The 144,179-nt window shown below is 38.6% G+C and overlaps 9 protein-coding genes across 12 annotated transcripts; 6 read left to right on the top strand and 3 right to left on the bottom strand.

The window, feature by feature from the left end:
* The first annotated feature begins 42,882 nt into the window (after positions 1–42,882).
* LOC145158911 (uncharacterized) lies at positions 42,883–48,141 on the top strand. The gene is made up of 7 exons (XM_079077767.1): positions 42,883–43,287; positions 44,316–44,402; positions 44,719–44,799; positions 45,650–45,787; positions 45,987–46,205; positions 47,327–47,419; positions 47,734–48,141. Exons 1-7 carry the CDS (start codon positions 43,051–43,053, stop codon positions 47,893–47,895), a joined length of 1,017 nt encoding a protein of 338 aa, XP_078933893.1. The 5' UTR covers positions 42,883–43,050; the 3' UTR covers positions 47,896–48,141.
* Positions 48,142–50,956: 2,815 nt separating this feature from the next.
* Positions 50,957–52,207, top strand: LOC145157255 (disease resistance protein RUN1-like). The gene has a single exon (XM_079076320.1). The coding sequence runs from the start codon at positions 50,957–50,959 to the stop codon at positions 52,205–52,207; it is 1,251 nt and encodes a 416-aa protein (XP_078932446.1).
* A 20,976-nt stretch (positions 52,208–73,183) lies between these two features.
* On the top strand, positions 73,184–75,090 carry LOC145158910 (Vacuolar ATPase assembly integral membrane protein VMA21-like domain-containing protein). Its single transcript, XM_079077766.1, has 3 exons — positions 73,184–73,526; positions 74,279–74,388; positions 74,594–75,090. Exons 2-3 carry the CDS (start codon positions 74,292–74,294, stop codon positions 74,818–74,820), a joined length of 324 nt encoding a protein of 107 aa, XP_078933892.1. The 5' UTR covers positions 73,184–73,526; positions 74,279–74,291; the 3' UTR covers positions 74,821–75,090.
* A 2,142-nt stretch (positions 75,091–77,232) lies between these two features.
* On the bottom strand, positions 77,233–81,495 carry LOC145158908 (toll/interleukin-1 receptor-like protein). 4 transcript variants are annotated; one of them, XR_013737354.1, is made up of 6 exons: positions 80,755–81,495; positions 80,070–80,534; positions 79,663–79,965; positions 78,549–79,579; positions 77,923–78,414; positions 77,233–77,845 (listed from the first exon to the last, which is right to left on the bottom strand). XR_013737354.1 is itself a non-coding variant. In XM_079077765.1 (3 exons), the coding sequence occupies exons 2-3, from the start codon at positions 81,225–81,227 to the stop codon at positions 80,315–80,317; spliced, it is 693 nt and encodes a 230-aa protein (XP_078933891.1). In that variant the 5' UTR covers positions 81,228–81,248; positions 81,330–81,495; the 3' UTR covers positions 80,188–80,314. The 4 variants fall into 4 exon arrangements, 1 of the variants encoding a protein (XP_078933891.1); XR_013737353.1 differs by having other exon boundaries at positions 77,233–78,414; positions 80,755–81,248; positions 81,330–81,495; XR_013737352.1 differs by having other exon boundaries at positions 77,233–78,414.
* Positions 81,496–87,430: 5,935 nt separating this feature from the next.
* LOC145158907 (Tetratricopeptide repeat (TPR)-like superfamily protein) lies at positions 87,431–94,569 on the bottom strand. Its single transcript, XM_079077764.1, has 14 exons — positions 94,375–94,569; positions 94,230–94,278; positions 93,907–93,973; positions 93,210–93,382; positions 92,704–92,811; positions 92,356–92,538; positions 91,620–92,111; positions 91,163–91,258; positions 90,879–91,052; positions 90,558–90,785; positions 90,221–90,352; positions 89,516–89,704; positions 89,306–89,425; positions 87,431–88,194 (listed from the first exon to the last, which is right to left on the bottom strand). The coding sequence occupies exons 1-14, from the start codon at positions 94,392–94,394 to the stop codon at positions 87,802–87,804; spliced, it is 2,424 nt and encodes an 807-aa protein (XP_078933890.1). The 5' UTR covers positions 94,395–94,569; the 3' UTR covers positions 87,431–87,801.
* A 7,547-nt stretch (positions 94,570–102,116) lies between these two features.
* Positions 102,117–103,256, top strand: LOC145157254 (uncharacterized). The gene has a single exon (XM_079076319.1). It carries the CDS (start codon positions 102,117–102,119, stop codon positions 103,254–103,256), a length of 1,140 nt encoding a protein of 379 aa, XP_078932445.1.
* A 138-nt stretch (positions 103,257–103,394) lies between these two features.
* On the top strand, positions 103,395–103,742 carry LOC145157253 (uncharacterized). Its single transcript, XM_079076317.1, has one exon. The coding sequence runs from the start codon at positions 103,395–103,397 to the stop codon at positions 103,740–103,742; it is 348 nt and encodes a 115-aa protein (XP_078932443.1).
* Positions 103,743–106,444: 2,702 nt separating this feature from the next.
* On the bottom strand, positions 106,445–113,769 carry LOC145158906 (pre-rRNA-processing TSR1-like protein). Its single transcript, XM_079077763.1, has 21 exons — positions 113,597–113,769; positions 112,798–112,874; positions 112,555–112,632; positions 112,329–112,460; positions 111,953–112,003; positions 111,706–111,849; positions 111,492–111,614; positions 111,131–111,208; positions 110,923–111,009; positions 110,711–110,833; positions 110,512–110,595; positions 109,821–109,919; positions 109,541–109,747; positions 109,085–109,160; positions 108,694–108,797; positions 108,353–108,612; positions 108,075–108,161; positions 107,743–107,973; positions 107,546–107,624; positions 107,374–107,437; positions 106,445–106,922 (listed from the first exon to the last, which is right to left on the bottom strand). The coding sequence occupies exons 1-21, from the start codon at positions 113,688–113,690 to the stop codon at positions 106,807–106,809; spliced, it is 2,394 nt and encodes a 797-aa protein (XP_078933889.1). The 5' UTR covers positions 113,691–113,769; the 3' UTR covers positions 106,445–106,806.
* A 19,754-nt stretch (positions 113,770–133,523) lies between these two features.
* On the top strand, positions 133,524–138,335 carry LOC145157252 (uncharacterized). Its single transcript, XM_079076316.1, has one exon. The coding sequence runs from the start codon at positions 133,524–133,526 to the stop codon at positions 138,333–138,335; it is 4,812 nt and encodes a 1,603-aa protein (XP_078932442.1).
* Positions 138,336–144,179: the final 5,844 nt, after the last annotated feature.

The raw sequence follows: 144,179 nt of genomic DNA, 5'->3' as shown, positions 1-144,179 counted from the left end.
TGTTCAAGTTTCTCTCAAGTTATTCCAAGTGTATTTGGTGTTGTGTGAACCATTTGAGGTGTCACACTTGGGGCACTAGGCACTCAAGCTTCATGAAGACATTCTACATTAAAGAGGTATGTATTCTATCTTGTTATATTTATTATTTTGTATGCTAGCTTAGGATAATACCTTGGATGTTCATAATTGTATGTATAATAGAGAAAACATAGATCCAAGGTATTTAGGGTTGCATGTACACTTAGGAGTGTTAGAATGCTCATAACCCAACAGTGGTATCAAAGTCTAGGCTTGTTTTCTTGTTATACTTGCAAAAGTAGCTGAAAAATCGAGTTGGATGCATATATTCGATTGTTTTGGCTGGAATTGGACTAGGAACATTACCCTAAGATGTTTTTGGACTTATAAACTTGTTTTTGATGTGGTAATGTTCATGCTAATCCAATTTCTAAGATAATTGTCATAATTTCAAGATTTGTATTAGTTTGTATGTTCATGCTAATTTCTTGAAGATTGATGATTTGAATTATCTTGTTCTTATGAGGTTCTTAGATTAATAGAAAAGTTGTGTGAAATAGTTGTTTTCAATCCATTTTAATCTAAGAGTTGATTCCAAAGTGTGTTTTTGTAACTTGTCCTAAAGTTATATGAAAAGTCACATTTAAGAATCATAAAACTCATAAAAGTTGGCAAAGGTTACAAAATGAAGAGTCTAGTTCTAATTAAATGGTTTTATGACTCCATAACTTGTCCTCAAGTTATGGAGGTTCAAGAGTCTCTTCATTAAATTAAAAAAAAAGTGTAACCTTAATTAGTTCCATAAGTTACAATAAAAAAAAATTATTAATTAGTTTAAAGTCTTCCATAACTTGTCCTCAAGTTATGGAACTTGAAGAGTTTTTTTTTTTAATTAAAACTACTTTAAACTTATAAGTTATGGAATTAATTAGTTTTGAATAGTTTCAAAACTTGCCCTCAAGTTTTGGAATTTGAAAAGTTTTCACTTATGAATACTTTAATTCCAAGTTAGCCCTTAGAATTTTAAAAGTTAAAATTCAACCCTTATACTTTATAATATTATAAGTTAATAATATTTATATATATATGTATAAGAGTAAAGTCAGTCTTACCGTTAGTAGGCCTCATTCACGAAGCCGGTCTATAAGGGGGGTATAAGGTTATTGCCTATAAAATGGCAGTTTAATGGGTGTCCACTCTCACCCACCGCTTCCTTGACTGGTGGAGGGTCGTTAGCCGAACGGGTAGGACAAGGACTATAATTCTCCTTTCATTAAAAGTATTAATGATAAATACTAAGTAACTAAACTCTTATTAATACCCAATCTTAGTTACTTAGGAAAATGTGAATTTGGTGCTAACCCATGAAATTACACTTTGCACTTTGCTTAAGTCGTTAGTGGAGCGTGTGTGGTTAACCGACACACTAACCTGGACTTAACAAGGTAGGCAAAGGGTAACTTAATATTTATCATAGTATCGGTGGAGCGTGTGTGGTTAACCGGCACACTGATTAAGGGGTAAATATTAAGGGTACCAAGTATATTTGCATGGTTATTCACACCTTGTTTGTGATCCTCGGCATCCCAGTCACAAAACCTGAAGGGCACACTCGAGATTGAAACATGCCTTTGAACAGTTCAATGAATCTCAAAGATCTAGGACTTTCAAATCCAATTAAAACCTAATAAATTATTTCGTTTTTCATGGTGGAAATTGGTGAATCGTCATTCACCTACCTTCAAATATTTTATAGCTTGGATTACGGCATCCCTCTTCTAAGTTATAAAATAGTTTGTTGGGTCCTAGCCTTAATATTTCATATTGGGTGTCATATTAAGGACTTTAAATCAACTATCTTGAATATCTCCCAAAAAGATGTCTGGTCTAGACATTTATGATCTTCCCAAATCTCTTGAAACAAGCTTTCCTAAATGAAGATGATGTCCCATGGATATCATACTTCTTTCACCTCCTCCAATTATTCTCCCTAACCCACAAGTTCCTAAAAAGTTTAAGGTCACTCAAGCCCTATTGGCAAGGTAAGGTCTAGGTGTGATCACATCTTGGAGATGTAGTCACATATTGACAAGCCGGGAGAGTTGGGTGTCAAAGTCTTGAGAAAGTTGGTGGCTCAACTACTTTCTAAGTCACATAGTGAGTTCTTTTGGGAATCCTATGAAACAGACTAAGACAAGACCCTTAATGATCTTATCTATTTGCTAAGATCAACTTCCTAAAACGCTATGGACATTGACAATGATGACATTGGATATCCAGTAAAGCTCTCTCTTCCCAATGGAAAGGGATCGGCCATAGTCAACTCGGTTGACCCAATGGTAAAGAGAGAGGCGAAGTCTGAGATAGTCCCATTATCAAGGGTCCATAGGTAACTATTGCCAAAGGAAGGGGAATTGGTTACGAAGCTGCCAAATTTACCTAAGGATGTTAAAGTCAATAAGTTTGGCTCTACTTCAGGTAAAGTCCATTGTCTAACTCTATTAAGTACATGCTGATTCTGATCGCGAAGATGGATTTCAATCGCATGGTTCGGTGATCAGAATTTTGGGCTATTACTTAAGAGTTATGATATTTATATTGCTTAGGAATAGATAACAACAAGGTTTTCATATGGATTGTAAGGATAAGTTTTTCCGCAAAGTTTTAAAATAAAAGAAAAAGGTTTTGATTTTATTTATTTTAAGTATCCTTACAATGGCATTTGTGAAAAGTTGTTGCTTATAAGATTCCATTGATAGCAATATTGGAAAAATGGATTTGATTCTTTCGGTTGTGGTAGTGTCTAATATTACCAAATAAGGAAAGATTCTCATCACCCAAGGTTCAACTGGACCGAAACTTGGAATCATGCAAGTTGTATAGTATGATGAATGAGAACTTTCAGCTTGGAAAATTAAGACTAATTCCTTATGTGAATAAGGAAAGGACTAAGGGATCGAGTACACATTCTTGTGCACTGGTCAAGTCCACCACAAAAGATCAAGAAGATTATTCGTCATGATTTACTTAAGTTCAGTAAATATGGTTATACTTATAAGTTTAAGTATAAGTCTGTAGCATTGGAGAAGTTTCAATGTGAGACAGAACGAATAAGAAGAATCAAAGTATGGCAGAAAGATAAAAGTTTCTCAAATCTGAAAAGATGGGATAGTACTTTAGTATCATGTTTATGATCATCTTAATGATTAAGATATCATATCACAATTGGTCCTCTAAAGTCATCTTAGTGCATTCTTATGACTAAGAAGAGGAGTCATGAATTGTTGAAATGGTTAAATCAAAAAGATGAGTCATACTTCGTTCCAAAACAATTCTTAGATTCATACTCCAAGATTGTAACTTGAGTGACATATCTTAAAGAGGGTTTGTTAACACTAGTCAAATGTAAGAGTAAAAGGTTATCTACTCTTGTACATTTGAAATTGGTAAGTTGTGATGTTTTGGATTAAACAGAGACCAACTTAGGCCAATTGTGTAAAGTGTTAGTCTTGATAAAGAATCCGCACTATCTCTTGAATATTTGACAAGGGAGTCTTATATGTCAAGAGGACAGTGAGAGTCTTAAAGCTCTTGAAAGTTTCAAGACTTAATCAAGAATAAAAGCTAAATTCCTTCACTAGCACACGACTTGAGGTTTATAACCTATCGTGTTGAAATTTTTGTGCATATTCAAGTTGGCTTTGCATAGGAGTTATGAGAGTTCTCAATTTGTTGCACAACTACTTGGAAGCAATGGTAGACACCTGAGCTGCCAAATGGCAAGAATTTAAGATTGCACAAGTTTAATCAATATGAGTTTGGATTTGTCACTAACCTTGTCTTGTGATTATGGTTTTGACAAATTCACATGGATAAGAACACATACACTATTAAATCTAAGTGTCATAAGGTTTCTCTCCGATTCATGAAAATGATGGCGAGGAAACACTTTCACTAAGTAGATTTTAGCTAGATAGCAATGTGATATTTGCATTCTCAAAGTCGTTAGTGGAGCGTGTGTGGTTTACCGGCACACTAACATGGACTTGTGAGAAGTGGCAAAGGTCTAAACAATTGAGACTATGATTACGGCATCCCTTTTCATAGTTCTAAAATTGTTTAGACATACATGTGAGCTATCTAAGAGAGGTGTATGATTTTGATAAAGTTTTATCAAAACAATCTAGTATCAGAAATCTGAACTTTGGTAAGAAAGTCAGCTGATTTCTGAGTACATGTCAAAGCTAGTGGGAGCATAAGTGTTATGCTAATAATCATCATGTTAGTGGGAGCATGATAATTATGACAAAGGTTGCAAGTTAGCAATGTTAATTATAGAAAACAAAAGTTTCAATTCGTGAGGTTGCAGGGGTTGAAAAAGTTGTTTTGCTATAATTAAGGGAGAGAAAATTATACTTCATTTCAATTCGAAAAGCTTAGATTGAGATTTTAATCGTATTTAATCAAGGATATATATATGAATTTCATGTTGGAATGGCTCAACATAAGGAAATTCTATATATGGGTCCATTATTTGTGTTCTAAAATTCGATTATGATTACGACATCCCTTTTCATAATCTGAATTTTGAGAACTTGGCAAATTGAAATGGAAATATTATAGCAAAAGACTGGTTTAGTCTTTATGTGAGACATCATGAATCGTGTCCCATATGCTTCGGATATAGGATCGATTACATGTGCTATATTCATCCTTTCTAAAATTTTCCAAATGCCTGGGGCATTATGAAGGGAAAAGGTCTAGAATTGGATATGACTAAAATGATTAAGCAATTGTCGAGGACAATCTAAGGTTTACCAAAGATTGGTTGCTCAAGGACAGTTGGAAGTATAATGTTAATTCTAGAAGGACCATATTGACATAATCTGTAAGGAGGCAACTCTTGTTCAGAAGTGATAGTCAAAATGGAATATGGAAATGTTTCAAAGTTAGAAATTATTCAATCTGTGTAAGATTAGGAAACTTAATGAAAGAAGGATGTTTCCAAGGAGCTGATCTCCTTTGGAATGCTCTGTAATGATTGTTGTCAAGTCTTTCTGACTTTGTGCATAATCATTAAGAGGATCAATGCATATAAGTTTAGAATCTAACAGATTTCAGTAAATGGCATGAATTTGGAATTCTTGCAATTGCAGTAAGGATTTGGGACTGTGAAAAGAGGATCATTGGAGTGATGTTCAATTGATCTATTTTACAAAGTAAAGATCATAGACAAACATAGTATGCATACTTGGTGTATGGCATGACTAGTGTTTAGAAAACATAGTGTACATGCTTGGAGCATGGGACAACTATTGTTTTAAATTCAAGTATAAAGTTGATAAAACCGAAACAATGAATAATGAGTAATCAGTATGGTGATAAATAAAAGTGTTTATTTATATTCATAGGGTTTGATACCATATTTGATTCATTTATTCTTGTGTTTCACTTTGCATGTTTTGACTTCCAGAATAATTAAGTCGCTCTTCCTGAATGATTAAGTTATTCAAACCATCCACAGTCGGTCATATGTTGGAAGTAGATATGAATCAAGACTGTCATGGGTTGGTTTGTAGAGGTCCAAGTTGGTGGACAAAGTGGTGCTACAACACTCATGAGTGCTCATAAGTTCTGAGTATTGGATTCAACCCACGCTCATTTGAATCACTTCATGGATTTTATCACGAGTGATCATGAGACGATAATATCTTATATTCTTCAAACCTAGAGATATGAGTTGTTACTATGAGTTGGTTATACATTGATTGCACGAAAACGCATTGGTAACTCGATGTTATAAAATGTGCCTTTGTGTATGATTCAACAAGTAGTAGAACAAGCCACATGAGTCGAAGTTTATCCATTCCTTTTACCTTCGGGATAAAAGCGATATCTGTGGGCCCCTCGATGATTTAAAGATGATACATGTAAGTGCTTGCCTAAGCCAGGACTGATTTGATTTGTTCAATCAGTCAGTCATCATGAATCAGAAATCGGGAAACAACAAATGGACAGAGAGAATGATTGATAATCCATGTCTCAGTCCATATGATATCTAGAATGGAGGAATATATGATCCCTTATCTAATGGACAAGTCATTGACAAAGGTCAGAGTTCATCGACAAGGTCAGAGTTCGACAAAAGCTTTTGAGAGCTACGATTGCTGATCGGTTCCTGAAGTCATACGCAATAATAGTTTTAGACTTATCCAAGTGGGAGACTGTTGGATTAATGTCTAAGTCCATAACTATAATTGGTAAGACTTGACCCGACCCGGCATGGTCCATTTGGGTTGCATGGCATCATGCATTTGGATAGACTATAATGAGAGAAATAACACTTAAGGTTGGTTAATATATTATAAGTTCTAATATATTAATAAGGTTATTTAATTAGTATTGATCAAGAATTAATTTGGAATTAATTAAGTGATCAAAAGGAGACTAATTAAATATATGGGTTGAGTGTGTAAATCATTCATTCTTATATATGTGGGCTTGTGATCCAAGATTCCTTATGTTGGACTAAGTCCATGGGGTGACCCATGGATACTCCATGGAGGTTAAAATCCATGGAGCATAAGGAATGGGTAAAGTTATGAGTTACATGGTGTAACCCTAATAGCCACCATATAAAAGAATCCCATGGCTCAAGAAATCGTGCACTAATGTGTGGGTGTGAGGGCTAGACGATTTCAAGGAGTGTTCAAGTTTCTCTCAAGTTATTCCAAGTGTATTTGGTGTTGTGTGAACCATTTGAGGTGTCACACTTGGGGCACTAGGCACTCAAGCTTCATGAAGACATTCTACATCAAAGAGGTATGTATTCTATCTTATTATATTTATTATTTTATATGCTAGATTAGGATAATACCTTGGATGTTCATAATTGTATGTATAATAGAGAAAACATAGATCCAAGGTATTTAGGGTTGCATATACACTTAGGAGTGTTAGAATGCTCATAACCCAACAAAAACTCCCTTATCTAAGCTCCAAATTGCTCCCAAGGACTCTCACTCACAATTTAGGGTTTCCGGATCTCAAAAGGGAAGTAGAGAGGCTAGGGAAGGGATGTGATGTTCTTTAAATAGGGCACAACCCTCGTGATTAGGGTTTTCCTCATCCATACTAGACTCGCCGAGTCCACTAGCCGACTCGCCGAGTCGGTCACTTACTTTATGCCTCGGATCCCGCTCCGACTCGTCGAGTTCCTCCCTGGACTCGACGAGTTGACTATTGACTTAGAGCCTTTCCTTTCTTTTCTTGGTCTTTCTGATTCTGGGTGTTACAATAACTCACCTTGAAATGTTGACTTGCAGGAATAAGCTCAAACTCTCGGCTCACTGACACGAACACCACCACCTGTAGTTATTACGAACCATACACGTAAATCGCCAATCTCTCCAAAACTATACTCAAAAGTCAACGGTCAACTTATGGTCAATGTCCCGGTCAATAGTCAAAGTTAACAGTCAAGGTCAGCAGTCAATGTTGACCTTAACTCGTCGAGTACCCTCAGCTGCTCGCCGAGCTCTTTAATACTTGCCCACTCGCCGAGTCACCAGAGTGACTCGTCGAGTTTATAAGGCTCGCGATCGAAATTCTGAGACCACTCGTCGAGGTTTCCTGCATGCAACTCGACAAGTTAAACACACATAACGATTTGGGGAAAACCCTCATCGACTCGCCGAGCCGCTCTACAGGCTCGCCGAGTCTAAGGCAATCTTTATCAAACTCGCCGAGTTGTTTTTCCAACTCGTCGAGTCCATGACCATCTTCAAATGACTCGCGGAGTCGACCATGCGACTCGCCGAGTTCTTTAAATCCCTCATCCATACAGAAGCTTTTTAAGTCATGCAAAGGCTCCAAACTGCAGATCTAAGCTTCTAGGGCATGATTATCACGTAAAGTTGCAAACTTTACGTGCATGCAAGATGATATGACCCAAAACAAGCTAAAAGGAGTGGCTTAAGGCAATTAGTGAACTTTATGATAAAGAGAGGCTAAAGGAGCCGATATCTGAGGTTGCAACCTCAGATCTTGACCCAACACAAAGAATCACAACAAAACCCTAAAAAAAAGTTCTAAACCCAACCATGATGGGTTCTAATCAAAGGAGAATCAAGGTAACAACTTGTTACCTTCAAAATGCTGCCAAAACCAAGAAGAATCCGGATCTACAACGGCCACTAGCTCCAACTTCTTGCACTCCAAGCTCTTAACTCCAAAGGATCTTCTTTCAAGGTAAAAAGCACACACAAAAGAGGGCAAACACGAATTAGGGTTTTTGGATTCAAGAGAGGCAGTAAGTGAGGCTAAGGAGAGTATATAACCCTTAAATAGGGTGCCAAACCCGAAAATTTTTGGGTTTCATCTGCCAGCTCCTACTCGTCGAGTCCCTATTTGGACTCGTCGAGTAGATCATTTAAACACGCGGACCAACCCGCTACTACTCGACGAGTAGGGATACCAACTCGTCGAATAGCCCTTGAAATCAAGAGAGTTTTTATGTAAGTCAATTACCTGAAGATCGGGGCGTTACAGTCTTTATCTTAAATGGAGGGGAATTTACTTGGAAAAGTTCCAAGCAGGAGACAGTATCTGATTCAACTTGTGAATCAGAGTATATAGCAGCAAGCGAGGCAGAAAAGGAGGCGATATGGCTACAGAACTTCATCGGAGACCTTGTAGTTGTACCAACTATAAAGGAGCCAGTGGAAATTTTCTGTGACAGCGAAAGTGCAGTTGCTTTAGCTAAGGAGCCAAGAGATCATGGAAGATCTAGGCACATTGACAGAAAATACCATTTCATCAGACATCGAATAGAAGAAGGACTCCTCATAGTAAAGAGGGTATCATCGGATGAGAACCCAGCAGATCCCCTCACAAAGGGACTGGGTAGGGTTAAGCATCTACAGCATGCAAGGCGCATTGGGCGGAAGGATGATATTAGTTTTAATAATTTGATAGTTTTCTGAAACTTGTAAAATGTAATTGACATTTGATTATTAAATAAAAGTTGTTATTTATTTATGAGTAAAGTGTTACTATCTTATATTAATCGTTTACTATGGTTTCAGTTTTGTATGTTTTGACTTCCTGAATAATTATTATTCAAACTCTCCACAGTCAGTCATACTTTGGAAGTAGGTATTGATTTAAGACTGTCATGAATTTGGCTTGTATGATTTGTCTAATGTGCATTAGACATAGCAATGGTTGCTGCAACATTCATGAGTAGTCATAAGGTCTGAGTATTGGATTCAACCCACGCTCACTTGCATCACTTCATGGAATTTATCTCGAGTGATCGTGAGACGGTAATATCATATAAATCTTCAAACCTAGAGATATGAGTTGTTGACTATGAGTTGGTTATCCATTGATTGTGCCAAAACGCATTGGTAACTTGATGTTATAAAACGTGCTTTTGTGCATAATTTAACAAGTAGTCAGTACAAGCATATGAGTCAAAGTTTATTTGTTCCATCTAGAAATAGAAGCGATATCTGGGCCCCTCGATGATTTGGTTTTGACTTATGTACCGGAACCGGTCAGAAACCTAATTGATGTGTTCAATTTAGTTCTATGCCGAAACAAATCAGAGATCGAGAAACAAATGTTGGACAATAAGTAAGACCATATTCCATGTGTTTGTCCGGCTGATATCTTGAGAGCAGAGGATTATATGATCACTTATCTTTAAATGGCGTATCATTATCATCTCAGTTCCGAGAGACTTTGAAATAGCTACGATTTCTAGTCGGATCCTGAAGTCATATCTGCAAATATAGTTATTAGACTTATCCAAGTGGGAGACTTTTGGATATAGTGTCTAAGTCCATAACTGTTTTTGGTATGTACTTGACCCGACACGACATGGTCCATTTGGGTTGCATGGCATTGAGATACTTGGATAGACAAAATGAGAGAAAGGATACTAATGGTTATTAATATATTATAAGTTCTAATATATTAATAATAGTATTATTTAATTAGTGTTGATCAAGAATTAATTTAGAGTTAATTTGGTGATCAATATGAGACTAATTAAATAGATAGGGTTGATTATGTCAATCATCTATTCTTTTATAGTGAGCTAATGATCCATGGTTTATGGAGTTGGGCTATAACCCATTAGGAGCTCCCTGGATAGTCCATGGGGATTATAAACCCATGGATCATTGGAAATGAAGAGTCATGACAATTAAGGACATACATGTGTAAACCTTAATTGTGACAACACTATAAAAGGGACCCTATGGCTAGCAAATCGGACAACTAAGTGAATTCTAAGAGGGCATAGCCAATTTGTGTGTTAAGTGACATTCTCTCAAGTCATTCCAAGTCTTGTGGTGTTGTATGAAGCATTTGAGGCACAACATTTGGGGTGCTAGGCTCACAAAGTCATTGTAACAACGTGAATTTTCAAAACAATTTTTCATTTTTCAAACAACATAAAACTATCATTCAATATTCTCAAATCTCATGTTTAGAAAATGTCATCATAATAAAAACATATCCCAAGATCATAAAATAAGTCTTCTACCAGTGTGCACGGATCATGCCGGCGCCTTCCCGCGATCATCGCTAGTACCTGAAACATAACACATAACACTTTAACCATAAATGCTTAGTGAGTTCCCCAAAATACCACATACAACACATACGCCACTCAAGGCCATAGCTCTATGGGACCTTCCGATCCATGTGTCTCAGGGGACTTCCGTCCCAACCATGGTAGACCTTCCGGCCCTACCCGTATGACCTTCCGATCCTCATCATCTTGACCTTCTAGTCCATACATTGTCGACCTTCCGGTCCTTATCATGGTACTCATAACATAATATAACACATACATATCACATAGCAACATATAGCACATACTCCGCATAGCATATAAGACCTTCCAGCCACACATAGTTACCACTCTAGGTAAAGTATAGTGAGAAGACTCACCTCGTATGAAGTCGGATAAACTCTCGTGCTCGAATGTCCCGACCTAGCCTCCTCCTATTAACAGGATAACATTTCTAATCAAAATCCTCTCATGTTCTCATCTATAATAATGGGTAGAAGACCATTCTACCCCCCCTTTTGACCTCTCTTGAATCAGCTTGACCAAAACCCCAAGGTCAACGGAAGTCAACCATAGTCAATGGTCAAACTTTGACCAGACTCGTTGAGTGCACATGGGTTACTCGGCGAGTCCAAGCGTGTCCTCTGGATCCTTCTAAAGCCTCACTCGACTCGTCAAGTGAGCCTTCCACATGACGGGTTACCACTGGTCATGAATCGCGGGACAACCCCGACTCGACTCGTCGAGTTCCCTTATGGACTCGGCGAGTTCCTTCCATGGCAACACCCAAATGACCTTTTGAGGTCAGATCTGTTTCTCTAACTTATAGATCTAACCTTACCATACACAATAACCACGTAAAGGTCCGACCTTTACACTCATGCAACGTCCATAATGCTTCTTTAGGTGAAATAGCCTCTAAAATGGCAATCTAGGTTCATATCTCTAATGGAATATGATAAAGCAGGGTAGATAGGACTCTATGGACCTCTTAAGGTCCAGATCTAAGAAGAACTCCACCTTGGGACCTCATATACTTCGAATCCAAGCTAAAGAAAGCATAAGAAAACACTAGATTCAAGTAGATCACCAAATACACGAGGTTGAGCACATGTGATCAGAATTTTGGGCTATTACTTAAGAGTTATGATATTTATATTGCTTAGGAATAGATAACAACAAGGTTTTCATATGGATTGTAAGGATAAGTTTTTCCGCAAAGTTTTAAAATAAAAGAAAAAGGTTTTGATTTTATTTATTTTAAGTATCCTTACAATGGCATTTGTGAAAAGTTGTTGCTTATAAGATTCCATTGATAGCAATATTGGAAAAATGGATTTGATTCTTTCGGTTGTGGTAGTGTCTAATATTACCAAATAAGGAAAGATTCTCATCACCCAAGGTTCAATTGGACCGAAACTTGGAATCATGCAAGTTGTATAGTATGATGAATGAGAACTTTCAGCTTGGAAAATTAAGACTAATTCCTTATGTGAATAAGGAAAGGACTAAGGGATCGAGTACACATTCTTGTGCACTGGTCAAGTCCACCACAAAAGATCAAGAAGACTATTCGTCATGATTTACTTAAGTTCAGTAAATATGGTTATACTTATAAGTTTAAGTATAAGTCTGTGGCATTGGAGAAGTTTCAATGTGAGACAGAACGAATAAGAAGAATCAAAGTATGGCAGAAAGATAAAAGTTTCTCAAATCTGAAAAGATGGGATAGTACTTTAGTATCATGTTTATGCTCCTCTTAATGATTAAGATACCATATCACAATTGGTCCTCTAAAGTCATCTTAGTGCATTCTTATGACTAAGAAGAGGAGTCATGAATTGTTGAAATGGTTAAATCAAAAAGATGAGTCATACTTCGTTCCAAAACAATTCTTAGAGTCATACTCCAAGATTGTAACTTGAGTGACATATCTTAAAGAGGGTTTGTTAACACTAGTCAAATGTAAGAGTAAAAGGTTATCTACTCTTGTACATTTGAAATTGGTAAGTTGTGATGTTTTGGATAAAACAGAGACCAACTTAGGCCAATTGTGTAAAGTGTTAGTCTTGATAAAGAATCCGCACTATCTCTTGAATATTTGACAAGGGAGTCTTATATGTCAAGAGGACAGTGGGAGTCTTAAAGCTCTTGAAAGTCAAGACTTAATCAAGAATAAAACCTAAAGTCCTTCACTAGCACACGACTTGAGGTTTATAACCTATCGTGTTGAAATTTTTGTGCCTATTCAAGTTGGCTTTGCATAGGAGTTATGAGAGTTCTCAATTGGTTGCACAACTACTTGGAAGCAATGGTAGACACCTGAGCTGCCAAATGGCAAGAATTTAAGATTGCACAAGTTTAATCAATATGAGTTTGGATTTGTCACTAACCTTGTCTTGTGATTATGGTTTTGACAAATTCACATGGATAAGAACACATACACTATTAAATCTAAGTGTCATAAGGTTTCTCTCCGATTCATGAAAATGATGGTGAGAAACACTTTCACTAAGTAGATTTTAGCTAGATAGCAATTGTGATATTTGCATTCTCAAAGTCGTTAGTGGAGCGTGTGTGGTTTACCGGCACACTAACATGGACTTGTAAGAAGTGGCAAAGGTCTAAACAATTGAGACTATGATTACGGCATCCCTTTTCATAGTTCTAAAATTGTTTAGATACACATGTGAGTTATCTAAGAGAGGTGTATGATTTTGATAAAGTTTTATCAAAACAATCTAGTATCAGAAATCTGAACTTTGGTAAGAAAGTCAGCTGATTTCTGAGTACATGTCAAAGCTAGTGGGAGCATAAGTGTTATGCTAATAATCATCATGTTAGTAGGAGCATGATAATTATGACAAAGGTTGCAAGTTAGCAATGTTAATTATAGAAAACAAAAGTTTCAATTCGTGAGGTTGCAGGGGTTGAAAAAGTTGTTTTGCTATAATTAAGGTAGAGGAAATTATACTTCATTTCAATTCTAAAAGCTTAGATTGAGATTTTAATCGTATTTAATCAAGGATATATATATATGAATTTCATGTTGGAATGGCTCAACATAAGGAAATTCTATATATGGGTCCATTATTTGCGTTCTAAAATTCGATTATGATTACGGCATCCCTTTGAATAATCTGAATTTTGAGAACTTGGCAAATTGAAATGGAAATATTATAGCAAAAGACTGGTTTAGTCTTTATGTGAGACATCATGAATCGTGTCCCATATGCTTCGGATATAGGATCGATTACATGTGCTATATTCATCCTTTCTAAAATTTTCCAAATGCCTGGGGCATTATGAAGGGAAAAGGTCTAGAATTGGATATGACTAAAATGATTAAGCAATTGTTGAGGACAATCTAAGGTTTACCAAAGATTGGTTGCTCAGGGACAGTTGGAAGTGTAATGTTAATTCTGGAAGGACCATATTGACATAATCTGTAAGGAGGCAACTCTTGTTCAGAAGTGATAGTCAAAATGGAATATGGAAATGTTTCAAAGTTAGAAATTATTCAATCTGTGTAAGATTAGGAAACTTAATGAAAGAAGGATGTTTCCAAGGAGCTGATCTCCTTTGGAATGCTCTGTAATGATTGTTGTCAAGTCTTTATGACTTTGTGCATAATCATTAAGAGGATCAATGCATATAAGTTTAGAATCTAACAGATTTCAGTAAATGGCATGAATTTAGAATTCTTGCATTTGCAGTAAGGATTTGGGACTGTGAAAAGAGGATCATTGGAGTGATGTTCAATTGATCTATTTTACAAAGTAAAGATCATAGACAAACATAGTATGCATACTTGGTGTATGGCATGACTAGTGTTTAGAAAACATAGTGTACATGCTTGGAGCATGGGACAACTATTGTTTTAAATTCAAGTATAAAGTTGATAAAACCGAAACAATGAATAATGAGTAATCAGTATGGTGATAAATAAAAGTGTTTATTTATATTCATAGGGTTTGATACCATATTTGATTCATTTATTCTTGTGTTTCACTTTGCATGTTTTGACTTCCAGAATAACTAAGTCGCTCTTCCTGAATGATTAAGTTATTCAAACCATCCACAGTCGGTCATATGTTGGAAGTAGATATGAATCAAGACTGTCATGGGTTGGTTTGTAGAGGTCCAAGTTGGTGGACAAAGTGGTGCTACAACACTCATGAGTGCTCATAAGTTCTGAGTATTGGATTCAACCCGCGCTCATTTGAACACTTCATGGATTTTATCACGAGTAATCATGAGACGATAATATCTTATATTCTTCAAACCTAGAGATATGAGTTGTTACTATGAGTTGGTTATACATTGATTGCACGAAAACGCATTGGTTACTCGACGTTATAAAACGTGCCTTTGTGTATGATTCAACAAGTAGTAGAACAAGCCATATGAGTCGAAGTTTATCCATTCCTTTTACCTTCGGGATAAAAACGATATCTGTGGGCCCCTCGATGATTTAAAGATGATACATGTGAGTGCTTGGCCAAGCCAGGACTGATTTGATTTGTTCAATCAGTCAGTCATCATGAATCAGAAATCGGGAAACAACAAATGGACAGAGAGAATGATTGATAATCCATGTTTCAGTCCATATGATATCTAGAATGGAGGAATATATGATCCCTTATCTAATGAACAAGTCATCGACAAAGGTCAGAGTTCATCGACAAGGTCAGAGTTCGACAGAAGCTTTTGAGAGCTACGATTGCTGATCGGTTCCTGAAGTCATACGCAATAATAGTTTTAGACTTATCCAAGTGGGAGACTGTTGGATTAATGTCTAAGTCCATAACTATATTTGGTAAGACTTGACCCGACCCGACATGGTCCATTTGGGTTGCATGGCATCATGCATTTGGATAGACTATAATGAGAGAAATAACACTTAAGGTTGGTTAATATATTATAAGTTCCAATATATTAATAAGGTTATTTAATTAGTATTGATCAAGAATTAATTTGGAATTAATTAAGTGATCAAAAGGAGACTAATTAAATATATGGGTTGATTGTGTAAATCATTCATTCTTATATATGTGGGCTTGTGATCCAAGATTCCTTATGTTGGACTAAGTCCATGGGGTGACCCATGGATACTCCATGGAGGTTAAAATCCATGGAGCATAAGGAATGGGTAAAGTTATGAGTTAAATGGTGTAACCCTAATAGCCACCATATAAAAGAATCCCATGGCTCAAGAAATCGTGCACTAATGTGTGTGTGTGAGGGCTAGACGATTTCAAGGAGTGTTCAAGTTTCTCTCAAGTTATTCCAAGTGTATTTGGTGTTGTGTGAACCATTTGAGGTGTCACACTTGGGGCACTAGGCACTCAAGCTTCATGAAGACATTCTACATCAAAGAGGTATGTATTCTATCTTGTTATATTTATTATTTTGTATGCTAGATTAGGATAATACCTTGGATGTTCATAATTGTATGTATAATAGAGAAAACATAGATCCAAGGTATTTAGGGTTGCATGTACACTTAGGAGTGTTAGAATGCTCATAACCCAACACTGACTTCGCTTCTGAATTGATCGCTTTTTCTGGTTCATCAAAAAGTAGCATGAACTCATCAAACAGATTAGCAATCGGAACCGTGACTTGACCAGTTGCTGGAAAGATCTCCTCTGTTGGACTTTCGGTTGTTCGCATTTTCTTCACATAGTTATCGTCAAAAGTAACATAATAGGTTTCTTCAATCTTCTTCGAGCGTTTGTTGAGAACCCTATATGCTTTTGAAGTAAGCGAATAACCAAGAAAGATTCCTTCGTCTGCCTTAACATCAAACTTGTTTCGGTTCTCTTTTGAGTTGAAAATGAAGCATCTTGAACCGAACACGTGGAAAAACTTCACATTTGGCTTACGATCATTCAGAATTTCATATAGAGTGATGGTGAATCTCTTGTTCAGAAAGGATCGATTCTGAGTGTAGCATGCAGCAGTGATAGCATCAACCCAGAAGTATAGTGGAAGCGAAGCGAAGCTCAACATGGTTCTGGCTGCTTCACACAAAGAACGGTTTCGTCTTTCAACGATTCTATTCTGCTGTGGAGTATAGGGAGCAGAAAAGTTGTGAGTGACTCCCTTTTCAGCCAGAAATTCTTCAAAATCTTTATTCTTGAAATCAAGACCATTGTCGCTTCTTATATTTCGTACCACCTTTCGCAGCTGGACTTCCACTTGTTTGATAAAAACCTTCAGTTTTGGAGTCGCCTCTGATTTCTGTTTAAGAAAGAAAACCCATGTGAAGCGAGAAAAATCATCTACAATAACAAGTATAAACTTACTACCACCGAAGCTCTCAATAGCCGAAGGACCACATAAGTCGATGTGTAGTAGTTCAAGTGGTTCGATGATCTTTGTATTGATGCGTGTAGGATGACTTTTTCTGCTTTGCTTGCCCATTTCACAAGCTGCGCACAAATGTTCTTTGTCAAATTTGAGCAAAGGAAGTCCACGCACGTGGTCACCAAGCACCAGTTTATTAATGTCTTTGAAATTCAAATGGGACAGTCTGCGGTGCCACAACCAACTTTCATCTGTGTTCGCCTTTGATAGCAAACATATTGCTGGTTTTCCTTTTATCGGGTTGATATTCAGAGGAAACATCTCCCCTTTTCGCTCAAATTTCAACAAAATCTTCTTCGTTTGTTTTTCAATTATCTCTGAGCCCTCATCGTCAAACGAGACTTTTAGACCGGTTCCTGCAACCAGTTGAGAAACGCTGATGAGGTTATGCTGCAATCCTTCCACGTAGGCGACCTTTCTTATAGAGAAATCTCCATTTGTGATCATCCCATATCCCTTGATCGTGCCGTAAGAGTTGTTACCGAACTTGACACATCCACCGTCCTTAAGGGACCGAAACTCCCTTAATTCTTCCCTCCTGCCTGTCATGTGACGCGAGCAGCCACTATCAATGTACCATTCTTCGTCAAACTGCTCGTCACTTATCACCTGTAAAAATTAAGCAGATTTCGAAACCTAAAGTTGCTTGGGCCCTGGTGAGACTTTTACAGAGTAGGGAATAGTAACCGAAAGATCAACCATATATGTTCTTTTTATTAATGTGGTTTCATCTTTTCGTTCGATGGTGTATACTTTGATTTTATCTTTGTCTTGTTTTGACTTGTGTGTTTTGTTGTTAGATGATTTTACGTTTGAGGCTTTCTTGGGTGTTCTAGAGTTAGCTGTCCTTTTGATCTTTTGGACTTTAGGTTCTGGATATAGCTTTCCCTTTCCTTTGACATCCTTCATAGAGTTGGGTTTTGGTTGAAAGTGAAGAGGATGGGATTTGGAGCTGACACTTGCCTTTTGGTTCTGGGCTCTCGTGTTGGAACTGAAATCAGACTTTCGGTTCCTGGAGTAATAAGAACTAGGACCGAAACTTAACTTTCGGTTCTTGTGACTTCCAAAACTAGAACCGAAATGGTTCGTTCGGTTTTCCTGACAGCTCGACTGGTAGTTTTTGTTGGAGTTAGACTTGACCGGTGCTGCCTTTTTATGAGTAGAACCTTTTTCAGAGCGAACATAAGAGGGGTTTTGGGATTGCCAAAACTGCTTTCTCTCATTGAGATTCTTCATATATCGTTTGTTCCTCTGTCATTTCTGTTCAGCAATCTGCTCTTGAGTCAAGTGTATGTTTGCTTTGGGTTTCGCCTTCTTCTCATGAGCTTCGGTTGTTGTTGATGAATCGTTGGTTGTTTTTAGTGGTTTGCTTGGTAAGTCTTTAGTACCACTTGTGCTGGGTTTATCAAAGCTTGAGGGTTTATTGAGTGGTTCAGGAATATATCGTCCCTTAACTCTCCATGAGGTTCGCTCTGACAATCCAACAGTTTCATCTGCATTATCGATGGGTGCTGACCAGAAGAAGTTATCACACCCTTCAGCATTATCTTTGTCAACCAGCGATGTCAACTCAGCCATTTGCTTCTTGGTTACTCCTGTGACTGCATACACTTGGTAAGGTGTTGTTTGTACCTTTTGATAAACGACAGCTTTTTCTTTGAGCTTCTTTGACTTATCCTTTGTCACCCGAGCATATTCAACCGAATTCTCAGATATGAGGGGTTTTGATGGTTCGGGTTCGCTCTTAAGAAATTTTGAACAATCGACCACGTCTTCTACAGAGATTTCACTCATCTCACTCTCCTCATCAAATTCAGAAGTGGTTTCTAAATTGATTTTATTTTCTGAACTCAATTTGGCGTTGGATGAGTTAAATTTCTGTATAGTATCGGTCTTAATTTTTAACTTATCATTTTCGTCCAGCAAATTCTTAAGCATACATTTATGTTCTTTGGAGTCAATGAAAGATTCGATTTTGTCCAGTCCATATTTGTAGGTGACAGAGATTTCATCTGAGGACATTATAGACTCACATTCAGCAATGACTTCATCCTCCTTGAATTCAAGGAAAGGCAAAATCATTTTATGAATATGTTTTCCTATTTCACAATCTAAATGCAACTGAGTGATATTGGTATACAGACTTTTAGCAATCAAACAGAAAACATTCATTTGTTTCAAAAATTTTAAATTGTCTCTTTGCAGATAAATAAGTTCTTCCCTACCCCTACTTAACTGTAACTCCTTTTGCTGAATCCACATCCTTCTCTCTTCACTCTTGGAAGACTCCCTGCTAAGTTGGTCAGTTAGGTTAGAATTTGTTAAGCGTATTTGCATAAGACTTCCACTCAAACTAGAAAACTTGGATTTTAGTTCACTTAAGTGTTTTTCATAGTTTGTTGTTGGTACTTTATGAGATTCAAGGATAGTTTGTACCTTTTTGATCAACTGATCGCAGTCGCTGATCTTTTCGCTCATGGGCTTGGCAGCGAAGCATTTGTCTTCCATGACCTTCGCTTTCTCATGCTTACTTTCGGTTGTTACTGTAACAACCAAAAATTCCAACCAATTTAAAACATTTAATTTCATTCAAAAACCATTAAGCTCATACATCTTGTTTTCAAAATAGTTTCAAACATCAGAGTATCCCCAGAACCCAATCACAAAATCATGAAATATGAGGAGCGGTACGATCACGCCTTTGCCTTGCCACGATCACCTGATGTACCTGAAACAATAAACTGAAACCATAAGCTCGAAAGCTTAGTGAGTTCCCCCAAAATACCCATACACACATAACCATACACATACAACAATAAACAACATACAATGGGTCCGGTCAACCATCAGGTTGGAATACCCCTGGCCCTCAACCGTCGGGTTGGAGTACCAACATACCACGAGTCCAATCATCCTACCAGGATGGCATACTCTCGGCCCACAACCATCGGGTTGGAATGCCCATGCTCCTACACATACAACAATCACTACTATAGGTCCAATCATCCCTCAGGATGGAATACCTCAGGCCCTCAACCATCGGGTTGGAATGCCAACCTACTATGAGTCCAATCATCCTACCGGGATGGAATACTCCTGGCCCACAACCATCGGGTTGGAATGCCAACATACTATGAGTCCAATCATCCTACCTGGATGGAATACTCCTGGCCCACAACCATCGGGTTGGAATGCCCACATACTAACAAACAAGTGCACTTACCAGATAATCACATAATAGTCCACATAAACTACGTACTAGGGCCCTATCATCCTACCGGGATGGAATACCCTCTACAACTGCTCAAATATGCGCACATATCACAGGTAATCTCCTACCAGCATACAGACAGTCCGACCAACTACAGGTCACTAAGCATAGCCACATCCAGTCTACCAGGATGCCGATCTAACCAACCATACTAGCATATAATCATCCATTCTAGCAGAATACCAACTAACATATCACAACAGCAATTACTCAAATAACAATTCAAAGGGCCGGTCTTGGTGCCTTAGACCCTTGGTATAGTGAGGATAACTCACCTTGCATTGCTGAAACCTTGCTGATATCCCTCTAGCTGCTATCTGCCAATCCCGAACTGCTGCTCCTTTGGCTCCCCGAGCTAACAACACCAAATATCACTTAGTCCAATACATTAATCCATCTTAGGGTAAAATGACCATTCTACCCCTAAACCAATTGGGTCCATATCTATTGTCCACAACCAAGGCCAATTACTAAGTAAGCTTCCCAAGCCCACTAGTAGCCTAATAATGGCTCAATTTGCTATATTGGGCCCAAACCCTTAATGGGCCTTATCCTAAGCCCAAAATATAATTCCTGACCCATATTAACTGACTCCCAATGGCCCATCAAGCCCAAATACCCAAACATGTCTCCAAACGGTGGCCCAAAACATATAGCCCATACAGAGAGAGTACGCTGGGCGTACATCTATGTACGCTAAGCGTACATGCAAGATGGTGCGTACGTTGGGCGTACCTGCACGTACGCTCAGCGTAATACCTCTGTTAAGACCTTTTCCCAATAAGTGCTTAATACTCATATCTACAAGCTACCATTACAGATAATGACCATTCTACCTCCTGTTGCCACATATGCTCTACCATGCGTGGGTCGGCGAACCTCTTCATCCTCAGAGTCAGTTGACCATACTTCCATTCCACCGAACTCATCATCAACAACGTTTTCCTACACAATCAAAGCATTCATAGAAACGTTAGCTGATTTCTTCTTCTTGATCTCTTCTAACTTTCTCATGTAGTAGGCCTCGTCATCTTCACCCTCCTTCTTCTCAGCCATCTTCCTCAGCATGCAATCCTTGGCAAAGTGGTTCTTGCCATGACAGTAGTTACAATCGTACCCAGAGTCTCCCACAAGTTTACTTTCCTTCTTTTCATCTTCCTTTTGGGTGTTGCTCTTTGGTTCTTCCTTCGCCTTTTCAGAACTATAGCTTCCCTGCCAGTTTCGGTTCTTATTGATTGGGAACTTTCTGCGAGCAAACTTCTTCGGGTTTATGACCATCATAGCATATTCTTCATTGGTCAGGTCACATTCTGACATGTCGGCTTCCTCTTCTTCATCTGCTACATTCTTGCTTTTAGAGACAAGAGCCAGTGAACCCACAGCCGAAACCACTTTCGCTTCCTTTGTTACTTCGCTCTCATGGGATTTGAGAATGCCCATTAGCTTCGCCAGAGAATAAGATTTAAATTATTCATGAGCTTTTACGGTTGAGACCACTGCCATCCATTCGGGCCTTAAGCCATTCATTAATGTAACTTTCTGTTCAATCACTTTTCTTTCAATAAATGCTTCATCATCTTGCTAAGCAAATGGTTGAAACGATCAAACGTTTGAATAAGTTTTTCATCAGATTTATGTTTGAAAGCACCGAATTCAGAGAGCAATAAGGTTTGGATCGAGTGCTCCAGATCTTCATCGGTTGAGTATAGTTCCTTCAACCTATCCCATATCTCTTTGGCTGTTGAGCATGAGCTTACTATACGAAAAGTATCGGATTGCAAGGCAAATATGATCATCCTCATGGCTTTGACATTGCATAACAATTTGTCTTTTTCATCTTGAGGGATCTTATCTTCGTCCGCCAAGAGTTTGTTAAACTCCTTTTGAATCTTGATTGTCTGGTTCGTTCCAGAGTGAACAAACGGACCAAACGTTATTGCTTCCCATATCAAGTAGCCATTGTCTTCAGATCCAACTACATAGTCTTCGAAGTGATGTGCCCATACTTCATAATCTTGGGTATAAAGAATGGAGATCCTTGTAGTTGATCCAATATTGTTGGAGATGTTGATCGAATTGATTTGAGAGTCGTCGTGAGACATGATGAACTTGTTTTGTTAGAATCAGACTTGTAACTTTGAACTTAGGGTTTTATCAAAAACCAGAAAACTACCGTCGATAAGAAGAAGATAGTTTCTTTTATGTTGATAAAAGCGGAAACCCTAAAGTATTCTTCAAACATAAGAGATGCGTATGTATTACACAGTCTCCTGCTCTGATACCAATTGTTGAGATAATCGAGTTGTAGATCGATAGATTCAAACAGAAAAACAGTATTTAACAATGCAAAGAACACAAGAATGGATCAAGGATGTCGAATGATTAATCAATCACACCTCAGAAGAGTTCGATGAAGAACTTCGATTGTAGAGGTGTGTTAGGGTTACAATGCACGATAATAATAATAATTACGACTACTATCACAGCTATATATGCATGCAATATTTATACTAACCCTAATACTTATCCACGGTTGGACAGGCCCAAACCGGGTAAACTATACATGGACTTAGAACCGATCCCAAGAAGCAACATCAAGACCCAACAATTACAAAACTTGTTTTCAAAATGGTTTCGTGTCAGAGTATCCCAAAATCAAATCATAAAAATATAAGGAGGTGTACGATCACGTTTTCGCCTTCCCGCGATCATTATAAGTACCTGAAATGATAATCGATAAATGTAAGCTCGAAGGCTTAGTAAGTTACCCCCAAAATACCAACGCCAAAAAACATATCAATAACATATAAGCAAACAACATGCATAATGAGCCTTCAACCTGACTGGACCGCCTCGCAGGCCTTCAGCCTATCTGGACCGCTCTTCGAGCCTTCGGCACGTCTGGACCGCCTTGCAGGGCCTACAGCCTCTCCGGACCGCTCGTCGGGCCTTCGGCCTGACTGGACCGCCTCGCAGGGCCTTCGGTCTATCCGGACCGCCCTGGGTATGTTGGCCTTCAGCGCAAAGCAAGACCGCCTCAACCCAACCCCCAATCAAACAAACATGTGCACATAAATATCATACGCTAGCATATATAACAGTCAAACTGATCTAACATATCACTAATCATAGCAACATCCCATAACCAGGATATAGACCTAACTGGTCACTAACATAGCATCATCCTATATACCATGATACCGACCTAACCAGGTCACTAAGCATATCACCATCCTAACTACCAAGATATAAATCAATAAGCATATCATGCAATAACCCGGATACAAATCCGAAAAGGGTCGGCATTGGTGCCTTAGACCCCGTTGATATAGTAAGGAGAACTCACCTCACAAGTAGTGTAACAACGTAAAGTTTCAAACAATTTTTCTCATTTTAAAAACATAATTGAACTCATTTCATAATTTTCAAATCACATATGTCTCAAATGTCAACACATAAAACGTAAATCCCAGAATCATAAAACAATCTCTCGCCAGTGTGTACAATCATGCCGGTGCCTTGCCGCGATCCTCGGAACTACCTGAAACACATAACACATAACACGGTAAGCATAAAGCTTAGTGAGTTCCCCAAAATACCATATACAACACAATTGTCACTCGAGGCTATAACTCTGCAGGACCCTCCGGTCGATGTGTCTCAGTGGGACCCTCCGGTCCCACAACTCAGTAACTCAATACAGTACACAACAAGCATGTCACAGAATAATAACAGGATATCTCAATATACAGCACATACACATAAGACCCTCTGGCCACACATAAATTACAACTCAAGGTATGTATAGTGAGAAGCCTCACCTCGTAAGCTAACAAGTGAAAACCTCGTACTCGGAAATCCCGAACTCTACCCACCGGTCTAGCCTCCGCCTATCACATAATAATTATCCCTAATTAATATTGGTCCTCAAGAAGCTAGACTCATCTTTCTACACTCACATAAGGGTAAAAGACCATTTTACCCCTCCAAAGGCTCAATAGTTCACAAATTGACCAAACCCTAAAAGTCAACAAAAGTCAAGGCAGGGAGTACGTTGCGCGTTCCACCTCCCTACGCTGGGGGTACTCGGCTGCTATATAGAAATCGGGTATGTTCGACCCCTATGCTGCGCGTACTGGGGTTACGCCCAGCGTACGCCCCAGATTCACACTTCTCACGATTTTGGTCTTAATCAGTTAAGACATGGGATCATATTTCAGATCTGGTCACTCTAATGTCTCGTAATCCATAAAGTCAGTGACTTTAAGCCTTGGCATGGCTGAAAAGGTCACCAACACTCAACACACACAACCCCTTTCCATAAGAAGCTCACAACTCATGCATGGCTCACTCCTAACGCCCAAGATTGGATTTTTATGACTCTATGTCACAATATACACTGAAAAGGGGTAGATCAAGGTCTTTGGAGCTCATTTACTCATAAAGTCTCCAACTTTTGGGACTAAAACCCTAAATACACCAAATGAATGAACCAAAGCAAAGGATAAGAAAGCTTGAAGCTTTATACCTTTTTAGGAAGCCTTTCACGTAGCTAAGCTCAGATCCAAACTCCTGGGCTCTTACTCCTTCTCCTCCAAGCTATTTCTACACCTCAAGATCACAAAGATAAACCCACAAGCTCCTAAATGCACCCTCCAGCTACAAGGACGAAGATTTAGGGTTTAGAGGATTTGGTGTCTGGGACTGGTGGCCAGAAATGAGGCCATCATGTCCTTTAAATAGGGAGATTGCCCTCAATTAGGGTTTCATTTTGTGCCTAGTACGCCCAGCGTACCCACTGGTACGCCCAGAGTACTAGGTGGCCTCCGCGTTACAAGCACGCTTCGAGTACGCTAAGCGTACACCCAAGTACACCCCGCGTACTCGCTCACCACCCTATTCTCAATTAAGGGCCAAAAATGAACAAGAGCTCAAGATCAGGGTTTTATAGGATATACCTGGACTTTGGATGTTACAAGTAGTGTAGAACTGGACTAAAATTCTCCGACCGTTGTCTCACCGAAAATCCCGAACTATCCAAAATAATGAATACCAAGTCAATTATTGGGATCTCAATATTGCCCAAGGGTCCCGCATAGAGTAATAGTCCATTATTGCTTTTTCTCTAATTTGGGCCAAAGCCCAATGCCAAATCCATGATCTTAAAATCCATATGTCCAAAGCCCATTAATGGCCCAATTTTCTTAATTGGGCCCAACTCCCTAATTGGACCTTATTATAGGATCCATCATCAAAACTGGCCCAAAACCCAATTATTTAGAACGTCCAGCAAGGCCCAGGTCCAACTAGTCTAAAGGCGGCCCAATCCCGAAGCCCAATTCGTCAAAAGCCCAACAAAGGGCGTACGCGGTGTGTACTCCTCTGGTACGCTGGGCGTACTTCTGTTTTGCGTTGACCACCATCGGGGTGGTTGACTCAGTACGCTAAGTGTACGAAGGACTAAGGAATGGTTCCTTATCCTCGGTGTGAGTGATGACTTGAGAGTACGAGGGTATAGTGACGCTAGTTTTCAAACTGACCGGGATAATTTCCGCTCGTAGTCGGGCTGGTTCTTTACCCTGAATGGAGGAGCAGTGACATGGAAAAGTTCCAAGCAGGAGACCGTAGCTGATTCAACGTGCGAATCAAAGTACATACCAGCGAGCGAAGCGTCGAAGGAGACAATATGGCTAAAGAACTTCATCGGAGACCTTGGAGTTGTACCGGCCATAAAGGAGTCTATGGAGATTTTCTGCGATAACGAAGGAGCGGTTGCCTTAACCAAGGAACCGATGGATCATGGCAGATCCTGGCATATCGACATAAAATATCATTTCATTATACATCAGGTAGAAGAGGGACTCCTCGTAGTAAAGAGGGTATCGCCAGAGGAAAACCTAACAGATCCCCTTACGAAGGAACTTAGTAGGGTTAAGCACTTGCAGCACGCTAGGAGCATTGGGCTAAAGGATGATATTAGTTTTAGTGATTAGATAGCCTTTAGAAGCTTGTAACAGATAAATTGTAATTAACATTTGATGATTTAATAAAGGAGTTTTATTTATAAGTAAAGTTACTGTCTTGTGTTAATTATTTACTATTGTTTCACTTTGCATGTTTTGTCTTCCTAAATAATAAGATTATTTAAACTATCCACAGTCGATCATACGTTGGAAGTAAGTATGAAAGAAGATTGTCATGAATTGTCTTGTAGATTGTCTAAGCGTTTAGACATAGCAAAAGTTTGCTGCAACGTTCATGAGTGCTTATGAAATATGATTTGAGTATTGGATTAAACCCACACTCACATGAATCACTTCATGGAATTTAATCACGAGCGATTGTGAGACGATAATATCATATAGTCTTTAAACCTAGATATATGAGTTGTTGTTTACAAGTCGGTTGTGCATTGATAATGCGTAAACGCATCAGTAACTTGATGTTATAAAACGCATTGTTGTGTACGATTTGATGAGTAAATAGTACAAGCATATAACTCGAAGTTTATCTGTTCCTTTTATCCTACGAGGCTAAAAGCGATATTGGTCCCCTCAATGATTTTGTTTTGACTTATGTGTCGAGCCCGGTCAAGACTGAATTGATGTGTTCAATTAACTTATATGTCAGACAAATCAGAGATCGAGAAACAAACTGATGGACAGTAAGTATGACTATGTTCCATGTGATTGTGTAACAACGTAAATTTTCAAAACAATTTTTCATTTTTCAAACAACATGATTTTCATTTAAACACTCTCAAATCTCATGTTCAACAATTGTCATCAAACAAAACATATCCCAAGATCACAAAATATAAACTCCATAAGTGTGTACGGATCATGCCGGCGCCTTCCCGCGATCCTCACTGGTACCTGAAACACATAACACACAACACGGTAAGCATAAATGCTTAGTGAGTTCCCCAAAATACCACATACAACACATACGCCACTCGAGGCTACAGTACGACCCTCCGGTCGATGTGTCTTAGCGGGACCCTCCAGTCCCGTAGCTCGTTGGACCCTCTGGTCCGGTCATAGCTCGTCGGACCCTTCGGTCCAGTCTGTGTCGTTGGACCCTTCGGTCCGGTCTATATCGTTGGGCCCTCCGGCCCGGTCTGTTCAACACATGACATACATATAACACAATGCACATAATCTCATATATACACATAGCATACAAGACCCTCCGGTCTACACATAAACACGACTCTAGGTAATGTATAGTGAGAAGACTCACCTCGGGTATCTCGGATAATCTCGCACACGAAAACACTGATCTAGCCCCCGCCTAAACACATAAACAATACTCTCAAATAAATAATGGCTCCCAAAGGCTAGATTACAACCCATCCTACAATCCCACAGAAGGGTAAAAGACTATTTTACCCCTCCCTGACCCAAAAGTCCAAATGTTGACCAAAACCCTAAAAGTCAACGAAAGTCAACAGGGCCAGTACGCGGCGCGTACCAGCTCTTGTACGCGGGGCATACTCCGGCGATCCAGAATCGGGGTCTCAGACCCTTACGCTGCGCGTACTGAGATTTACGCCCAGCGTAAGTCTCAGTTTCAGCCTTTCTTGGATTTTGGTCTTAAACGGTTAAGACATAAACTCAAACTCTAGATCCGACTTCTCTAAGATCACTTAATTCATAAAGTCGAGACCTTTAAGCCTTTGCATGGCTGTAAAGGTCCCTAATCACTCTAACACCTTTCCTTCTTCCTTATAAAGTCTAGATCTCATGCATGGCTCAATATTCACGTCCAAGATTGGATTTTTATGAACATACAACTCATATTACCCTAAAATATGGCAGATCTAGGCCAATGGAGACCATTTGCTCATAAAGTCTCCACCTTGGGACCAAAAACCCTAAAAATTGGTCCAAGAAGCACAAATCACAAATGACAAGGAAAGCTTTGAGCTTTTTACCTCAGAAAGAAGCTCCAACCTCTGTAGAACTCATATCTACTCTTGTCCACCAACTTCTAGATCCTAAAATGGCCTCCTCTTCTCTTTCACCACCTTGAAATGGCACTTTGAAGCTTAGAACAAACACACACAAGCTAGGGACGAGGGGTAGCTCTCTATTAGGGTTTCACTCTCTGAAATGGTGGCTGAGGATAAGGCCTTAGCATTCCTTTTATAGTGTACAAGCCACAAATTAGGGTTTGCATCTGGGCCCGCTACGCCCAGCGTAACCCTGGGTACGCCCAACGTACCTAGGCGAGTCCGCGTCCAATTTAAGCGCATGAGTACGCGCAGCGTACTCTTCAGTACGCCCAACGTACTCATTTGCCTTATTATTTCCTTTAAGGGTTAAACTTGACAACTTGGAAAGAAGAAGGGTTAAATAGATATACCTGAATTTTGGAATGTTACAATTCTCCCCCACTCGAACCAGACTTCGCCCTCGAAGTCTCATGCCGCAAACAACTCCGGATGCTGCTCCCGCATCTCTGACTCTGGCTCCCAAGTCAGCTCGGACCCTTTCTGATGTTACCACTGGACCTGAACCACGGGCACCTCCTTGTTCCTCAGAACCTTGATCTTTCGATCCACAATCGCGATTGGCCTCTCAACATAATTCAGGCTTGCATCCACCTGAATGTCCTCTAGCGGTACAACTGTTGTCTCGTCGGCAATGCACTTCCTCAACTGAGACACGTGGAAGGTATCATGAATCTGGCTCAACTCCGCAGGTAGCTCCAAACGATATGCTACCCTGCCCACCCTCGCGGTCACCGTGAACGGACCAATGTACCGGGGCCCCAGCTTGCCCCTCCTCCTGAATCGGATCACTCCTTTCCAAGGAGACACCTTCAGGAGTACGAAATCTCCCACCTGAAACTCAAGCTCGGATCGTCGCCTATCCGCATAACTCTTCTGGCGACTCTGAGCTGTCAACAACCTCTGCCTGACCTGCTGTATCTGCTAAGTCGTCTGAAGCACTATCTCAGTGCTACCCATCACGCGTTGCCCTACCTCTCCCCAGCAAATGGGAGTCCGACATCTCCGCCCATACAACAACTCGAAGGGAGGCATACCAATACTCGAATAATGGCTGTTGTTATAAGAAAACTCAGCCAACGACAGATACATGTCCCAACTTCCTCCAAAGTCCAACACACATGCCCTAAGCATATCCTCGAGCGTCTGAATCGTCCGCTTGCTCTAACCGTCCGTCTGTGGGTGGTATGTGGTACTGAAATGTAGCCTCGTACCCAACTCCTCATGGAATTTCTTCCAGAACCTGGAAGTGAAACGCACATCTCGGTCCGACACGATCGAGATCGGTACTCCATGTCGCGATACCACCTCTCTCACATACAACTCTGCCAGCCTCTCCGCAGAAGAGCTCTCACTGATAGCAAGAAAATGAGCGCTCTTCGTCAGCCAGTCAACGATCACCCAAATTGCATCGACACCTCTCGCAGTCCTCGGCAATTTGGTGATAAAGTCCATGGAAATCTGTTCCCACTTCCACTGGGGAATCTCAATTGGCTGCAACTTGCCATGCGGTCGCTGGTGCTCGGCCTTAACCCTGCGACAGGTCAAGCACCTCTCCACAAACCACGCAACATCCCTCTTCATGCAGGGCCACCAATAGTCTCTCTTCAGGTCCAAATACATCTTAGTGGCCCCGGGATGGATCGAAAACCTCGATCTGTGCGCCTCCTCCATTAAAATGGTATGTGCCCCGCCCTCAAATGGCACCCAAATCCGACCCTGAAAGGTCATAAGCCCTCGGCTATCGGCAATGAACTCAGATACCTGCCCGATCATCCGTTCTCTCTTGCGGTTTTCCGGTCTCATGGCCTCTACCTGGGCCTCCCGAATGGTGTCCAACACCGGAGTCATCACCGTCAACCTTATACAAACATCTCGTATCGGGGCACTCTCCACCCTAAGACTCAAGGCATCGGCTACAACGTTAGCCTTGCCCGGGTGGTACAAGATCTCGCACTCATAATCCTTTACCACATCCAACCATCTCCTCTGGCGCATGTTCAGGTTGGGCTGATCCATCAGATACTTCAAGCTCTTGTGGTCCGTGTATATGGTACACCGAACCCCATACAAATAGTGACGCCAGATCTTGAGGGCGAACACCACAGCCCCCAACTCCAGATCGTGAGTAGGATACCTCGTCTCATGAGGCTTCAGCAGCCTCGATGCATATCCTATCACGTACCCTCTCTGCATCAGCACCGCACCCAATCCCGATATCGACGCGTCACAATACACCATAAAATCCTCCATCCCCTCCAGAAGGGCTAACACTGGGGCTTCGCATAATCTCTGGTGAAGTGTCTCGAATGAGGCCTGTTGCTCTGGGCCCCAACTGAAAACCACGCCCTTCCGGGTCAACCTGGTGAGAGGAACGGCAATCTTGGAGAAATCTTTGATAAATCTCCGATAATAGCCGACCAACCCCAGAAAACTCCTGATCTCGGTGGGGGATCTCGGTACCTCCCAACTCATCACAGCCTCAATCTTGGCCGGATCGACCAAAATCCCATTCTGGTTGACGAGATGTCCCAAGAACTGGACCTCTCGTAACCAGAAATCACATTTGGAGAATTTGGCGTAAAGCCTCTCCGATCTCAAAACTCCGAGGATCTCCCTCAAATGCTCCTCATGCTGCTCTCTGGATCTCGAATACACCAATATGTCATCGATGAACACGATCACTGAACGATCCAACATCGACCTGCACACCCTGTTCATGAGATCCATGAACGCCGCCGGTGCATTGGTGAGCCCAAAAGGCATCACCACGAACTCGTAATGCCCATAACGAGTCCTGAACGCCGTCTTCTGGATATCCTCATCTCGCACTCTCATCTGATGATATCCCGAGCTCAAATCAATCTTGGAGAACCAAGATGCTCCCTGTAACTGATCGAACAGATCATCGATCCTTGGTAAGGGGTAACGGTTCTTGACCGTCAACTTGTTCAACTCCCGGTAATCAATGCACATCCGGTGTGAACCATCCTTTTTCTTGACAAAAAGGATCGGCGCTCCCTAAGGTGAGCTACTCGGTCTGATAAATCCTTTCCCCAACAGCTCCTGAAGCTGTGAGGATAACTCCTGCATCTCTGGTGGCACAAGGCGATAGGGCGCCTTGGCGATAGGCGCTGCTCCCGGAACCAAATCGATGCGAAACTCTACTTGCCTCACGGGAGGCACACCCGACAACTCTTCGGGGAAAACATCCGGGAACTCGCGCACTATCGACACATCATCAACAGAACTAGGCCTCTCCGCTGCTACTCGTGTGTCCATCACGTAGGCCACAAACCCACTACAAACCTGCTGTAGACTCTGCCTCGCTCTAGCAGCCGAACAGAATGCTGACCCTGAATGGGTACCCTCGCCGTACACCGTAAGAACTCCCCCACTAGGGTCTCGTATCGTCACCAACTGTCGCTTGCAGTCTATAACAGCCCCAAAATGGCTCAACCAATCCATGCCCACTATGACACACACATCCCCCATCGCAATCGGGACCAGATCAATCGGAAACTCAACACCGAAGATCTCGAGTACACATCCCCGAATCACATCCGTAGCATATACCGCTCGCTCGTCAGCTATGGAAACTCGTAAAGGTCGACACAACGCCTCCCGCTGGATACTGATGTGCTGAGTAAACGCTAACGACACAAATGACCGACTCGCACCCGAGTCAAATAACACCAAAGCAGGTACAGAACTCACAAGAAAAGTACCTACGCATATCACAATATAAGCACAATATCTCATACTCAGCATAAATAAATGAAAGAATACATACCAGCCACGACATCGGGCGCTGCGCGGACCTCCTCTGCTGTCAACTGGAAGGCTCTCCCGCGAGCCTTCGGTGCCTCGGCCTTCGCTGGCCGGATCTCAGTAGCTCGAGCAGTAGGTGCTGATCCCTGTGCTGATCCCTGCAGTAGCTGTGGGCACTCGGCCTTCCCGATGGCCGGTCTGGTTGCAATGAAAGCAAACCGTGAACCCCTTGGGGCAATCCCTCGCATAATGCCCTTCCTTTCCGCACTTGTAACACACCCCAGCTCTGCACACTCCCTCGTGGCTCTTGCCGCACTTCCCACAAGTGCGGCCCTCCGGACCCCCAGATCTCGAATCAGCGGGTTTTACCCGCTTGGCTGCCGGCTGCGCCTCTGCCGGTCGCCTGTCCCTCCTCTGAGACTCGGCCTCCTCCCTGACCTGAGTCTCCAGCTCAATCTCTCTCTTCCGGGCATTTTCCTGGAGCTCAGCAAATGTCCTGTATGACGAGTTCGCCACGAACTCACGGATATCCCTCCTCGGTATGCTTAAGTACCGGCTCATACGTGCCTGCTCAGTCGACACGTGCTCAGGGCAAAACAATGCCCTCTCATGAAACATCCTCGTAATCACCGTCACATACTCAGTTCCCTGCTTGAGGGACAAGAACTCCTAGGCTAGACGTTCCCTCTCCACAGGGGGAACATACTCATCTCGAAACATCGTGGTGAACCTCTCCCATGTCACCGCAGTAAGCTCTGCCGTCACAAACTTCCACCAGTCCTTCGCTCCCAAGCGAAGCTGGTTCAGCGCAAACCGAACCCTCAGATGCTCCGGACACGAGCAGGTGTAGAAGCATCCCTAGATATCAGAAATCCATCTCATTGCAGCAATCGGATCCTGAGTCCCATCAAACTCTGGTGGCTTCGTGTTGCTGAACTCCCGGTACAGCAACGAGTCACCCTCCTGCGGCCTGGCAGCAGCGACGGCTGCGGTGGCCGCAGCAATAGCAACATCAGTAAGAGCAGCGTACCGCTCATCAAAAGTCTCAATCAATGTGGTCTTGATAGACCCAAACATTTCCGGAATCTCGGCTCTGATCGCCGCAGCCACCTCATTGTGGATCATCTGACGAAGCTCCTCGTCACTCACGTCGCTCGCCTCAGGTCTGTGGCGTGTCCCAACCATGCTGTCTCTCTGAAATACAACATAAATATCAGAGACTCACTCGAGTATACTCATACTCGATGACTCAATTCCTACTTGTTCCCTAGTATCCAAAGGATTCTTACTTGGAATGCGCACTGCTCCAGTGTTTTCAGTAGTACGGGCCCTATACTACCGTCCACACCGCATCAGTATTCATCCCAAGTCCTCCTCCTTGGATCCCAGATCACAAGTACTCTACATCTCGCTAGCATAGGCTACCCTTCGGTAAACCTCTCATAAGCTCCTCTCTGCTCCTACTCACTCTCAAGCATCTTATAGCAGCAAAAATCTCCTAGGCTAAGGCATCACAGATTAGGCCACTCTAGTCCTAATATGAATACATAGCCTACTCTAGCATGCATAACATATCATATCATATCTCATAACACATAATGTAAGGGTATTTTGGGAAATCACCGTTCGGGCGCTGGCTGATCGTACACACTGCTTCCTTCTGTTTTTCCCAATTTCTTTTACTTTTTAGAAAAATTGTTTATTTTATGAAAAACTTTCTCAAATCCTCAGTTTGAGTTCAAATACACCCGAAAGTGCATCCGAATCCCTCAAACCAAGGCTTTGATACCAACTTGTAACAACGTAAATTTTCAAAACAAATTTTCATTTTTCAAACATGATTTTCATTTAAACACTCTCAAATCTCATGTTCAACAATTGTCATCAAACAAAACATATCCCAAGATCACAAAATATAAACTCCATAAGTGTGTACGGATCATGCCGGCACCTTCCCGCGATCCTCACTGGTACCTGAAACACATAACACACAACACGGTAAGCATAAATGCTTAGTGAGTTCCCCAAAATACCACATACAACACATATGCCACTCGAGGCTACAGTACGACCCTCCGGTCGATGTGTCTTAGCGGGACCCTCCAGTCCCGTAGCTCGTTGGACCCTCTGGTCCGGTCATAGCTCATCGGACCCTTCGGTCCAGTCTGTGTCGTTGGACCCTTCGGTCCGGTCTATATCGTTGGGCCCTCCGGCCCGGTCTGTTCAACACATGACATACATATAACACAATGCACATAATCTCATATATACACATAGCATACAAGACCCTCCGGTCTACACATAAATACCACTCTAGGTAATGTATAGTGAGAAGACTCACCTCGGGTATCTCAGATAATCTCGCACACGAAAACACTGATCTAGCCCCCGCCTAAACACATAAACAATACTATCAAATAAATAATGGCTCCCAAAGGCTAGATTACAACCCATCCTACAATCCCACAGAAGGGTAAAAGACCATTTTACCCCTCCCTGACCCAAAAGTCCAAATGTTGACCAAAACCCTAAAAGTCAACGAAAGTCAATAGGGCCAGTACGCGGCGCGTACCAGCTCTTGTACGCGGGGCATACTCCGGCGATCCAGAATCGGGGTCTCAGACCCTTACGCTGCGCGTACTGAGATTTACGCCCAGCGTAAGTCTCAGTTTCAGCCTTTCTTGGATTTTGGTCTTAAACGGTTAAGACATAAACTCAAACTCTAGATCCGACTTCTCTAAGATCACTTAATTCATAAAGTCGAGACCTTTAAGCCTTTGCATGGCTGTAAAGGTCCCTAATCACTCTAACACCTTTCCTTCTTCCTTATAAAGTCTAGATCTCATGCATGGCTCAATATTCACGTCCAAGATTGGATTTTTATGAACATACAACTCATATTACCCTAAAATATGGCAGATCTAGGCCAATGGAGACCATTTGCTCATAAAGTCTCCACCTTGGGACCAAAAACCCTAAAAATTGGTCCAAGAAGCACAAATCACAAATGACAAGGAAAGCTTTGAGCTTTTTACCTCAGAAAGAAGCTCCAACCTCTGTAGAACTCATATCTACTCTTGTCCACCAACTTCTAGATCCTAAAATGGCCTCCTCTTCTCTTTCACCACCTTGAAATGGCACTTTGAAGCTTAGAACACACACACACAAGCTAGGGACGAGGGGTAGCTCTCTATTAGGGTTTCACTCTCTGAAATGGTGGCTGAGGATAAGGCCTTAACATTCCTTTTATAGTGTACAAGCCACAAATTAGGGTTTGCATCTGGGCCCGCTACGCCCAGCGTAACCCTGGGTACGCCCAACGTACCTAGGCGAGTCCGCGTCCAATTTAAGCGCATGAGTACGCGCAGCGTACTCTTCAGTACGCCCAACGTACTCATTTGCCTTATTATTTCCTTTAAGGGTTAAACTTGACAACTTGGAAAGAAGAAGGGTTAAATAGATATACCTGAATTTCGGGATGTTACAATTCTCCCCCACTCGAACCAGACTTCGCCCTCGAAGTCTCATGCCGCAAACAACTCCGGATGCTGCTCCCGCATCTCTGACTCTGGCTCCCAAGTCAGCTCGGACCCTCTCTGATGTTGCCACTGGACCTGAACCAGGGGCACCTCCTTGTTCCTCAGAACCTTGATCTTTCGATCCACAATCGCGATTGGCCTCTCAACATAATTCAGGCTCGCATCCACCTGAATGTCCTCTAGCGGTACAACTGCTGTATCGTCGGCAATGCACTTCCTCAACTGAGACACGTGGAAGGTATCATGAATCTGGCTCAACTCCGCAGGTAGCTCCAAACGATATGCTACCCTGCCCACCCTCGCGGTCACCCTGAACGGACCAATGTAACGGGGCCCCAGCTTGCCCCTCCTCCTGAATCGGATCACTCCTTTCCAAGGAGACACCTTCAGGAGTACGAAATCTCCCACCTGAAACTCAAGCTCGGATCGTCGCCTATCCGCATAACTCTTCTGGCGACTCTGAGCTGTCAACAACCTCTGCCTGACCTGCTGTATCTGCTAAGTCGTCTGAAGCACTATCTCAGTGCTACCCATCACGCGTTGCCCTACCTCTCCCCAGCAAATGGGAGTCCGACATCTCCGCCCGTACAACAACTCGAAGGGAGGCATACCAATACTCGAATGGTGGCTGTTGTTATAAGAAAACTCAGCCAACGGCAGATACATGTCCCAACTTCCTCCAAAGTCCAACACACATGCCCTAAGCATATCCTCGAGCGTCTGAATCGTCCGCTCGCTCTAACCGTCCGTCTGTGGGTGGTATGCGGTACTGGAATGCAGCCTCGTACCCAACTCCTCATGGAATTTCTTCCAGAACCTAGAAGTGAAACGCATATCTCGGTCCGACACGATCGAGATCGGTACTCCATGCCGCGATACCACCTCTCTCACATACAACTCTGCCAGCCTCTCCGCAGAAGAGCTCTCACTGATAGCAAGAAAATGAGCGCTCTTCGTCAGCCGGTCAACGATCACCCAAATTGCATCGACACCTCTTCAGTACGCCCAGCGTACTCATTTGCCTTATTATTTCATTTAAGGGTTAAACTTGACAACTTGGAAAGAAGAAGGGTTAAATAGATATACCTAAATTTCGGGATGTTACAGATTGTCCACACGATATCTTGAGAACGGAGGACTATATGATCCCTTATCTAAAGGACGTGTCAGAGTTCGACAACGGCTTTTGAGAGCTAAGATTGCTAATCAGATTTTGAAGTCATACTTGCATTTATAGTTATTAGACGTATCCAAGTGGGAGACTGTTGGATTTGGTGTCTAAGCCCATAACTATATTTGGTATGTACTTGACCCGATTGTAACATGGTCCTTTTGGGTTGCCTTCACCAAAGCAACTTGGCTGGATGAATAATGGAGAAAGAGGTTATTATGGTTTATTAATATATTATATGAATAATATATTAAAAGAGAAATCATATTATTTAATTAATATTGGTCAAGAATTAATTTAGAATTAATTTTGTGGTCAAAAGAGATTAATTAAATCAAGGGGACTGATACTGTAATTATAAGATAGTTACAAAGCTGGGCTTAGGATCCATAAGGAAGCAATGGACGAATTCTATGTGGGAGTCCACATAGAAATCGTCCAAGGGGCCTTATGGAAGGATCCTTTGGGCTGCTTAAGGACTAAGCAACTGGATTAGGGTTTTGACTGAAATTCTAACTGCTCAACTATATAAGGAACCCTTGGGATAGCCAGAATCGCCCACTGAACCCTAAGAAAGATAGCCAACCGACTTTTGAGCCTCCTCCCTCTCTCTCTAAGATTCTCCAATTGCTTTTGGTGTTTGTGATCTATTAGACGCATCGCATTTGAGGTGTTAGGTTCTCAAAAGCTCAAGGTTATCAAGCTACAATCAAAGGTAACATTCTTACTTGTTTATTTATGTTGATTTCGATTTTTTGTATGCTATAATTAGGGTTTATAAGCTTTGGATGATTATTGCATGTACAATTAGAAAAACCTAGATCCAAAGCTTTAGGGTTTGCATGTGCACCATAGGATTGATGTTTTGCTCATAACCCAACACCATTGAGATCTTAGTTCTCAAAATGCTCCATGAGAATTCTCTAAATACCCGAGTCACATTTAACACTTATTTATAGGTTCATAATAACGACTTATGACTATAAATATAAGTTACAATGAAAAGACTAGAGTGTAGCTTAACTTACAGAGGTTCTTCCTGAAAAAAAGTTAGGAAATTGCACCGGCAGAGCTTCTGCTCGCTAGCTACTACTACTTTCAGGGGTTGCATGGCTTCGTCGAAGACTAAAACAAAGGGAAAACGGGCTAAAATCGAAAGCAACCTGAGAGAGAAGATTTTGGGAGGTGCGGGAAGGGAATAAGACTTGGCCTCCTATTTATAGCCGTTTTTTGGGTGGATGACAAGCAAAATGGGCGCACGTCACACATTTTAAGGCTATGTCTCCCCAACCACTTTGTGTCACGTGTCGGCCTCTCCGAGGTGCATATCGCAGATTTTGTAAATTCAATAACTTTTCATACGAACTCCGTTTTCAATTTTGTTTTTATCCCTGAAAAGCTCTTGAAATGATCTATAACTTTCATTTAGACTCCATCAATTGATTCTGACTTTATTTTCGTCCCTATTTTTATAAGATTAAATGATTTTGCTAAAATCATAACTCTTTCGTACAAACTCCGTTTTTGGATTCTTTTTCCCAAAACTCTTATCTTAAAGAGTACCACAATTGTCCTTTTGGTGACTTTAGTTAAAAGTCAACAATTCGCTTCATAGCTTTTAACGTCACACATTATTTGTGCGCGACCGACTTTTATATTTTATAAAAATCATATCTAATTTATACGGAGTTGAATTTCTACGAAATTTATATTTTCGGGATCGAGACGACATGTAATATATATATATATATATATATATATATATATATATATATATATATATATATATATATATATATATATATATATATATATGTTTTGGCGCACTTATTTTTACGATTTACGGACGATTCAGTTGATTTTTTTTTCTTAATACAAAACTTATATTATATCTTAAATGTTTAACCTGATTTTGCAGGCGTTACATTATCCCTTAAATTCCAAATGTTATAATTTCAAATTTTAATCTTCCAAACTTTTAAATTAACAAATAATATGATTAATTTATGTTAGTTTAGTTATTTTATCTATTTATTGATATTTTAATTTATAAAATTTGTATTTATTACAAAATAAATTTTATAGCCCTAAATTTACAAACACCTACACACAAATTGATTGATGGTTAGGGTTAATGTTACTGTTCATGTAACACCCCGTTTATTTATTTAATAAATAAATAAATTACTGAAGGAATAGTAGCCTAAAATTCATAATAATTGAGCAAAGTGTTGGCCTCGAGGAGTTAAAAGTCATAATTATAGAAGTTGGGGGTTAAAATGTAATTTTCAGATTAAATTGTATAGAAGTTTGAGGGTTGAGGTCCGTTTGGTAATTATTAGGACGTAATATGTAAGGGATTTCAGAGTTAGGGACTTAATGGTAAATATTGGATTAAAATGGTAACTTATGGACTGATTGTGAAAGAATCTTGGATGTTGGGGGGGCTGCTTTGTAAAATATGGCCTAATATTGAAAGGAAATCGGATGGGAGGGACCTATCTTGCCATTATGGCAAACTTATAAGTGGAGTCGGGTATAAAGGTTTGAGGAACCCTAACCCTATCGACCATTTTATGCAGCCGCCACCTTCACCTTATACCTCCCATCCCCGGCGCCACCCTCCTCCTCCCTTCCGACGTCGCGCCACCTACTTCCCTCTCGCTCTCCGGCAGATGAAGTGCCGAACGACCGCCGCTGAAAGCGTGAGCCACCACCGCCATGTGAGGCCTCATCCGCCACCCGCAGCTTGCCATCAGAACGCCACCAACCCTACTGCCGCCGAAAAAGTCGCAGATAGCTTAGATCATCGCGTGGGTCGCCGGAAAGCCTATATGCGAGGCTGTTACTGCTGTGCTCGGTGGGTTTCGCACCATCACCTCCCTTCCCCATTCCTTTCCAAGCACCGCTGCTGCTGCCGACTGTTGCTCTACTCCTGTCACCGCTCACCGCAGATGGGTTATTCGAATCGTTGTCCGAGCAAGGACTTGCTGGTGGGTGTTGCTGCTTGACGGGTATCGGAAAGAAACCGCCGCCACCACCGTGAGGTGGTGGTTGTCATCGCAATCCACCGTTATGTCGCCGTTGTGTTGTCGTTGCCATCACAAATCGCCGCCCACCGCCTCCAGATTGATGATGGTTCGGGAACCTGTCAACCAGCACCGGAGTTTTATCTACGGGACTTCAGCAGTGCCAGGTGAGTCTTCTCACTATATCCATGGGTCTAAGACACCAAGGCTGGCCCATTATGTGATTATGATATATGTGTTAGTCATTCTGTGATTTGATATACTAGTCGATTATATGATTTATGCTATGTTATGATATTTGTTATGTGATATTTGCATGAAAGACCATGGGGGGGAGCCCATGACACTTGGATGTAAGACCATGTGGGGGAGCCCATGGCTGTCCGACAGGGAAAGACCATGGGGGGAGCCCATGACACTTGGATGTAAGACCATGTGGGGGAGCCCATGGCTGTCCGGCAGGGAAAAACCATGGGGGGAGCCCATGACACTTATGTGTAAGACCATGTGGGGGAGCCCATGACATCCTTATGCAGGGATACGTGGTAGAGATAGCTTTTGTAGCTAATATTTTATGTAGTAGAGATAACTTTTGTATCTAACATGATATGTGGTAGAGATAGCTTTTGTAGCTAATGTGTTATGTGGTAGAGATAGCTTTTGTAGCTAATGTGTTATGTGGTAAAGATTGCTTTTATAGCTAATATGATATGTGGTATGTGGTAGAGATAACTTTTAAAGCTAATATGTTATGTGATATATGGATTGTTTGTGGGGTATGCTCTGGGGGGCTCACTAAGCTTTGTGCTTACGGTTTACAGTTTTGGTTTCAAGTTTCATCGATTTGGAAATGAAGGGCTCGGATTGATCGCAGTGCACACACCTATGATTTTCGCAATGATTGATTTTGGGATGAACTCTGATAACTGTTTTACTTAATGATGACTTGAGGGGTTTGAAATAAATGGTATCAATGTTTTAGCTATATTAAAAATGAAATTTTTACCCTTAATTTTTGGGTCGTTACAGTTCACCGATGAACTTTTGAGTTTGGTTTTATTTGGTCATTGAAGGGTTTTTTTTATAGACCCATAAAGGGGAACACCGGTTAGACACTGTCCATCTGACTTATTTATTTTTCATAAAAAGATAACAATCAATAATTATTATTACGTGGTTTTTTATTTTATTAAAAGATTATGGGAAGCTATGTGTTCTGTTTTTCACCTACCTAGTACGTCTTGTGTTTTTACCCTCTGAATTGGGTCGCATCCCCAAAGGAAGAACTCGTACGTGTTCTCCACTAACTACAAAGGAAAGAAAAATCGCAACCCACCACCTCCTTCACCCTTTGAATTGATGGCTGTCAAAAGAATAAGAATGGAGGGATTCTTCCATTCTCACACATGTAATGAAATGATAATGAACAAGGGCTTCTCTTCTTGAATCGATGGATAGGTTTGGTCTCGGTTTCTACATCTCTAAAGTCGACTATCAAATAATACAAAGTCGTAATTTGAGATTAGTGGTGGTGGAGTGCGTTCATTGATAATGAACACAAAAAAACTTCGAGTTCATATTTTTGCTTCGATTTAAGACTATGAACACAAAAAAGCTTCGATTTCATATTTTTGCTTCGATTTAAGACTATGAACACAAATTAGGTGAAGTCGAATGGTAGATCTTAGGTTGTAGAAACCACTGTCAGTGTATACGTTGAACGAGAGAAATTAGATAATCAATCACAATAATATGAATAGATCTGTCGGTTTCCCTTACTGTGTGGGGAGTATTCGTCAAGTAGCCATGATGTGGCAAACTAACATAGGAACAATTCTTACAAACAAAAACGTAGTTACGGTGGTTAGCTTCAATTGTAACGTAGTGAAGGAAGTCATCAAACATGCTCGTAATCACAATTGAAATGTTTATGTGCAATTTAATGGTGTCAGATATGCAAAAACAATTTACTAGCATCAAATGTGCATACCAAAGTGTTACCCATTGCAAAGGAAAAGAAACAGTAACATGAACTTAAACATTTGGCATGTTTTTCAAGTGAATAATCTGTTGATTGACTCTAAAGATTTGTAGTTAATGAATTTGAAACAAATAATAGGTATATGTTAAAGTTTGAGGAAATTAGAAAGCATTTAGATATACTGGAGCATCAGAAATGAACTCAATGGATCCATTGGGATTCTATGTAACAGCCTGTGGCTAATTTTACACGTGAACATTATGTGGCCTAAGTTGGGCTACATAACCATTCCATTAGATCTCTTAACCGGTACAACCGGATAAAATGGGGGATGTTCCCTTATTTAACAAGTAGATTTTGAGTTTAAGGAGCTATAATGCTAAAAAAAAACTTAAGTGACTATTTAAAATCAAAGTGGAAAGTTTATAGGTGAATAATGACATTAACCTTTTTGGTTGCGGTGGCCAACAATTAGGTTAGAGAAGAGAGGGGGAGAAAAAGATGTAGGGTTTAGGGTGGCAAGGGTGGCAGACCAAATCTGTTATGGAAAAGGTGTTTGCGGACCATATTTGTAGCGGGATATGGTGGGGGTGAAACAAATGTTTTCTCCGATGACGTTTTCGGTTTTTCCAGATTCTGTCCCTAACTTTTTCTTACGACTGTATGGTGGTTGTGGCTATTGGAGAGGAAAACAAAAATGAGCGGTGGTTGGTGATGTTGTTTTCAAAACCTTCAAGCCGATAGTAATGGGTGGTTAGTAGTGTTTAGTTTCACCGTTGATGATAATGGAAGAGACGAGAGAGTAGTCTCTATCTATGGCCTAATGCAAACTGTGATGAAAGGAATTAAAATAAGAGATAGTGCAGGGGAGATTGAGTTTAAGTTTAATTTTTTTTGTTGAATTTTTTAGTTCAAATATAAAAAAATCTAAACAATAATATAGACATTTTACCCGATTAAATAACCAACCGCACAAAAATTAAAATCGTAAAGACCAATCACCTAATCGTCTTTCATAGTTATTCTTAAACATGTTCTATCGGGACTAATGACATAATTTTGTGTATAATCAAAATTTAAATATAAAAACACAAAAAAGGTAAAAATATTTTAGCCAATAAAAAACAGGGGGTTTACTCCACACCTAATCCGTACCTCCATTCCCAAAACTCCTCTCATTTCCATACCTGGGGTTTATAGTATCGTCAATGGAGTTGTAGACAAATCCTAATTTCTAGGGTTTTTATCAAGGAGAGCTTTTCAAATTCATACCAAAATCGTTGCTCAAGGACACTGCAAATGTCGTTCTTGACATTGAAAACTCCATTTATATCTTCACATTCTTCTTCATCATCTTCTGTTCTCGCATCATGTCAAAGTAATCAGCTCCTGCGATTGTGTTCTTCTTCGTCACTTTACGTTGCTAGAAAGCGGACGTTTAGTCGAGGGAAGTTAAGATGGAGAGCTGAATCTCAACAACAGGATTCTTCGCAAAACAGCAACAGTAGTGATTCAAAACAACCCAACGGTTCCGTGGTAAAAACAATAGAATTCTCCTTTAGTTTCGGAAATAGTTTTCGTGTTAGCTGGTAGCAAGTAGCAATCAGTTACTGCATAGTACTTTTACTCGAATTGTATATAATTATGATTTTCGAGGTCAAACTAATTGCTTATGAAGTCGAAATCTGGTATGCATTTCTTACATATACTATTGTGCAGAGCAGCAGAACAAATTTTCTGTAATTTCTTACAGATATGAGATCAGATTGCTGTGTAAGATTCAAAAAGTCCATATAAGTTTGGAAAAAAAATATTGTTGTAAAAGAGAGAAAGTTCTCGATTGGGAAGAAATCAATTCTAATTTAAGAGTCACATGTACTCATTGAATAATTGTTACTTTGTGGAAATTATAATTCGTGAGCAAAACAAATGGGAAGAAAAGCACGTGAAGATACTTTCTAAGCTAGTGAAAACTGAAATGTTATAAATGCTTGAAAAATCTGGTGCCCTTTATGATTTCTCCTTATGCTTTTCAGTAAGTAATATGTGGGTGGGGTGGAAGATGTTATGAGATGTTTGCTTTAATGGTAAGACATGGGCTTTTGGGGCATATCATCTTACTTTATTTCTTGTAATATTGCAAAGTTACCATTATGAAAAATAAAGGCTGATGCCACAAACTTTTATGATGTCTGAGCTATGATGACCTGTTTGACTTACTTACCCTAAATCCCAAATAGTTAAGTCATTTACTTAGATCCATTGTTGACTTAGGTATCATTTTTTTTGACTTAACAGACTTACAGGAGATAGAACTTAATCCAATAAGCTATATATGAGTTTCTTCTGCTTTGTTTATAGTTCATTGTTTTTGTGGTGCTTCTGTCTCTTCCATTTTGATTTCCATTTCTGATTTCTGAACAGAACATCATGATTCATGGCCTAGCAGAACCTTGATTATATTTCATTTTAACTTCTAAGAGAATTTTACTTTTAAATAAAGGTTCTTCATGCTGATATTGATCATGAACTTGTATTTTCTTGACTGTTTATTGAATCCACAGACAAGCAGGAGGGATATTCTATTGGAGTATGTGAAAAATGTTCAGCCAGAGTTTATGGAGTTGTTTGTTAAAAGAGCTCCACAGCAGGTAATCTGTTTTCCCTGTATTGTATTGCCTGTGTTTTATAAAGGGATAAATGCAAGAGATATCAACATACTTTCATTTATATGTGTATTATAGCAGATTAGCATCCTAATTTATCTATTACAGCATTATACGTTCAGTTTTTGTAAATTGCTTTGATTGGATGAGATTGCTATAATTTAGTTGATTTTCATGATAAGAAAAAATGAAAGCAAGATGCTATAATAAGAAAATTAATGCAAATACATTGTAATTTTCTTGCATTTAACCCTTTTGTATAGTATATACAAGGCATCCTTGTTAATCTTATTTGTGTTAGGTTGTAGATGCCATGCGCCAAACTGTAACAAACATGATCGGGACACTACCCCCTCAGTTTTTTGCTGTAACTGTTACAACTGTAAGTATAAAAAGTTCATACATTTAGGTAATGGCGAAATCTTTTTCTTCTTATTTGTTAAAATCATGAAGTCTTTTATACCCTGTTCCCTTTTTTCCCACTAAATTCTATCTCAAAAGCTAGGGTTATGATTCTTGTAATTCATTCTTTTTCTAGCCCAATCTTTCAATTTTTTTCTATCAATTGAATTTCAGTATCAGGGTACAAGTACAACATCTTTTTGCATCAAGTTAAATAAGAAACACCTTTTACATCAAGTAAATAAGAAACATCTTTTTGCATCAAGTAAATAAGAAACATCCTTTTTTTTTTTGCATCAACTAAATAGGAAACATTTTTTTTTTTTTTTTTTTTTTTTTTGCATCAAGTAAATAAGAAACATCTTTTTGCATCAAGTAAATAAGAAACATCCTTTTTTTTGCATCAACTAAATAAGAAACACCTTTTTACATCAAGTAAATAGGAAACATCTTTTTTTTTCTTTTTTTTTTCCATCAAGTAAATAAGAAACACCTTTTTGCATCAACTAAATAGGAAACTTTTTTTTTTTTTTTTTTTTTGCATCAAGTAAATAAGAAACATCTTTTTTCATCAAGTAAATAAGAAACATCTTTTTTTCATCAAGTAAATAATAAACATCTTTTTTTTTTTTTAATAAAGTAAATAATAAACACCTTTTTGCATCAAGTAAATAATAAACACCTTTTTGCATCAAGTAAAAGGGAACATCTTTTTGCAGCATTAAAAAAGAAACATCTTTTTACATTCAAGTAAAAAGAAACATCTTTTTTACATTCAGTAAAAAATAAAAAGCAAGAGCTTACACTGTGTTGTATTGTATTGTTAATAGGTTGCTGAGAATCTAGCACAGCTCATGTACAGCGTATTGATGACTGGATATATGTTCAGAAATGCACAATATCGGTTAGAATTACAACAAAGTTTGGAGCAAGTTGCACTCCCTGATACATCATCACAAGAGAGAAAGGTTCTTTATTATTATTTTTTTTAAAATATTAATTTCATGATATCAATCGTTGCCATTCTTTTCTCTCTTTACCAATTAATTGTTTTTTTATATCTTTTGGGCCAATAGAAACATGATCTCTTAGAATAGAACTAAACATAGTAATGAGTAATGACATTCTTTTTTATTGTTGCATTGCATTGATTGTACAATTTTACAGGATGCAGCAGATTTTGCACCAGGGACACAGAAGAAGGTGAGTGGGGAAGTTATCAGGTGGAATAATGTTTCGGGTCCTGAGAAAATAGATGCAATCAAATACATTGAGTTACTTGAAGCTGAAGTTGAGGAACTCAATCGTCAGGTAGAAAGAATATCTGCAAATGGATCAAATGAATTGTTGGATTATCTCAAGTCCCTTGAGCCCCAAAATCTTAAGGTTAGCAACTTAATGCCTTCAATAACAAACAATCTACTTTCATATATTTCTTTCCATTTCAACATAGTACTTTCAGTTTTATTCTTATTAAGGCATTGTACTTCCAGTTTTTATGCTTTGTATTTAGATGGCATTGCTATAATTGGTTATGTTTTTTAAAGCACAATGTTGTAATAGGAAAAAATGAAAGTAAGATGTTATAATAAACAAATAAATGAAAGTACATTGCTATTTCTTGCATTTGTCAATTGGTTAATAAAGTGCTAATCACATTTCCACCAAGCTTAATGGCTTCAGATTGATTAATCAATGACAATGAATGATTAAAGAATGTGATTCTTTATAGATTCTTGGCTTACATTCAACCCTAAATCTAATTATTCTTAAGTTTTCTCTCTCAACTTGCTATTCCTATATATAATATAATGCCTTGTTTTTTTTTTTCCATTGAGTACACAAGTCTTGATAAAGTGTTGTTTGTATAAATGATAAACAAGGAGAATTTTGTAAACAACTAGGACTTAAATAATGGGTGAAAATCCTCTCTCTCTGTATCAAGTCATTCTTTGTGCATTAAGTCAAAAGAAAACATTTAATCTGTAGGCTATAGCTTACTAGATTAAGTTGTGTCCCCAACCCATTAAGTCTGATACTATTAATTAATGTGTGTAGTATAAATATAAATGAGTAAATTATACGAATGGTCCCTATGGTTTGGGGTAATTTGCACGCTTGGTCCCTAACTTATTTTTTTAACTCGGAAGGTCCCTACTATTTGTTTTTGTTACGCGCTTGGTCCCTACTGTTTGTTTTTGTTACGCGTTTGGTTTCTGTCTTACCAAAAAAGACTATTATTTAAATATGGAAAAATGGTGGGGTAGGTAAGGTAAGATGAGGGAGGTGGGGTTGGGGGTGTGTTTATTCAAATAAATTAAAAAATCAAGGGCAAAATAGTTTTTTTAGTTAAGACAGGTACCAAACGTGTAACAAAAACAAACAATAGGGACCTTCCGAGTTAAAAAAATAAGTTAGAGACCAAACACGTAAATTATCCCAAACCATAGTGACCATTCATGTAATTTACTCTATAAATATAAATATAAGTAAATGATATAATGCAGGATTTGACAAGTAGTGCTGGGGAGGATGTTGTGGTTGCCATGAACACATTCATAAAACGTCTGTTGGCTGTTTCAGATCCTACTCAAATGAAGGTTAGCATGATATGATGTTTAATGTTTCCTATTTACCATTTGAAGCTAATATATATATATATATATATATATATATATATATATATATTCCCATGAATGTGGCCCATTTTAGAAGCTAATACAATCATATATTTGGTTCTATACTTGAAGTACATAATATGCATAGTTAAAAACCATTCTTTACCGATAAATAATAAATAATCTACATTGCCTATATTTTTAGTAAAATGTAAGTATGTTGCTATCATGGATTATAAAACATGGAAATGTTAGTATGAGTTAAAAAATAAATAAAATCCTTTATAAATTGGCAGACTAGTGTGACAGAAACGAGTGCCCCGGAACTTGCGAAGCTGCTTTATTGGTTAATGGTGGTGGGATACAGCATACGTAACATTGAAGTTCGTTTTGATATGGAACGAGTTCTTGGAAGTCCACCTAAGCGTCAAGAACTACCTCCGGCTGAAAACATCTAATAATAATAACTCCTTTGACTTATTCAACCCACCCAAGATTTTTCGCATTTTATAAAAAAACCGAAAATGGTAGGTGGGTAAGGAAGGAACTGCCTTAAGTTTTGTTGTTGGAGTATTGTAACTTTTTAGGGTATTTCTTATTTTTATATTAGGAGATAACATTTCATTCTTAAGGTTGCATGATTGTATCCCGTAGCTATATGCCTATGCCAATTCAAAGCTCCTTTATATTTTCTTTTGCATCTATTCTCTCACCTGACCATTGTTATTTTGGTGGTGTTGAGGGTCCGTTCGTTTATTAGCTCAACCAGGCAAATTAGATTCAACACATCGTACTTGCACCTTTTTTTTTTTTTTAATGAAGGGAAGGAAAATAGAAGTGATTAATTGTGTGTTCTTGAGTTGGATGGAAATGGGTGATCGCAAGTTACAAGGAAAGGGAAGGAAATCAACATTTTTACATTTATGCCCTTCTTTGGAAGGAAAGGAGACTTGTTGTAGGGTCAAACATTTTTACATTTCTACTTTATTTTTCCTTCCCTTCCCTTTCTTTCCTTAAAAAAACTCAACAACACGTTCACTAAGATTTCCCTAGTTTCCCCTTCCCTTATTGTGTTTGACATACATTGAACCATTGTGTTGCTGAGATTTGCTGATGCCATGTAATTTTTTGTCCACCGAAAAAAAGTCGAAAAAGGAGGCATAGGGATTGCTCTCAATTGCTAGTTTGTCCGAACAAAGCCTTTTCATTCTCATCATTGAAAATAAACTTAAAATGTTTGTTGTGTTATATCGTCTAGTGTAACAAACAAAGCCTTACGATTATGGTCTTGTGACTTAAAAGATGGTTGTTTACTCTATGTTCTGTCACTTATTGCATGGTTTGACATAAATTTTGGGTTAAAAGCAAGAAATAACAATGTATTTTCATTGATTTGATTATTGTAACATCTTGCTTTTATTTCTTCCTATTACAACATTGTATTTTTAAAAATCTACCTAATTATTGCATTGTTATCCAAATACAAAACAATTCTCATTGCTAAATTTTTCTACGCATAATGTTCTAGACTTCTAGTAAGAAATAAGCTGAAAGTACAATGTCTTAATAAATAAATAAAAAAAATGATAAATACAATGTCGAAATAGAAAGAAATAAAAGTATGATGTTGTAATACAAAAATAAATGTAAGTATGTTGCCATTTCTTGGCATTAAGTTGGAGAATGTGACAAATGAAATTGAGTTGTAGTGGATATTTGTGGTGAAATAAACGTTGTGTTTGAATTGTAAGTGAGTTTGTGGTGTAATAAACGTTGGAAAATAAGTTTTTTCTTAAGGATTAAGATATTATTATGTATATAAAGAATCCTTAAAACTAGGTCTCCATTTAATTCATGAAGCACAATAAAAAGCGAACTAATTAGTTGGAAAGTACGAGGAAAGCAAGGAGGGGTAAGCATATATGGAAGCAAGTCAACATTTTAAATGTCGATATATATAAAGTTATTGGAATTTAGCATAGAAGAAAGGTGAGTTTTATATTTATTTTGTGAAACCGAGATGCATGCAAATTATAATTTAATAATTTATAAATACATGTTTGTAGAATTGTATAAAATAACCAACTTTATGTTCTCTTCTTGCACAAATGAAAGCAAATTTCATATATCAATTGCCATTGCAAAATGGTTCTCCATCATAAAAAATCTTATGGTAAAAAAAGTATATATTATGAAACTGTTCATATATTATGAAATGCATGATTTTTAACGAATCTCTTTTCTTGTTTTGTGGTGACGGCATTTTTCTGTATGAAGTGATATCAATGGGGCTCGTAACAAAATACTTGTGGTTATTGAAATTAAAAGTAAAAAGATTGTCATTTTGTTAAAAAAAAAAAAAAACTCCACCAAATTTGGTATTTTTGTGATTTCTACATATTTTATCAAGGCTTAACCAAAAATTCCAATTAATGAACATCCTCAAAGATATCATTTTATATAATAATTAAGTTGAATTTGAATTTTAATACATGAACCATAAAAGTAAGAAAAGAAAATAAGGTTTGATTACTAAGTGGGCCAATCACATATTCACATCAGAAAAATAGAATTTGTCCTCCATTGTTGATTCGGAGTATTGTCTTCCATTCATCCATTGATTCTTGTATATAGTCTTTGCAATTTTTCCTATATTCTTCTCTTCGTATCATAGTTTAGAATATCTAGAAGTTAGGTAATTGATTCGTCGAGCTAGTTGAATTAAATCAAATGTAATTTTTGTAAACGTTTTTAAAATATCGAAGATTTTATGACTTATTTATGCAACCTACTTGCACATATTTTACCAAAAATATTCAATGAATTGGATTTTATTTTATTTTTTTATACATGGCTTTCTCTAATATATGCCCTAAAGGCACATATAAGAAGCATTAATTATGGAAATATTATCATAATTAAATGTAAAATATATTAATTATAAAAAGTATTTTCCAAAATTAATATATTTTACATTTTTCAATATGGAATATTCATAATTAATGAAGTTCATATTTAGTTATGATAATATTTCTTATATTTAATACTTCTTATATTATGTACTTAAAACACATACTACTAGAAAACCCTTTATGAATTTATGCCTTCATATTTAGTTTGTTTCTAAATACTTAAAGTAAGTCGTTAAGTCACACCCTTGCATAAATAAGTCATTAATAAGCGACTTTATCGGTTTCTTTCTGTGGGCTAATTTGAATAGTTATATCCCTTGTTTCAATCACATGACGTCATCTTCTAGATTCATTAAAATATTTGTATGGCCATATTCATGCTTCTTTCATCTTGTGTACGGAATTTAAAAAATTCAAGACTGAAGAGACCAATCAACTTGCACTTAATTACTTTGAATTCACGTAAATGATGGGTCAATAGAATTTCTCTCTTAATTTCCACATACTATAACATGAACTTATGACTTTAAGAAAAGAAGAATAGAATCTCTCTTTATTCCTTGATCACTTTTATCTTCATTTTTTCAAGCAGCTTACAACAATTGCAATGGCGAATTCATCTTTTGATCAATCCGTTGCTAACCATAAGCTCTCATACGATGTGTTCATAAGTTTTGGAGACGACAATATCATAAAAAACTTCGTGAATCATCTCTTCAGTGACTTCAAACGCAAAGGAATTCATGCTTTTAAAGAAGACATTCATCTTCTTAAAGGAGAAGACAGATCTCCACAAATCTACACAGCCATCGAACAATCAAGGTTTCTTTTAGTCATATTCTCCAAAAGCTTCACTTCTTCACCATCTTGTTTAAAGGAACTTGTAAAAATCCTCGAATGCAAGAACAAGAACCCCGAAAAACATCAAATCCGAATCATTTTTCACAATTTCAAGCTTAATGGAATCGAACCAGAGGTGTTTGAATGGAAAGAAGCTCTGACCATGGCTGCAAAGCTACCCGGATGGGATCTTGAAGATCTGGTCAACGGGTATGAGTCAAAGTTTATTGAAATGATCTCGAATCATATCTTCAATGAACTAAACAACGGACCATTACATGTTGGTGAGAATCTCATTGGATTACATTCCCGTGTAGACCGAATGAACTTGTTGGAATTCACCGAGTCAAATGACGTTCATATGATCGGAATATGTGGTTCCGAGGGAATCGGAAAGACTTCAATCGCGAAATCCATTTACAACCGATTGTATCTCCATTTCGAGAGTTCAAGCTTTTGTGAAGATGTGGACAAGTTTGTGAAACAAAACGGGATGATTCTGCTTCAAAGGCAAGTAATTGAGGATATTACTAAAGAAGAAATGAAAATAAGAAGTGTTGGTGAGGGAAGTAGTGTGATGAAACGGGTCATGGGTTCTAAAAGGGTCTTGTTGGTTCTTGATGGTGTGGATCATTTGGACCCGTTGGAATGTTTAGCGTGTTCTCAGTGTTGGTTTGGGGCGGGTAGTTTGATTGTGGTAACGGGTAAAGATCAACATTTGTTGGTTGCTCATGGAGTTGAAAAGATTTATGATGTTGAGGTTTTGGATTATGATGAAAGTATGGAACTTTTTTGTTTGTATGCATTTAAGCAAAAGGATCCTAAAGAGGAGTTTAAATGGCTTTGTGAACGAGTGGTTCGATATGTGAAGGGTCACCCGTTGGCTCTTAAAGTTTTGGGTTGTTTTCTTTTTGGGAAGACGGTTCGTGAATGGGAAAATGAATTAGATCGGTTTCGAATGTATCCGATTTATGACATTCAAGTGTTGATATCACGGTTTTCTTCAAACAAGAAATGAAAAGATTGCATTACTCGTGTTTGGTATTTTCTGTCTTCGCGAGGTTGAGGTTTTTTCTTTTGTGAGATAAAGGTAAATTGGTCATTTACTCTCGTACTTAAACTTTTTTCACCAATAATAACAACATACTTACTGACATGTTCAATGTGTTGTATTTGTTACATATTGATATTGCTATTATAGTAAAGAAATCCTACATGTTAGGAATGGCAAGTACGTTGCTATTATAGGTCACATACTAAGATGAAAGTATATATGTTGCTATTATGGTAAAGAAATGTGAATACATTGCTCTTTTTGTCGCTATATAAAGTAAAGTATGTTGTTATTTCTTACACTATACTCGATGGTCAAGCAAAAAAACCAAGTTTTGTTCTTGTTTCAAAACTGAAGTAGGTTTGCAAACAATTTCCTATTTATTGTATGTTGATATGCTTTCCCCTGTACAAACAAGTTGAAAATTATCAGTATTTACTCTTTTAGATCAAATCATTTAATTTTTGCAACGATCAATTTAAATATCACTACTGTGACTTGAGAGATAATTAATGTATGTTTCAAACAAAAAAATAATTCTAGTTACTAGTATGTTCATGTTGTTATACAATTTCATATGATTATTGCATATACAAAACTATATCAACTCTGAAATTCGCAATCTATCATGATTAGAGCACTTTGTATGGTGATTCAAGCAAATTCTTTTTCGAGAATACAATTTTAGAAACAACGAGGACTTGAATTACAAAATGTGTCATTCGCAGACCCCCCTTTCCAATTCACATATTAACTAAGAACGAATAAATACCAACGAGTTATGGTTGTATTAGTTATATCACTAATATGTATATTTATATGACTTATAACGTTGAGTTGTACTCTTAAACTTTAACATTATTTATTAAATGTGAAAAGCACTACTCAAACAACTAAATCAAAACAAATGTTGTTTCGATTTGATTCAAGTCCTTCGGCCAGTTTAATTTGAGATTTTGTTATCCAAGAGGCCAAGATTAATGATTTTGGCCAAAAAAATTCCCCTATAAATCAACCAAATCAAACCATAAACAAATAATAGTTACACGGTTACACCAAATGTAATTGTCAAATATGGCACCATCTCTAAATGGACTAAATCAAGTCGTAAACTAACACAAATTACAACAAATTGTTAGAAATTCGGGGTAATAAAAGGCTTGGAAATTCTGAGATTCGTGTGTATACTTTCAGATTAAAGTATTTGGGTGGTACTCCCAACCTTTAATCGGATAAGACTCAGAAGAGTCAGAGAATATGAAAGTTATGATTTTTGTGATTATAGTTGTACCAAGAAAATTATGACCAAAATGCTTAAATACTTCATTTGTCTGAAAATTGTCAAGACAGTTTTCTTTGTCCAAAAACTACTCAAACTGTCAAAAGACAGTTTATAACGGTTCTAAACTATCATTAAAACCGGATTATTAATAAGGGTCAAAATAAAATCAAAAAACGAGTTCATTTACAAGAATTCAGTTTTCTAATGCATTTTTATATAGCAACATAACTCATATAAAAAATTTCCGCTCGACCCCAGCCAGGGGCTCTGCCCCTTGGATCCCGCTCACAGGGGCGCTGCCCCCGGACCCCCGTTCGTTCAGGAGAAGCCCCTAAATGATAGTAAAACTTGATCAAACTTAAACAAGTATGTACTCCACAAAAATACAGTCTAAAAATTTCGTTTTAATTTAATAATAAAACCATAGTCATCAAACATCATATGAAAATCATAAACAGTGTATCTCAAAATATTGTAACAATTGTCAAAATATCAGAGTATAAACATCCCATGCTGAACAAATGGTGTGTGCACTGCAATCCTCCCGAGCTCCTCTTTTGAAAACTGAGTACCTGAAACCAAAACTGAAACTGTAAGCACGAAGCTTAGTGAGCTCCCCCAAACTACCACATACCATACAATAACATATAAACACATATTGGGCCTTGCCCACTACCTCAGACCGAAGTCCGGAAACTGTATCAGACTGAAGTCCGAAACTAACCAGGGTCTTGCCCTCTGCATCAGACCGAAGTCCGGAAACTGCATCAGACCGAAGTCCGGAACTAACCAGGGCCTTGCCCTCTGCATCAGACCGAAGTCCGGAAACTGCATCGGACCTAAGTCCGAAACTAACCAGGGCCTTGCCCTCTGCATCGGACCGAAGTCCGGAAACTGCATCGGACCTAAGTCCGGAACTAACCAGGGTCTTGCCCTCTGCATCGGACCGAAGTCTGGAAACTGACTGAACATAGCATATCATAATCATAACTACTAGCATAAACACATATACTGCATACTGCATCGGATCGAAGTCCGGAACACATAACACAAAGACATGCTTGAATCACAAAGACATCAAACACACTGAACTACTGCATCAGACCGAAGTCCGGAACTACTGCTAACTAAACGGGCCGGCATTGTGGCCGTAGACCCGTTCCTACTGGAAGGAAACTCACCTCACACTGCTGAAGTCCCGTAGACACAATCCCACACTGCTGAAGTCCCGCAGATTCAACCCCAGCTGCTGGATGACAGATTTCCGAACTGTCAACACCAAAATAACACCCAATTAATAATTAGGTTCTAACACATAACTATATAATACATACTTTGGATAATTACTACATTACCCCTAGCTTGGCTTACCCAAGCCCAAGGCCCAATCCATAGGCCCAAAGTCAACTAGGGATCAAAGCCCAACATATGGCCCGACTTTCCAAATTGGGCCCAAACCTCTACATGGACTTCCCTTAAGGCCCAATTGTTCAGTCCAGTCCAACATGTCTCATTCTAAGGGCCCAATATCATACAACCATCTAGGCCCAAACTATGGCCCATCTATGGCCCAATTTTCCAAATTGGGCCCAATCCTTCATATGGGCCTTACCCTAAAGCCCAACTAATTACTCTAGTCCATTTGATTATTCTTGGATGGCCCAACACAAAGCCCAAGTGAAATTAGGGTTTCACATAAAATGATGATTAGGGTTAAGTGTTTCTCACTTAACCCATTAAGGGTTTAATCCATTAAGTCCTTTACTCTACTAGATAAATGATATGGAATAATTTGGACTTAATACACAATCCAATCCCAATGGCCCAAAAGTGGGTCCACTAAGTCTAAGGCCCAATTTTCTCACAATTAGGGTTTTCTAAACCCTAATTAGGGATTTTCACCCAAACATGGCCCAATAGGCCCAAAACTAATCCTTAAGCCCATCACGGTTTTGCTAGGTCAATTAGGGTTTGCTTGTGGGGAACCACCCACTACCACCTCGGGTAGTGGTGGTCCATGGCGGCTCACGGCGGCAGCCACCACCTTACGGTGGTGGTTATTATTATTTTTATTATTCAATGCTAATTACAGTTACAAGGCTTTTATCCAAAATAACACACACACACACTCACTAACACACACTAACTAATACACACACTAACTAACACACACACACACAGCCACACCATGGTGGCCGGCGGTGATGATTGGCGGCAGCCACCACCCTATGGTGGTGGTGATGTCTTTTCCGGGAATTCTAGCCATACACACATATACTTACCAACTGCAACACACCCATCTTCACGTCTTTTGCTCGGAAAGAGAAGCCAACCACCCGCCTGGCGGTGTATGGCGGTGGCAACAACAACCCTTGCGATAACAGCCACCACCTCACGGTGGTGGCGGCGGTTCTGTTGATTCTCAGCCAAGAAACACAAGCCCATAGCACCAAAACTCACACATCCACCTTCGAATACGCACCAGCCCCGGCCACCCCTGTGGTGGCGTGAAGCAGATGAGCAGAAAACGACGGAATATTCATCGGGATCCCACAGCGTCGCAGCACCGGGCAGAAGCGGAGAATAGAGGAAGAATACAGTAGGGAGGTGGTCGTACGACATCCAAACAACAGCAACGACTAGGCTACCTCGGACCTCCACCGCTCGTAACTAGACATCGACTTCATAGCTCACCCTTTGCCGTTCACAGCGCGGAAACCTGGTCTCGGTGGTCCTTGTCGCTCACAGCGTCGCCGGCAGTGGATAGCAACTTGGTCCGCATCGGAAATGTGAGTGGAAGGGAGGTGGCGACTGAGGAGTCACAAGGTGTGAAGGTGGCGGCTGGAATAGTCTTCTAGGGTTAGGGTTCCCGAAATACATATATACCCCGTCCCATTAAACTTATTTCCATATTGACAGGATCAGCCCCTCCTTCCTTAAAACTTTTCAACTTTAATCAGTTATTTACTCTCTTGCCCCTGGTTCCATAATTCTTTTCATAATAGATCCCCATAATACCAATAAGCCCCCTAAGCCTTCAAATCTTTTCAATTTAAACCCATTTATTACCAAACGGACCCTGGCTTCTGAAATCCTTTTCAAATTAAGTCCAGAACTTGCACTTTTAACCCCCGACTTTTAAAATTCTTCACAAATTAGTTTGGGACTTACATTTATCAATTTATTTAAATAAACGGGGCGTTACAACTCTCCCCCACTTAAATTAGATTTCGTCCTCGAAATCACTTCTTACCATTCCTTACATGCCCAACCACTTCTAGTAACATGGTCACCATCCTGGGCACACCCTAGCCCTCCTAGGGTAGTCGTGACCAATCTTCGCAAAAGCCCTAATAATCGCAGGTGAACGAGTTCCTCACAACAGGATCCCATATACTTCATCTGAATTCTGCTGTATCAAGACGGTCTGAATCCCTGACAGACCACTCTTACTGAACCATTATTTCTGGATCCAGTCCACTTGTCTCTCAGCTGCCTACTCATCTCCTGATAACTCAAGGCTCCTACTAGAAAAACAGAGTCACAAATCCATTATCCCTGTGATTCACTTATACTTGGCCAATGTTCAGCTATTTCCACTGTGAGTGACTTGTCACCATCCATTTCAACCAGCTATTCTGCCCGTACTCGCAACCTGAAGCACCAATGCTAACACTACCCAAACGCTAAAACTGCCCGGATCACTGTTCTGTCTGAACACTGAACTGCCTGAATCACTGAATTGCCTGAAACACTAAACTGTCTGAACACCGAACTACCTGAAACACTGAACTATCTGAACACTGAACTACCTGAACACTAAACTGCCTGAAACTGTATGCTGCCACATGGTTGCTTCCCGACATCTACCGAGACCTACCTGGTCTCAATTTTCCGCCAATCATCTGAAATATCGGGTTCCAGCCCAACTACGGAGTCAAAGGACTCCCTGCTTAGCCGCCTCGCACGACTTCTGAACGAAATCCCTCTATGGATCCAACTGCTACTAGTTATCTTGTCACTGTGGCCCTAACGGCCTTCTGATCTAACTGATTGGTTCCATGCGTCGAATCCTGACGTCACCAAACCCAAGGCTAAAAGTGATTGCTACGTGACCATTGGTAGCCTTATGTCATAAATGACCTTAAGCAGTCCACTGCTTCTTTGCTCTCTTCTCTGTAGTGGCGCTTCTACCGTCCTATCACTGGCTTAACCAAGTCTAATCCGTCGGGGAAACTCCGAAATCCAATTTGTGGATTTACATATCGTCACTGCTATACCCGAACTGGTGGGTACTACTGTCCTTCCCGCGTCCTAACGACGCACTCACGCTATCTAATAACCTAGTGAATGCTACGGCTACACCCGTAGACTTACAACACTTTATCACTATCTGCTGCTAGTGAATGCTACGGCTATTCCCGCAAACTTACAACACTCTAACACTATCTGGCTGCTAGTGAATGCTACGACTACACCCGCAGACTTACAACACTCTAACACTATCTGGCTGCTAGTGAATGTTACGGCTACACCCGCAGACTTACAACACTCTAACACTATCTGACTGCTAGTGAATGCTACGACTACACCCGCAGACTTACAACACTCTAACACTATCTGGCTTCTAGTGAATGCTACGACTACACCCGCAGACTTACAACACTCTAACTCTATCTATACTGGATCAACATGCGCTTGACCCACACTCTGCTGAACTCATGTCCTGACTGGAATCCCCAACCGGATTCCCTAAGGCTTGCTAGCAAACATTCTGAGAATGCGATCTCATCATTGGCAAGTTTTTCCGAACTTCCATATCACACTCTCCTCGAACCATACAACCACATGGACCGTCTTCCTTTCAGACAAGGATGCAAAACTTATCATAGTCTCAAAACTGCTCCCACTTCTGAATCCTTGGGCGATTCTCCCCCACTTTGATTCAGCTAATGCCTTACAGCACACAAAACTGGAAGAATTCCCAATCCTTCTCACCACCCATGAACAATCCGCTAGAAACCCCGCTTACCATTGCTAGTGTTTCAATACTAGCCAGTCCAAAAGGTCACACAACTTCTAAAAAAAATCCGAATAAATCTCCGGTAATTACCCGCTAGACCCAGGAAGCTCCGAATCTCAATTGGAGACCTCAGAATCTCCCACTGCATCATGGCCTCTATCTTGGCCGGATCAACTAAAATATCCTTCCGATTGACAAGGTGCCCAAGAAATTGCACCCCGCGCAACCAAAACTCACAATTGGAGAACCTTGCGAAAATTCTCTCCCTCCTCAAAGTCTCTAGCACCTCCCTCAGGCGCTTCTCGTGCTGCTCCTCAGTCTTGGAATAAACCAATATGACACTGTACTTTCCCAATCCCGTTCCCAAGCTCTAGAAGTCATACCATTCAGGGTCTTGCACCCCGAGATACTCATGATCTCCCTGCTATCATTCTACAGTATGTTCTGATAACTTACCTTCTTCATTTCCTCATCTGCCGCATACGGTGGTACCATATAAGCTCTTTCCCGAGACTTGTCAGTGATCTCTGCCACAGTCTCAGTCGTCTGGTGGAGATCTAACAACTCTTGCGCCAACTGCTGCACCTCAATCGCCTGGGCACACTCTGCCCAGAATATGGTCTGGAAGTCATCCCATGACATAGCATCAACCACGTCATCGCTCAACTCACTACCAACCTCTTCCTATCAATCTCGTGCTCTATCCCTTAGGAGATAGGAAGTAAGTCAGATCTTGTCTCCTTTCGAGACAACGTCTGGTACGAAAAGCGTTGGTGACATCTGACAACCATCTGCTGCTAACAATGGGGTCCCTAACCCCACGACAATCTGAAGCCTCACAAACTCTGAATTTCCCGAAACATCAACGTACAGGTCTCTATCATGACTGTTATCTCAGTGTAGAATGCACTCGACCTCTCATCACAAATCTCTATAATGCCCTCCTTGATCACACTAAAGATCATAGGAGTCTGGTCAATGATACTGCACGAAATTCTCAGATGGAATGAACTCCCTCATCTGATCATCAATCTGCCCGGCTCCAGAGTCCGAGCATGATCCCTCGTCGACACCAGAACTACCGTCTGGTCTACCACGTAGCGTCACTATACTCGGCAACATACCATCACTAACATCACAATACTCATCCAAACTCGAGGGATCTCACACACTACATGTTCCCTGGTCTTATCTCAGCCTTCCTTGATTCGAGTACGGATCCTCTGCTTTCAGTAGTACGGGCCCATACTACCTTCCACATCTATCCGTACTTTCCTCAAGAACTGCCTTGACTCCACCAAGTCCCTTTTTCTGCTACTGCTCTCTGCTACTCTCATCCTAGGCTTACCCTAGGGAAATCTCCGACCCAAAACAGTCCTCAGCTGTTGAAGGCCTCCTTGTAATGCCAATTAGCCATCACCTGAATACCATCACATGTGACGAGGCTCAGATAATCCTTCGAGTAAAAGACTCGTCCCCACAACGGTTAGACTCAGACAAGAGCTGCGCAATAGGGCCAAATCCAGCACTCTGAGATTATTCAACCCTGATCACATGTGACGTGACGTATTCACCTAATGGCTAACTCCCATCACTTAGAGTCCTACAAAGCACAAAGCAAGCAACATTCGGACACATGAAACTACTCAAGCAAATCTATTCTCATAACGAGAAACTGTACTAGCATACAATGCTAAGCTCATACTATCAGGCATAACCTAAACAGGCTATCCTACTACTGTCTACTCAATACTAGCATGCAATTCTCATAAAGCTGAAACACATATAGCAGGCACATATGGCATCCTCCTAGATCCTTAGTTCTATTCTAGCATGCTGTTCTACTGAAACTGAAACTGATAATCATAACATAAACTTGTATGGGTAATTTGGGAGTACTTACTTGAGCTCGGCTGATTGCATGCACCACACCCTTTTCTCTTTTCAAAATTCTTTTCGCTTTTTCTAAAACTCTTTTCTTTATACTTTTTCTAAAATTGTTTTCTTTCTCCAAATTCTTATGTAACCATGGTCTTTCTCTTGAAAACTTTATACCACTTCCTTAGTTTGAGTTCAAACACACCCGAAAGTGTGCCCGAATCCCTCAAACTAAGGCTCTGATACCAACTTGTAACATCCCAAAAATCCAGTCTAAAAATTTCGTTTTAATTTAATAATAAAACCATAGTCATCAAACATCATATGAAAATCATAAACAGTGTATCTTAAAATATCGTAACAATTGTCAAAATATCAGAGTATAAACATCCCATGCTGAACAAATGGTGTGTGCACTGCAATCCTCCCGAGCTCCTCTTTTGAAAACTGAGTACCTGAAACCAAAACTGAAACTGTAAGCACGAAGCTTAGTGAGCTCCCCCAAACTACCACATACCATACAATAACATATAAACACATAGTGGGCCTTGCCCACTGCCTCAGACCGATGTCCGGAAACTGTATCGGACCGAAGTCCGGAACTAACCAGGGCCTTGCCCTCTGCATCAGACCGAAGTCCGGAAACTGCATCGGACCGAAGTCCGGAACTAACCAGGGCCTTGCCCTCTGCATCGGACCGAAGTCCGGAAACTGCATCGGACCTAAGTCCGGAACTAACCAGGGCCTTGCCCTCTGCATCGGACCGAAGTCCGGAAACTGCATCAGACCGAAGTCCGGAACTAACCAGGGCCTTGCCCTCTGCATCGGACCGAAGTCCGGAAATTGCATCGGACCTAAGTCCGGAACTAACCAGGGCCTTGCCCTCTGCATCGGACCGAAGTCCGGAAACTGACTGAACATAGCATATCATAATCATAACTACTAGCATAAACACATATACTGCATACTGCATCGGATCGAAGTCCGGAACACATAACACAAAGACATGCTTGAATCACAAAGACATCAAGCACACTGAACTACTGCATCAGACCGAAGTCCGGAACTACTGCTAACTAAACGGGCCGGCATTGTGGCCGTAGACCCGTTCCTACTAGAAGGAAACTCACCTCACACTGCTGAAGTCCCGTAGACACAATCCCACACTGCTGAAGTCCCGCAGATTCAACCCCAATTTTCTCACAATTAGGGTTTTCTAAACCCTAATTAGGGTTTTTCACCCAAACATGGCCCAATAGGCCCAAAACTAATCCTTAAGCCCATCAGGGTTTTGCTAGGTCAATTAGGGTTTGCTTGTGGGGCACCACCCACTACCACCTCGGGTAGTGGTGGTCCATGGCGGCTCACGGCAGCGGCCACCACCTTACGGTGGTGGTTACTATTATTTTTATTATGCAATGCTAATTACAGTTACAAGGGTTTTATCTAAAATAACACACACACACACACTCACTAACACACACTAACTAATACACACACTAACTAACACACACACACACAGCCACACCATGTGTAACATCCCGAAATTCAGGTACAACTATTTAGCCCTTCTTTTATTCAAAGTGTCAAGTTAAGCCCTTAAGAGGAATTGGTAGCAAATGAGTACCCTGGGCGTACTCAAGAGTACGCTGCGCGTACTCATGCGCTTATTTTGGACGCGGACTCGCCTGAGTACGCTGGGCGTACTCAGGGTTACGCTGGGCGTAATGTGTCCAGGTGCAAACCCTAATTTCTGACTTGTGCCCTATATATTGGATGCTAAGGCTCATTTCTCAGCCTCCCTAGCAGTGAGTAAAACCCTAAGAGAGAACTTCCCATCGTCCTTAGTGAGTATGTGTGATTTTGGAGCTAAAAGTGCCTTGGGATGTTAGTGAAGAAGAAGGAGAGGAGCTTGTGGAGGCTAGAGCTTGAAGTGCAAGTTTGGATCTGAGATCTACAGAGGAAGGAGCTGCTTTTAGAGGTATAAAGTTCAAAGCTTTCCTCTTCTTTTGGTTTGTTGTTGCATGGGCCATTTCTAGGGTTAAAAGTCCCAAAGGTGGAGACTTTATGAGTGTAAGGTGCTCCATGGTCCAAGATCTGTCCCCTTTCAGTGATATTTATGTTTTAGATCCATAAAGTTTCTATCTTGGTCGTTGATATGAGGACATGCTAGAGTTTTGAGCTTTCTAGGGCTAGAAGTGGTATATTTTGGGTGTTAGTGACTTGTTCAGCCATGCAAAGGCTTAAAGTTATCGACTTTATGGATTAAGAGGCTTAGAAACGGTCAGATCTAAAAGTTGGACGAGAGTCTTAACTGATTAAGACCTCAAGAGCTAAGGGACTGAAACTGAGAGTTACGCGGGGCGTAATCTCAGTACGCGCAGCGTAAGGGGTCGCGCACCCCGATTCTGAGAGACTGCCGGGTACGCCCAGCGTACACATCTGGTACGCGCAGCGTAACCCGGAGGGTTGACTTTTGGTTGACTTTTAGGGTTTGGTCTATAGTGGGGCCTTTGAGTTATGAGAGGGGTAAAATGGTCTTTTACCCTTCTGAGAGTACTAAGAGGAGGAATAGTCTAGCCTTGAGAGATGTATTGATTGAGAGTATTTATTTTACATGATTAGGCGGAGGCTAGACCTGATTTTACAGAGTTCGAGCTTTACCGAGTTACCCGAGGTGAGTCTTCTCACTATACTTTACCTAGAGTGGTAATTAGAGCTATGAGACAGAGTATGTTGTATGCTTTTGCATGATGTGATTTCTATGTGTTATATGCTATGCATGTTACAGAGTTTTCAGAGTTAGGACCGGAAGGTCCATAGAGTTAGGGCCAGAGGGCCCACAGAGTTAGGACCGGAAGGTCCACAGAGTTAGGGCCAGAGGGCCCACAGAGTTAGGGCCAGAGGGCCCACAGAGTTAGGGCTAGAGGGCCCACAGAGTTATGGGACTGGAGGGTCCCACAGAGACACCTTGACCAGAGGGTCATCAGAGTTATAGCCTCGAGTGGCTAATATGTGTTGTGTGTGGTATTTTGGGGAACTCACTAAGCATTTATGCTTACAGTGTTGTGTTATGTGTCTCAGGTACCAGCGAGGATCGCGGGAAGGCGCCGGCTTGATCAGTACACACACGGGGAGATTTTTATTATGATCTTGGGATATGATGTTATGATTGACTATGTGATACAATGGTGTTTTTATAACGATTATGAATGAAAATGTGTTTTATAAAATGTGAAAAATTGTTTTGAAAATTTGGGTGTTACAAGTTGGTATCAGAGCCTTGGTTTGAGGGATTCGGATTCATCTTCGGGCGTATCTGAACTCAAACTGAGGATTTGAGAGAAATTTTGATGACTAAAAACTTTTTAAAAGAGTAAAAAGAGTTTTGAGACAAACAGAGCAGAGCCGTGTGTACGATCAGCCAGTGCCCGAACGGTGATTTCCCAAAATACCCTTGTAATTAGTGTTATGAGATATATTATGTTATGATATATGATGAGTTATGCTATGCATGCTAGAGTAGACTAGGTATTCTTATTAGGACTAGAGTGGCCTGATATGTGATGCCTTAGTCTAGGAGTTTTGCTGCTAGGGATACTTGAGAGTGTTTAGATAGCAGCGAGGAGTTATGAGAGAGCTGCTAGTAAGTAGCATATGGTTAAAGAGAGTAGAGTACTTGGGACTTGGGATCCAAGGAGGAGGACTTAGAGTGAATACTGATGCAGTGTGGACGGTAGTATAGGGCCCGTACTACTGAAGACACCGGAGCAGCGCGCACCCTAAGTAAGAATCCATTGGGTACTCAGGAACAAGTAGGGTTGAGTTATCGAGTGCAAGTATACTCGATCGAGTCTCTGGTATCTTCATATTATGTTTCAGAGACATCATGGTTGGAACACCGCACACGCCGGAGGGCAGCGGTATTAGCGATGAAGAGATTCGCATTATGATTTTGACGAAATGACCGTGGCGATCCGGAGGATTGTGAGTAGCGGATCGAGGGGTGATGTCATGGTTCGAGTACCATGATTAGTAGCAGATCGAGAGGTGATGTCATGGTTCGAGTACCATGATTGGTGGCAAAATGAGAGGTGATGTCATGGTTCGAGTACCATGATTAGTAGCAGATCGAGAGGTGATGTCATGGTTCGAGTACCATGATTGGTGACAGATCGAGAGGTGATGTCATGGTTGGAGTACCATGATTAGTAGCAGATCGAGAGGTGATGTCATGGTTCGAGTACCATGATTAGTAGCAGATCGAGAGGTGATGTCATGGTTCGAGTACCATGATTGGTGACAGATCGAGAGGTGATGTCATGGTTGGAGTACCATGATTAGTAGCAGATCGAGAGGTGATGTCATGGTTCGAGTACCATGATTGGTGACAGGTCGAGAAGTGATGTCATGGTTCGGGTACCATGATTGGTAGCAGATCAAGAGGTGATGTCATGGTTCGAGTACCATGATTGGTGGCAGATCGAGGGGTGATTTTGTGGTTCGAGTACCATGATTTGAGGCGGGTTGAGAAGAGAGGACATGGTTCGAGTACCATGAAATGTGGCGGTGAGTGCTTCTGGTTTTGCCGGTTATTCCGCAGCGATTATCTAGACCAAGGTCGGATATGAAGGAGTATGGGCCCAGAAGGCCAGGGAGAACGACTTTTAGTGGAGCATCCCTTGATAAGGAAAACGAGTTAGCTCTAAGGGATTTGTTGGTGATATGCCAGTGGAGTCACAAGACTAAGAGATGAGTAGGGACGGTGCATTATGGAGGGGTACGGTCTGAGCTGGAGAGCCGGCCGATAGTAGATATGTCACTTTCCGTGACCCGAGTGGTGCTATTTCCGTTTCTTATGGGAGACGTAAGGGGTGTTGAGATTTCGGTTTCTGAGTTGGGGTGAGCCCTGTGGAATCGCACTGATGGTGACTTTTCAATCAGAATATCCGGCAGTAGGTCTGTCGCGAGGGAATGGTATAGCTTGAGCAGGTTGACAGTGAACACTGAAATGGTCAAGGATCAGGATACACCCTATTTGAGTATAATAGGGCATGCGTTAGCCGCAATGTTGGGCGATCAAGAGGGGTATATCAGGGAAGTGACTCATATGGTTCTTGAGAGGTATAAGGAGTGGAAATGTGGTTTCTGCTCTTATGATAAGGGGCATGTTGGAACGTTGGGCAAGGAGTCAAGGATGAGGAGTATGATGGTTCATTATTTCCAGATCCAGGGTTAATGTTAACACTGGACAGTTGGGAGGTCCGGTGAGGGTATAGTGTGAGATCCTAAATGACTAGAGGCAGTCACGATGGTAAGTACTGAAGGTTGCATACGAGATCCTGGTATTTGGAGTTGTTTGATCTCTGTCAGGAGATCATCGAGAGTTGCGTATCACCTTCCAAGAGTAGGTGCGATGATTACTGGTGGGGACAGTCGGGGTGATAGATTGTTGGTACGCCAATTGGGGATGGTTCGAACCCTAAGCGGGGAAGAACCGAGTATTCTATCTGAGGAAAGCCGCACCTGCTGCTAGAGTTACCGAGGCCAGGCCAACGAGGGCCGAGGCAACCGAGGCTCGCGGGAGAGCCTTCCAGTTGATGGCGGGGGAGGTCCGTGCAACGCCCGATGTCGTGGCTGGTACTTTTCTTATGAGTTATGTACCTGCTTTAGTGATATTTGACTCGGGAGCGAGTCGATCATTTGTGTCAATAACGTTTGGTCGGCACATCAGTAGCCGACGAGAGGCGTTGAGTCGACCTCTACGAGTTTCCATAGCGGACGAGCGAGCGGAGTATGTTATGAATGTGAGTCGAGGATGTGTACTCGAGATCTTCGGTGTTGAGTCCCCGATAGATCTGGTCCTGATATCGATGGGGGATGTGTGTGTCATAGTAGGCATGGTTGGGTTAAGCCGATTTGGGGCTGTCATAGACTGCGAGCGGCAGTTGGTGACGATACGAGACCCCAGTGGGGGAGTACTTACGGTGTACAACGAGGATAACCGATGTGGGTCGGCGTTTTGTTCAACCGCCAGAGCGAGACAGAGTTTTCAGCAAGGCTGCAGCGGGTATGTGTCCTATGTGATGGACACACGAGAGGCCGCCGGGAGGCCAAGTTCGATGGATGACGTTCCGATAGTGCGAGAGTCCCCGGATGTTTTTCCCGAGGAGTTGTCGGGTGTGCCTCCCGAGAGGCAAGTAGAGTTTCGCATCGAGTTGGTTCCGGGGGCAGCGCCTATCACCAAGGCGCCTTATCGCCTTGCGCCACCAGAGACGCATTAGTTATCCTCGCAGCTTCAGGAGCTACTAGGGAAGGGTGTTGTGATGTTACGGGAAGCCGTAGTACTCACTAGTCAGAGAGAGGTTGTTGTGATACTATGGGGAGCCGTAGTACTCACTAGTCAGAGAGAGGTTGTTGTGATACTATGGGGAGCCGTAGTACTCACTAGTCAGAGAGAGGTTGTTGTGATACTATGGGGAGCCGTAGTACTCACTAGTCAGAGAGAGGTTGTTGTAATACTATGGGGAGCCGTAGTACTCACTAGTCAGAGAGAGGTTGTTGTGATACTATGGGGAGCCGTAGTACTCACTAGTCAGAGAGAGGTTGTTGTGATACTATGGGGAGCCGTAGTACTCACTAGTCAGAGAGAGGTTGTTGTGATACTATGGGGAGCCGTAGTACTCACTAGTCAGAGAGAGGTTGTTGTGATACTATGGGGAGCCGTAGTACTCATTAGTCAGAGAGAGGTTGTTGTGATACTATGGGGAGCCGTAGTACTCACTAGTCAGAGAGAGGTTGTTGTGATACTATGGGGAGCCGTAGTACTCACTAGTCAGAGAGAGGTTGTTGTGATACTATGGGGAGCCGTAGTACTCACTAGTCAGAGAGAGGTTGTTGTGATACTATGGGGAGCCGTAGTACTCATTAGTCAGAGAGAGGTTGTTGTGATACTATGGGGAGCCGTAGTACTCACTAGTCAGAGAGAGGTTGTTGTGATACTATGGGGAGCCGTAGTACTCACTAGTCAGTAGGAGGTTGTGGTGATGTTATGAGGAGCCGTAATACGCACTAATTAGCGAGAGGTTGTTATGAGGAAGCCTTCTTGATCTGAGCATGACACAGGAGGGTTTTAGGCTTGAAAAGCCCTACACATGAGTTTTGGGAGCCTGGTGGTCGGACCAGGGGTGAGACCGGGGTCTCCTCAATGATTGGGAATCATTACATTCTGAGTAAGTGTGGACATCCAATCCGAAGGGATTGGATAAGTAAAGTACGCATGGGTTGCGGGTCCCCAAACTATGAGTTGAATGAGTCATTGGAACGAGCGATTCCAACTACGGGCGGACCAAACTCTTGAGTTGAGTTGAGTCCTGGTGATGTGTTGTACAGACCGGACTGAAGGGTCCAACGATATAGACCGGACCGAAGGGTCCAACGATAAGTATCAGATGATAGAGGTCGGGGTTGAGTCGATCTCCAGTTGGGTACGAGGTTGCATTTCAGTACCGCCTACCACCCACAGACAGACGGGCAGAGCGGGCGGACGGTTCGGACGCTCGAGGACATGCTTCGGGCATGCGTATTGGACTTCGGAGGAAGTTGGGACACGTATTTACCCTTGGTTGAGTTTTCCTATAACAACAGCCATCATTTGAGCATCAGTATGCCACCCTTTGAGCTGTTGTATGGGAGGAGGTGCCGGACTCCCATTTGTTGGGGTGAGGTCGGGCAGCGTGTGATGGGTAGTACAGAGATAGTACTTCAGACGAATGAGCAGATTCAGCGGGTCAGACAGAGGTTGTTGAACCACTCAGAGTCGCCAGAAGAGTTATGCGGATAGGCGACGATCCGAGCTTGAGTTCCAGGTTGGTGATTTAGTACTCCTGAAGGTATCTCCTTGGAAGGGGGTGATCCGATTCAGGAAGAGGGGTAAGTTGGGACCTCGGTATATTGGTCCTTTCAGGGTGACTGCCAGGGTGGGCAGGGTAGCGTATCGTTTGGAGCTACCTACGGAGTTGAGCCAGATTCACGATACCTTCCACGTGTTTCAGTTGAGGAAGTGTATCGCTGATGAGTCGGCAGTGGTTCCGTTAGAGGACATTCAGGTGGATGCGAGCCTGAATTATGTTGAGAGACCGGTTGCGATTGTGGATCGAAGGATCAAGACTTTGAGAAACAAGGAGGTGCCATTGGTTCAAGTCCAGTGGCAACATCGGAAGGGTTCTGAAATGACCTGGGAGCCGGAGTTAGAGATGCACGAGCAGTATCCAGAGTTATTTTTTGAGTGAGACTTCGAGGGCGAAGTCTAGTTCTAGTGGGGGAGAATTGTAACATCCCGAAATTCAGGTACAACTATTTAGCCCTTCTTTTATTCAAAGTGTCAAGTTAAGCCCTTAAGAGGAATTGGTAGCAAATGAGTACCCTGGGCGTACTCAAGAGTACGCTGCGCGTACTCATGCGCTTATTTTGGACGCGGACTCGCCTGAGTACGCTGGGCGTACTCAGGGTTACGCTGGGCGTAATGTGTCCAGGTGCAAACCCTAATTTCTGACTTGTGCCCTATATATTGGATGCTAAGGCTCATTTCTCAGCCTCCCTAGCAGTGAGTAAAACCCTAAGAGAGAACTTCCCATCGTCCTTAGTGAGTATGTGTGATTTTGGAGCTAAAAGTGCCTTGGGATGTTAGTGAAGAAGAAGGAGAGGAGCTTGTGGAGGCTAGAGCTTGAAGTGCAAGTTTGGATCTGAGATCTACAGAGGAAGGAGCTGCTTTTAGAGGTATAAAGTTCAAAGCTTTCCTCTTCTTTTGGTTTGTTGTTGCATGGGCCATTTCTAGGGTTAAAAGTCCCAAAGGTGGAGACTTTATGAGTGTAAGGTGCTCCATGGTCCAAGATCTGTCCCCTTTCAGTGATATTTATGTTTTAGATCCATAAAGTTTCTATCTTGGTCGTTGATATGAGGACATGCTAGAGTTTTGAGCTTTCTAGGGCTAGAAGTGGTATATTTTGGGTGTTAGTGACTTGTTCAGCCATGCAAAGGCTTAAAGTTATCGACTTTATGGATTAAGAGGCTTAGAAACGGTCAGATCTAAAAGTTGGACGAGAGTCTTAACTGATTAAGACCTCAAGAGCTAAGGGACTGAAACTGAGAGTTACGCGGGGCGTAATCTCAGTACGCGCAGCGTAAGGGGTCGCGCACCCCGATTCTGAGAGACTGCCGGGTACGCCCAGCGTACACATCTGGTACGCGCAGCGTAACCCGGAGGGTTGACTTTTGGTTGACTTTTAGGGTTTGGTCTATAGTGGGGCCTTTGAGTTATGAGAGGGGTAAAATGGTCTTTTACCCTTCTGAGAGTACTAAGAGGAGGAATAGTCTAGCCTTGAGAGATGTATTGATTGAGAGTATTTATTTTACATGATTAGGCGGAGGCTAGACCTGATTTTACAGAGTTCGAGCTTTACCGAGTTACCCGAGGTGAGTCTTCTCACTATACTTTACCTAGAGTGGTAATTAGAGCTATGAGACAGAGTATGTTGTATGCTTTTGCATGATGTGATTTCTATGTGTTATATGCTATGCATGTTACAGAGTTTTCAGAGTTAGGACCGGAAGGTCCACAGAGTTAGGGCCAGAGGGCCCACAGAGTTAGGACCGGAAGGTCCACAGAGTTAGGGCCAGAGGGCCCACAGAGTTAGGGCCAGAGGGCCCACAGAGTTAGGGCTAGAGGGCCCACAGAGTTATGGGACTGGAGGGTCCCACAGAGACACCTTGACCAGAGGGTCATCAGAGTTATAGCCTCGAGTGGCTAATATGTGTTGTGTGTGGTATTTTGGGGAACTCACTAATCATTTATGCTTACAGTGTTGTGTTATGTGTCTCAGGTACCAGCGAGGATCGCGGGAAGGCGTCGGCTTGATCAGTACACACACGGGGAGATTTTTATTATGATCTTGGGATATGATGTTATGATTGACTATGTGATACAATGGTGTTTTTATAACGATTATGAATGAAAATGTGTTTTATAAAATGTGAAAAATTGTTTTGAAAATTTGGGTGTTACACCATGGTGGCCGGCAGTGGCGATTGGCGGCAGCCACCACCCTATGGTGGTGGTGATGTCTTTTCCGGGAATTCTAGCCATACACATACACTTACCAACTGCAACACACCCATCTTCACGTCTTTTGCTTGGAAAGAGAAGCCAACCACCCGCCTGGCGGTGTATGGCAGCGGCAACAACAACCCTTGCGATAACAGCCACCACCTCACGGTGGTGGCGGCGGTTCTGTTGATTCTCAGCCAAGAAACACAAGCCCATAGCACCAAAACTCACACATCCACCTTCGAATACGCACCAGCCCCGGCCACCCCTGTGGTGGCGTGAAGCAGATGAGCAGAAAACGACGGAATATTCATCGGGATCCCACAGCGTCGCAGCACCGGGCAGAAGCGGAGAATAGAGGAAGAATACAGTAGGGAGGTGGTCGTACGACATCCAAACAACAGCAACGACTAGGCTACCTCGGACCTCCACCGCTCGTAACTAGACATCGACTTCATAGCTCACCCTTTGCCGTTCACAGCGCGGAAACCTGGTCTCGGTGGTCCTTGTCGCTCACAGCGTCGCCGGCAGTGGATAGCAACTTGGTCCGCATCGGAAATGTGAGTGGAAGGGAGGTGGCGACTGAGGAGTCACAAGGTGTGAAGGTGGCGGCTGGAATAGTCTTCTAGGGTTAGGGTTCCCGAAATACATATATACCCCGTCCCATTAAACTTATTTCCATATTGACAGGATCAGCCCCTCCTTCCTTAAAACTTTTCAACTTTAATCAGTTATTTACTCTCTTGCCCCTGGTTCCATAATTCTTTTCATAATAGATCCCCATAATACCAATAAGCCCCCTAAGCCTTCAAATCTTTTCAATTTAAACCCATTTATTACCAAACGGACCCTGGCTTCTGAAATCCTTTTCAAATTAAGTCCAGAACTTGCACTTTTAACCCCCGACTTTTAAAATTCTTCACAAATTAGTCTGAGACTTACATTTATCAATTTATTTAAATAAACGGAGCGTTACACCTTACTTGTTCAATATTTATCAATATCACTTTTGATCAACAGATTAATCTCATTGCACTTAAATAATATTTATGATAACAAATCACCAACACAAATGTAATTGTCAATTACCACATCAATCAAAACTTATTATTGTTTATTAAATAACTAATACATAGATGCCATTATATTCTTCTTTTCTTTTATTAAATAATTAATACTTAGACACCATCAAAAGTTATTATTGTTTCAACTTGAAAGTTCCATGCTAGGAGTGTCAAAAATAAAGTTTAACCCCAACATCTATGGAGGGTCGTTCCTAAACGGAGAAATTTTACAATTTTTTAGTTCGTTATTGAGGGCAAAGACATGTTTTACTCTCGTTTAATTTTTATGAGGGTTAAGGAGCCCCATCTTAATACCTTTTTTTTTTGGGGGGGGGGGGGGGGTGGGAGGGGCTCCGAAAAATTACATTTTATCTAATTATTTTTAATATTAAAAATATATTAAACATAAAATGACCACAATGTAATATGTTTATAGTAATCAAAGAGAGTGTAATATGTAATGTTAAATGAAACAAAAGAGATTAAACTTGGTCAACGAAGAATTTCAAGGTTAACGGAGGATTTAGGGGAAAGAGAGGAAATGAGGGGGAGCAAGGGTAATGGAGGTATTTCGATGGCGACGAAACCGAGGAATCCAGGGGCGGGGAAAAAAGATTTTCCGGGGCGGAGTCAAGAGATGCTTCTCTTGTCAAAAAGGGCACCGCTAACATATTTATTTGAGTCTGAATCATAGCAAATATAGAACTGAATATAAATTTAATAATCGATGAACATAATAAAATTTGAAGTTATATATGCATTAGAGTATCTCAAAATGTCAAACTGCTATAGAATGCTACTGAACTTTCAACAACTAATAATTAAGTTGACATGATGTTATATTAACCTATTTATAGTAGCACTTACTAAACATATATCAAAGTTATATATGCATTAGAGTATCTCAAAATGTCAAACTGCTATAGAATGCTACTGAACTTTCAACAACTAATAATTAAGTTGACATGATGTTATATTAACCTATTTATAGTAGCACTTACTAAACATATATCAAAATAGTCAAATATCGTAATTACAGATGGGTAAACAAAAATACGCAAAAATATTTTAAATGTAAAAATCAACAACACATACCATCGTCGTTGGTGGTCCTACAACGCTAATTACAAAAATATAATTTTTTTTTGTTATAGTTTGTAAAATGATTTGGGCGATATGAAGATTTTAAGAATTTTTAGTTTTAAAAAAGAAGCCCGAAAAAAAAAAAGCTTTGTTGGATCGCTACGAAATATCACAAGTAACAAAAACAAGTTCAATTATTATGCATTTTCTTATGTGCTAATTACAAAAGAATTAAATCATATTTTCACAATTTTGTAAATTAATACATCATATACTTTTTAGCATAAATTTATTGTTTTTATCTTTTTATGAATGATAAAATTGTTATTTCATATTATTAAAAAACTTTGGAATAGTGATCAAAATCAAAATTCTCTTTCTTCCGCGACCTTCGGATTGAGATTTGAAATAGTTTGTTATTTTTGAAACCCCTCAAAACCCAGATTTTGAATAGTTAAGGGGTCTTAACTTTTTTGAAGAGCTTCCAACTTATTTAAGATAAAATGACATTAATACCCCCGAAACCTATACCTCAGTTCGCAGCTCCCCTCTCCGTTCAAAGCATCCTCCACACTTTTTCACGATAACTCCACACTTGCAATTTCTCTCCCACCTCCGATCTCCGATCGCCTGCGCTACCAGACCTTGTTAGACCTCCGATTTCCGGCGACGCTAGCTACTGTATCGCCTTTTCCGATCTCCTGGTACAGAGTATGCTTGTCCGATCTCCTCGTTTTAGACCTCCTATGTGCTTTATGTTGTTTACATCAGAAGAAGAACTAACAAACGCTTCTGGGTTTAAGTTTTGATTCCAGTTTAAATCAATCTCGCTTTCCATCTCTTTCTAGGTAAAGTTCTTCAATTACATCGCTTCAAGGACTTGTATTTTGTTTTTATATATTGGTTTCATTCGAAGATTACATGTTATTAGTAATTTAGTTTCTTAAACAAGTTTCTCATTGAGTTGTTACTGCATGTATTAGGTTTTATCTGAAGATTTGTATACTCCTCAGAATTTGTGTTAGAAAAGGGTATAGAGTCGTGTGGTTTCTTTGTCTTTATTATGATTCAACTAATATGATGTAGATTGTGTTTTTGATGAAACTGAATCTATTCTATGGTAGTGTGGATATCTAGAATAAGAAGCCCTAATCATTGTCTTATAGAATAATTGTTTTGAATGGATTAGGTTTTGTGGAGGATTGCATCTGGTATCCGTTTTTTTGTTTGAATTACATTTTGTCCTCTGCATATATGTATGATTTCTGTGTTAATATTGTGTGTAATCTGTGTGCTTTATGTTGACCATGGAAGATCCAAATGTCTTAAATTATTTTGTACAATATCTATTTGCTTTATGTTGATAATAGAAGATCCAAATCTCAAGATATTATGTTGTATAATATCCACAGCCCTAGCTCCTTTTTAAAATAGGGATATTTAGGCTTCATAAACATCCACGCCTTTAATTTTGATTCCATTTGATTGGTTTCATAGTTCCATTGATATTATTTACTTAAACGTGATCAAATAGTTTACATCTGTTAAAGTTACATACATGAATAACTTGGTAAAGCATATGATTTATGAATTATCACAGTTTGAAGGTATCAATGGCAAAAGTTATAGAGAAGTTCTTTGTAACATCTATGTTGATGTGGGCTGTTCCTATTGCAATTTTGTACGCCTTCAACAACAATCTATTTCCTGGTAAGTTTCATTTGAATTTCTCAATATTCTTTTGTACAGATATCGACTTCTTTTCTCATACTTTTTCTATTAAGTCTTCCTTTGTGCATTCAGTCAAAAGGAACACCCATATGCAACTTACCGGATTATCAACTTCTGAACCCATTAAGTGGAAAAGAAAGAAAGCCTAACTTCCATTACATTGCCTTTTTTAATTTTTCAATAGGTTCTGCTGACATGTCTCCATATTCAGTGACACTAATAAGTGGATTTCTTGCTGTTGTATCGGTGAATATCGTAATAGCATTCTACATTTACTTGGCAATGAAAGAGCCTTCAGAGAAACACGAGCCTGATCCTAAGTTTGTTTCAGAAGCTGAGGCGAGTGTCAAACATCTGGTAGTACCCAATCAAACACAGGAAACCGAGTCGACTCATAAGAAAGAAGAGTAAAAAGAGAGTATTTGATGATTTAGCACGCACCTTTTGGTTGTCATACTATCTATATGCATTCTTGTACATTTTTATTTTTATATGTTGTGGATCTTTTAAGGATTTGTTTTGTTAGTAATTTCGTATCCATTGTTTTCTTGGATTAAAGGCGGAACATGACATAGCAGATTGTAATATGTTTGAAGTGAGAGATAGGATATGAATGACTTCATTCTCATAATTGAAAACATGAAACAAATGAAGCCTTAATAGCTTTGATCTTATTCGTCATTCTATTGTTTTTATTTTGTGTCTTGAGTATGATTTTTAAAGAGTAAAAAGTTTATTACATCATTCTCATAACAAACGGGGTAAGTGGTGGTTGGTGGCTAGATGTTATAAAATAACTTAAATTCTACTATCTTACTAAACCAATCTTAACCGTGAGGTAGTTAATTACATTATTGCCCCTCAACACACAACAATTCTCATCGCATTTTCATATGGACAAGATCTACAAAATATTTTTGGCGCAAACCAAATCTTCAGTATCGTTTGACCACAGAAAACATTCACAAATCGATGCTACTTTAAAAAACATAATATTACAAGTTTTTGTCTCAAAATAGTTGCAGTATAAAGGTTACATACAAGAAATAACAATGTACTTTTCATTGAGTTGTTTATTATAACAACTTAATATTTTCTTTTCGTTTCCCCAAGTTTGACGTGCATCGGGGACTGTAACAAAAAAGATGGGATATAGATACGCTTTAGATCTTTGGCCTATGCAAAATATATGAATGACTTCATTCTCATCATTGAAAACATGCAACAAACAAGCCTTAAGAGCTTTGATCTTATTTGTCATTCTATAGTTTTTATTTTGTCTTGTATATGATTTTTGAAGAATAGAGGATATGAATTCTATTACATCTATTTTCATAACAAACGGGGTAAATGGAGTTTGGTGGTTAGATGTTATAAATATTGATTTATTTAGTACATCCTAATTTAATAACAAAGGGTTAATATCATAAAAAGCCTTATATTTTGGGTTTTTATCCGATTAAACATCAAATATTTTTCCCCGAAAAAGACGTTACATTATGACTAGCTTTTGATTTTCCATTTTTATCAGGATTTTAGGTCATGAGCCGGTTCAAAGTAGATGGTGTGACCTCATTTAATGAACTGGAAAATGCTAAAAACGTGGAGCCCTCTCTTAGAAACCATAATTTCAAGTTTTTAGGTCATGAGCGAGTTTCTGAAATTGAAGTTGAAGCAAAAAAAAAAAAAAGACTTGTGTTTAGTGTGAAGAAAAAAAGAAATTTGAAGAGAAAAATAAGAAGTTTGAAGAACAAAAATTGATAGTGTTGTGTATCTTAGGGTTGTCATAGAGTTGGTAGTTGTTATTTTGTCAATGGCTCTTTTAGGATTTGTAATGTTTGTCAAAGAAAAAAAAAGTTTGTTGGCTTTGCCTTCGTTAGAGTTTTAATTTATATACTTTCAAAATATTTATGTTTTTTGGTGATGTAATGAAAGATTTTAGTAATGTATTTTCAAAATATTTATGTTTTTGGCAATGTACTTTCTGAATGTTAACGTTTTTGGTAATGTAATTTCAAAATATTTATGTTTTTAGTAATTTGCTTTAAGAATGTTAACATTTTTGGTAATGTACTTCTAAAATAATTATGATTTGCAGCTTCTGCTATCTTTGTCGTGACTCTTTCAACCACTTATTCTTTGAGGGTTCATATCCATCTTAGATTTGGAGATGACAGCCTTGATAAATCTCAACAAAGTTCCTAGCAAGTGGATCAACATCATCGGCCTCCTCAAGCAAGCCACAAGGGGTAAGTCCATTTGGTCTATTATTCATCGTTTAGTTCTTGCAGGGACTGTCTACCATATTTGGATCGAAAGAAACAATAAGATCTTCAAGCATAAGAGAAGACCCTATGAAACTATGGTCAAGACTATTACTAATAAAGTTCGCTCGAGATACCTAAGCCTTCCTACCAAGACCTCTCCAAATTTTGCTAAAGCTAAGATCTTTTGAAGGCTTCCTATGAAGAATGAAGATATTGCCACTCAGCACACACCTTGACTTTGTGACCAAGGTTTGTTTCTTATGTTCTTTTTATTTGTGGTTGGTTATCCTTTGTATTGAGGTTTAGAGCATGTTCTTTTCCCCTTTTAGTTGGTCTTTTGTTAGTTAGATTGTTTTGGTCCTTGAGGTTGTCCTAGGGTCCTTTTTATTTTCCATAGGCGGGGGAGTCACCAACCTGCTATTGTATTTATTCTTTTTATTAATAAAATTCTAATGGAGGTGACGCCCTCCTTTACCAAAAAATAATAATAATAATAATAATTATGACTTCTAGTAATGTACTTTGCATGGTGATCAAAGTTTGACAAACAACCATATCATTAAAAACGAAAATTTTCCATTCATGAGTATAGTTGGTAACATACCATAAGTACCACCATTTACAAAAGTCCTAAACATGGTATTTACAAAAGTCCTAAACATGGTATTCAAAACCATCGGGTGTCAAGCTATACTAGCTTAAAAAGGCAAAAATTGAATCACTTGAGTTAAATGTGTGGGCGTGAATCTACGTGATCATCACAAACAATTACAAATGGCCAATATAGTAGCAACGAAAAGGAAACAAAAGCACAAATAAATCCCCATCCACCAACTCTACGTACAAGTTAAATAACTACTCTAAACATCATTGATTCGTTTTGACAACCAACTTCAGGTGCTAACGTTTTCAAATTTCGAATCACAATTCTTTCAGTTTTTTTGCTCGGTTTAAGCAACTTTATAAAGTGTGTAGGTGCATTTGAGTTTCTTTAGTTCCTTCTTCATCATCATCATCTTCAACCTCATTCACCGGTACATCAATCAAATTCTCTCCTTCCACATTTACATCATTCAAAGTCCTTTGTAACTCTTTTTAAAATTGGCATATATGTATGCTTAGAACATTGCTTGTTCTCGAAAGAACCTCTTTCACAACTTCAAACAAACCTTGTGAGTAAAGTGTAGTTAGTATATATGCTAAGTATGAAAACAAATGTTAGGTAATACAGGATATTTGGGATGACCTTATGTTGGCCTGTATCAGTTTAAGTCATCCACCATCTTGTAGTCCAGCTCGTCAACTAAGAGCTCTAGAAACCATTCCCAGTTGGGCTTATTCTCAATGTCCATAATGGCCCAACGAATTAGACAAGCCTGATCATTAGCATCCCTTATGAAAGTAACTGTTTTCATCTGGGTTAACACTAACTCCTAATTTCAGTGAAACGTAGGTTCGACCTACTGATTTCGTCGGCATAACCTAATTCCGTGAGTAGTGATCACAAATGTTACCATTAATCATTACCAAAGCCCTTAGTTTAGCCTTGTAACATTTTTCTTCCATGAGTAGTGATCACAAATCTTACCGATAAACCTTTCGAAGAAGATGGAAGCGCCAAACACCTTCGATTGTTGATTTCTTTTCGTCAGAAACCCTTTCTTACCTTTGTAAACACAAAGCATCCAAGTTGGCAAGCCATGAATGAATGTTATTGGCCGGCGAGTGACAGACAAACCTAATAGATCAAGCAAATCGGAAAAGTTCCAAATAAGTAAGGTCTTTTTGGTCAAAAAATAACTTGAGGTTTAATCCCGAAATCGGAATCAATTCCAAAAAATTCAATACAGAGTAAGGAAATTATTAAAGAACCTGGAATGCAATTTCTATGATGGTTCTTTGTGAATGGGCACGCTTCTCAGAATCATCTGTGGTGCATGGTAGACAGGTAGACCAAAACTCCTTTTGGGCGTTTGTGTAATTGGTTGTTTTCTTTTGAGACCAAAGGGATATATCAATCAATCTACTGATTTAAATCCAATGATTTTGAGATCTTTCAATAAAAAAATGCTCTGCGGAAGTAGACTTATGCGTGTACCTTGTACGTTTAACTCTTCTAAAGATTTTAAGTCTCCTAATTTCTCTGGTAATCTCTCAAGTTGATCACAAAAGCCAAGATCAAACTCTCTCAGATGTGTCAACTTACAGATGCTACTAGGAACATCTCTTATCTTGCAAAATGCTAGACTTAGTTCCTCCAAAGATTCTAACAGACCAATATCTTCGGGTAAATTCATAACAACTTTACAGCTTGTAAGAAGTAGAGTTTTCAGATTTTTCAACATACAAATGCTATTAGGGAGATGTTCGACTCGTGTACCTCCTAAATTTAGCCATTCTAAACTTTCTAAATGGCCAAGATCCTCTGGTAATTCCTCTATGGGGCAATTTACAAGGTCAAGATTTTTTAGACTTCGTAGAGTGCATATGCTTTGTGGCAGACTCTTGAGCCTGTGGCACCCACTGAGATCTAGATAAACAAGCTTCTGAAGGCTTCCAATCGATGAGGGTAGCTCTTGGATATTGTTCTTTGAAAAGTAAATCGCCAATAAACTATAGTTGGAATGTTCTGGAAGTATATCTGGGAACTTCGTCAGATATAAATTACTTAGATCAAGGACCCGAAGTGATTCCAGTGGTTTGATAAATGAAAGAGATTTGAATCCTACGCAACCATTTAAGTTTAACAAAACGAGTTTTCTTAGGCATCCAATGGGTGTGTGTGGTTCTACCAGATGACGACATTTTTCAAGTTTTAATGTCTCAAGATTTGGAAGTAAACCACAATCAATGGTCGTCAATTTTGAATAACTCAGGTCGAGGAATCTAAGGTTTTTAAGGACCTGTCATAAGAAAGAAAGAAAAAAAGATTATATATTGCAATGAAATGAATTATGCAAAAGAAGAAATTAATCAACTATTCTACCTTTCCTTCTCCCTCGTGCCACAGCTGTTTAATTCTACTGTTAGGCATTTCAAGTGCTACGAGATTATTTGGTTGGAATGTTTTAGGTAAACAGTAATGAGGGTAACAGTGCCAACTCAGAAACCTTAACGCATTTGGGAAATTTTGGCCAACTTCAAACGAACAACTGCTCCCAGAAACCACGTGAAGAAATCTAAGTTTCTTCAAGTTTCCAAAACCATTTGTAAGAATTGTAGAACAGAGTTTCTCTTCGTCAAACCATGTCGATGTGTTTGTTGCTATAGCTCTTATTGCTCCTGTAACCTGTAATCCAAGAATAGAGATAAATAAATTAGGGTCAACTTAATTAATTATAAAAGTTCGTTGGTTTTTTCCATATTAATGTAAGTAAACATTTTCGTCCTTACCAAGTCATCAACCAATACATCTTTAATCTCCTCTCCAATCCACAATCGGCTATGCCTTATTGGCTCATCAGGATGTGAACGACGAACAATATTCCGACCCATTTCTTCTATATGGTCATGCATGCCTAATCGTTGATCAGGAGAAATAGTTATAAGAGATTTTTGTTGTAGAACTCTTAAGCCATTCCTAGCATGAAATCCACAACTTTCAAGTGCTGTAATTGCGTTGTCTTTCAGCCAACCTTTTAGTAAGCATGCAAAGCTCTGGCCAAAGTCGTTTTTCCACCGCCTCCAATCCCCTTGATACCTATCATACGAACATCTTCAACACCAATTTCCAAAGATGAAACAATATCCTTTATCCGGCTCTCCATGCCTACTAGTTTTTCATCGACTTTTAAATTAAGGAAACGTAGCTCTAGTGAAATCTTTTCAACAATTTTATTGATGACTTTAGCTTCATGCCTGTAGAATAAAACATACGGTTAGCTTCACCAATTTTCCACATGAGTATAGTTAGTTTAGTGTTAGAACATACAAACTTATGCATATTAAGAGTCAAATTTCATATAGAATTCCACAATACAACATGAGCTGCGATGGATGATACTTTTTTATAACAGTTTGCATATTTAGATTAGAAAAGGAACAAACAAAATATTGCTGAAAATGATGAAAATTTTACCCATCAGATGTTTTCCTCAAATCCCAACCAGCCAGATTGGCTGCTTCTTTCAGAGCCTCTCTCCACTTCCCAACCTCTCCCTTGTTATTCCTGGAAAAAGCTTCTCCAACTGGATCAAGTTGTTGACGGACTTCTGAGGGATCAACATCGTAGAATACAGGGTAAGCAATCTGCTCAGTCTCCTTCTGGCACTCCATAATCTTCACAAGCTCATCCAAGCACCATGACGAAGATGCATAGTTCTTAGAGAATATAATGACGAAGAATTTTGACTCATCAATGGATTTCAAGAGCTCATCGTTGATCTTTTTTCCTTTCTCGAGTCTCTCATCATCCTTGAAAGTATGAATTCCTTGACGTTGAAGAGCAACATAAAGATGATCAACGAAATTCTTACGGGTGTCTTCACCTCTAAAGCTCAAGAATACATCATACTTATGGCTTTTATGAGTGGATGATGTTGAACATGCCATTGAAGGTGTGCTTGACAGATCCTATTAAATAAAATATATATATATATCTGTTGAAGGAAATTACGAAAGATTGACAAGAATCAAGGGATCATATGCATATACCTCAAAGGTCTGTATTTAAATATAAGTCAACGTGATGTGTTTTGGGGCCTCGTGAACTAAGCAATTGCAGTGCAACACCAAGATGGGGTCAACAATTTGACAAAAATCACCTAAAGCTCAACATGTCGGTACGTTTATGGTGTAGGGGAGGGGGTGAATAGTTTCTTTTTTGGGGGGCAAAATGGTCATGCACACGACATTGTTTCCATCCACATATTACTTTCATGAAAGTATTTTCAATAAGGCAAGATGTACCAACTAATAATGCACATAATCTTCATGAATCATGAAGCCTTCTCTCACGTGAGCCTCTCATGCCATTTGATTCTTTTCTCTGGCCATAACGTGTCTTAATTATTATCACCCATGCAGAGCGTTGGTCGACATACTTTGTACAAGCTTCGTTATTTCCAAAACAAGCAAAAATGTATGTCTTAATGCTGAATTATTAGGAAAACATTATCTATCTTGATAAAGGAAAATCTATATAAAGTTCCTACATTTTAATATATATATATATATATATATATATATATATATATATATATATATATATATATATATAAAATTTAGTCCCGAATACCGGAAATTATATTCATTTTCATCATTTTTTTCCGGTTGTCTCCCACTTTCAAAAATTATATGTCCTAAATTTTAAATTTTATTATAAACTTAATCCAAAATTTACACTATTGGTCCAAATTTCAAAAATTTGTTACAAGTTCATCATAAATTTAGTTTTTTTGCATATTTTTTTTCCAAAATTTTGTTTCAAATATGTTATTTTTGCTTTATAAAATCATAATTATACAACACAAACATATTTTCACATAAAGCCCTTCTTTTTTCTGTATAAAAACCTTTTATTACAAAACATTTTTGTTAAAAAAAATTTATATGTGAAAAATTTATATGTGAAAGGTTTTTCGCATAGAAAGTTTTTTATGTGAAAATATGTTTTAATACAAAAAAAACATTTTTTCACTTAAAAAAACATTTAAAAAAAAACATTTTTTCACATAAAAAACATATTTTTGTTTGTGCACTTATATAATTCGAAAACGAATAACATGTCATTTTTTTTGTAAATATCTTGGTTTTTTATATGAAAATATGTTATTTATTTTAGTAAATATCTTAATATATTTTTTAGTTTTTAAGCAAAATCTAAATAAACATAACCACGTTCAACATTTTTTTATTGTTCAACCATGGATAAAAAAAAATATTTTACATAGGATGAAAAAATTTATTTTCACAAATTTTCACATAAGATGACAAAATTATTTTTGATTGTGCACCTATATAATTCGAAAATGAATACATGTCAAAAGTTATTTTTATAAATATCTTGGTTTTTTATGTGAAAATATATTTTTTGTTTTAGTAAATATCTTGGTTTTTTTATAGAAAATATGCTTTTTAGTTTTTAAGCAAAATATAGTAAGCATAACCACTTCAACGTTTTTTATTTTAATATAAACCAACAAATTGTAATACCCATTTTCACTTATAAAAGTTAATAAATATAAACCTTTGTTTATAAAAACAAAAGTGAAAATATATTGTTTTTTATTTTTTTTGGCTAAAATGGTCAACATGAAAGTTGTAGTAGTCGTCAAGACGAACGCGTGGATATAAAGAATGTTGAAAATAGAGTTTGTATGAAGAGGTTATGATTTTTATAAGTTTTAGCAAAAATAATAACAAATATGATGATGTTAATAAAACTATATGACCACTGTTTTTTTCTTATAGTTTTTTTTTTAATATTTGAACATATTTTTCACATATAAAAACCTTTTTTTAACAAAAAAAGCTTTTTTAGAAAATGTTTTTATATAGAAAAAGAAGGTTTTTTATGTGAAAATATTTTTTTTGTATAAATTTGATTTTATAAAGAAAGAAAAACATATTCGAAAGTAAATTTTGAAAAAAACAATACGTAAAAATACTAAGTTTAGGATAAATTTGTAAGAAAATTTGGAATCTTGGCCAAAAATGTAAATTTTGGAATAAATTTGTAACAAAAATTAAAATATGGGTCAAAAATGTAAAATTTGAAAGTGGGTGACCTGTTGACCTGGTAAAAAGGGTCAAAGTGAATTAATTCACGACGTTTTTTATTAATTTCATATTTATTAAGATAAATTTTATTAATTTTATATATTTCTTAAATTGTAGTATTATAACTATTTTTTTATAAAAAAACTAGGGGAAATAAGAGGTTATCATTTCCTAGGCAGTGATGAATCTATGATTAAAAATCACAGATGTCCAATTCAAACGAGTAACCGATGGGTTTATTAGGTTATAACAAAATATTTAATGCGAAAAAACACTTAACAATTAATAAAAAGGCACATACAACCTAAAAGGATTTATGTTTTTCACTTTAAAGACAACATACTTTGAATAACAAAACTAACATAAACCCTAGCAATTTCGAATTTAAGAAATCAAGGTTACATACCTCAAACTTGTTATACCAAACAAGTTGCTTAACTCCTTCCTTTGAAGAGCTTGGAAAGTTTGCACCAAAAGGATGATGTCTCTAATGGATCACATCCAAACCCTAGAACTATAAGACAGTTGAGGAGAGAGGGAGAGAGGTATAAATTTCGTTCATATGCTCTTTGGTAAGAGTATCCATCAAATTTGATGTCTAATGAGTCCTATTTATAGTTTAGGTAACTAAGGGACAAAATAAGATTTGAATAATTAAATAATGGATTTAATTCCAATCCAAATCATTTCCTTATTAGCATCTAGGAGGCTTCTAGAAACCTTAAAAGAACTCCCAAACCGTCTACCCTTGGATGGTTCTTGAATTGTCTCTTTTGTTCAACTATTGAATAATTACAATTCACCCCTTGCACTTTTAATTAATTTCAGTTAATCCCAAATTAATTTTGATTAGTAATTAATCAATTCTAATTGATGTCATATTAACTTATCAGTCATATAAATTAAAAAATCAATTATTTTAACAGTTGATCTCATATTAATTTATTAATCACATAATAAATTAACAAATCAACTATCTATTTCCAATTAATATATTAATCATATAATATATTAACAAATCATGTCCTCATAATTTCTAATTAGTTTATTAATCATATAATAATATAATAAATCATCATCTCTCTACAAATGTCATTCTAATTAAGTTCTAGTTATGAGGGCAACCCAAAAAAGATTTTGCTTCTAATTACAAGAATATACCAAATTAATTATGAGTCTAGAAACCTTAATCTAACAGTAACAACTTAAAGGGGTTGATATCAGTTTTTGTCAAACCGGGTTGTTAATAATATGAAAATATAGTAGTATCTTTAATATCGAATATCAAACAAATATTATAAATACTAGTACTGTCTTATAAATACATCATTGCTACTATTTTACACATGTATGTCAGAAATTAAATATCCTCATACTTTTTCTTTTTACCATCTTTCTACATATCATTCTATTCTTTTTTACCATCTTTCTACATACTTAAGATTGTGACACTTGTCATATTTAATGAAATTAATAAATTTTTATTACATTTGTCATCATCTAAAAGTGATAGGAGGATAGATAGGAAAAAAATGTATAATTATATTTAATTTCCCTGTCTCAATACATGGTACTAAATAATCAATAATAAATTAAGCATTTATCTTACACCTCAAAATATATTAAATTAATAATCAAATAAGAAAGCAAAACTCTTATTATAAATTATTTGATTCAAACTATAAATATATTATAAAGCAAACAAATGTTTCATGAAATAAAATACGAAACCAAAAGAATAAAAAAATTAATAGTTTATTTGTTTGTTTTTTTTATGAAGTGTGCTAAATTTTTTTAAAAAAAGGTTGAAGAGTAATACGTTTTATGTGATACTAATTCAATAATTCCTAGGCTACTAATAGAGTTTGTCTTGTAAGTTACAATTACTTTATATCTTCACACATAGATTAAGAGATTACAACCATAAAGAAAACAAAGTCAGACATTCGACTTAAAAGACAAGTGTAATGATTGGAGAAGCAAGCGCTTTGATTGATATTATTTAAGTGTAATGAGATTAATTGTTGATTAATGTTGTCTTTATAAATATTAAACAAGTTAAGGTGGTGCAGAGTGCATATTTGTTTAAGTTTGTCTTGGTTGAAAGTATACTGTTATTTTTCCCCTGAACTGACGGTGGTCCGGGGGCAGCGCCCCTCTAAGCGGGGTCCAAGGGGTGGCAACCCCCGACGAGGTCCAATGGACAGAGCCCCTGGCTGGGTAGAGCTGATTCTAAGAAAATGAACCCACTTTTATGATCTTGATTCTACACACGGTTTTAAGGTTGTTAATGACAGTTTTATGTCAGTTTTGAGATAGGAAGTTATTCTGTAACTATATTTGGTAGTTATTGGACAAGAGATTATTTCCTTATTATTGGCCATTTTCGAATTGATTTTGTACAACACGAATAATAACAATCACCATTCTCAATTCTTTCTCTTATACTGAGTTTTATCCAATTGAAGATTTCGAGACTACCATCGAAATACTTTGATTTGAAAGTGTTCTCACAACTCTCAGTAATCCAAGTATTCTCAATCCCGATAGGAAACAGACCGAGCTTAGAGATGGGCAACATTGTCAAACCAAATACCGATAACAAAGAATCGATGTAGATTGGCAGGGACTGACAGAGATGGCCGAGGGAGAAAATTTAATGATGGACACTATGTTCCTAGGTTAAAGGAGTGTGTGTGTGTGGGTAGGGGAGGTGAGGTATGACATGGCAAAGTAAAAGTGAGGGCATGAGGGGAGTACACTCCCATTCTAAGAATGTTATGTATATTTTTTCTTCCTTTTTTATACTTTTAACAATAAATATGTTTGTCATACTTTCAATGATGTTCAAGACCTTGTGATAACAACATTACTAGAGTGTTAACTATCTTTTATATTTATTTTTTTCATCGTGAATAAAAATTTGATTGTTTTTACAGTAAAAGTATTTAATATAATATCTATAAACAAATGTAACGTCTTTTTCGTTATCTGATTGATTATGGTATTCTTTTTAGGAACTCAAATTTAATAAATCAATAGTAAATTGCACAAATCTCTCTTATGCAGGTGCCAAAAAGCACATTCACTTCCTATTTTCATAAAATTATCTTGGATCCTATTTTCATAATTATCTCGGACCGTCCTTCGTTTTATTTAAACTTGCACATTTCATCATTGGAATTTGGAAGACTATTTTTTTGCATACTTAGTCCATGCCAGAATTAAAATGACCATAATACCCTTGTATTTTTATGTTTCAATTAATTTTATTTTTTATTATTACTCCCAATTATAAAAAAATCCACTACACCAACCTCCACCTTCATTTTCCCCATCGGCCCACCCCTTCATTTCCTAACCTTCAAGATGGACATACACACACATGTGTGTGTATGTGCTGATGTGATATCAAAAGAGATGAAGAGATAGCGGGATGGCATAGTTGCAGTCATTTTCCCCCCTCAAACCACCATTGTCATCGCCTCCAATCTACCAATGTCGCCTCCAAACCACCACCGTCCTCCCCCGCAAGCCATTGACGCCGTCTGCTAAAAATACAGCGATTTTCGACAAAATAGTTTCTTTTTCGTATTTTTGGATTAAAAATAGATCTAAAGTATGTAATTTCAACTTGATTGGGTGGCTGAAAAATCCAGCTATAGCTTCTTTGACTTTGTAATTTCTTTTTTGTTAGCTTCTTGATAGTTTTAGTTATTTTTTGCCGTTCAGAAAAACACTTCCATTGACTTGTTTAATATAGCATTGTAATATCATTTTTTATTACATTATGGTGTATTGAAAAATTTACCTTTTATAGCAAATATCATCCAAAATCCAAATACAAAACAATTTTTATTGTTTTAATCTGATAGATTTACCAACGTATAATGTTCTAACAGGAAAAATACTAGAAGTGTCATGCCATAATTAAGCAAATCTCTTGAAGGACAATACCTTACTAATAACAAAACAAAAAAAAATGCAATACTATAATAAAAAGAGATGAAAATAAGATGATATAATAAACAAAATAAAAATAAAAGTATATCTTGGTATTAACTACAAAAAAATTGGTTCATCAACAAAACACAATTAAGCATCACCAACATCATGGCCAAGGATGCTTTTGTAAACAAAACCTCAAAATTTCACTACTTCGCTATAACTAAAACCAAAATCTCCCCAAGTTAGGTGGTAAAATTACATTATTGCCCCTTAACACACTTTGTAAACATAAAATACCCAAACCATGTGGGTGACTTCCGAAACATTAAAGAAGTGAATTCTACTTTTTTACTACCTAAAACCAATGTTAACCCTCAATCAGGTAGTAAATTCCATTATCTGATGTTTCTTGGAGAATTACGAGTCGGATGGCAAAATTACCTTATTGTCCGCCCCTTCATGTAGAAGATCGGTTTGTAGCCGCGAGCTGCTGGACCCAGTGGCTTTGACCGGTCAACCAGGAGATCTGGTTCCCAGCCATGGCACACCATCTGAGGTTGAAAAGGGCAACCGCATGAATTTCATTGGAATCTTTGAAGAGGTTTAAAGCTCTTAAATCGGCTTCTGAATCTTCTGCATAAATGAAATCTTGTTCAAAAATTGTTTTGTATTTGTGGATATCTTGTTGGGGCAACATGTTTATGCTCATAACTTGCAATGCTTCCATAGCTGTAGTGAAGCAATCACGGTTTACATATGCTGAGAAGACATGAGCACAGGTGTCGGGGTCCGGTGGGACCCGCTCTTGGTGCATACGATCCATTACATACTCGACTATGTCTATTCTATCCTGTAAAATAAGTTTTTACAAATAAGGATTTATAAGTTTTATTTTTATTTTTTTTCTCAATGGATTAGTAGAAATGACAAAAATAATGATCATGATTTTGTTTGTGGTATAGCATCCTACTTTCATTTATTTCTATTACAAATTACAATATTGTTCTTTTTTTTACTATCAACGCCCAACGCATTGTAATTTGAAAAATCTACCCAATTATCGAAGGGCACTTTCATTTTTTGGGTTAATCTCATACAAGACCTTATATTTTGTGTTTTTTCCGGATTAGACCTCTAACTTTATTTTTATTTTTTTCTGAAAAAGACCTTGTATTTTTTCATTTTTTCCGAAAAATCCTCAACCTTGTCTTTTTTTTCCCCCCGAAAAACCCTCAACTTTGTCTTTTTCCAAAAAAACCCTCATCCTTCAAATTGTTTCCGAAAAAACCCTCAACCTTTTTAGTTTTTTTCCTAAAAAACCCTCACATTGGACAAGTTTTTTCGGAAAAAAATGACTAAAAGGGCCGGATCAAAAAAAATGAAAAAATGCAAGGTCTTTTGCAAGAAAAAAATGAAGTTGAGGTTTAATCCGGGAAAAAACACAAAATATAAGGTTTTTTATGAAATTAACCCTTCATTTTTTATGTGTAAATTGCAAAATTGGTCCCTGTGGTATCCCAAAAAGTGCAGTTTGACTACATTTTTTTTAATTCGCATGGTCAGTCAAAATTTTAAAACTTCCATGCAGATTGTCCCTCGAGTTAACTGCCGTCTAAAAAAAGGGCTCAAACTGCACTTTTTAGGATACCACAGGGACCAAATCTGCATGGAAGTTTCAGTTTTTGACTGACCATGCAAATGAAAAAAAAAAATGGACTCAAACTGCACCTTTTGGGATACCACAGGGACCGATTTTGCAATTTACTCCTTTCTTATCTGGACATTAAGCTTTGAAAGATCTACCCAATTATAGCTACTTGGTAGATTTCTCAAATGACAAAAGATTTACCACATTAAGTTAAATTTTTACAAATTATGCACAACATTGATTTTTTCTCAAATATTCAATAAACATCATTTCATTTTTAGTGTTTAAAGTAAGTATATGATTAGGATAACACCTTCCAATTTGCTACTCTGAGAATGGTGTTGAACAACAGAGCATCAAGTTCAATTCCTTCTGAACAGGCTTGATTAAGAAGAACCAATGCTTCATCAAAATCACCCAATTCCAACACAAGCTGAAACAGATTTTGATCATTAAAGTCAACACACCAAGTGATGATAATGATTAATGAATCAGTAATTTTGTATAAATAATGTTAAAGTACCTTTATAAGAGATGTATAAGTTTGTGTTTGTGGTGGATAGCCATGATGATACATCATGGCAATAAAAGCCTGAGCAGATTTTAAAGAGCCCGTAATAGTGCAGCAGTCAATCATGATATTATAAGTCACATCATTTGGATGATACCCATGTGACATCAATGTTTTGAATTCATTTATTGCCTTCTGACCCTGTATTCACATTGCAACATAACATGTTATTACTTATACAACATACAAGATATATAGCAACCTACTTTCATCAACCTTATTTTATTGTATGCTGCTTTCTTTATATTATTTTGTTTTTAATTTGTAATATTTGTAGTAAAAATCATGAATCTTTTACTTCTATTTGTTTGCATAAGAGACTTTTCTGTGTTTCTGATGTAAATTTGCAGGATGGATTAGCGCCGAGGGTAATTTGGTCATTTTTTATGTGAATTTGCATGTTGGACTAGCACTGCAGGGGCAATTTGGTCATTTTCGGAAAGCCAAAGATGAGGTTGAGATTAAGGTCAAAAATCACCAAGTCAAAGATGGTCAAAACTGAGATTACTTTGTCCTTTGATATATCTACCTAATTATGGACTTGTACTTTCAATTTTATTTTATTAAGACATTTTATACTTTTGAAAATCTACTCAATGGGAAAGACAAGTGAAAAATGGTTTGTATAATCGGATAAAATTTGAAAATAGAATTTACCTCTTTAGCCTCAACAAGTGAATGCAAGACTATGTTGTAAATTGGAGCTCCTGGAGTAGTTAATTGGTTTTCTGCCACATGCAAGTAATGTTCAATCTCACTTATCATCCCTTCTGATCCAAGTGCTTTCAGCTGTAATTTGTACATCAAACAAAACTATATTTTTAAGTATTTATAACCATCTTATTTTCTTTAACTAAACAAGTGGATTGTTGTTTTACTTTTACAAAAAAGTATTGCAAGTCAACCCAACCCAATCAGTTGATATAAATGTAAAATGACCTACCTATCCCTAAAACTTAAATAAAAGAAAAAGGCCAGTCACTGACTGACTTACCAAGTTCCTTAGGGATACATAACTATGTTGAATGCCATTTCTGATCATATCATTCTCTATAGCATTTATTCTTTTAGCAGCTTCTGCTCGTGACTCTTTATTTCCATCTTCATAAGGAGCATTCACATTTCCAAACAATGAAAATAGCAACTCATATGTTGTAATATTAGGAGCCACTTTCAGCTTCTTCATTTTACCAAAAACCTGAATCCCACGTTCAGGTTCATCCTGCATGATTAAACATAAATTTCTCAAGATAATTAATGATACTATAATGAATAATTAATGTAAATTGTGTGATATATGGTTACTAATACTAACCAGTGTGTCACATGCTCCAAGCAGCTGATTATAAGGATAAGCAGTTGTACATTTTCCCATCTCACTCAAGAATGACTCAGCCAAATTCAACTCCAAGTCTTTACTGCATCTTGCTGATAATGATGCAAGAGTTGAATCAAGTGGCTTCATATTCCTTTCTTGCATCAACTTTACCTGATGCACAAAATACACAAAAACAAACACAAGCAACATGTTTATCAAGGAAGGGGTAATTTGGGAAAATGTGAGGGGTATACTATAATAAGAATGGAAGTACTTAATACCACTTTCATGCCATCATGGAAACCTTTCTCCTGAAGAAGCACTCTAATAAGGCCATCGTATGCACCACATGATGGTTTAATGCCAAGATTTTGCATCTAAAACACATACAACAAAATAAAATCAAAAAATGACAAGTTGTCAACTTTAAAAGCACAATGTATTTTCACCATATTATTGATTTAGCCACTTAACTTATTTTCTATGATTATTATAATAATAGTTTAGTGATGAAATCGATAAACTATATCAAAACCAGGTAACAGGAAAATGGTGTTTTTTTTAAGTGGTCAAAAAAAGTATAATGGTTATTTCAATACTAAAAAGAGTGAAGTGCTAAATCGATAAAATGTTGAAAGTACAAGTACTTTTCTGTAATTTTCCAAAAGAGAAAATAAAATCTAAAATCTAATAATATGTAATTTTATAACTAAAGAACATACAAAATGATATTAGTACCTGAACAAATAACTGCTCTGCCAGCTCATGGTTTTTCTCCCGTGCACAAGCTTGTATAACATCAGCAAAAGACAACCTCAAGATCCTCATAACAAGACCAATATTTGAATTTCTTCCAACATGTTTGACTTCTTTCAAGTCAAACCCACCAATCTTTATATGGTCTTTATTATTATTTTCATATATGGAAGGAACTGAAGTTATATTATTAACAGTCTGACATCTGTCCCATTCTAGATTACTGTAGAAAGGCATCGGTACATCTAATCTTGAAATGACCAATTTACCCTCAGCATTTTCCTTGATAGTAAATCCTCCCCTGAATACTAAATCCACTAGATGCCGTAAAGCTTCACATGCGGACCCCACGTCTCCCAACCTTGTGAAGGCCCATATGAACTCTCTTAGAGAAATAAAGTTGAAATTGTAATATTTGGCATACTCCTTCCAAATGTTATGGACATATGGCAAATTTTTCTGTAAAACTGCAAGCTGAAAGAATAAATTTAGAATAGACTCACACTCACTTATATAACACCAATTTTTTAGAATAGAAACTTGAAGACAACAAATAGAGAAATTAGCATTCAACGTAGCCAAATTAGATTCTGAATTTAATATTCGCCTGATAATTAATAATGAAAAGGTGCAATGATATCACAAGAAGAATGAAAGTACTTAGCCCTTTAGTATTTAATCATCTTTTGACATGATGATGATTAAGGGATTTACATACCTTGAGAAGCTCAGTATATGTTGTTTCATTCTTTCCTACCATGTCATGATCCATTAGATCCAAACATTTACTGGCATGAGTTGCACTCTTTAGTTTAGCAGAAGCTTCCAGAATGGTGTTATATTTGTTAAGAGAAGGATAAAGATCTGGACTTTCCTCAAAATTACTCATCAAGTTGAATGCCTATATAAAATAATCCAAAAAGAACAGATTAATACCATAAACACTCTAAGCAACTAGTAACAACTGTCTTTTTCATGAGCACAAGTCATTAAAGTAAGTACAATGACATCAGCAAGAATAATAAGGTTAATGATATATGAACAACTGTGTATAAAAGGTTTATACCTCCTCTATGTAACCTCCTTTGCAGAGGGCTTGGATCATAAGAATGTGGCATTCATTGTTGATGTCAACTCCTTTTTCCTCCATTGTTCTCCAAATCTCTAAGACAAACTACACAGAATAATAAATTCATGCAACACCTTAATGACACAGGAACTCAATTACAGGTTCATACAAAATATGCAACACCATTTAATTTTATGACCAAAAGATGCAATATTTTACCAATGATCTGTTAAACCAGCTGAAACAAAAATGCATAATTCGTGTCAGTTGCAGAAATTTAAAAAAAAAAAAAAAAAAAAAAAGAAAAAGAAAAGGTGAAACAATGTTTGCATATTTTGGTCCTAGAATGAAACATGAACGTATATTCAGCATTAAAATCACGTTGTTGCATAAATTTGCATGTAACCTAGTCAACTATTTGCAGATTTATAATAGGCTGTTCTAGTTACTTCACAATTTCCTAACTAAAATATAATCTTTAGTAAATTCATTCTGAAGCCTACCGGTGGATCAGGTATGGATGCACAATATTCAAGAATTTTAAGAAAATTGTTAGGCTTCAACAGATGATTGTTGTAGCCAATATGAGACAGAAGACTGGAAGCCCTTTCTCTTTCGCCCAAGTGAAGTGCATTCATGATTTGCTTCTGCACTGATGTCGGATTCACTGGATAGCCTAAACCACAATGGTTTAATTTAGTAATAGAATTATCATTAAAAGTCATTACATAGTAGTTTAGTGATGGAATTAAGAGTTAAATGCAAGAAATAGCAACACAGTTTCATTGATTTGTTTATTGTGGAAACCTATTTTCATTTCTCCCTATTACAGTATTGACTTTTGAAAAACTATCCAATAATAGCAATATAATTCAAATACAAAGCAATTTTGAATGCTATAATTGGATAGATTTTGTAAAGTATAATATTCTAATAAGAAAAAAAGTTTGAAAGTACAATGCTATAATTGGGTAGATTTGTCAGAGTGCAATGCCCTAATAAGAATAAAAGTTAAAGTACAATGTCGTGATGGAAAGAAAGAAGAGTGGGATGCTATAATACACAAATAAATGAAAGTACATTGCTATTTCTTGCATTTAGATCTAGAAATGAAAAACTATGACCAAAAAAAAGGTCTGTAATTTTGAGATCAAATAAATTCATAATAATTCTCTAAAAGATAAAGATGATCACTCTAACCTTCTTCTTTCATTTCTTTGATGACTGTAATACCAAGTCTCCATTCCTTCAGTATTTCTTTTCTTCCCTACATATCAATTATCAACAGTGCTCATAAGTCAATAAAGTTCATGGCATTCTACAAATTTTCCCTAAAAAAATTCAAATTCAAATTAATTTGGAAGTTGAAAAGAGCTTTGACTTTTGAGGTCAAATAGACCTGTTTACTTCAAATTTTGATGTCTTCTTAAAATTTCAGAAGAAAACTGTGAAAAAAGAAACTTCAAAACTAATGGCAAAAATTGCATTTCTTCATATTATACTCAGAAGGGGTAGAATCGTACGAATTCAGTTGCAGATGACTTCCGAAACGACGGAGCAAATAGCTTCTTACTGCTCAAAATAATCACATTTTAATACACAAGATAAGCAATTGCTTTCATTTGGATTGATAAGGAGTAATGTGCAGATATTGAATTATATACTTACATGGAAACCCTAGTACACATGACAAATCTCTACTGTGGAGGACCTGTTCACCGGAAATAGAGAGTCTTCGCCGGAAGCATAACTGAAGGGTGGAAAGTCAAGATAGAAGGTTTTAACCGGAGCTGCAAAGGTGGTCGCCGGAGCTGCCGATAGCTTCTTCGCATAATCTCTGTAAATTCCTCCCAAATTTGATGCTTGAACTTTATTTCTTGAATTTGCATATCGCAATTTAAGCCCTTATACTCTTGTCCGTAGCCAGATCACCCCTAAAACTTTATTTATTTACATCTATATTTATTCATACTATGCATTTTTTCTTATCACCATATACATTCAAAACCTAAACTTAACAATATTAATTTATTAATTTAAAATCTTTATCTTTACTATATTATTAAGGATATTGCCCATTTCTTGAAAATTAAGAGGTACAATACCTATTACCTCATGTACAATAATATTAAGCTTATAATCACATAGTATAGCTATACACGGTATTAGGTATTAGATGGTACCCTAATCTTCTCTCTAGACACAACAGCCGCCATCACAAAATAGAAACCCTATTCTTTCCGTCTCCTTCCTACACACAACACTACTCACCAAATCAAAGCCACCTGAGACGGACCCTAAAACTTCAATCAAGATTCTGGGTTCTTGCAATGGATTAGTATGTTTAATCGATGGCACACGTGACATAATCATCTACAACCCATCAACCAGAAGACATTTCAAGCCATTTCAATCACCTCAACAAGTTCTTCATTGCTCAAACCGGATCGAATTTGTGTATGGATTTGGGTGTGCATCAAAAAACCCTAATCGACCGAGCATACGGTGGCGAGCGTCCACCACTACCTCCTCTGCGCAAATACCTGATCCACGTCACCTGCCAAGCTTCCGCCTATGTCGTCGGCAGCGACTCCGTCGAAATCTCCGCTCAAATCTGTAACTCCGTTGGAATCTCTGTCGACAGCGACTACGAACCATTCAGGTATGCAAAAATCGATCACATAGGTATTACAAATAGGCAAATGTTTGTAGAAAACTGTTATACCCAAATCAATTTTTCATGTATTAAATCTATTGGTTCGGATGATGGTCAGATCTGAGTTTTAGAAGGTATTAAAACCTGCAAACTTAAAATTGGTCCAAATTGCTTCTGCAATCTTATGTGATTTTGTGGAGAGTATGACAATTTTTCTTACCCCACATCCCCAAAGCTATTGTTTACCCCAATGAAATCAACCCTGTTTTTTGCCAAAATTTAAATTTATCGAGTGTTTGTTGATGTTAATTAACCACTCTTATTTATTCTTGAAGTATCTTCCTACAGTTTTCCCAAAATACTCAATCATGAAGCATATTTACAAACATTAATGGAGAAACTGTATACCATTTCTTTTTTGACCTAAAACACAAAATTTCTTGTTTACATGAGTATTTCGAGAGACAGATAGAAAGTGAGAGAGAAGATTAGTTGGATTTTTTCGTTAGTTAAGATGGGGTGATCGAAGATTCTTGTAATGAGGATTTTGTGCATCACTACCCTCATAATTCTTGAATTCAAACTGTTTTTTTTTTTTACTTAACAAGTTGTAGTAACAAATAATGATTTTCAGGGGTTGATTGTGGTAAGGTTTCCAACTTTACCTAATATTTGTTCTTACATGTATTTTTTCCTGCTTTCTTTGATTATTTTCAGTCAAAGAAACCATGGAAGGCTAATGGAGAGGTTAGACTTTCTTTTATATTTCAAAGTGTTCTTGATTATGACATATATAACCATTGTAATTTGCTTTTACTTGATACAAACTATCGATTGACAATGGCTTGAACAAGTTAGTGAACAAGCCTGGCAAACAGCTCTTTTGTGATGGAATTATAGAGTGAAATCATCTAAATTGTAAAATCCTTGCTGCAACTATTTCCTCTAACCTAACATTTGATATTGAGTCATCACTCACTCACTGCAACTCATATATCTATGGTCTATACACGTATAAATATTACATATATGATATGATATATCCAAAGTTTGTCAATTTACCGATTTGCCCTTAGCTGAAAAAAAAATACAGGATGGATTCAACCGCATGACTTCAAACGAAGCTCCTACTTCTCCAATTATGGAACAACGCTTATCTAGCTTACATGGATTATCAAGGAATGAATATCAGAAACCAAGCCGAAAGAAAATGGGCTCTTGGACTTCAGGTTAAGTTTCTTGAAATAATTAAATAAATTAAACATTTTTTTTCTTGTTGTTTTTTATTTCTCTTTTTGATTTTTTTTATTAAAATTGTAGATGAAATTAGTTTATTAAAAATATCTTGCAACAAGAAGTTTTACAGGTAAGCACCTAACTTCTTGGTGTTCTTTAATCATGAAAACCATCCTTAAAAAGTTTGTCATGTATTCTATAAAATGGGAAAAAAAAATTGTTTACTCATATATCTATGGTCTATACACGTATAAATCTTACATATATTGTCACAACTGGCAAAATTAGGGTTATAATTTTTTTCCATCCTTATACCGGATAAATTCTTAGTGTAACCTTGTAACCCTACATTTGACTTAAATCAACCTTCAACACTATATAAGTTACACATTCAAGAATCGGAATTCAAATCGAAACCACTTTGTATAAACCCAGAACTCGATCGAGTAAGCTAATTCCACTCAACTTTGGGCCTTAGCCTAAGAGTTGTCAGACCAAATCACTTATTGGACCAAGACTTCTTTATTGGGCCCTAATGGGCCGACAACTTCTTCACTTAGTTTTTGGGCCGAAATCCCCTTACTTGGGCCAATACTCATCCTAGAGCAATTGTGGCCGAAAGTCCCTAGTGGGCCAACCAAAAATTGGGTTTGATCTTTTGGGCCAACCTTGGGCCAAATGCCTCTCCAAACTAGGTTAGCCCATTATAAAAAAAAAAGGAAAAATAAATGGATAATTCACATGCCACCTCATTTTTATCTAGCATACATCTATGCTTTTGACCTCCATACACCCACACATATCCCATCACCTAACATAAAGTCAAACAACCTCTTTCTCCCCTCATCTCCCTTATTCACGACCAAGACACCACAAACACACACAAAACACTCTCATCTCCTCACTTGTTTTCTAAAGAAGCTTACCCATTGTTTCTCTCAAGAATTTTTGAGTTTATCATCATCAAAAATCGATTCAAGACTCCTTAGAACACACATAACTTCGAGATCTCTTCAAGGCACAAGCTAGGTTCAAAGATTCATCTTCTTCTTCATCTACATCTCAAAAACCCCCAAGGTGAGTTCATACCCCCTTGTTTTCGGTTTTATAATGTTTTTGGGGGAGAATACAAGTGCTTTTGTGTTAGATCTATGTATATATGCATGTTTATGTGTTTAACTTTTAGATCTTTACTTGAAAATGAAGTTTATCACTTGGATCTTCATATAAACCTTGAGAAAAGTATGTGTCCTCACATATAATACTTGTAAACTTGTAGATCTGGGATTTATCCACTTAAAATAGCAAAAACAAGTGTTGTGAACAAACTTAGATAACTTAAACTCAAAAATCAGCCCTTGACAGAAAAGTTTTAGTCCAATATCGAACTGTTTTGACCTCCTTAATGGTAATATTTTTCAAAACTGTTTTACATGCAAAAAGTTCAGGTTATTACCTTTAAAATGACTACTCTCACGTTTTCATACGATTTTTCTACTATTTTTGGCGAATTTTACAAAACTGCCTATCAGATTTGAAATAATTTCGGACCAACCTGTGAAGGTGAGCAATTTCACACTAGTTATAGGCCAATAAAAATTATGAGAAACATTGTGAACAACGTAGACAAAATTTCCAAACTTCCAGAATTTACGGATCCAAATTTCGACTTACGATGATTTTTCTACAAATTTTCCAACAACTAGGTCAGAAAAGCCAAAAACCAGAAAAATGTGTATTTCACAAAAATCAAGCCAAAAATGATATTTTTGACAAAAATGAGTTTAAAATGTTATTTTTACCAAAAACTAGTCAAAAACACAAGTTTTGAACAAAATGGGGGCTAAAGTGTTATTTTTACTATAATTGGGCCTTAATTGAAAACTTTATGGCTTATTGGGCCAAGAACGTCATTTTTACAAAAAATGGGCTTTTTATATCAATTTTGTAAATAAGCGAGCTAAAATAAACAAAACAATAACAAACGGGTTAAAAACGATTTTATTATCCTTACTGGGCCTGGAAATGGTATATATGTTTACTGGGCCTTAGTGTCTTTTTACATGTATATTGGGCTCAGGGTAGACATTCACATTCTTTTTGTGCCTGGAAATAATAGATAAGTTTAGTGGGCCTTAGTGGTCCACTTATATGTTTATTGGGCCTGAGAATGAGTTTTATATGTGTTCTTCTTTCTTTTCCGTGTAAATTTTCGATTAAGGATCTAGTGAGACCTGTCGGTTGGCACATTTGAGTGTACAATCGTAGCCTGTAGTTATAACCAGAGTTTCCTGAAGGGAAAGCGGGAGTTTGTGTATAGTTCTATACGGGGGTGACACCCCACACCTGAGCTGTTCGCTAAAGTTAGACTAGGCCAGTCTAGGGTGACAAAAACCTTATTCTATTCCGGCGGCGTCCCAAAGACGCAAAGACAGGCGAAATTGTCATTATTATGTATGGTTATAGCGACTCACTTAGAGGAATTAACGTTATAAGATTTACGGGAAACCATTCTATTTTCTTTTTAGGATAAAACAGGAAACCATTCTATTTTTTTTTTGGGATAAAACAGGAAACCATTCTATTTTCTTTTTGGAATAAAACATGAAACCATTCTATTTTCTTTTTGGGATAAAACGGAAAACCTTCTTTTTGATAAAACGACAATCTATAAGCACCGGTACTCAACCACCGGGGTTGAGATTCCAGCATCAGCTATCGCAGACAACATCGGGTTGTCTGGAAATCATTCTCTTTCTATTCTCGTAAACATTAACACACATGCATTAATATAAGATCAAACACAAATATTTCAAACCATTTCTTTTTAGAAAATATCGGATATCTGAAAGCACTATGAAAACGATTCTAAACAAGTACAAAAACCATTTTTATACAAAACTGTTTATGAACTCACCAACTTTTTAGTTAACGCTTTTCAAAACGACTTGTATTCTCAGGAATTCCAGTAGCAGGTAATAAGTTCGACTATAAGATCAAGTGGTGCGACTTCAAGAAATTTTACTTTCTTACTTTTGTGTAACTGATGAACAAGATTCAATATGTAAACTATGTAAGTGTGTATTTCCAATGTATGATGTTTGGTTGCTATATTTCATTCATATTCAATTGTTATGATACTGTACACGAAGTCATCCGCCCCCGGAGGTTTCCGCCGTCCAGGTTCGGGAGTGTGACATATATGATATGATATATCCAAAGTTTGTCAATTTACCGATTTTCCCTTGGCTGAAAAAAAAATACAGGATGGATTCAACCGCATGACTTCAAACGAAGCGCCTACTTCTCCAATTATGGAACAACGCCCATCTGCTTACATGGATTATCAAGGAATGAATATCAGAAACCAAGCCGAAAGAAAATGGGCTCTTGGACTTCAGGTTAAGTTTCTTGAAATAATTAAATAAATTAAACATTTTTTTCTTATTGTTTTTTATTTTTCTTTTTACAGTCTTGAGCACATCCTCATGAGATAATGACAGTGGTTCTGAAAGCTTTGCAAGAGTTGAACGTGTGTTGGAAAAAAATAGGTCATTACAATATGAAATGTAGGTGGGTCCCGGGTGTGCCAAAGGCATGGTGAATGATTCTATGCAAAGTAGTCATAATTATTTTGGAGATGAGTTGACTATTGTTGAAAATGATGGTGCGTTGACTTCCCCTAATGTGGTCAAATTTGAAGTCCTGGTAATTTCTTTATTTTTATTTCAGTTATTATCGAGTTATTTTTTTGCATTAAGAATTATTTTGTTTTGTTTGGTATGATGGAATCGGAAGAATGGAATGGAATTGAGCATTCACAAAAGGCATTTGAATTTTGATTCCTTCCATTTTGTCAATTTTCATTCCGTCCTTGATTGGAATGAAAATTGTAATATAACCTTTTTTTATTTAAGTTTTTTTTAGAATTTCATGATATTTAATTAAATGATAAGTTTCTTTTCTAAAAATAACTAGAGGAATTATTTTTATTTTAATGAAAATATGATAATAATATGATTAAATTTGGTATGATTTTTGACACTTAGTATTTATGGTATGATTTAAAGTATTTTTGATATGACTTTTGACAGTTAGTATTTATGGTATGATTTAAAATATTTTTGGTATGATTTTTGACATTTAGTGTTTATGGTATGATTTAAAATATTTTTGGTATGACTTTTGACAGTTAGTAATATCCGAAAATACATCATATGATACATTATTCCGTCTATAAATCTAATATATTATGTTCTTATTTTTTACTTTCACAACACAATTCACCAACAAGGAATCGGGAACTAGAAGATTACTTCATTGCATTGCATTACATTTCGTGACACGAATTCAGGTTCTCTTTACTTCTATCTGTTTGATGAATCTTCTTCTGTCTTCTGTCTAAAGTGATAAATTTATTCTGTTTGAAATGATAAAATTCTTATGTCTCAAATACAATTCTTGATTTTCTACTTTACTAGATCGAATTTGGTGTAACCATGTGAATATTGTTTTTTAAAAATTGCATCCAGGATGAGGTTTAGATTTTGTTGTTTGCATCATGTTTGTTTGTTTGATTATCAATTCAATATATTGTTGTTCATGAATGGTCTAAAGTATTGTTCCTGTTGTGATTTTAGTTTGATTATCTCACATATACCTTGGCGAAGAAGTTATAATCAACAGCCCACGGTTCTTCTTCCTTGTTATCTTTCTTCCGTTTATGTCCTTGTTTTTGATTTATGCACATCAACTGTTGGTTAGGTTCAAAGACGGTGACAAAATGGAAGACATTGTTGATAGGGAGAAAGGAAAAAATTCAATGTTGACGGCATTTTTCAAGAAGAATAAAGAAGATTCCAATGCGAGAAAATATTTGTATAAGGATTTTCCCAAACATTTTACATGGAATCGGAGCAACCATTGTTGGAGGATCAGGGAACATAAATCAATGATTGGTCGACTTGTTTATGCTAATCCAGCTGAAGGAGAGAGATACTACCTACGCCTGCTTTTATGTCATATTACTGGGCCTACCTTCTTTGAAGATTTATACACAGCCAATGGTGTATTACACCCTACATTTCGAAAAGCAACTCTTGAAAGAGGTTTAATAGAGACCGATGATAATTTATCACAATGTCTTGTAGAGGCTTCCTTATTTCAATTTCCCAGCGCACTTAGAAGGTTATTTGCGACGATGCTGATTTTTTGTGAACCAGGAAATGTTCGCAAGTTATGGGACGACCACTATGATTCTCTTTCTGAAGATTATAGGAAACAATATGGATGTGTCGAACGAGTGCAAAATATGGTCCTCATCGACATTAGAGTCGTCCTAGAATCTATGAGTAAAAAGCTTAGTGATTACGACCTTCCAAATGACAGTGCACACATCGATTTACAATCAAGAGGCTATCGTGAGGTGCAAGAAGAATACTCTATAAATGTGGAAAATGAAGACTTACTTGCGCGAGACTCTCTCAATCCAGACTAGAAGTTTGCATATGATGAGATAATGAGGCATGTGGATGAAAATATTTCGGGTGTGTTCTTCATAGATGGTCCCGGTGGAACTGGAAAGACATTTTTGTACAAAGCTTTGTTGGCCAATATTCGTGCCCGTAGTCTTATTGCACTTGCAACTGTCACGTCAGGTGTTGCGACTAACAACATGCCAGGAGGGAGAACAGCTCATTCACGGTTTGGAATTCCCCCCAATCTTGATAATAACTCGATGTGCAAGATCACTAAACAAAGCGGGAAGGCTCAGCTACTTCGCGAGGCAAAGGTAATCATATGGGATGAAGCAGCAATGGCTAAGAGGCAGGCGGTAGAAGCAGTTGATCGGACAATGCACGACATCACAGACGAGAAGCTCCCTTTCGGTGGAAAGATAATGGTTATGGGAGGTGACTTTAGACAAGTGTTGTCGGTCGTGAGACGTGACACTCGAGCACAAATTGTGGACTCTAGCTTACGAATGTCACCTCTATGGGCTTCAGTTAAAAGGCTTCGATTAAATATCAACATGAGAGCGGTAAATGACCCATGGTTTTCTGATTTTTTATTACGAGTCGGTCATGGAAAGGAGGAAACATTGGACGATTCCTTTATTCGTATACCTGATAACATGTCCATTCCATACACTGATAAACTTAATTCAGTGGACGCTCTGATTAATGCAATATTTCCTTCTTTGCAATCCAACGGCGCCGATTCAAAATTTATCATTTCGAGGGCGATATTGTCAACTAAAAATGAAAGTGTTGATGAGATTAATAATAAGTTGATCGAACGATTTTCTGGCGAGCAAAAAGTTTACTACAGTTTTGATGAAGCGGAAGATGACAAAAATAACTTATATCCGATGGAATATTTGAACTCGCTAAATGTTAGTGATGTACCCCCTCATTATCTTCGGTTAAAAACTGGGTGCCCAGTAATACTTTTGCGAAATATCGATCCTTCAAATGGGTTATGTAATGACACCAGATTGATATGTCGAGTTTTCCAACAAAATGTCATTGATGCAGAGATAGCGGTTGGTCAACATGCTGGAAAAATAGTGTTTTTACAAAGAATTCCTCTATGCCCGTCTGACGATGAGATGTTCCCATTCAAAACTAAAGAGAAAGCAATTTCCAATTCAGCTTAGTTTCTCTGTGACAATCAATAAAGCTCAACGACAAACAATTCCAAATGTAGGTGTTTATCTGCCATAATCGGTATTCTCACATGGCCAACTTTATGTGGCGTTGTCCAGAAGAATATCACGTGTCAATACCTATATCCGATGGAAAAAGTTTACTACAGTTTTGATGAAGCGGAAGATGACAAAAATAACTTATATCCGATGGAATATTTGAACTCGCTAAATGTTAGTGATGTACCCCCTCATTATCTTCGGTTAAAAACTGGGTGCCCAGTAATACTTTTGCGAAATATCGATCCTTCAAATGGGTTATGTAATGACACCAGATTGATATGTCGAGTTTTCCAACAAAATGTCATTGATGCAGAGATAGCGGTTGGTCAACATGCTGGAAAAATAGTGTTTTTACAAAGAATTCCTCTATGCCCGTCTGACGATGAGATGTTCCCATTCAAAACTAAAGAGAAAGCAATTTCCAATTCAGCTTAGTTTCTCTGTGACAATCAATAAAGCTCAACGACAAACAATTCCAAATGTAGGTGTTTATCTGCCATAATCGGTATTCTCACATGGCCAACTTTATGTGGCGTTGTCCAGAAGAATATCACGTGTCAATACCAATGTATTAGTAAAGCTGGAAAAAACGTTTGATAATGATGGAATCTACACATCAAACGTTGTGTACAAAGAAGTTTTATGTGATTAACAAGGTACAATCAACAACTTATTATTTTACAATTTCTTCAAATATGTATCTTAGATGTTCATTTGATGTTTAATGCAGGGCTAGCAGATGAAGCAACATGATTGCAGATTGGTGTAGTTTATATATTGGACATGTTATAAATGTACAAAACTACATGATTGTAGATTGTTGTTATTTATATATTGTAAAATCAAGTATGAACTATTAGATGAAATTCCAAATGTTGACTCAACTTCTGTCGTATTGTATGACTATGCACCTAGCAAGAAACTATGCGTTGAAATAAACTATTCGACACAAAATAGTCTACCAAATGGTCGCAATGAATAGCTCACGTCTAAAGGAAACTAATCATCACATTAAAACTATCTTCCGAAAGAAACTTTTTGCCGTCCGGCGCTTAGTGCGGGTAAACGGCTAGTATGTTATTAAATATAAAATATTATTCAATTATTGATTGATTTTTAAAATATTACTATAAAACACTTATTTGTTGATTTAAATTTATGTCAACTCCAAATATAAATCAAATATCAAATAAACTTAAAAAAATATATTCAAATACTAGTTTTTAAAATAGTCTAAAAAAATGAAATGTTGTAAATGTAGAACAACAAATCAAATTAAATAAAAATAATAAAATATTATTTTTATTATAATTCAAAACAAAAGAAGTGGTTTTTAATTAACTAACAAATTATTGTTTATATATCAATTGATCATTATAATCGAAATTTTAAAAAAAAAAATCAACAGATTAGTAATTTCTAAATTAATCGATCATAACATTAAGTTGAAGTACTAAATAGAAAACCATGTTTAATTTTATTAAACGCAAACCGTAGACAAGTGCTATTGAATAATATAATTTTAATAGATGTATATTTTATAATACTGTTCAAATATTTACAAATTTATATATCAAATTAGTGTAAGAGTTATTATTTTGTACTTAATGTTTTTATTATTTTCAACATGTATATGTAAAAAATTTAACTCTATAGTTGTATTCTGCACAAAACACAAATATTTGTCTATTTTGATATATATTCTAATGGTTGGTAGCCTAGACAAACAAGGAGAAAATAATATCCGCATCGGTTATGTCATTCTCAAGAAATTTGTATACACAACTTTAAAAAGATGATAGAATGTTGTAACGGTACAACTTTTATTTATTATATAAGTATAAACCGATTTATAAACTTTAAATAGTTTGCTATAAACAACCTATGTGGACACGTAGATGTAGAAATCACGATAGTGGTTGTCGATTTTCAATAATAATTAGTTCATTTTCATTTTCCTAATCTCCTTGAACGAAGCTTCAAACGATATATTACGCGTCCAAACAGAGTACAGTCCATATCCCAACTAAGAGAGAGAGAGAGAGAGAGAGAGAGAGAGAGAGAGAACATAATGTGATGCTAATACACGAGTAAAATCCATATCCCAACTAAAAGAGTGGGAAATAGCTATTGTACAGGATGAGGAACAACAAACACATGTTAAAAGATGATACAATATAGTTTTTCCAAGAGTTGATCTACAAGTGTGATCATTCAGACTTGTTATGAGGAAATATGTTCATCCCGAAAAACTTTACATGTCCAAAATGCCATCATTTGAATCAACTGAATAGATATAGGAGAACATCAGAAACAATGATGTGTTTTGGAAAGCTAAAAACGATCTTTTCTATAAAAACAATTTTAAGCATCAACAGGAGCATTTAAAATAATTAGTTTATTTTTAAGACCATTTTAACAAAACCACAAAGAGGATCCAGTTACAAGAACTAGAAAGATTATAACAACACATAGGATGTTTAAAATAGAACTTTTGGAGCCTTTGATCTTACTTGAAATTGGAGAGTTGATGAAGATGACAAAGAATAAGAAGATTGATCGTGTTTATAAGTATCTACCATCAAGAGTACGACACAATAAGCACAATTGTTATAGATGCTAATGGGTTGAGGTGATCAATATGGGTTTGCTTTGCTATCCATTGTTGTGACTTGTGGGGTACCATACTTCTCGAAAATGTCAAGTTCAAAAATCTGAAGTATATCCAAAAGGCAGTCCATGGGATATTCTACCTAGACGTTGATGATAAACAAGGTTGGATCTTACAGACACCCTTTACTTTGTTGCCCTAAAAGAAGTAGCCAAAGTAATAAATGCTACCAAGGGTTATGACATTATATCATATCTTCTGAGCTGGTTAAGAGGAAGATAGAACTTAAAGATGACAAATTTATGAAGCCCAAGAGATCATGGATGGAGTTGAGGAGTTTCTTGAAACGCAAAATACGAGAATTCTTCTAAATATAAATTGGTTACTAACTAGTGTAGTGTGTCATTTAGAATCCATATCAGTTGTGTATGTCGAGGCTCATCACATACATTTGTAGTTGAAGTTACAAGTTATGATGATCGAAAAAGTAATACACCAATCCATGTAAGAAAAAACAGCCTAAAAGTAAAAAAGAACATAAAAAAAATAAATTATAAACCATTCAATTACAATCGACTTAGAACCTGAAAAACACCCAACTTACAAGAATCAATCATAATCCGTAAACACTATCATCTTAGTTTTGAAACCGCATACAATAAGGAGAATACAAAGTGTATATATATACAAAACAAGCAAAACTTTTTTTTTGTCACCCGCTATGATTAGCACTTAGCAGGAAAACAATCTGAACCAAAGCTTCATTCCCATGGTTGTGTTGGAACACTCACACTTGTCCCTTGTCCCTCTCTGTGTAAACTGTAAAGTAAAGACAGAGGAGGAGGAGGAACCTTTATGAACGTGACTGACACTCACACATCAAATAACTCAAGCCGACATTGGGAACCAATGTTGGGGCCATTTGGGGTATGTTCGCTTGAATAGACTCATGCACACCGTGTCATTTTGTTGTAGCACACCGTTTAATATGCATTTCATCGCACCTACAAAAAAACAAATAACATAAAATATAATTATCTCCTACTTTCATTTCTTACTATTGCAGAATTGTATTTTTTTTTAGTAAATTACACGAATGGTCCCTATGGTTTGGGGTAATTTGCACGTTTGGTCCTTAACTTATTTTTTTAACTCGGAAGGTCCCTACTGTTTGTCTTTGTTACACACCCCCAACCCCACTTCCACCTCACCTTACCTTACCTAACCTACCCGACATTACTTAAACAAATTAAAAAATCAAGGGCAAAATAGTCTTTTTAGGTAAAATAGGGACCAAGCACGCGACAAAAACAAACTGTAGAGACATTCCGAGTTAGAAAAAATAAGTTATGGACCAAACATGCAAATTACCCCAAACCATAGGGACCATTCGTGTAATTTACTCCTTTTTTTTTAAACTTGTACTAAATTATAGCAATATCAAAAAGAACATACCATGTGTACCAACGGGCTCCTTAATGCGTCCACGGCGACCCAATTTTGTCCAAACTTCCACGGGCTGTATAAAATTATAAAATTTTATTATACAGGGGGCATTTACGTCTTTTTTGATTTATTTTTATTTTTCTCATTGGCTACTACTGCAAATAAACATGTATGTATGTACCTTGAACCATTTGACATCCTCAGGGTTATGGAACATATATCGTACTGCAGCTTTTGACTTTGAAACACGTTGAGGATATCTGCATCATACACAATAAATAACACAAAAGCTTTCAACCCAAACTATGTTACTATTTCGTCATTGAGGAAGGGTAGTTTAGTCATTTGACAACCATCGAGATATCAAGTGTTTCTTACCCGGTCAAAATGATCTTTTTGAGAATGATTTTATCAGGATCAATACTTTTTAATGAGCCAACAGCAGCAAGGACAGGTGTGGAAAAATCACCTCTACTCTTCATAACAATTAATGGAAGAGGAGGAAAAGTGATTGGAGCATATACTGAAGCAATAGAAAAGCGTCCTGCATGAAGAAATCTTTCCATCTTGTGTTTCTCTGAATTAAAACTGTCAGTTGCAAAAGTCGGCCTGCAATTTTTTTAATCAGTGGTCAAGATCTGATGATCATATAAATTTCATTATATCAAAATCATAGTTGTAAAAAATTACAAAAAGAACACGGATGCTACCTTGTGACAAACTGTCTGAATCCAACATGAAATATTAGTTCTTCTTTGGCTTTTATGGGCTCACTGTATGTCTCGTGTTTCTTTAACCTACACAAACAAAAAATTATTCAAAACTCTGAAAGACTGAATAACACTAGAAAAATTGTTAACATAAATATACTGAATACAAGTTAAAATTTATAAACCACAAGAGACGTTAGCACATTCGCCATAAAGAAATATAAGTGCATAGCCATTAAGGGTAAAATAGGAAGGTGTGCATTTAATTAGATAGATACCTGAAGTGAAGGACAGAAATCTTTGATTCATGTTGCAAGAGCCCACATGCAACAACTGGCATAGTCTTTCCCAAAATGCAAAGTTTTGAAGCAATATGAATGGGAACTTGTGTGATGTGAAGTGTGACATAAGAATTTGCAACTACACATTCATCTACACTTCCTTGTTCCATGTCCAGAGCTTTTTTAAGAACATGCTTCTGTGTTCTATTGAAATTATCGAATGCAAAGATTTTTGCATATTCTTGAGGTAAAGATTCCTGAGATATTAAAAAAATAAATTGTTAACCAAAAATCATTTGAGTTCAATCATAAATGAGGAATAAAAAAGAGGGACTTACTTTAGGGTCCCATGTGGAAGTCCTAAATGACTTTAGGCCTCTGTATTTAGCAAATCGTTTCCTTGCAGGAATATCTACAGGAGCATCAACTTCATCTGGGAACTCTGAAACCAAATTAACAACCAATCGGATTAAGAACTAAACTTTTTACAAATTTGCCCTTATTTATTTTTTTGACTTAATAGAAAGAGTCAGGGATAAGAGACATTCCTAAATAAGTCCTAATTTTTTTTTTTTGCAAATTTGGCCTTATGTATTTTTTCTTTTCAGTTTAGTGTGTTGTATTTTCTCAAATGATTTATAAACATCAATTATTGGACAACACGTGATGGAAAGAATTCTTTATCATAATTTGTGCAGATGTTTTCTTTGACAAGAAATCAGTGAATACCTTCATCTTCAGCATGTGCTTCTTTTATTTTCCGAATATCTTCTTCTATCTGCTCCTTTGTCAAGTTGTCATTATCCTGCAACCATAAATAAAATACAATCCATTTTTAGGTAAAGGGTGAAAAAAAGTATATGTTTTTGTGTAACTTACACTTATATATTTAATTATTTTTCATTTACGAAATTTAAAAATAGACATGCCAAAAAGCTAATTTAAAAGGCATAACCCATCTTAAATTTAATACAAAATACATTTTCTAGTAAACTTTAGAAATGATACTCAAATTTAACCAACTCATGCAACTTAAAAAATTAACAAAATGGATCACATTCCCTGATTCCATCATACCAAACACTATCAGTTGCAATTCTTAGCATGACTTACCAAAAGATACTATGAAAAAACACATATATAAACATCATGCAAACAGCAATAAAAAAAAAAGTGTAAAAATACCATCATCATGGAATCAGCTTCAGTTTCATCATCAGAATCCCTAAGCTTGAGTGAAGCTTGGTCATCACCAAGGTCAAACTTCCTACTATCACCTTGACCAGGGATGTCATACTCTCCTCCTTCATCAACTACCATGCCATTACCATTCTCTGAATCATCATCACTATCTGTACCAGATACATCAGAATCATCCACAATCCATGCTGCCTGTAAATTCAAATTTATAATTAATTATTTTTATATAAAAGAAGACACTTGTAATGTTGAGAAAATTGCTTACCTGGTATTCAGAAGTACCCCGTGGAAGAGACCTCTTTTTCTGCTTCTTTTCCTTCTGTACTCTATCAGCATCAGCCATCTCTGCCTCTGTTGGCCATGTCTAAAAAAATAACAAAACATAAAATGAAGAATGACTTCCACCAAGTCAAATATTAATTATTTGATTCGTTTATTGTAGTCACATTACAACATCATACTTTGAAAATCCAAACATCAGAGCAATGTCATCCAAATAAGACACTGTTTTCACTGCTATCATTAGATATCATTTTTTCCAAATATAATGTCATAACAAGAAAATAATTGAAACTACAATGCTAAAATTGGGTTATTTTTTCCAAAGTAGAAAGACTTCATAAGAAAATTTTTGAAACTACAATGCTACAATTGGGTAGGTTTTTCAATGTATAATACCTTAATAAGAAAAATACTGAAAGTACAATGTTGTAATAGAAAGAATTGAAAATAGGATGCTATAAATATAATAGGGAAATAGAGGAAAGTATGTTGCTAGTACTTGCATTTAGCCCATCTAAGAATATCAATTTCAAACAAAATTATTTTTCCAAAATAGGGCGAATATAAAAAAGAAAGAAATTAAAGTTAACAGATTAGGTAATGAACACTATAAAAAAAAACAAGGGCGGATTATTATAAATAAGAATAGCAAAAAAGTTGTATGTAAAAGTTACCTGTTCGCCTTCCAGAGGATCAGGTATATTTTCAACAAGTAAAGGCTCTTGCTTCATAGGATCAGGGAGTAAAGTTTTGATGACCTGTAACATTTCATATTGCAATATCAAGTAAATCAGCTGGCAGATATTAAAATTTAAAAGTATACAAACTAATCGAATATTCATTTAACATTATTCATAAAAAAATAATAGATACCTGTGAGTCATTTATCTCATCCGCATCCATAAAATCACCTTCTTTTTTCAAATTCAATGAACATGGATCCTTGAGAACTTCAATCTTGCCCAACTGAAAATCACCAGCACCCGATACATGAACCTGATGAAAAATAGGTTAGCCACTCAATCAAATATATCAAGCCACAAAACGACAAAAAAATATATTTAAAAGAAAAAAAAAACAAATACCAGCTGATTCACTGAGAGATTACGAGCACGAACATAACCAGTAACGAGAAGTGTACTTTTTCCAAACTCATCGGCCACCATGTCAACCTGCCATGGTATTATTACATAAGCTACCATACTACAAAGATAGATATTGTTTCAAATAAATAAATAAATAAAAGTGAAGGATTTGCTCATTATTATGACTATAAAAGCAAAGAGAGATTACCTTTTGAGCCATGATGTAAGGTCGTTGGGTACGCCAATGAGGTATCACAAGCCTTTGCTCCTTAAAAAGCATCATGAACTACATAGACACCATGTCAAATTAAGAGTTAAGCCACATGAATCTGACATTTATCATGCTTTAACTCAAAGCATATTAAGAGAGAGCTGTTTCTTTCTGAATTATGAACTTTAGCACTTAATCTGGACAGCTATACATGGCTCCAAACTCCTCTCGTGTTAAAATTGATGAATATTGTGAAATTTGGTTTGATATGTAAGGGTAAAATAGTAACTTAGGCTCATTCAAATGGTTTGAAAAAAAAACAGCCCCTAAGTTGTTCATTGGGATTTGGGGGACATACCTTGTGTAAGTCATCTTTTGTGTCTGCTGGGTAAAACTTGCAATCTTCAGGGAATTCAGAAGAAAGGCTAGAAATGCATGTCTTCTTAATATCATTTCTTTTTTTTAAATCAGAAGGTAAATTCTTCAGTGATGGATATGCAAAAAAAAAATCCACTGTCAATAAAAACTAAATACTTGCCTTTTAGAAACAAAGAATTTTGGTAAGTACTCACTCGAATGAAAACAGCAGAACTTGGTAAACCAAGAACTCTAAACACAGAAAGACACTGTGAGCCAAATTCATCCATGTAATAATTGGAACTATCTTTTTCACTTGAACAGTTGCCAGAAGCCACAAAAACAATCAAATCTGCAACCTATGATTGAATTTGACAATTTGTTAATTGGACATCAATATAAATTAACCAAAAAAAGAAAAAGATCAAAATAATTATGTTTCAACCAATGAAATTGAAGTACCTTGGCCATTTCCATGCATGCCATAAGATCACCATGAGGTGCTTCTACAACCTATAGAAACAAGGAAAGGTAAGATACACTCATACACCTAAACTTTCACCTTTAAAGCTCAATGTAGCATTCATCAATCAAGTAACATAAGAACCCAGAAGTTTTATAAGGCTTAACATCCACTCAGATGTTAAAATGCCTATCATCCGTTTAGATGTTCTATAAGGCCTAATATCAAGATAAAGCTAAATTCAAGAAAACAGCGATGTAAGTTTATTTGTATCTTATAATGTTTATCATCCATTCAAATGTTAAAACATTCAAAATTTAAAAACTTAATACCATGATAGGGCTAAATGAGGAGGTAACATAATGTGGGACCTACCGTTGCTCTTAGCCTGTACTCGGATGATGCAACTGCTGGAAATTGAATTGCATTATTCTCATTTGACAATAATGCAGAAATATCACCCGCTAGTGAGCTTACATTTGTAGAAGCAGATAGACCAAATAAAACCTGAAACATATAAAAACAGATCGAAATTGTGAATGCCAAACTAAATGAAGTTTCACAAGGTCAATAAAGTAAATTCTACATGGAAAATACTCACAATAACACGAGGAGCACTAGTTGTTGCACTTGTAGTCCTTTTCTCTTTCAAAAGGGCAGCTCTCTTCTGCTCTCTCATCTACATCATTCAAACCAAACGATCAATGGGGGCAAATATGTAAAAAGACAGGAATTAATGGTTAAAGCCTAATTTCCCAGACTTTCTTTATTAAGTCATTCTTTATGATTCAATTCAAAAAGGAACATTAATATATGGCAAGTTCCAGTAAGATAATCAAATTACCATTTTGTTACGTTGTAATCGAGCAGCCCGAGCCCCCTTCATGGCATTGCGATCAGGTTTGTTGATCTTGCTTTTATCTAATATCCAGTCAAATAATCAGAAAACATGTGGTGAATAAAACTTTCAATAATACACACAATTCCTTAATCCTTATTCTAAAATCAGATTGCATTTGCTCCAAAGAACAAAGCTACAGCCTACACATACTCTTAGTGTCAAATGTAGTTTCCAAATGCAATGTTAATATGGATGTTGTTACATGTTAAACAAATGTAGCATCCTATCTCAATACAGCCAAGATTGTGAAAAAGTGAGCTTCTTATAAGCCTTACTTGCTAGTTTCCAATAACTTTAAACAAAACTCTATTAAATTTAGTAACAGGTGGTCCAAAAAAGAGAGCTAGATGAGGTTCAAATAGCTAGATTATGAAATATGCCTATCAAACTTGGTACATTACAGTAGCTACCCGGACTTGGATGCTACCACCACCATTCCTAGTGTAAAACTTGTTATAACATTAGAAAAATTCATATAATATTTTGAAGTTTCAAAATCACAATCAACTTTCTAGAGATGAATGAACCAATTTCAAAGTATAGCTCCACTTTTATGCACACCGAAACAACATTCCAAATTCCGAAATCAATAGTGTAGCTCGTTTTTATTTGCAACCAAGGGGGTAGTAATGTTTCAAACAAACACGTAATTATTTAACATCTTGCAGTAATTCCATATTTAGGTGTGTTGTATCAAAAAAGCAAATTAATAAGACAAAATAGGTGCGAAAAAACTTCGAACCTTTGACGGATGTTTTGTGAACATTGCGAGAGGATTTCGAAGCAAAACGTGTCTTATGCGACTTATTGACTTGAGCTCGAGAACCACCCGCCATTGTTGCTCCTGCTGAAGAACACGTCTGGGTGTTTTCTTGTTCGAACTTCGAACTAAGAAGTGAAGGGGGCAATAAACCCTAACTGAGATTTTAGAGACGGAAAGCATGTTCGTATAAGTATTTATAGGATGGGCCGGGCTAAGACCCACATCAATTAGCCCGCAGAACTTACCAGTCTCACGTTGTTTACTTCTTTTACATATATAATAGTATATTTACAAAAAATAAGAAAAAAAGTAGTAATGACATTTATAAAAATGGCTATACCATTTTCATGCAGGATCATAAGCAGATTAAGCAGATAACGAATTAAAAAACAAAAAAGAGTTGGGTGAGATAGGCGAGTCAATGAGTAAAACGCCCATAAAAGCACTGTGGCCACAAAAGCGGGCTAAAACACGACTTTGCCTTTTTCCATTCCAGACTTTTTTTTTTTTATTTACAAAAAATAAGAAAATACTCGTCAGACATTATTAAAGCCAGAAGAATCAAACAAAAAGTCATTTCTACTTTTCTTAAAGTTGTCTGCCAATGCTAAATGTAATAATTTAGGTTTTGTTTGTTTTTGAGTCCTCCTGATCTATTTAAGGAGCCTCTATCTTATGTTTTAGGCAGGCTGAAAGCCATTTTCCTCTTTCTCTCTTGTAATCCCTCCTCTGTAAAAAACTTTTCTGCAATAAAAGTCTGAAATATATTTGGAGTATCAAAGTTTTATTACGGTACATCAATCTTGGATTCACCTTTCTGGTTAGTTTACTTTCTTAAACTTAATTTTATTTTCAAGTCTAATGCAAGGCTAACTTGTTAATATCACATAGTATTATCATGGAAGCAGTATCATGATCGGCAAATCATAAAAAAAAAAAAAAAAAAAAAAGTCTGGAATGGAAAAAGGCAAAGTCGTGTTTTAGCCCAAAAAAGAGTTGAGTGAGATAGGCGAGTCAATGAGTAAAACGCCCATAAAAGCACTGTGGCCACAAAAGCGGGCTAAAACACGACTTTGCCTTTTTCCATTCCAGACTCTTTTTCATGCAGGATCATAAGCAGATTAAGCAGATAACGAATTAAAAAACAAAAAAGAGTTGGGTGAGATAGGCGAGTCAATGAGTAAAACGCTCATAAAAGCACTGTGGCCACAAAAGCGGGCTAAAACACGACTTTGCCTTTTTCCATTCCAGACTCTTTTTTTTTTTTATGATTTGCCGATCATGATACTGCTTCCATGATAATACTATGTGATATTAACAAGTTAGCCTTGTATTAGGCTTGAAAATAAAATTAAGTTTAAGAAAGTAAACTAACCAGAAAGGTGAATCCAAGATTGATGTACCGCAATAAAACTTTGATACTCCAAATATATTTCAGACTTTTGTTGCAGAAAGGTTTTTTACAGAGGAGGGATTACAAGAGAGAAAGAGGAAAATGGCTTTCAGCCTGCCTAAAACATAAGATAGAGGCTCCTTAAATAGATCAGGAGGACTCGAAAACAAACAAAACCTAAATTATTACATTTAGCATTGGCAGACAACTTTAAGAAAAGTAGAAATGACTTTTTGTTTGATTCTTCTGGCTTTAATAATGTCTGACGAGTATTTTCTTCTGTCTTCAATAATTCTTGAAGAATATCTTCTTCTTTTATTTTGGTCCACCCACCTGTCACCTTTAGTCTATTGTGGTGATGTCTTTTTGTTTTTTGAAAGATTCTTTCTTTGTGTGATTGATTCCTCAATCATGTCAATTATACAATCAATTGGGAGTTCTCCATCTGGAACTTCTTCATCATCTGGCTGGGATTCCCCTGCTAAGCATGGTGATTGGCCTTGGCTTTGGTTATCAACTGACATATTATCTTGAATATCTTCATTTGAACCTTCATCTGTATCATGTTTTGAAAATCTTTTAAGATTTTCTTTTAATTCAGAACAATATAATCGGAATGACTTGATCATTTCCTCTTTAGTTAAATTAACTTTTTGAGGAGTTGAGGGGGTCACTTCTGTTGAGGAGGCTATTTCCGAAAAAAGTTTCTCGTCTTGGTATTTCTTAATTTGTTGATTGATATGATCAATTGTTTCCTGAGCATTAAGGATTTTTGTTTCTGGATTCTTGTGAAGCATTTTAGGCCAAAATTTGGTAAAGTATGACCTTTGTAGGGAAGGAAATTTAGAGGGAGTATAATCCACATATGGGGACCATTTCCAGATCCAAGGAATAGAAAATTCCATGAAAAAATGCATAGAAGATATTGCTTCCAATCCTTCTGATTTCAAGGGTATAACTTGGTCTCGGTATCTTGGAGAGACAGGTAACCATTCCCCATATAATTTCCTGAATGGTTCCTCAGGGAGGATATCTATACTCGGGCCGTATGAGATCCACCAATTAGTAAACCAATTTGGTATATCTCTGTTTTGGTTATAAACCTTTTCACATACTTTAAAAAACCAAGTATGCTTTCTCTGAGGATTTTCATATAAAAAGGCTTTATGAAAGCTTTCAATATAATCCCAATATGTAAATTTCATTGGTATTTTTGAAGGAGGGATTAAAAATTCTTTTTCCTTGAGGGTACTTAAACCCCATTCCTCAGGTGATATGATCTTTTTGATAATGGCTTTACTAAAATTGTAAACACTGGTATTACCTCCGGATGTAAAATGAGAAAATTCAACTGATCCGGTTATTTTCAAAATATTTTCATAATATAATCTTTGTTTGTAAGAATATCCAGCGTATGTCGCTGTATCCAAGTATCTAGTCATTAAAAACCATAGATCGTCATTATTCTCAAAATAAAGCATTATATCTTTATGCTCCAAAATAATAATATTATCTCTATGAGATGATTCCTTATATTCAAAATTATCGTTGATGGTTTCACCATCTGTGATCATTTGAGCGAGAGTGGGAGTATTTTCCCTTTTTGATTCCAAAAATGCTTTAAACTCCTCATATAAAGGGCTTCCAGGAACTGGAAGAGATTGATCATTTGTTTGTGATGAATTTCCAGTTCTATAAGAACTGCTTGAAGCCGTAGGATTTCCTCGACCTCTATGATAACCACCTCTATATGAAGGATGGCCTCTTCCACGATTGGGATTCATCCTGCAAATGGAAATGTTAATTTAAGAGTAATATGAGTTTGTTTTCAAGATTCTTGAGTTGGATCCTTAATCCTATCAATCTTAAATTAATTCCTGTCTTACTAGAATATGGTTCATTGGCTAAGTTGGCCAGTTCAACTTCTGCCTCATTAATTCAATTTTTTATATTAGTAATATCATTTGATAATTGTCTTAGCTGGTGATAATTCATTTAGGAATTCTCTAGTTAAAAAATCGGGAAGACTATTATCACTTCCTTTTTTATATTGAATTTCAAAATCAAAACATGCTAATGTAGCTTGCCACCTAGTAAACATTTGTTTAGAAACATCATGTTTAAAGTCTTTATTAAACATGAATTTAGCTGCCTGACAATCTGTTTTGATAATAAAATGTTGATTATATAAATCATCTTGAAATTTGAGAATACATTTTACCAGTGCCAATATTTCTTTAGCAGTAGTAGAATAATTTTTCTGACTAGGAGTCCATTTTCCAGAATGAAATCTGACTAAGAATTCTTGCTTACTGTTAGGGTGAATTTGTTTTAAAATTCCTCCAAACCCTATTTCAGAGGCATCTGTCTCTACTATCTTTTCCCAATTAGGATTAGCTAAAGATAAACATGGTAGGCTTTTAACTTTATCTTTTATTCTTTTAACTGCTTGAGTATGATCACTAGTCCAAGCACAAGGATTCTTTTTCAATCTGTCGTATAAAATTGCACTATCGGCTGATAAATCCTTATAAAAAGGTGATATATAATTTAGGCTACCTAAGAATCTTTGTAGCTGAGTTTTATCTTTTATTTCATCTGGAAATTTCACAGCAAAGTCTATACTTCTTTGTATAGGAATAATTTGTCCCTTTTCGATATTATGTCCTAAAAATCTTACCTTTGTTTGGAATAAGGACATTTTAGATTGTGATATTACTAAACCATTGTTTATTATTATTTTTTCAAAAGTATGCAAATGATCAAAATGTTCTTGAATATTTTTCGAAAAGACTAAGATATCATCTATATATACAATAATAAAATTGCTATAAGGATTAAATATCTCATTCATTATATTTTGGAATTCTGAAGGGGCATTTTTTAGGCCAAATGGCATAATATTCCATTCATATTGTCCAAAAGGGACATTGAAGGCAGTTTTATATCTGTCTTTCTTATCAATCTGTATTTGCCAATATCCTGATTTTAAATCGAATTTTGAAAATATTAAAGAATCATGTAATCGATCTAATAAATCTTTTTTATTAGGAATAGGATACCTGATCCATTTTAGGACTTTATTAAGAGGTTTATAGTTTATAACTAGCCTTGGTATTCCTCTTTCTTGTTCAGAATGTTTATTTACATAAAAGGCAGTGCATGTCCATGGAGATTTGGAAGGTTGTATTAGTTTTTTATCTAATAAGGAAGTTATTTCCTTTTTACATATATTCAAGTATTCGAAATTCATTTGACAAGGTCTTGCCTTGGTAGGAATTTGTTTTTCATTGAAGTCTTCCTCATAAGGAAGCATAACTATATGTTTTTTCCTTTCCCAAAAAGCATTAGGATGATCATTACATATATTCAAGGAGAATTGATTTGTTAAAAATTTTATTTTTTCCTGTAACTTAGGTTGTTCTAGTTGTTCATCTATTTGAACATTTCTGATTTCTTCTTTCAGAAAATTTATTTGGTTTCTCTTTAAATTCAATTCATTGACCCAGATAGAATAAGGGTCAGAGACAAAATTTAATATAACAGGTTGATTCTTATAAGATCCTATGATTTTATCTTTATCAATAGTTAGTGGTAATATCATCTCTAAAAAGGGGGTTTCCTAAGATCATGGTATTACTACTCATGTTTTTAATTACCGTGAAACTAATAGGTATACAAACATTTTCTGTACAAATTTTTGCATCTGTTAATTTATATCTAATATCCAATTTAGAACCTGATACTTCTCTTAACGTATGTGTTGATTTTTGAAAATATTTAGTAGGTATCAGACCTTCTCGTATACAATTTAAATCTGCACCACTGTCTATTAGGGCAACAAAACTTCTTTGGTAATTATAAGTAATAAATAAATTAATTGTGACATGCCATTTTCTAGATATTACTAATTCCATGGACTGAAGGAAATTATTATTAGTATCATTACTGGTACCAATATCTTGTTTATCTTGTAGTTTTTCTAATTTGTTAATTCGTTGATTGCTTATTAGCTGATCATTTTTTATCTTAGATATATCCTGTTTTAGGTTTTGAATTTCAACCTGTAAATCTTGTACTGTGGGTGTATTGGTAGAATTTTTATTTCTTCTTTCTTTTAACATATCATGAACGTTCTTCATGGAATATATCCCTTCTTCTTGTGTACTATGTTCCTTAGTATTTAGATTTTCTATTATTTTTTGCCTTATTTCTGGATCATTAATTTCTTTTAATAAGTTTGCAATATCATTACTAATTACATTTATGGTTAATTCTTATTTGAATTGAGACTGTATTAGGTATAATTGATGGTCTATGTTACATGAACATTGTTCTAAATTATCACAATTACATTCAATTTCTTCAGATTTTGACGAATAATCAGAATCATATTCTATTATGTTTATATCAGAATCTTCGTCTGAGAGCTCCTCTTCGTCTGAATTATCTATCAAATTTATTAATTGTATTTTTATATCTTCACTTATATTCATATTATTAATTTGCTTTTTTATCTTTTTATTCCTGCATTTATTAGCATAATGTCCCATTTTTCCGCATGAAAAACAAGTAGGGGTTTTTTTATAATCTTTTCTGTTAAACATTTTTCTAATATGTTTATCTTTTTTATTAGGATCACTATGCCTTTTCTTATAAAATTTTTTCTTCTGTTGAAACTCTTTTTTCTGTTTCCTCTTATTGTTATTAGTTTGTATTCCGAACTGATCACAAAATTCTCCTAATTGCCTTTTTTCATTAAGATGTTGAGTTTTAATTTGGTGATTTAGTTTTATTTTACTACATAAGGCTAAACCTTCCTGTATACAAGTTCCTATTAATTTTCCATACGTATAATCTTCATAAGGAATTGTATTATCTATTCTTAGTTGGTTTTTAACTCTTTCAGCAAAAAGATTTGGTAAACCATCTATGAATTTGGATTTCCAGTAAACACTATTACAATCATTAAGTTCCATTACTCTACTTAAGAAAGTATCCTTATACCATCGAAAAGATGTAAGAGTTTTACAAAATAATCCATTTAATAGAGTACGAATATTTTCAGAATTATCTGACCATCTTCCTGTAAAATGTTCTATTATGGTACAAGTTAGAGTATAAACTACATTAGGAGTGGTTATTCCGTTTTTTGTTTTAACTGTATTAAGAATAGCTTGTTGGGTTTTTTCATCCACATAATTGTCCCACCAGCCTTTTAATTGGCCAGTAAATCCGGCAATTAACATATTAGCCACTTGTTTATCACTATTTCCTGTATTTTTAGCAATTGTACTATACATTAACATTCTATGAATCATGTTATATATTTGTCTTTCAGTATAACCATCTAAATTTCATTCGTAAACATTTTTACCACTATAACTATTATTAATTTCATATTCTTGTTCCTCATGCAGGACATCTTGGGGGCTCGGTCTTGGATAATAGTATAATCTTTGAACAGGTTTTCTAGCAAATTTGCTATCATAATTGTTAATTTTATTTATTTGAGTATTATCTATATCAGAATCATCATCTGAGTCTCTATTTATAGTATTAATTTGTAATTTTTTCATTTGTTCTTGCAGAATATCTAGCATATAATCATAATTTTTAAGTTTATAACCAGTAATATTTGGTGGGGGTTGAATAGTAGCATTTATTTGTTGTTTTTTTTATCTTTTTTCTGTATTATTATATCTTTATTGTTAATGGGTGAATTTATATTTTCTAATTTTTTATGTAAGTCCATTAACTGTTCTCCTAATATTATGGAATATAAATTATGAAAATTTAATTGTTGAATCATACTATTAATATGATTAACATCTATTGTAAGAGTCTTTTCTTCAAAAAGTTTTTGGTAAGCCGAAAATTTTATAGTAACATTGTTCTTTGTAATAGTAAAAGAGACTTGGGGTGGAAATATACTTGTTATTATTTTGTCTCCCGATAGAGTATAATCTCTTTCTATGTTGTGAATATTATGTAAAAAAGTATAAGCAAACCAAGGAATAAAATGTATAATTTGATTTATAGAGGATAAATATTCATAAAATTTATTTTGTATTTCTTCTAACTCTTCTTTAGAATAATTTTTAAATAACCATTCTTTAAAAAATGTCCATTTAGTTGAATAAAATTCTTCTGAAATAATTTTTCTTGCCTGAGAACCAGGACTAAAATCTATTTTTTCTTTTAAATCCATTAAACTGTAAAATTCATTTCAGAAGGAGTAGATGCCTCCGCTTCATACACAATATCATCATGTATATTTAAATTGTTTATCTTTCTATTATCAACAGAAGCACGAGTAGAGGGAATTTCTACGTTATAATCTAGTGGTGATATGTATAAATGTGAAGATCTTGCAGATCTTGTTCGTTTTATTAGGTCGTTATTATACTCTATTTCTTTGTTAAACTCAATAGTAACAACGCCATCAGAAGTTTGTATAATACTTTCTATATTATTATTTATTAAAGGTGTAGGTGGTATATTATTCTCTAAAATCCAATGTTGGGGAAATTTTATTTCATCCTATTTTATAGCTTTTTTAGTTGTAATTTTTGACACATCAAAATTACTTTCTATTAAAATTGTTTCATTTATAGGTTTATTAACTATCTTACATTTAGGATTCATAGTTTTTAATGGTTTAAAATATATACGATAACATATACATATTACTTCTGATCCTGGTAAGTAATTATAACCATGAGTTTTGACATTTAATGTTAAGGCTTGAAAAATATTTTTATCAGATAAAGAAAACTGTAAATTTGGGTAGACATTAAAATATACCGGTCCATGAGACAAACTAGATTCTATTATACACATTAAAGATTGTTTCCAATTTTTATTTCTAGCATCCCTAAGAACTGCTAAAAAACTTTCAGGTAATCCCTGTAATGTTAATGGTTTAAAAGCAATTTGCACCAAACCAATATGCAAGTAATTATAAATATGTTTATATCTATTAATATCTTGTGGAGTTATTAACTGAACTGTCATGTCATCTTCATTCATAGTTAAATTTTCTTCTGTAGTTTTAACAGTTTGGATAAAACCTAATTCTTCAAAAGTTCCTAATTCATATATAAATTTAGGGTTGATACTAGGAATAGTCCATTTATTAAGAAGGTCTAAATTTTTTGGGACTTCATATTCTTCTATTAACTGATTTTTAATCACTTGCTTATTACTGTTTTTGAATCTACTGAATATACTCATGAAGAGTAGAATAAATGAGGTAATATCACATAGTATTCCATGGCTCTGATACCATTTTCATGCAGGATCATAAGCAGATTAAGCAGATAACGAATTAAAAAACAAAAAAGAGTTGGGTGAGATAGGCGAGTCAATGAGTAAAACGCCCATAAAAGCACTGTGGCCACAAAAGCGGGCTAAAACACGACTTTGCCTTTTTCCATTCCAGATTTTTTTTTTTTTAATGATTTGCCGATCATGATACTCTTTTTTGTTTTTTAATTCGTTATCTGCTTAATCCGCTTATGATCCTGCTTAATCTGCTTATGATCCTGCTTAATCTACTTAATCTGCTTAGTCTGGAATGAAATAAGTAGTAATGACATTTATAAAAATGGTATGATTTAATGAGAAATATTTAGACCGACAGTTTTGTATTTAATAAGTATGAATCGAGTCATCGACATCAACAACCCCATAATCCCATTATAATAGGATAAGTGAGAGTTTGATGTTAATCATGTATCTCTAAAAAATACGAGGCGTCAAGAAATTAGGAAAGTCAAGGGGATTACATATCTCACCCCACCCCCAAATTTCTCCGCCTTAAAGAGTCGGTTATAATTATTATTGCAATGGTATGATTGCAATACGACGAACTATATTTATATTTTAGACCCCTAGACTATGGAAGATCTTACACACTTTATGTCACTTTACTTAACTTTATGTCACATCACATTGTTACGAATATAATTCGTAATCTACCGACACTTTATAAATAATTACATTACAAATAATTACAATCTCTTCCACAACAAAAAGGACACGTGTCTTCAATAATGGCTTCAATAATTTTTTTCGTTCGTCATTGCTTACTTTAATCTTCCCACCATTGAAAAGACAAATTTTTTGCTTTAATAATGCTTTCTTTTGTCACTGGTGACGTTATTCTTCCATGAAAGGAGTTTCTTCCATGAAGGGATGTTACGACTTCAAGATGTATGAGTAGTGATGTTGCTTCCTTCTGTTTTTGCTTTATGATGACTTTCATTCTCTCGTCAAAGTGTCTGCTATATGATTGTTTGCGCTTTTTATGTATTTAAGATAAGGGTGAAATTGATGTAGCTGTAATTGCCAACGAATCAACCGTCCAAGACAATAATCTTATTGTAATTTATAGCGCCAAAATAATCAAATTTCTCTTAAAACTTTATGATGAAAGCGATAATGAAAATTCATAGTTTTAAATGCTCTGATACCAAAATTCCGATTAACGAATTCATATGTGATGTTGATAATTAATATTAAACTTTATGATGAAAGCGATAATGAACATTCATAGTTTTAAATGCTTTGATGCCAAAATTAACAAACGAAGAGATTAATGAAAATTAGGAGGGATTATACTTGAATGATGCGTTGGGATGATCTTGATGATTGTTTTGATTATATGGATACGAATGGATAATTTTGGATAGAAAACTCTGCTATTCAGAAATATCGAAATATTTCAACAGAGAAAACTTTGAGAGTTAACTCAAGTTGTAAACACAAATAACTCCTGCTTTATTCCATATGGGTGAAGCCCTATTTATATTTATAGGCCCTTAAAGAGTCGGTTACAATTATTATTGCAGTCGTATCGTATGATTGCAATACGACAAATTATATTTACATTTTAGACCCCTAGACTATGGAGGATCTTACTGACTTTATGTCATTTTACTTAACTTTATGTCACATCACATTGTTATGAATATTATTCGTAACCTACCGACACTTTATAAATAATGACAAACCTACCGACACTTTATAAATAATTACATTACAAATAATTACAATCCCTTCCACAACGAAAGGACACGTGTCTTCAATAATGGCTTCGCGCGTCATGGCTTAAGCCAATCCTCTCACCACCGAAAGGATATATATTTGCTTCAATAACGTCTGCTTGCATCATTACTTACGTCATTCTTCCATGAACGGTGTTTCTTCCGTATTTTCTTTACAGTGACTGCAATTGTATCTTGGTGCATGCAGAATGTGTTTACAAAGTTGTTTCTTGAGATCAGCTGGTAATTCAGCTAAATGATGAGAAAAATTTTCGAACGGTTGTTCCAAAGTTTCAAATGCCTTTAATGCTTCCGGAGTGATTTCACTATCAGTTAGAGGGTAGATGATGAAGGTTTTGCTATCATAATTTACTCTGACTCTTGATTTTTTATCCTTTTCATTGCCTATGCGTGATGATGCGAGGTAAACCCCGGCTAGTGCAAAAATTAGATGATCATGGGTAGGTGCTTCGTATGGTAGATCATCTTTTGTTGGTTTCGAATCGTTGCTTATTCCCATGTTTGCAAAGGTGATGCTTGGAACAAGTAACTGAGAACCTTCATCGAAAACTGGGTAACTTGAATGCATCTTGATAAATAGTCCTCTTTCTTGTTTGGCAAAACGTGTTTTATAATTTCTGATTACGGGCTGCACAGCTGATGGAAATGCATTGATGCAATGTAGATTGGTGCCCTCTAAATAGATGGTGTCGATAAATCCATGAATAAAATAATCCCATAAAGTCATAGGATTTGATAAATCGGCTAGGAAGACTGCTTTAGGGCTTGGGCGCCTGGCTACTGGATAAAAGTCCATCAAGGAATGGACTTCGGTGTATGAAAGGAGGCTATCCCATAGTTTAGTAAAATTTTGGGTAGTTGGTTTTTTCATAACTTCTTTTTCTTTGGTTGATGGAATGGCTTCAAGGGCGATTTTGGCATTTAGCTGGTTAAGGGATTTAGGAATGGATACTGGTTTTTGTGGAGTGAGAAGGACTGTTTTGTAGCTTTTGTGGATGACATTTTGTCCAAGAATGAATGAGTTGGCAATGCCCCAATCATCGTAAATGCCTCTAGTTCAAGTGGGGGAGAATTGTAACGCCCCGATTCTCAGGTATTGAATTAATATAAGAATTTTCTTGTTTTCAAGGTCTACTCGACGAGTTGGTTGCCCTACTCGTTGAGTAGCAACGGGTTGGGTCGCGTGTTTTAGCGACCTACTCGCCGAGTCCAATAAGGGACTCGACGAGTAGGAGCTGGAGGATGAAACCCTAAATTCTGGGGTTTTGCATCCTATTTAAAGGATCATTTGCCCTTAGCCTCCTTTTGCAGCCTCTAGAGAGTTCGGCAAAACCCTAATATGTGTGTGTGTGTGTGTGCTCCATTTGTGTGTTTCAAGCCTTGGAAGAAGATTATTGGAGAAGGGAACTTGAAGATCAAGTAGCTAGCAGCAAGGAGCTTGTGTAGACCTGAAATCTACCTCAGATAGCACCATTTGAAGGTATCAAGTCGTTACCTTGACCTTCTTTCCTTCTAGATCTCTTTTGGGTTGAAGATTAGGGCTTTTCATCATGTTATGAAGCAATTCTTGGGTATGAGCTAAGATCTGAAGTTGCAACTTCAGATCTGAACTCTCCTTGGTCCTTAGGTCCATAAAGCTTACAGTTTTAGCAAGTATGAACCCTTCCTTTTGAGTTAAACTCCATTTCAAGTTTAGATTTGGCATTATGAGTCATTAGAGCCTTGCATACACGTAAAGTTTGAAACTTTACGTGATAAACATGCGTTGGGAAGCTGGATCTGCAATATGGAGCCTTTGCATGACTTAAAAAGCATATGTATGGTTAAAGGATTGAAGGGACTCGACGAGTCGCAAGGTCGACTCGGCGAGTCATATGAAGATAGTCATGTACTCGACGAGTTGGATGAACAACTCGGCGAGTCCGATGAAGATTGCCTTGGGCTCGGCGAGTCAGATGTATGACTCGGCGAGTCGGCTAGGGTTTTTCCACAACCCTTTGATAAGCGTGAACTCAGCGAGTTGCGAGGAAACTCGACAAGTCAACCAAGGATTTCACGACATCTCGAGTTCAGGAAGGACTCGACGAGTCGGTGAACTGCACTCGACGAGTCGAGTCAACATGGACTGTTGACTTTGACTGTGGACTTTGACTTTGACCAAGAGTTGACCAGTTGACTTCTGAGGGTATTTTGGTAATTTGGAAATTTATGAAAAAGGGTTTTATGGTAACTATAGGTGGTGGAGTTCGTGTTGGTGATCCGGGAGTTGAGCTTTCTAGTTTCAGACGACAGTTGCGAGATGAGTTATCCTCACTATACTAAGGGGTCTAAGGCACCAAGGCCGGCCCATTGGATATGTTATCCTAGCAGTGTTAGATGTTGAGTATGAGTTAGTGTTGCATGCTAGTGGTTATGCCAGTTAGGTACACCTGTAGGACTACCTGTGATGTTATATGATTATTGCATGCTTAGTGGTTATGTTGTATGTTATATGTTATGTGGGATGGGTTGAGGTTGTACTGCTCCGTGCAGTAGCCAACAAATCCTAGGAGCATTCCAGTTACGGGCTAAAGGAGACTCGTACTGTGGGCTCGGGAGCATTCCAGTTACGGGCTAAGGGAGACTCGTATTGTGGGCTCGATGGCAAGCCAGATGTGAGTTGTGGGCCCGTAAGGCAATCCAGACTCACACTGTGGGCCCAGGGGGTAATCCAGTCTGTAAAGTTGTGGACCCAGTACATGCTGTTGTTTATATATGTATTATGTGCAGTGTATCGGTATTTTGGGGGAACTCACTAAGCTCTCGGGCTTACAGTTTCAGTTTATTGTTTCAGGTACATCAGGGGATCGCGGCAAGGCGAAGGCGTGATCGTACAGCTCCTCATGTTTTGTTTATGTTTCTGGGAAAACTCTGATATTATACATTTTGAAAACCAGCATGTAATGTTTTTGATGAATTTGGAATGAGTGTGAAAGTTAAATTTTGAAAAAAAAATTATGGGTGTGACAAGTTGGTATCAGAGCCTTGGTTTGAGTGAATTGGAGGAACATTCGTGTGAATCCAGTCTCAAATCAAGGAAAAATTTTCAAAATGGTTTTTAAATGGTTTTCAAAACAAGTAAAGGAGGATGCAGGGTGTACGATCAGTCGGAGCCATTAGGTAGACCCCAAAATACCATCCAGTTATTTGATTATGTGATATGTTAGAACAACATGCTAGTACTAGGCTAGGGATCTTCAGGAATTGCATGATAAAATTGCCTAATTACATGATGCCTGCTAGCCTAGGGTTTCCTTTATATGAGATTGACATCATTACTGTAGTTGCTTAGTGTATGCATCACGGTTGTACATAATTAAGATCTTATAGTCTGAGAATGTTTGATTTGGCCTTAGGTTCTGTTCTTGTTTGATTGGGAGCTTAGGGTAGGATTGGATATTCGAAAGTCTATAGGGTCCAGCGTTATGTATGGCTAGCATACACTAGTGCTGCAGGTTTGGTGGAAGTTTCGTGGATGGGTGAGTTGTGTGAGGCCGGGAGGCCAGTTATGAGATATTTAGCATTCCTCTAGGAGTGAGGATTGAGCGCTCGCCATATTGTGTATGCAGTTAGGGCGTTGTGGTGATACTTGAGACAAATATGGGTAGGTGTGGAAGGTAGTACGGGCCCGTACTACCGAAAGCATATGACCCATACGCGTATCAAGGAAGTCACAACCCCTAGGGTTAATCGGGAATTGGCTCCCAGTTACTTATGTGGGTTATCTGATATCTTATGGTATGTTTCAGAATGGTGATGACGAGACGCTTTGTGGCTGGATCCGGTTCGGGATCAGGATCAGGAGACAGAGGCCAGGAGGGGCCAACAGCACCTGAGCCAGTGGTGCAGATGGGTACAGAGGAGTTGGATGCCAGGATTCGAGAGATCCTGCATGATGAGGTTGCTGCTGCATTCCGGGCACAGCTGTCGGAGATGTTCGGGTCGATTAGGACCGCCATGGTGGAGTACTTTGATGAGCGCTATGCATCCCTTGCAGAGACAGCTGTCGCAGCTGCTGCATCAGCTGTATCCGCGGCAGGGGGGAGTTGGTAGGGGCTTTCAGTACAGGGACTTCGATAACACGAAGCCCCCTACTTTTGATGGGACGCAGGATCCCATCAAGGTTATGAGGTGGATTTCAGATGTGGAGGGGTGTTTCTTTACCTGCTCGTGTCCTACTGACCAGAAGGTCAGGTGTGCTCTGAACCTGCTAAGGTCCGGGGCCAAGGACTGGTGGAGACTTGCGACAGGGTCTTACATTGATGATCAGAGAGCTGTTGTTACTTGGGAGCAGTTCAGGGACATGTTCCGCGCCCGTTACATTTCGCGGGTTGAGCGGGAACGTTTGGCACAAGAGTTTCTGAGTTTGAGACAGGATGGGGAGTCGGTGACGAAGATCACCCGTATGTTCACTGAGAGGGCGATGTTTTGCTCGGAGTTTACTTCCGAGCAGGCTCAGATGCCCCGTTATCTGAGCATGCTCAAGACGGATATCCGTCAGTTTGTGTCTACCCAGCGATGTGATACTCTTCTGGAGTTGCAGGAGGCCGCTAGACGACGTGAGTTGGAGATTGAGCTGCAGTTGAGAGAGCAGCGGCAGGCCTCAACCCAGTCTCAATCGGTGCCGAAGCGGTCTAAGACCGCTGATACTAGGACCGGGGGTGAGCAGAGCCGCACTTATGGGAAGTGTGGCAAGGGTCATTCTGGTGTGTGTCGAGCTGGTAGTGGGTGCCACAGGTGTGGCAAGGAGGGGCATTACGCGAATGACTGTCGCCAGGCAGTCCCAATTCAGGGTATGAGGTTATGTTATCAATGCGATCATGTTGGCCACGTTAAGGCCAACTGTCTGTTGCTAGCCGCCAAGCCGGCGCATACTCCAGCGCCGACTACCTTGAGGATCACGGATGGGAGACCAGTCAGGGTAGAGCCTCCGAAGGCTCAGGGTCATGCCTTCCATCTTACAACCGAGGAGGCCAGGGCAGCACCGAATGTGGTTGCTGGTACGTTCCTAGTGAACTCCTTACCTGTATTGGTTTTATTTGACTCGGGGGCGAGTCGGTCTTTTATATCTCAGACATTTAGTAGGGAGTTCAGAGTGCCAGTAGGCGAGCTAGAGTGTTCGTTGCGAGTTTCTATCGCGAACGAACATGGGGTTTCTGCTTCTTCGATTTACCAAGGGTGCGAGATAGAGATCTTCAGGGTACCTTTTCCGATAGACTTGATTCCGATCCCCATGGGGGATGTATGCGTGATTGTGGGGATGGACTGGCTCAGTCGTTTCAGTGCCATGATTGATTGCGAGGGTCAGCGGGTAGTGGTTCGAACCCTAAGTGGGGGAGAGTTGATTATATATGGCGAGGGCACCAGAGCGGGATCAGGGTTTTGTTCGGCTGCCAGGGCTAGGCAGTACATTCAGCACGGGTGTGCGGGTTATTTAACATATTTGATGGATACGCGGGACAGGGACCAGACTCCAGTTTTAGAGGTCCCCGTGGTTAGAGAGTTTGCTGATGTGCTCCCGGAGGAATTACCCGGAGTACCTTCGGAGAGGCAGGTCGAGTTCAGGATCGACCTGGTGCCAGGTGCGGCCCCTATCGCTAAGGCGTCGTACCGATTGGCACCACCAGAGATGCAGGAGTTGTCGTCACAACTACAGGAACTGTTGGGCAAGCAATTCATTCGACCTAGCAGTTCTCCATGGGGAGCACCGATTCTTTTTGTCCGGAAGAAGGACGGTTCGCACCGGACGTGCATTGATTACCGGGAGTTGAGTAAGTTAACGGTGAAGAACCATTACCCACTCCCGAGGATAGATGATCTCTTTGATCAGTTGCAAGGGCACATCTTGGTTTTCCAAGATCGATTTGAGGTCCGGGTATCATCAGGTCAGGGTCAAAGAGGAGGACGTGGAGAAGACCGCGTTTCGAACCCGTTATGGACATTACGAGTTCGTGGTGATGCCGTTTGGGCTCACCAACACGCCAACGGTATTCATGGACCCGATGAATCGGGTCTGCAGACCGATGTTGGATCGCTCGGTCATCGTGTTTATAGATGATATCTTGGTGTATTCCAAGACCCGATATCAGCACGAGGAGCATCTCAGGGAGCTATTGGGAGTTCTGAGACGAGAGAGGCTATATGCCAAGTTCTCGAAGTGTGAGTTTTGGTTACGGGAGGTCCAGTTCCTTGGACACCTCGTTAACCAGGAGGGGATTTTGGTCGATCCGGCCAAAATTGAGGCGGTCATGCAGTGGGAGGTTCCGAAATCTCCCTCGGACATCAGGAGCTTTTTGGGATTAGCGGGATACTACCGGAGATTTATTCAGGATTTCTCCAAGATTGCAGTACCCCTCACTCGTCTGACGAGGAAGGGGGTGGATTTCCGGTGGGGCTCTGAGCAGCAGAGGGCGTTCGAGACCCTCCGACAGCGGTTGTGTGAGGCTCCAGTTTTGACACTCCCGGAAGGAGTTGAGGACTTTGTGGTGTTCTGTGATGCATCCATCACAGGTCTAGGGGTAGTCCTCATGCAGAAGGGACGAGTGATAGCTTATGCGTCGCGGCAGTTGAAGCCGCATGAGACGCGATACCCTACGCATGATTTGGAGCTGGGAGCGGTGGTGTTCGCCCTCAAGATATGGAAGCATTACCTTTTATGGGGTCCGTTGTACCATATACACGGATCACAAGAGCTTGAAACATATCATGGATCGGCCGAACCTGAACATGAGGCAGCGTAGGTGGATGGATGTAGTTAAGAACTACGACTGCGAGATCCTTTACCACCCTGGTAAAGAGAATGTGGTTGCGGATGCTTTGAGCCGCAAGTCAGCTGGGTCTTCCACCCCAGCGGTATGTATGAGGATAGCGGTGGATTCTCCGCTTGTGGGTTTGATCAGAGATGCCCAGGTTAAGGGCATACGACCGGAGAATTGGAAGCTGGAGAGGATCAAGGGTGAGAATACCCGGTTTATGCAGGATAGTCGGGGATTATTGACCCGATGCGGTCGGGTCTGGGTTCCGATGTTTGGTGGGGTCAGGCAGACGGTCATGGAGGAGGCTCATAAGTCTCATTTTTCTATTCACCCAGGGGCCCCCAAGATGTATAGAGACCTGAGTTTGAGTTACTGGTGGCCATGTATGAAGTGAGAAATTGCTTGGTATGTCGAGAGGTGCTTGACCCGCAGGATGGTCAAGGCCGAACATCAGAGGCCGCATGGTAAGCTGCAGCCTCTAGAGATTCCCATGTGGAAATGGGAACAGATCACAATGGATTTCATTACCAAGTTGCCAAGGACGACGAAGGTATTTGATGCTATATGGGTCATCGTGGATCGATTGACCAAGAGTACCCATTTCTTGGCTATTCGGGAGAGTTCGTCGGCCGAGAAGTTGGCCGAAATGTATGTTCGCGAGATCGTGTCTCGCCATAGGGTTCCCGTCTCCATTGTCTCCGACCGAGATGTTAGGTTTACCTCCCGTTTCTGGCAGAAGTTTCACGAGGAGTTGGGCACGCGATTGCACTTCAGCGCAGCATTCCATCCGCAGACTGACGGTCAGAGCGAGCGGACCATTCAGACCCTCGAGGACATGTTGAGGGCGTGTGTCATTGACTTCGGTGGGAGCTGGGATTCCCACCTACCACTTGCAGAGTTCGCCTATAACAACATCTATCATTCCAGCATTGGCGCCCCGCCTTTCGAGCTGTTGTATGGACAAAGATGTCGCACCCCGGTTTGTTGGGGTGAGGTGGGACACAGGGTGATGGGGCGGACGGAAGTAGTCTTGCAGAATACTAAGAAGATTCAGCAGATAAGGCAGCGATTGCAGACCGCTCAGAGTCGGCAGAAGAGTTACGCCGACAGGCGTCGATTTGAGTTAGAATTTCAGGTGGGTGATATGGTTTTTCTGAAGGTCTCACCCTGGAAGGGTGTGATCCGCTTCAGGAAGAGGGGGAAATTGGGTCCGCGTTACATCGGCCCGTTCAGGATCATTGCCAGGGTTGGGAAGGTGGCTTACAGGCTAGAGCTACCGGAGGAGCTTAGTCGGATCCACAACACTTTTCACGTTTCGCAATTGCGAAAATGCATTATGGATCAGGAGGCAGTAGTATCGTTGGATGATATTCAGGTCGATGAGCACCTGAATTATATGGAGAGGCCTGTGGCCATTATGGAGAGGAAGAGGAAGGTTCTACGGAACAAGGAGATACCTTTGGTGAAGGTACACTGGGAGCATCGGAGAGGATCTGAGTGGACTTGGGAGCCAGAGGCAGAGATGCGGGAGCACTATCCGGAGCTGTTCGTCGCGGCAGACTTCGAGGACGAAGTCTAGTTCAAGTGGGGGAGAATTGTAACGCCCCGATTCTCAGGTATTGAATTAATATAAGAATTTTCTTGTTTTCAAGGTCTACTCGACGAGTTGGTTGCCCTACTCGTTGAGTAGCAACGGGTTGGGTCGCGTGTTTTAGCGACCTACTCGCCGAGTCCAATAAGGGACTCGACGAGTAGGAGCTGGAGGATGAAACCCTAAATTCTGGGGTTTTGCATCCTATTTAAAGGATCATTTGCCCTTAGCCTCCTTTTGCAGCCTCTAGAGAGTTCGGCAAAACCCTAATACGTGTGTGTGTGCTCTGTTTGTGTGTTTCAAGCCTTGGAAGAAGATTCTTGGAGAAGGGAACTTGAAGATCAAGTAGCCAGCAGCAAGGAGCTTGTGTGGACCTGAAATCTACCTCAGATAGCACCATTTGAAGGTATCAAGTCGTTACCTTGACCTTCTTTCCTTCTAGATCTCTTTTGGGTTGTGATGACGTGCCTAAGACGGCACGACAGAATCGCGCCTAGCCAAAACACTAAGCGTTCCAGCCGGGCTAAGCCCAGCAGGCTCAACGCCTGCCAGCGCCTCTGGGGACAGGATGCCCATGCGAAGGGCTCGCGCCCGCTGAAGAACGCTCCCAGCTCCAAGACAAAAGAGACAATCAGGGGACAAACAGTGGATCAGACCATTACCGCCAGAGCCAATAAGAGCGCCCTGACGGTTGAGGACACACGATCCTCCAATCAGCGCCTCTGATCTTGTCTCCCCAAAAAGCGATCCTGTCTAGTACGGACTGGGCAGGAGCGCTAGGTATAAAAGGATGCACCCTCGGACTCACGAGGTAAGCTCTTCTCTCCAAAAGAAGACACCAAAAACCCTAGATATCTCCTAACTTGACCGTCAGAGCGTTCTTCCGGGAGCACCCTCCCGGAAAGCGGCTGAAGGCCTCTCTTTCTTGTGATCTTGCAGGGATAACGAATAATCTGATCCACCGGTGTTAGTACACCTGAAAGCCAGGTCACATCATTTGGCGTCGTCCGTTTGTGAGACGAAGAACACAAACTAAAAGCAAAAGACTGAAGAATCAATGGCGTCCGACGACAGCGATGGACGCGACGACTCTCAGGCTAGTCCCATACGCTCCATGGCAACGTTGGACGAAACACCGCCGCCCACGGCGGACAACAGAGCAACCCTAGGTGAGGGAAGCTCTACGATAACCACCAACACCGCCTCGCAACCGACAACTCACCAACTGAGGACAACTCCGGTGGGGCCACTCTTAACCACATCCCTTCAGATGTCGCCATTCTTTGTACCACCAACGCAGCAACCACCGTCAGTCCACCCAGCGATGCTACCACCAAGCCAAGTTTTCAACAGTCAACCGTCATTTACAGTGACACCGTTCAACCAAGTGACGAGCGGATTAGGCCCAGTGCTTTCTCTACCCCCACTGGCGCAGACTATGGTGGCTCATACGCCACCTATCTACTCGATGGCAGGTACGTGGGCCGGACCGACCATTGCCTCCAACCATAACCTCCAGCAGGCCTCGACAATCAACCCCTTAACACCAATACACTCCTTCCCCTCTGGATATCCTCTCCAGTTGCCATTTCAACAGCACTCCTTTTACGGACCAACTCCAGGCTTTCATGCATCATCGTCATGTGATTTAAGCCTCCAAACCCAGTCACAAGGCACACCAGTCGTCCCAACCCAAGACTGCCTCTCTCGCAGCGTTACATCCCCGTTTGTCATTGAGTTGCTAGACTACGAAATACCGAACACAGCCAAACTGCCAAAGCTCAAAACCTATAATGGCACTACCGACCCGGACAGCCACATCGACACGTATGAGTGGACAATGACGTCTCTAAAGCTTGATGAGAGGTTCTGGTGCACATATTTCCCGACGACTCTCGATGGCAATGCAGGCACATGGTTCAAGACGTTACGTCTAAGCAGCATCTCCAATTTCGCTCAACTTAAATACTTATTCCTCACCAACTTCATGCAGCTACGAAAGTACAAAGGAGATTCTCATTCCATAATCGGATGTAAGCAAAAGGAGGGTGAAACCGTGCGAGAATATTTCACCCGGTTCATAAACGCCACGTTGGATGTGTCGGGACACGATGAAGGGCTTATATCTGGCGCTTTCACATGGGGCCTTTTACCAGGTCCCCTGTCACAAAAGCTTATGGGTAAGAAACCCCAAACACGAGCCGAGTTAAAGGAAAGGCTAGAACGATACCTCAGGCAGGAAGAAGGCGAGGCAGCAAAGCAGGCATACCTAAATGCCATGACGACCAAACGCCATAACCCAAGTCACACGGACTTTCGAGGAGGAAGTAGGCACTTTGGCCAGGCAAGGAGGCCTCAGGCGAGGTTTCGCCCATTCGATAGAGACGACAGACGGAGTCGTCGACCACAAGTGTATGCGGTATCAGAAAAACAACAGCCAGCCAAGTCACCCAAGAGCCGGTATTGCGAGTACCACAAAAGCAAGACACACGATACGATCAGTTGTTCGGTACTCAAGAAAGAAATGGAGGAAAAGCAGCTCAAAGGAGATTTGGTGGAAATAGCACGAAGCTTGCGCGCCAAGTTTGACGCCGAGAACGCCAAGAACGCGCCTCGAGAAGGAGTTCAACCCAAGGAAATATTCATGATACGTAACAAAAGAAGTAGGGAAGCACAACCGCCGAACTGTCGGATCCCCGGGCCCCCGGCGCGGGCTCTCACGTTTTCTACACAAGACCCTCGTCCTGAGGGATGGAGAGGTGATAACCCATTGGTAATCCAGGCCTCCATCAAAGATGTGACCATACACAGAGTATATATCGACACAGGGAGTTCAGCAGATATAATCTATGAGCACTGTTTTCGGCTCCTCCCGGATCGATGGAAAGACAACCTGAGACCCACGGCGGGGCGGCTGGTCGGATTCGCCGGCCACAGCCTGTGGCCGCTGGGCACGATTCACCTTCCGCTAACAATCACCAGCCACGTTAAGCAACGAAAGAAGACGGTCCTGATCGACTTCGTGGTCATCCGACATTTGGCAGAGCACAACATCATCTTGGGTAGAACGGCCCTCCTAAAGCTAGGAGCGGTCCCGTCGACTATGCATGGAATCTTGAAATTCAACACTCCGGCAGGTCCAGCCACAGTACTTGCCACCCCTCCCAGAGAATTGCAGTGCTTTACGGTAATGAAGCCAGCAGAGATGACTAAAGAAACAAAAAAGCCACGACGAGATCCGGCGAAAGGAAAGGAAGTAATTAACAAAGAATACCCTGATCAGCCGATCAGCATTGGTCATAACCTCCCAGGTCACGTGAGGGAGGCAGTAGTCGGCCTACTCAAACGATACAAACACATATTTTCCTGGACTCCCACAGACATGGTGGGGGTAGATAGGAAGGTCATTGAGCATAAACTGGCAATCAAGCCAGGGACAAAGGAAGTGAAGCAGAAGAGAAGGGTCCAAGGAGGGGACCGCAACATGGCAATTAATGCAGAGGTGGCTAAGCTGGCGGAGGCCGGAATAGTTAGGGAAGCAGTTTTCCCAACCTGGATCGCTAATCCGGTTATGGTGCGCAAGCAGGACGGGTCATGGCGTATGTGTATTGACTTCTCAGACTTGAACAAAGCGTGTCCCAAGGACTGCTACCCCCTCCCGGAGATCGACCAGAAAGTGGAATCGATGCAAGGGTTCAAGCTGAAGTGTTTCCTAGATGCATATAAGGGGTATCATCAGATTCTGATGAGCGAGCAGGACGAAGAGAAAACGGCTTTCTACACGGATGATGGAACCTTTTGTTACACCAAGATGCCTTTTGGTTTGAAGAACGCGGGTGCCACGTACCAGCGCCTGGTCGACTCAATCTTCGCTGAACAAATTGGGAGGAATATCGAGGTGTATGTCGACGATATGGTGATTAAGAGCTCACATGAAAACAAAATGTTGCAGGACATCGAGGAGACTTTTCGTACACTAGAAAGGGTCAAAATGAAATTGAATCCGGCCAAGTGCACATTCGGGGTAGAAGAAGGACAGCTCTTGGGATACTATGTTACTAAACAGGGTATCCAGCCTAGCCCAGTTAAAGTGGACGAGTTTATGGAGACACCACCCCCAGGCACTCTCCGTGACGCACATGGTTTAAATGGGAAGCTCACAGCTCTGAGTAGATTCATCTCGAAATCCGCTGACAAGGCTATGCCGCTATTTCATACACTGAAGGGTTGTATTGAAAAGAACAACTTTCAATGGACAGCTGCGGCGGAAGAAACGCTCCAGAAGATTAAAGAAGCACTACACAAGCTACCTACACTGGCCAACCCTGTCCTGGGGGAAACACTGCAAATGTACCTCTTGACCTCAAGCGAGGCGATATCCTCGGTGTTGACCGTAGAAAGGGAAGGTGAGCAGAATCCGGTATATTTCGTGAGTAGGGCATTACAGGGTCCTGAACTCAACTACCCCACCCTGGAAAAACTGGTCCTGGCACTCATTTACACGGCGCGACGTTTGAGGCACTACTTCCAGGCGCACCAAATAGAGGTGCTAACAAATTGCCCCATCAAACAGATATTGCTCAAACCAGAAACATCGGGCCGGCTAGCAAAGTGGGCGATCGAGCTGGGGGAGAATGATATAAGCTATCGTCCAAGGACAAGCATTAAGGGACAAGCACTGGCTGATTTCTTGCTCGATATTCCAGATGAAGGAAACTTAGCCAAGAAAGGAATCTGGGCGGTAGAGGAGGTCCCAGCCAACGACCACTCGTGGACGCTATACACCGATGGGGCGTCCAGCAGGGAAGGCTCGGGTGCAGGCTTAATCTTGACTAGCCCAGAGGGAGAGGAGGTGACCTACGCTCTTCGGTTTGACTTTCACACCTCGAACAACGAGGCAGAGTACGAAGCCTTGCTCGCAGGGTTGCGCTTAGCCAAGCAAATGGGGGCGAAGGCTGTGACATCCCTGACAGATTCGAGGTTAGCCGCGAACCAAATTAACGGAAGTTTTGAGGCAAGAGATAAGAGGACGGAGAGATATGTGAGAATGGTGAGACAACTGATCCAGTCCTTCAGAAGGTTCACGATCAAGCAAATACCTCGGAGCGAGAATAAAAGGGCAGACGCTTTAAGCAAGTTGGCATCCACATGTTTCGATCATCTATCGCAGAAGGTTTTGGTTGAAGTACTCAGGGAAAGAAGTACATATGAGCAGCAGGTAAATACCTTGACAACTACCGGGCCCACATGGATGACACCATTTATGGAATATTTGCAACGGGGAGTGTTACCAGACGACCACAATGAATCCAGGAAGATACGAATAAAGGCGCCCTCATATGCATTGATAAACAGGGAGCTGTACCGAAAAGGGTTCACGACACCATGGTTGAAATGCATAGATCGGGCTAGAGGGATGGAGGCGCTACAGGAGGCGCACGCAGGTCAGGCGGGCGCGCACGAGGGAGCCAGGGCTTTAACGGGTAAAGTGCTCCGGATGGGGATATATTGGCCCACTGTACACCAAGACGCGCTGGGAGTGACTAGGAAGTGTGGGGAATGCCAGTCTTACGCTCCAGTCCAAGCAAACCCGCCAGTACCACTGCAGAACATATCCAGCCCATGGCCATTCTACCAATGGGGCATAGACATTGTAGGCCCATTCCCGGAGACACCTGGAAGGCTGAAGTACATAGTGGTGGCGGTAGACGACTTCACAAAGTGGATTGAAGCAGAACCGCTAGCGTGTATATCAGGAAGACACATGATAAAGTTTGTATGGAAAAATATCATGACAAGGTTTGGAACACCTAAGGTGCTCGTCAGTGACAATGGCCTACAATTTGTTGAAAATCCTTTCAGAGAATAGTACGCCGGTAAAGGGATAAATCAGCGATTCACATCGGTGGCGCACCCACAGGCTAATGGACAAACAGAAGTGTCCAATCGAACTATTGTGAACGGCATCAAGAAACGGTTGGGTAAGGCAAAGGGGAATTGGGCAGAGGAGTTACCGACAGTACTCTGGTCGTACAGAACCACTCCACGAACAAGCACACGGGAAACCCCGTTCAGCCTAACATACAGGACGGAGGCTGTACTTCCATTAGAAATAACTGTTGGGACGTTGAGAGCGGTCAATGCGGATGAAGAAAGCAATACCCAAGACCTAAGATTGAATCTGGACGTCCTCGAAGAGAGACGCGAGAAGTCGGAGATACGCCAAGCTGCGTACAAACGCGTAACAGAAATATATTACAATCAGAGGGTGAAGGAGAAGGCATTCAGAGTAGGCGAGTATGTGCTGAGAAAAATGAGGCAAGTCGAGCCCAACCCCAAGGCAAGCTGGGTGCAGTATGGGAGGGCCCGTACAAGGTTATAGAAGCGAATAGGAACGACGCGTATGTATTGGAAACAGCGGAAGGGAGGCGGATATCAAGAACATGGAACGCCAGAAACTTGAAGAAGTTTTTCTTTTAAGGGCAAATAGCCCTAGCTGTCCACCGGCGTACCTAGCATATCGCATTTTTAAGTACTTAGTGTACTTGATTTCATGCTCAGAGACATGATCCTCATACTTAGTGTATTGGAGCCCATAGTTAATGTAATCGAATGATTGATATGCTAAATTTTAATACTTAGTGTATTAAATCTTGAAGTGACTAAATACTTAAAACATTGGATTTTATGGTTGGGCGCTTAGAGAACCCAGCCGTGACACTTAGCGTGTCAATACTAATGTGGGCAAAATAAAATGCTTAGTGCATCAAAATACCATTAGAAGAAAGCAATGCTTAGAGCATGCAGCGGGACACCCGGTACACCATACGTTTTTACATACAATCAAAAGAGTAAATTTTTAGCAAAACCCATATATCACGTGTCCAGATCAAAACAACAAAAAAAAAGAGAGAAAGGAAAATAAAACAACTATAGAGAATATTTTCACGCCCCAGGAGGGGTAGCACACGATGTCGGAGCATCTTTGTCTTCATCACCATTGTGTCCATCGCCAACAACCATCTCCACCACCACATTCTCATCATCCAACCCAACATCACCCTTAATACACGGCCCACCCTGACTAGCATCATCTTCGATCACCTGCATAATTTCATCGCCTCGAACCACCATACCCTCAGGGGTACCTTCTGAACTAGAGAAAGAACACAACTCCCGGAGGCCCCCAATATCCAAATCTCCCAAGCCCAACAAAGACGCATGATCCATACTCATAAAAGACAACAAAGCATCATTCACGCTAACCACCGGACCAGGGGAAGGAAGACGAGCACCAACATCATCAGACCCAGCTCCAGCGGTTACCTTATGAACGGATTCAATCCCAGCCACAAAAGCAGCATGGCGAATGAGACTTATAGCATTCGTGAAATCTGGATGCTCAATCAACTTATCCACAATACAAACGACACCCACACGCACTAACCAGTCCAAATCTCGGCGAGAAGCACCCGCATCTGCTTGCAAAGAAGAGATTAACTTGTCACGATCAACAACATCGCGCTCAAGACTTTCCACCTGAATCATTAAGCCTTCATTCACTTGAGTAAGGTAGTCGAACTTGGCCTCCAAAGCGGCCCTAGCTTCATCAAGGATAGCCTTCTCAGATACAAGGAGCTGACACTTTTGTTCAGATAGTTGGAGGTCTTCACCAAGCTCGCCAACGCGATGCTCCAGCCCTACCACGCGCGACTCGCATGTGGCATGGGTGGCCTCCATCTCGCTAAGGGAGTGGATGCGTCGGGAGCCGGCAACAAGGTAAAACATGGCTTGCGCGGCGGCGTAAGCCATATTGTGGGCAAGAGCAGGATTACCCATAGCCTCCATGTCACTAACTGCAGCAGGAGGAAAAGCATGGCGAGAGAACTCCAAAGCGTTGGCACGAACAGATAACCGGGAGTCATTGTGGAGATTCCACGAAGGGGCAAAGACAGGGAGCCTGGCAGAACTCCCCCCAATAACACCACCCAGAGGGAGTGACGCCTGGCCGGGATCACTAGAGTCCTTGACAGGAGAAAGCTTCGGAGGGGAAAATGGAACACTCGGAACAGGTAAATGAGAGATAGACGAAACAACGGGCTGATCACGCGCCTCAGGGATCCCCCCGGACTGTTGCGCGTCGTCATCGGGGATCACAACCACGCCGGTTGGCATGGAAGCCATAGAACTCAACAGACGGGAAAAGCTAAGCCTGGTCTGAATTCTTTTGGCAACAGTAGGTGCACCAGAAATCGGGAAGATAGCCATTGGCCCTGCAGATCATCTCGAATGCTACTTCTTTGTTAACGACATTCGGGGTTAGCATCTGCAAGCTACAACCATCTTTCTGCAGAACCTCCTCTTGAAAGTCCGTCAACGGGAAGCGGATGCCGGCGTCTAGGGTTTTCAAATAAACCCCGATTTTGCCAGGAGGGGGGGATGAGATGCTAGAACCCGGAGAAGGAAATTCCACACCCTCCACAGATGACAAGCCATACGAAATTTCAAGCTGGCGGTATTCAGCGGCGGATGGAACGATACCAGGAAGACTCGCCATAAAGAAGAAGAAAAGAAAACTCAGAGAAAGGAAGACGAAGAGGGATAAAGGAAGGATGAAGGCAAAAAAGAAACCCTATAAGTGTTTTTATAAAGGAACAGAAAGGGCGGGGCATTTAAATTGTCTGACACGATAACGTAAATGCCAGCCATCATGCGCAGTCACGTCGCCATTAAGAGCGGAACGACGGGTAAAGAAAAACCAACACGTGTAAGCTAGTTAAGCCCGTAGCGCCGTAACTAGCGCTGCAATGCTACGGCTACCGGACTGGGGGACTTGATGACGTGCCTAAGACGGCACGACATAATCGCGCCTAGCCAAAACACTAAGCGTTCCAGCCAGGCTAAGCCCAGCAGGCTCAACGCCTGCCAGCGCCTCTGGGGACAGGATACTCAGGCGAAGGGCTCGCGCCCGCTAAAGAACGCTCCCAGCTCCAAGACAAAAGAGACAATCAGGGGACAAACAATGGATCAGACCATTACCGCCAGAGCCAATAAGAGCGCCCTGACGGTTGAGGACGCTCGATCCTCCAATCAGCGCCTCTGATCTTGTCTCCCCAAAAAGCGATCCTGTCTAGTACGGACTGGGCAGGAGCGCTAGGTATAAAAGGATGCACCCTCGGACTCACGAGGTAAGCTCTTCTCTCCAAAAGAAGACACCAAAAACCCTAGATATCTCCTAACTTGACCGTCAGAGCGTTCTTCCGGGAGCACCCTCCCGGAAAGCGGCTGACGACCTCTCTTTCTTGTGATCTTGCAGGGATAACGAATAATCTGATCCACCAGTGTTAGTCCACCTGAAAGCCAGGTCACATCAGGTTGAAGATTAGGGTTTTTCATCATGTTATGAAGCTATTCTTGGGTATGAGCTAAGATCTGAAGTTGCAACTTCAGATCTGAACTCTCCTTGGTCCTTAGGTCCATAAAGCTTACAGTTTTAGCAAGTATGAACCCTTCCTTTTGAGTTAAACTCCATTTCAAGTTTAGATTTGGCATTATGAGTCATTAGAGCCTTGCATACACGTAAAGTTTGAAACTTTACGTGATAAACATGCGTTGGGAAGCTGGATCTGCAATATGGAGCCTTTGCATGACTTAAAAAGCATATGTATGGTTAAAGGATTGAAGGGACTCGACGAGTCGCAAGGTCGACTCGGCGAGTCATATGAAGATAGTCATGTACTCGATGAGTTGGATGAACAACTCGACGAGTCCGATGAAGATTGCCTTGGGCTCGGCGAGTCAGATGTATGACTCGACGAGTCGGCTAGGGTTTTTCCACAACCCTTTGATACGCGTGAACTCGGCGAGTTGCGAGGAAACTCGACAAGTCAACCAAGGATTTCACGACATCTCGAGTTCAGGAAGGACTCGACGAGTCGGTGAACTACACTCGACGAGTCGAGTCAACATGGACTATTGACTTTGACTGTGGACTTTGACTTTGACCAAGAGTTGACCAGTTGACTTCTGAGGGTATTTTGGTAATTTGGAAATTTATGAAAAAGGGTTTTATGGTAACTGTAGGTGGTGGAGTTAGTGTTGGTGATCCGGGAGTTGAGCTTTCTAGTTTCAGACAACAGTTGCTAGGTGAGTTATCCTCACTATACTAAGGGGTCTAAGGCACCAAGGCCGGCCCATTGGATATGTTATCCTAGCAGTGTTAGATGTTGAGTATGAGTTAGTGTTGCATGCTAGTGGTTATGCCAGTTAGGTACACCTGTAGGACTACCTCTGATGTTATATGATTATGCATGCTCAGTGGTTATGTTGTATGCTATATGTTATTGTTGGATTAATGTCTAAGTCCATAACTATATTTGGTATGTACTTGACCCGACCCGGCATGGTCCATTTGGGTTGCACTTCACCGACACAATTTATATGGATAGTCTTTTGAGAATAGTATATTTATGATTTATATTAATATATTACAAGTTCTAATATATTAATATGGAATCATATTATTTAATTAGTATTGATCAAGAATTAATTTAGAATTAATTAAGTGATCAAAAAGAACTAATTAAATATGGACTCTTATATATATGGAATGGGCCAAGTTCATTTAGGTTGGGCTAAGCTTTCATGGATGGTCGATGGAGCTTTTAACCCATGGATCCTATGTAAATGAAAGGTCATGGGTATTAGGGTTTACATGGATGTAACCCTAATCCTCCATAATATATAAAGGGGTCCTTGGCTCACAAAATTGGCACAAGTGTGTGAAAATAAGAGTGGGCCGATTTTAGTGTGCATACATATTCTCTCAAGTTCTTCCAAGGTGTTTTGGTGATTTGTGATTCCATTTGAGGATTCCACACTATTAGGGCTAAGCTCTCAAAGCTTGAAGACATCAAGCTACATCAAAAGGTATGTCATCTAACTAGAACTTTGTAGTATAGGTGCTTCATAATATGCTAGTTAGGATGAAACCTTGGAATAGTTAATATTTATACGTATAATAGAGAAAACGTAGATCCAAGGTTTATAGGGTTGCATGTATACCATTGGAGTGTTAGAATGCTCAAAACCCAACAGTGGTATCAGAGCCATGGGTTGTTTTCTGTTATATTGATGCAAATGTTTTATTTTCAAGTTGGAAAAAAAACGGAAAAAAAACATGACGTTTGTCAAATTTTAAGATAATTACTTGTTTTTGTGAAAAACTAATTATTTGTAAAATTTGAATCATTTGCTATATGAGTTGAATTAGGTCAAATTTAGTAAAAGATAAAATGATATGATTATTTTATTAGTTTTAAAAGTTTGATCTAAAGAGTTTTTTGAAACCTCCATTAGTTATGGATATGAAAAGGTTTTTAAAAAAATTGATTCAAAGTTTTTTATGGAGTTACAAAACTTGGTCTTAATGTTTTAAAGAATTCCATAACTTGTTCTTAAGTTATGGAACATGAAAAGTTTCATCATAAAACAAGTATTTAACTCCATAAGTTATGGAATCCAAAGGTTTTCAAGAGTTACAAAACTTGCCCTCAAGTTTTGGGATTTGGAAAAAAAAATTTATGATAAAAAAAAAGAATTGAATTCTAAAACTCTTGGGTTCATAACTTAAACAATTAATTAAATGGTTTTAATTTTGAATTTAATAATTAGAATTATGATGTTTTTATTGAATAATTCAATTAACTCTTAT

The sequence above is a fragment of the Lactuca virosa genome, chromosome 2 (assembly GCF_052849685.1).
Source record: "Lactuca virosa cultivar CGN04683 chromosome 2, Lactuca_virosa_CGN04683_v6, whole genome shotgun sequence".
Classification (NCBI taxonomy): domain Eukaryota; kingdom Viridiplantae; phylum Streptophyta; class Magnoliopsida; order Asterales; family Asteraceae; genus Lactuca; species Lactuca virosa.
Note: the sequence above shows the minus strand (reverse complement) of the source record. Positions and strands in the feature narration are given on the sequence as shown.

Bases quoted from the DNA above. Each gene is read 5' to 3' on its own strand.
- LOC145158911 (XM_079077767.1), top strand. From the start codon at position 43,051: ATGTCGTTCTTGACATTGAAAACTCCATTTATATCTTCACATTCTTCT. The intron at 45,788-45,986 runs GTTCTTTATTAT...ACAATTTTACAG, and splicing joins CATCATCACAAGAGAGAAAG to GATGCAGCAGATTTTGCACC. The intron at 47,420-47,733 runs GTTAGCATGATA...ATAAATTGGCAG, and splicing joins CAGATCCTACTCAAATGAAG to ACTAGTGTGACAGAAACGAG.
- LOC145157255 (XM_079076320.1), top strand. From the start codon at position 50,957: ATGGCGAATTCATCTTTTGATCAATCCGTTGCTAACCATAAGCTCTCA.
- LOC145158910 (XM_079077766.1), top strand. From the start codon at position 74,292: ATGGCAAAAGTTATAGAGAAGTTCTTTGTAACATCTATGTTGATGTGG. The intron at 74,389-74,593 runs GTAAGTTTCATT...ATTTTTCAATAG, and splicing joins CAACAACAATCTATTTCCTG to GTTCTGCTGACATGTCTCCA.
- LOC145158908 (XM_079077765.1), bottom strand. From the start codon at position 81,227: ATGGCATGTTCAACATCATCCACTCATAAAAGCCATAAGTATGATGTA. The intron at 80,535-80,754 runs GTAAAATTTTCA...TTTATTCTACAG, and splicing joins TTGAGGAAAACATCTGATGG to GCATGAAGCTAAAGTCATCA.
- LOC145158907 (XM_079077764.1), bottom strand. From the start codon at position 94,394: ATGTGTACTAGGGTTTCCAT. The intron at 93,974-94,229 runs GTACGATTCTAC...ATTGATATGTAG, and splicing joins AGTCATCTGCAACTGAATTC to GGAAGAAAAGAAATACTGAA. The intron at 91,053-91,162 runs GTATTAAGTACT...TTTGTGCATCAG, and splicing joins TCCATGATGGCATGAAAGTG to GTAAAGTTGATGCAAGAAAG.
- LOC145157254 (XM_079076319.1), top strand. From the start codon at position 102,117: ATGAGGCATGTGGATGAAAATATTTCGGGTGTGTTCTTCATAGATGGT.
- LOC145157253 (XM_079076317.1), top strand. From the start codon at position 103,395: ATGGAAAAAGTTTACTACAGTTTTGATGAAGCGGAAGATGACAAAAAT.
- LOC145158906 (XM_079077763.1), bottom strand. From the start codon at position 113,690: ATGGCGGGTGGTTCTCGAGCTCAAGTCAATAAGTCGCATAAGACACGT. The intron at 112,875-113,596 runs GTTCGAAGTTTT...ACTGGATATTAG, and splicing joins TCACAAAACATCCGTCAAAG to ATAAAAGCAAGATCAACAAA. The intron at 107,625-107,742 runs GTAAGAAACACT...TGTATGATGCAG, and splicing joins AAAAAGATCATTTTGACCGG to ATATCCTCAACGTGTTTCAA.
- LOC145157252 (XM_079076316.1), top strand. From the start codon at position 133,524: ATGGCGTCCGACGACAGCGATGGACGCGACGACTCTCAGGCTAGTCCC.